General features: G+C 40.5%; 5 protein-coding genes across 6 annotated transcripts; 3 read left to right on the top strand and 2 right to left on the bottom strand.

Moving 5' to 3' along the window:
- Positions 1 to 77: 77 nt before the first annotated feature.
- On the top strand, positions 78 to 44520 carry epb41l3b (erythrocyte membrane protein band 4.1-like 3b). The gene is made up of 26 exons (XM_073490497.1): positions 78 to 159; positions 9201 to 9367; positions 13586 to 13726; positions 21695 to 21799; positions 22063 to 22105; positions 22223 to 22298; positions 22517 to 22735; positions 23565 to 23652; positions 25641 to 25793; positions 26526 to 26623; positions 27094 to 27269; positions 27783 to 27973; positions 28410 to 28994; positions 30406 to 30459; positions 32494 to 32529; positions 33033 to 33098; positions 33726 to 33911; positions 34598 to 34654; positions 35260 to 35964; positions 36803 to 36835; positions 37059 to 37136; positions 38707 to 38790; positions 39861 to 39959; positions 40607 to 40687; positions 40998 to 41113; positions 44436 to 44520. Exons 2-25 carry the CDS (start codon positions 9212 to 9214, stop codon positions 41106 to 41108), a joined length of 3621 nt encoding a protein of 1206 aa, XP_073346598.1. The 5' UTR covers positions 78 to 159; positions 9201 to 9211; the 3' UTR covers positions 41109 to 41113; positions 44436 to 44520.
- Positions 44521 to 47286: 2766 nt separating this feature from the next.
- On the top strand, positions 47287 to 49986 carry LOC141017366 (zinc finger and BTB domain-containing protein 14-like). Of its 2 annotated transcripts, none has more exons than XM_073492054.1 (2): positions 47287 to 47366; positions 47989 to 49986. In XM_073492054.1, exon 2 carries the CDS (start codon positions 48012 to 48014, stop codon positions 49182 to 49184), a length of 1173 nt encoding a protein of 390 aa, XP_073348155.1. In that variant the 5' UTR covers positions 47287 to 47366; positions 47989 to 48011; the 3' UTR covers positions 49185 to 49986. The 2 variants fall into 2 exon arrangements, with proteins under 2 accessions (XP_073348155.1, XP_073348156.1); XM_073492055.1 differs by lacking the exon at positions 47287 to 47366 and adding an exon at positions 47395 to 47639.
- A 36859-nt stretch (positions 49987 to 86845) lies between these two features.
- Positions 86846 to 111484, top strand: LOC141016200 (protein APCDD1). Its single transcript, XM_073490437.1, has 5 exons — positions 86846 to 87243; positions 96325 to 96508; positions 97868 to 98393; positions 108013 to 108334; positions 108961 to 111484. The coding sequence occupies exons 1-5, from the start codon at positions 87207 to 87209 to the stop codon at positions 109422 to 109424; spliced, it is 1533 nt and encodes a 510-aa protein (XP_073346538.1). The 5' UTR covers positions 86846 to 87206; the 3' UTR covers positions 109425 to 111484.
- Positions 111485 to 112812: 1328 nt separating this feature from the next.
- vapal (VAMP (vesicle-associated membrane protein)-associated protein A, like) lies at positions 112813 to 131346 on the bottom strand. Its single transcript, XM_073492067.1, has 6 exons — positions 131197 to 131346; positions 122781 to 122933; positions 119267 to 119370; positions 117747 to 117827; positions 114712 to 114891; positions 112813 to 113990 (listed from the first exon to the last, which is right to left on the bottom strand). The coding sequence occupies exons 1-6, from the start codon at positions 131252 to 131254 to the stop codon at positions 113829 to 113831; spliced, it is 738 nt and encodes a 245-aa protein (XP_073348168.1). The 5' UTR covers positions 131255 to 131346; the 3' UTR covers positions 112813 to 113828.
- A 2798-nt stretch (positions 131347 to 134144) lies between these two features.
- On the bottom strand, positions 134145 to 143896 carry rab31 (RAB31, member RAS oncogene family). The gene is made up of 7 exons (XM_073491410.1): positions 143768 to 143896; positions 142178 to 142257; positions 140864 to 140945; positions 139234 to 139305; positions 138732 to 138838; positions 138130 to 138239; positions 134145 to 136899 (listed from the first exon to the last, which is right to left on the bottom strand). Exons 1-7 carry the CDS (start codon positions 143801 to 143803, stop codon positions 136802 to 136804), a joined length of 585 nt encoding a protein of 194 aa, XP_073347511.1. The 5' UTR covers positions 143804 to 143896; the 3' UTR covers positions 134145 to 136801.
- Between the last annotated feature and the right edge of the window lie 283 nt (positions 143897 to 144179).

The following is a 144179-nucleotide window of genomic DNA, read 5'->3' as shown; positions in this document are numbered from 1 at the left end:
GGCTGTCTTCATATCCCACAATTCTACTGTGAGCTGCATAGTGGAGTGTGATAGGCTGCTGGAGAGGGGGAACTGCAGCAGAGTAGCACCGCTGTCAGGAAACAGAAGCCCACTGCGAATGCAACTCGCATAACCAGCTGAACGAGGACGGTTTACCTGGTAATAAAACCATTTCTATTGCTGCTTTTTTTTTACCCCTCTTCTAATCTTTACACTACAGGCTTGTCTTGGCAAGAGATGCACGCTTCCCCTTGTTTGTAGCTCGCTGTGTTATTTCACCTCTTTTGCCTTTATTCTGCTCGTCTTGACCACAACACCCACCGGCCGATGACAGATAATTAACATTAAAATACTCCTCCGCTGTATTCAGTCGGGCGGAAAAGTCGAGGGGACGTGGCTGAGCTCCTTTTATCCGGCTGTGTGTTTTGTGTGTGTTTTGTAGCCTTGTGCGTAACATTGTAGCGACGTGATGTGTTTTTTTGCTGAATGAGCAGCGTGTAGCGGCTGTTATTGTGCCGCTAAAAGTGAGACATTTAGCGGATATTTCAGAGGAACAAGCCGCCGAAGGTACAGTCGGCTAACGTGCTGCATATGCGAGGCAGGAGAGTGGAAAATGGGTGAAACAGTGACGAGAGAGATGCTTTTTTTTCCCAGCACCATTGAACACAGCGCTGAGTCACCGGCACACACGGTTACATTTTGAAGACAGTGAATGGATTTAAAATTGTTGAACAGTCGCAGGCTGAGACGACATACTTGGGTGTTTTTGATCTGCAGTGCGGTAGGCGTGGTTAGAGGGGCAGGATGACACGGTCTGGATCCTCTTTTAGCATCCTCACATCCTTGAAGGAACCGAAAGCAATGGCCGGAGTCTGACTTGACAATTTAATTAAGATGCACAGTAAGCTGCTGTTGCAGCAGCAGCAGCAGCATTGTGGGGCCTTGTTCAGGCTGACTGAGAGTGAAGTATGATCACAGCCTCGGTTTGCACTGACCTGTTTACAGTGTGTTGGGGTGTTGAGGGTCCTCCTGGCCCAAATTTGCTAAAACAAAAACATAAAATTATTTATTTTTTAAATAAACTGCTGACAATCTTTAATATTCATGATAAAGATCAATATCAATTGTGTCGGAATACTGTTGCTTTACAGGAATCCGCTTTATTTCTACATCCCTAAATCACAAAATTGTCTGAGAAGGTTTTTTTCTCTTGATAAGGACAAAAAGCCAGAAACAAATAGATTTATGTCACTGTAAACTTACTGCTGAGCATCACAGAGTCACAGTGGGGTCATGTAAAGGTAAAAGGCAACACCCTCTTCTTATTGTTTTTGTCTGTAAAAGGTCAACCAGGGTGTTTTCTGATGGAGAAATATGCCATATAAGTAATATAACATCCACTCAGACTGCTTGTTGAAAGGAAGTATATGCCCCTACACAGAATGCAGGATATATATATTTTAAAGCTTCAACAGTTAGTTAATTAAAGGAAAAATTAGCAATTAATCATTTAAGTTCATTTCTAAAGCTGAAACTCAAACATTCTCTCGCTCTTAAATGTGAAGATTTGCTGCCTTTTTATGTTTTATATCTTTGTAAAATGAATATTTTTGTGTTGTCGACTGTTTGTCTGACAAATACAAGCACCTTATCGATGGTGTCACCTGAGGCAACTGAGGAAACTATTACCTCTAGGTGCAGGTCTGTATATGGGACAGATCCTTGAATTTTTTTCTTACTCTCTCAACATTGTAAGAGGGCATTTTTCTACATTTTCATTAATTTCTCGGGGATTAATGCATGGATATTGATAATAAAGGAGTATTTAGGTGGCTGGTATGTATAAGTGAGTACAATTTGATACAGGGCTATAGAGTTTGATATTGGATTGGCCTTAATTGAATTAAAGGGGATTGTCGGCCTTGGCGGAGGTATGTGTATTGCGATTTTGGAGTGTTTGTTGGACAGAACAAGCAATTTCAATATGTCAACTTGGGAAATTTGTGATGATTATCATTAGTTGCAACCTTATTTCAGTATTGTTCCTGTGGCAAGGCTTGAGTGTTTCCCTATGAGCTGCTGTCTAAAATAATAAGATGAGTGCAGGGTAGACATGTCCCACCTGATGTCAACAACCCAACATTATGGTCTCCTGAAGACATTATTGTTAATCAAGTCACAGCTGATTTACTGATTACCTGTAGCTAATCTCATAAAATGCCTAATCCCTATTGGCCCGTCTCAGCCTCTCTATAAGAAGTTATTAGCTCTCCATCAAGCTACCAAGATTTAGTTCTAATCTTTTACATCAACAGGGGATTTTCTCTTTGTCAGAAGGAGCTGTTGGACTGGATTGAGCTCTACTAACTGCAGTATAAGTGTTTTTCTGGAATAGTTTCCCTGTCAGACACATTGGCGATGGTTGTGCCTGGCCTTCAAGGAAACCAACCCTGGCCTTAAGCGGCTGCACGCCAACAAAGGCAACACTGATCGTGTCGCATAATGAAGTGCACAGTCAAATTGAGATAACAATAACAAGTTCGCTGGTCTGTCTGTTGTGTCCCTGAACGTCTTCACTGCTAGAGACAGTAATGCCAAGAATGTAAACGCAGCAAGCTGACAGGATTTATGGCCCCCTCAGCAAAAAATGCTCTCAGCTTGCAGTCACCTTCATGTTTTGAGTCTACCTTCGGCTGTTGAGGTGTGGACTGTCTCTTCCTGCTCAGTCTGTAAGCGTTCAAGTAAAAGAGTTTTGAAAATCAATAAGACGAGGACCGGATGAAACGGATACTAAATCAAATGTGGAAAGCCATTTTCATTTCCGTCATTTACGGTATGCAGTGGATGATATGAATGTCTCACACACAGTATTACCTTATACTGACAGGATGATTCAACACCTGTCTGTATCAAAACTGAACCTCCATCAAGGGGAGATTTATTGTAGAGCTGCTGTATTAGACTGCATTAGTTGTAGCTAGTTGTAACGAATAAACTGGCAACTGAATGTTTATGCAAAATGTGTCTTTATCTCAACATTCCTACAATAATAAGAATGTAATTAGATGTTTTGCTGACTCACTGATGTTGAGATTGTATGACATATTGTACCTTGTTAGGAACGTGTATAGTGTTGTTTATGGATTGTTTGACCCGTGTTTGCTGGCTCCCAAAATGAAATGGTCAGAACTGTCTCTGCTCTTTGTGTTTGTGTTGCTCTGGAGCTGGAGAATGTTCTGGCTGAACCCACTGAGGTAGAAAACAGATCTGGGTTGTTTAAATTTCTTGAATTGTTAAGGGCAGGACTGAACTGTACTAAGCTGCGAGATGTTATTGAGGAACATTTTACTGTATGTCTTGTGCCCTTTTCAACCTCCTGTTAAAACTTGTATTGTGAGCTTGTAGCTTGTTAGCTAAGTCAGTCACCTGTTATTGTTTCTCATTGAAAAAGAGTCTCAGTAGTGTCAGAATTGCTTGTGTTGTTTGTTACACCAGTTCAGGTGGAATGAAGATCAGATGAAGACATGATGGCTGGTGTCATACTGTTACCACATCTTCTACTGTCTACAGAAAATATCGTTTTCCAAAGAGCTCAGATTTAAAACAACTTATCATTGTGAAAAATGTCTCTCACAGTTTCTCAAAGTCAAAGGCGATGACCTCAAATAACTTGTTTCTTCGAATAACAATCCAGAATATGGTTGCAGCTAGTGAAATTTTTCATTATTGATTATTCTGCAGATAATTTTCACATTAGTGTTGTCAAAAATAGCAAAATATCAATACATATTGGAGTTCCAAGGCTTATTTTTCACAGTATTGACCAGCAGCAGCTGCACTTTCTCACTTTTTCTTCTCTCTGACAGCGAGTTGACACACGCACCACTGCTAAAATTGTTCTCATTCTTGTTCTTGTTGTTGCATCGTTTTTTCTCCATTGTAACATGGTGTCAAATATTGAGATTTTGGAAGGTATTGTATTAAAGTTAGATAATCCAACATCGTGACAACACTATTTCACGATAAATCAATTGTTTAGTCAATTGACATCTTTAAATACCCTAACCCAAAGACTCTCCATTTACTATCATAAATGACAAAGAAAAGTGGCAAATCTTTACGTTTAAGAAGTTGGAATCAGCAAATGTTTGACATTTTGCTTGAAAAATTGCAATCGATCGATTATCCAAATAATTTTCTTTCGATTTTCGATTTAATTGTTGAAGCTCTAGTCCAAAACCCAAAGAGATTAAATCTATTACAATGTAAGACAAGGAAAAGCAGCAGATCTTTACATTGCAGAAGCTGTAACCATGAAAATAATGCAACTCTTACTTGAAAAGTGACTTAAACCGTTTTACGATTATCAAAACTGTTGCTGAGTAAATCAATTTAACCTGTAAATTAGCTTTTCTTCCTTCACAAAAGTACTACAGACTACTGTTATTGTGACAGTACAGCTTCTCACCAGTGGTTGCCATTAATAGTCACACTCAATGCATGCAGAGCTGAAACTAATGTTGCATCTATCATAAGCCGCTGTGGTGAAAGTCTTCACTCTAATGTAAGTGTTATATGACAATGAATTTTGAAAATAGACATTTTGCCTTCAATGACGAAAACATATCAATAATTTTGTTGTTGTTTGGACATCAGGACTGTTGAAAGCTCTTCGGGGATCTGTAACCCCTCAGCAGAGGTGTCTTATTTAAGTGGCCAGACCAGCTACATGGTATCCTATTACAGTAGCTGCATTTGTGTGTGACAGCTGTCAGCCCTTCAGCCTTGTAGAGGGGTCGCATCATACGGCAGGCCGGCTCGGGATGGGCCCTGACGTGTCAAAAAACGCCAACCATTTCCCTCCATGTGACCTCCGTAAGTCTCCAGGGGGGTTATGGGTGTGTGGGGGCAGGGGTTGCAGGGATGGGCCCAGCTGTGGTACTCCGGCTAATGGCACTCAGCACAGATGGCTGTCCCTCATCCTCCCATGAGTGTGTGCGTGACTCGAATTGTGCAGGCCACTTTCCAACAGTGTGCATTACAATCACAAATGGACCTTAAAATGGGAGTGTGCATGCACGGGCAGCAACAGAGCATTTAGTGTCAGTGATCAATTATGTAATGTGGTGGCATACTGATAAACCTCCGCAGAGCTTTTAGCATGGATATGGACATCCACTGCAATGGTGTTGTCTCAGCAGTCTGTCTGAATGTGGTTTGATTTTTGATTTAAAGTGCTTGTTTAAAGGCAGACAGCAGGTTTGATTAACTGTGGGTAGGTTTGATTTATATTGGGAAGAAGAAATGGGTGTGTTTTATTAATGATGTAATTGTTCTTTGAGGAAGTTTTGTTTCTGGAAGAAGACAAGTAGATAGATGGTTCCTGCTTGTCCTTCGTAGAAGTCACATCATTAATTTTTATCTGCAGCTGTGACAAATGTGTGGTTTCCATCAGGTGGCAGATGAATGAGGAGCTGCTTTTTAATATGATAATGTGAGAGATAAATGATGATGTATTTGACAAAAAGTGCTAATGGTTGTAGTTTTGTGTGGCATTTTCTTCTTTTCAGTCATTCACTGTGTGACTCAAGTGCCGTGTTCTTTTTTCTTAATTCCTCAGATTTACTGATGCAAGAAACATATGCATCACCTCCTGTTAGGGCTTCATTTAGCAAAATACTCTGATTCATTAAGCTGCAATGCTAACAAATCTTTTATCAAATGTTCTAATCCAGCATCAATCTAACAGCACCATAAATTACATTTACGTAACCACAAAAACAAAAAACCTGTTTCGGCGCTAAATTATTGAAGTCGTTACGAAAAAACATTGTGAATTATCTGCATCGGCTTGGCTCTCTGAGCTCCATCGAGACGTCATCCCTTTATACCAGTAATGACTGTTGAAAGATGTCAATGAAATGGCCAGTTTGGATCTGTTATAGTCATCAAAGGAAGTTGATTTAATGAAAAAAGACTTAATTTATGTAATCTGATGAATCGCTTTATTCAAATTGAGAATTTTGTCCAAGGATTTTGAAATTTTATATAGGATGACGGACTTAAACTTAAATGTGATGACATACAAACACTCAAAGTTTCATTTGAAATCATCAATAGGTGCTTTGAGTGTTAAAAACAAGACATCGGCCACAGCCCTAATTTTGGCCTTTAGCTTCTTGCAAACGTTTTAAATGTAATGCTTACACAGGATTCAAAAAGGTTTTGAATTTTATTATTGGATCAGACAAAATGCTATCAGACCTCATCCCTTCTTCCTGCGAGCCTGAGGATTTTCCTGGTAAAACCTCACCAGACACCAGCTGTTTCTCACAACAAATGCTAAAGCTTTAATGACCTGAGAGGTTGAATCTCTGTGATCCAAAGATTAATCAGCAATACAGCAGCAAAGCGCATGTTTATATATTTGAAAGTGTTTAAGATGATAAGATTACAAAAGACTTTCAATCAATATGATTAGGCTTTATTGGTGCAATCAGCAAAATCTCCTGTATACTAGCAGTAATCCAGGGCTCTATGAGTTGTGAATACAGCTTTCTGAATGCATAATGTATGTGCCAGTCCATGGCGAGGGCCACACACAAGGCTACTGTGTGGGCTGTTGTGTGGCCCTGTGAAGAGTGCCTGTCACCAGTGACTGAACGTATTCTTCCTTCATTTCTATGGTGCAAAGATGTTCCTTTCCTCCCCTCCTACTATAGTTCCTGTTTCACAGCAGGGTTAAGAGAAGCAAAGGTTAGCTGTGCAGCCATCGCCTGTCAGCTGATTACTGATTAAAGATGCAGATGTTTAAAATCAGTGCTATATGACCAGAGAAAACAGAGATAAAGGGCTATGGTGTTCACTTTTGATAATAGGATAGAAAAGCTACAGAACGTGAATGCACAGCGCTGCACAGGACCAATAAACTCTCCGGCTGGTGGGTGACGACTGCGAGTTGGGAGGTGATAGTTATGGGGGCCTATTCAGAAACTTTCTTGTATTACAGCTAAACAGGTGACTAAAATATAGGGCTGTCGTTATTTCAATTTCTTTTTTCTCTTCACCGTCAACTACTTATACACATGTGAAGAAAAAAAAAAAGAAACACTTTCAAATAAACTATTTAAATTTGTCCATATGGTCTTAGTGGTACATTCATAAAATATAGCAGTTATATCACACTTGTGGCCTATCTTTGTCAAGAATGCATCTGTCACAGAATGTTAGATCGACAAAACAACACGGAGGCATGATGAGGGCATGGACTCCAGCTGCTAATAATCCAGCTATGTGCCTGCCAGTGCTGTTCACAGCAGGACACGTGGAGTTCGGCATTTCAGCCAAATTTAGTGCTTGAAAAAGCCTTCATGAATGTTGGAAGTTTTCTGACTGAGACAGGTTTTCCTTGTTACAAATTGTATAATACCATCACCCCCAAAAAGTGAATTCTTGCTCGGGGGGTTTAGAAATAATCAATACCTTGCGGTTTTCTTTTTGTTTTGCGATGCTTTGCTTTTAGAGTCATAGCTCTTCATTTTAATTGTTGCGCTTTTTCATTCAACACGTCAAAAGTTTTGGGGATCACCTCGGCCAACACTGTTGCTTTTGTTTTTGTCCCTGAGGTCTGAGATCCTCCCCCTGAATCCTCCCACCGTGGAGTAAACACACCCCTATAAATAGAGCTGAGGGAGACGCAGGCCAAAAGCAGAATGACAGGCATCTGTACTACAAACCCCAGACTCAGTGCAGCAGAGGCTCAGTGTTGCTGTCCCACACTACGCCCTCCAAACCCCACATCCCAATGTCGAGGCCTGTGGGTGCGGTTAGCACTGGGGCCCCCAGTGTGATCCGTCCTATCTGTCATCTTTGTTTTGCAAAACTGGCCATTAGATGTTTCCTCTCATTACCCAGTTTTAGGCCCTTGGGACCCCGTCTGTCGCTGGTATGCTGCTATTCAGAGAGGGAGAAGGTCATGCTATGAATGACATGTAGTGGTGCTGCTCGGATACTTTGGATGGTTGTGTGTAAATAGTCTGCAGAGTAACTAGGGGGGCATAAATACATTGAGCAACCTTGAGGAATTTTTTTGGTTATTATTACCATTAATAATCTTTTTCTGCTTAATTGGTCTGGAGCTGACAACATAACTTTGCCATCAACAGGCAACTATTTTGATAATTGATTTTGTCATTTTTTAAAACTGCAATGCAGGATAAATGTAGCTTCTCCGATGTGAGGATTTGCGCCTTTCTCTATTTTTTACTCAGGGACGGATCCAGGAATTTTTTCTCACATCGCGAGATAGGCCGTGTTTTCAACATTTTCATGAATTTCTCAGGGAATAATGCATGGATCTTGATGAAAAAATATTAGGCATATAGGCATATTTAGGTGGCTGGTATCTATGAGTGAGCACAATTTGATGTGGATCCAAGATCTGGTTAATTTAAATTATGATTAGGCAGTTTAGAGTGATACAGGGCTATCGAGTTTAATGTAGGATTAGGCTTGATTGAATTAAAGGGGGCTGTTGGGCCGAGGTGTAGGTGTGTGCTCTACTCAGTGTCTTTCTAGTTTTAATAGATGAATGAATCGCCACAGATATGTAGATGCTTTGACCACAGTGTGAACATGTAAAGCAATCAATCGGTCAATCAGCAGAAAATGTATCCATTTTTATAATGGATCAGCAGTTTTTTGTAGTTTTCCCACCAAAATGAGTCCTGCTTCTCTTGTGTGAGCATTGCTGTAGCTGCTTTTCTCTCTTTTACACCAATGTAAACTGAATATTTTACATTATGAATTTACTAATTTCTAAAATTTTGCAGACAAAATGATTAATAGAGAAAATAATTGTCAGATAATAAATATAATCCTTACCTGCAGCCCTAGATAAGAGTGTTTTGAAACAGTTTATGTGAAATGTCATACGCTTAATTGTATAATGTATTGTATATATCAGGGCACCAGCAGTCTAAGCCCTTTCCATTATCAGCTACTGACACTTGAGTGCATCTAAGCCACTTACATCAATTTCAGTTTTTATTCTGCTGTCAAACAATACCCTCATCTCTGCATTTGCATCAGAGCAGGAGCTTATCATCACACGGGCTGAAAAAGCGACGGTACATCAATTCATAACACGTCAGCTGACTCATCTAGTTTTCCCCTTTTTCCCCTCCTCTTCCCCACTCCAGCATGATTTACCATGACAACTGAATCAGGCGCAGACTCTGAGGCCAAGCAGCCACAGGAGAACAAGGAGAACGAGAAGGGGAAAGCTGCAGAACCCACATCGCCCCAGAACCAGCCGGAGCAGCTTCCTGCCGCCGCTGGACACAGCACCCCGGCCAGGAAAGAACAGGTGAGCCTCTTCATGACCACAGTAACAGGAGGAGGATCGAGCCAGTCGTCACTGACAGCTAGGTTTCAATTAAAACCATATACCATTTAACATGCTTCTATATTTTACCATGCTCGTACAAAAACACTTAAGTGATTGAATGATGTCAACATCATACATATCCATTCAGATCAGGCTTGAATTTGAGAAAACATTGCAAACCATTCATCCCACAGCCGGATGAATTGTGCCTTTGTGTGAAAAATGGAAATGAACAACAACAACAAACGATACTGACGACATGGCCTCAGTGTTCTCGATGGCATTTACAGCCCTGTAAACTTGTCTTTCAGTCAGCGCTTCATGCTTTTATTTTGGAAATGTGGTGAACCACAGATTGAGAAACCCCTGACGAAGTGTGGATGTTTTCATTCCCCACATTACGTCAGTCGATTGTACCGATTAACATAACGTCACACAGCTGTGGGGAGAGTGACTAAACTGAGCTACTGAAGTAAAACCTCATAGCTTTTAGCAGCTCATGGTTTGAGATCTCCAGTTGAGGGCTATGAAGTGAACATAAATAAATAGGGCTGCAACGCAGGAATTCTTGAGAAAGATAGTCGATTGTTTCTCATCTCATTCCCTGGTCGTCAAATATTAACGCTTTGTAATGATAATGCTAGTAGACTCACCCTGGTTGTAAAGCAATGTAGTTTCTGTTTTTTTGGCAGATAGTTTGATCTTAAAATTGTCACCACTTCAGCACATTAACAACCGCCATCTAATGATTATTTCCTGTTAAATACAAAGATTCCCTCCTCATGTCTGTTAAGGCATAAATAAAAAATCTCTCCTGTGTCTGACATGGTTTTACAGGAAAAAAAGTATACTTCCTAGATTACAATTCTTAAAATGGTATGCTGAATATTGGACCAGGATTGGCTTCAGAAATATTATCACATGTCACAAATCATGCTCGTTATGCGGCTTCTTAAAATTTAGAATAAAAAAATGATAATTGAAAACAGTCTTCTAGTGTCAAACTCTGCACATACACCATTGTGCTCAGTGGAGCCCAAACATTCAACTGTAGGAACAAAAAGAAAGACAGATTTTAGAACAACAATCATGATCCACCTGCAGGCTTGTGGATTGAACAGATCTTCTAACATTCTCGTGTAGAAAAAAAGAGTGAAAAACCTCCAGTTCAGTGTCTTTCTAAAACCAGTGATCTCTGTTCAGAAGAAGAGTTCAGCCAGCAGCCTGTACATTTTATGTCTGAGGCAGTCCAAGAAGCTACTAATGTTATCTGAACACTAAGTGCTTGTCTGCCAATTTTGGCCAGAGCAACCTTCAGGGCTCACTATCTTATCGATCTTCAGATTGAATTTCCAGTACTACCAAACTGCAGGACTGTCTAAGACTAAAGGAAGATTCCTGCGTATTCCTCAATTTACTAGTTGAAAGAAAAATAGTGCGACTAGCTGGACCAGTTTGTTGGCAGTCACTCGATTGGTGCTGATAGTTAAATTTTATCCCAAACAAATAACCTACATTTGAAGTTTGAATTACCTGCATCACCATTTCTCTTTCTGTGGCTATAACCTAAAGAGCAGGACATAATTTCAACATCTAAATGACAAAAATGTTATTAGAGGTTTGACTGATGTTTGCTATATGACAGTTCTCAGACCATATTAAGGTTTGGATTAGCTCTGAGCCATCGTGTCCTATCAATTTAACATTTATATGACATTTTTAGGTGTGTAGCTGCTGGTGTGATCTGAGAATTTAGGAAAAGGTCAACGCTGGATTCATTTTAAACTTGTAGATTTCTATCGGTTACAAGCAGCCGATATTAAGGGGTCCAAAGGTCACCACAGCCAGATGTGGACATGAAGAAACAGATGGTTATGAGAGGTTTTGCCTTATACGATCTGCTGCGTGTTAGAGCAAGCTCACACGTCTCCATTGACCTAACAGTGTTGCCTTTGTCGCAATGTGGGAAAGTGTAAGTATGGAAAATGGGGTGTTGGATGGGGAGGAGAAACAGAGCATGAGTTTACACGTGAATCATAATGGGCTGTAATGAGAGAGCAGCAGAAGCAGGGTGAGGTGATGGATAGATTCATTCTGTCCTGGGCTAGGCTATGTAGCAACAAATCATAACAGCATGTAATATTTTAACATTGGTTAAGAAGTGATGATACATACCCTCGGGTTTGTTGAAATTTATGAACATCAGACATTTTAAATTTAGTTTCCAGAAAATGTTCTGCACTTTATCAAGATAGATGTTTAGGTTGTAATATGAAATTATTCACATCATAAATCTACATTGCTCGCACCTACTGAATGTGAGTTATAGAAGGATATCTAAAGACCTTATGTTAATTCTTGATTCACATTTGGCATGTGTTTTACTGAAAGGAAAACACGACCGAGAGTTTCAGTAGAGCTGCAACGATAAGTCAATCAAAAGATTAATTGTTTCAGGTTTTTTTCAGGCACAAAAAGTCAAATCTGGCTGGTTCCAGCTTCTTAAATGTAAAGATTTGCTGCTTTTCTTTGTCATGTATGAGAAGAAATGTAGATTTTCACAACTTTTTGATATTTTATAAACTAAACTTGCTTGTTAGCACTAAACACAATGTATGGCTGAGGCTGATTGGAATGTCATGAGTTTTGCAGGCATTTAATCTTTCAGAAATGTTGACAATTATTACAGTTATTAATATTTGTCCACTTTATATCTGTGCACAGTTTCACGACCAGCACTAGTTGTTGAGATATTTCAACGGATACTAAAGTGATGAACCAACAGAACGACTCGAAAGAGGAATAGAGTTTTTCCATCCATGTGTCCTGGAAGATTTCCATGTCCCAGACAAATAGGAGGTATTCCAGTCAAATATTATCTGTTTGTTGAGCTTAAAAGCATTTCACGGAGACCGCTGATGCCCCGCAGTGTCAGCATCTGACGACCTGGGAATGAGACTCAACAATCAACTTTCTTTCTCTGGAATCACTGACAAAACCTAGTATGCAATTCATACTGTGCTTTGAGGAAGTTATTTTCACCAGACGTTATGACCAGAGAGATAGAAATATGTCAGACTTCTAAAGATTTTCCTGGTGGAATAAACGGCAATTATCAGATAACAGAAACTCTAGTGGCTTGGCTAAACATAATTTAATAAAACGAATAACTTCCACGTATCACTTTCAAGTGGATCCTTACCGTATCCCTTAAACCTTGTCTGTATTGGAGAGCCCACATCATGTCACAGTGAGGATGATGGATGATGCCCTGCCATTGTCAGAGCTGTGTGAATTGGCAGGAACAAGGCTGAGAGAAATCACAGCTCTCCGTCACAACACTGTCAGTCTTTCAGTGAGACGCATGCTCAGGCTGAGATATCTCTCTGCTCCAGCAGGGTGCACAAATGAATGAAGAGCCTCAGTTTACAGTTTTACTGCTGGGATTTCCTACATCTGCGGTGCTTATTTCTATTAGTCGCAAATCATCCATAAGTATTTGAAATACATCCTTTGGTATTTGTTGAATTGAACTAAATCAAATATAAATTCTACCTTCACTTTGATCTCCTTCTCCACAGAAAAGACTAGTCTGCATGAGCTACATTAGATATGCACAATGTGAGCGATATATCCTGAGGAACAAGATAAGAAAATGTTCAGTATAAAAATGAAAAGGGGCATTAAATCTACTTTGTGTGTGAGTAAGAAGGAAAAATGTCTGCAAGCCAAAGGCCTCTTTTTCAGCATGAAGTCAGTCAGGAAGGGCTTTGTTTTCAGCGAAGTGGAAAATTGGATTTTCTCTGTTTAAGACAAAATGGCAGTACACCTCTAGCTTTTCTCAGTGGGACCTGATTACATTCACTCAGGGTCTCAGTGTCTATTTTAAGGTTTTGAACATGTGACAGAACGGGCGGTTTTGCTAAAGATGACCACATTAAGAAACTGACATTTAGGAGAGGCAGTTGGGAGAGCAGAAGGTATTTTTTCATTTCTGGTCTCTGAACTCTTTCAACCTAAAAGATTTTCTATCAGAATGCTCTTCACACAGCAGAGGGACATCTGAATGCTTTGCCATGTTTAACAAAGAAAGCAGAGAAAATACAGTCCAGTAAACACATGGAAAACTTCAGTGTAATGTGTTGAATAATTCATTCATATTCATAATTGAAGTTACCCTTGTGTTCTTCCTCTCAGGAGCAGCAGGAGGACGACGTATCCCATAGGTCATCCACCAGTCGTCTGTCAAGGTCTCCTTTGAGAGGAGTGAAGAAGGTGAAGATCATGCAGTGTAAAATCACCCTGCTGGACGGCTCCGACTTCTCACTCAATGTAGAGGTGAGAGACTGCAGGAACAAAAGTCCTCTTTTCATAATAAGTGGTCTCAAAAGTTGTTTATAAAAGCTGCTGCATCGGCATTTTAACATCAAAACGACACTCTTTTTAAGATTATATAAGCCTTCAACAGCTTCCACACTACTAGGTCAATTTGCTTGAGTTTAACTGCACATTAATCTTAAAAGACTGTTACCTTAATGTCAACAGTTGGACCAAAGAAAATACTAAGAAAGAAAAGATCTAGGCACTGAGATTCTTTTCACTTTTTAATAAGTGCTTAAAGGGATAATTCAGTAGTAGTTTCAGTCTAAACTGATTATATAAGCGCTTTTCACTTAGATAGTTATTTGAAATTAAACTGTCGCTGCTGTATCACTTGGCCTTTTGAATTGCCTTTCAGTGATGCAGCAGCTCTAATGATATTTGCATCAGTCTGTAATGACTGTAATTACACCAAGACCAGAGTGTCTGTTTTTTTTTTTTTCAACCAATTTAATTTAGAGCAAGTATTCTTTATTTAATTTGCTGATTATAAGTAAAGAAGTTTTCATGATTTTTTTTCCTGTCTTCATGTAGAAATGTAAGTGCAGTCCATTTAACCCTCAGAGACCTAGAACAGTTTCTGGGGCGGCTGACTGTATTTATATTGTTATTCCTACTCCTATTCCTACAGTCAGCATCAAGTGCCATACATCATTTGATTCAGAAGAACCTTAAGTTTTAGTCTTTTTATTTTTAGTCTTTTTATTTTAATTCTGGTAAATTCATCCATTCTCAGACAAAGAAAAATCTAAAAATGAGACAATCGCAGTTTTGTTTTTTATTGTTAAGTCAGACAGAATCTCATGAAGTTTATTTTTTTATTATTAAAAGATGTACTTGGATGTTTTTGACTGGAATTTGAATTTCTGTCTACATATGACCGGTCCTAAGCAAGTTACAGCCATTTATTATAATGTTACTTGAGGCATTTTTCAGTGAAAAACAGGTGTAATCCTATATTTAATTTACTGACCATATAGATGTGTCCAAAAAATGTTTATAGAGTAAATAGAAAGGTTATTAAATCATAACAGAGGACAGAGAAGCACAAGAGACTTCAGAGACATATATCATCCATTGAACATAACCAACAAAAGAAGCTTGGCTACAGACATTGCCTATTGGCCCAGATGAAGAAAGCTCAATAACTCCGCTTTACATGAGTTTTTAAAGCATATGGATAGGATTAGTGGTTCAAAAGTTATTAAACATTTCAGAACTATAGTCATTTTTAGCCTCTGGCTGCTGTCCAGGTCTTTGAGGGTTAACAGGGACCGTACTGATAAATATTGTCACATGGGGAGGATGAATGCAACAGCTGTGATGTATAGGGCATCTATTTGAAGCAACATTTACAGCTCTTGTCCCTGCTGGTTAACATTTAATTTCAGATTCAAAAGGTTTTAAAGTTTGCAACTTTATTCATCTATCACTTTCTAATTGCAGTGGCAGTGTACTTTATCTAATCTGTCTGAGGTTTGCTGATGTTTTACTATGCTTATGGTGATACTTTGCAAAAACAGCACTTTAGGTTAAAAAGCTATATTCATTTCAATAAACAAATAATGCAACATGTGGCACCATTTAAGCCTTGATACCAAAACATTAAAATGGTGGTTGACAGATGACAGAAACTTTGATAAATGCATTTCTATGCAAAAACAAAAGTGTGTTGTCATTGTTATGAGTAGCACTTGTTCTTCCGCTGTACCTCGGATTTCTGGGTGTATCTGTCTTATGATTCTTGGCTTCTTGTATTAAAACACAAATAAACTGGACTACTTTGACAGCCCGTCTGAGAAGCAGGGATTTCATGGATTTCACTGCACATTTACATTTGCATTGTGTCAAATTGCTTTGTGGGATTTGTTTCCCCTCCAAAGCTTCTCTGTGTAGTCTTGAGAGAACAGTTCTTAAATGTTTAGTTCTCACTTCAAAGCTCATCTGCCTGTCTAGAAATAAACCCTAGGAGGAAGAAAGGAGGGCCAGCAATCAGTGAAAAACATGTGTTTCTGTGTTGTAAATGTGAAGCAGCAGTGTGGCTTTTATCATCATGTGGAAAAATTAAATATGGAAATGACATGTTACACGACGAAAGAAAATAGAGCATGAGTCGGTTGTTAATCATAACGGGTTGGAAATGAAAGAGGTGGCAGTGTTGGACGGATTCATGACCTTCTGTTGCCAGACAATGTAGCAAAAGAGTGATATCAGAAAGTGAACTGCTTCAAATTTAACTGAACAAGATGGAGTTGTATCACAATAGAGTGGAGCCAGGATAAAGGTAGGCTGATTTAGCAATCCGTCACATACTTGTCTTGTAAGGTTCTGGTGGATTACACCGCACGTTTGCTTTTAAGTCGTGTTGAATGCTTTGCTGCAGCGATATATGTTACAGAGGACTGAGTATGTATTTGCGCACTTACTGATGTTTTTTATTGATGTTTTTATTGTTCATATTTTAGGTGCATTTAATGACATATCTATTTATTTATTGAGCTATTTATTTCCTTTTGGTTTCGGCAGTTTCGGTCCTCCATACTATATAGCCTCGAGTGGGACAATTACTCTGATTATCCATTGTTTTAAATTTCCAGTATTCAGAAATAACCGCACAACTAGAGCCCGCATCAGTCGAAGAAAATATGTCAGCACTCCATAACATACAATGGCTCCTTCTTTCTTTTTCTTGGAACATTATGAATTCAGGAATAAATCTGAATAGTGAACTTATTTGACATTTCACTCTTAACAGTAACACGTTCAGCCTTTTCTCAAAGTTTTAAGACTTTCAACTTTGTACATTCCAAAAATGTGTCAGCGGGCTGAACAGGGAGTAGCAGACCCTCCTCCTCAAATCTTCTTTGAGCAGATTCCTTCCCACCAGGGGTTTGGACAGGGGGATTATCCAACTGTTTTGGTGGTGGTGAGGTGAGGGCTTCTGACTGTGAAATGGGAGCATTTGTTGGAGGGAATCAGTGTCATTGACTGTGTGTTGGCATGATTAATCATGTCCCACTGTGGCCAATGAGGGATTCTTAAGGACAGTGATGTGGAAATGGGGGTCAGTCTGGACTTCATGCCCTTGATACGGATGCAGAAAAGGTGCAGACAGTGCTGTTAATTTAGATGCATGAAGTGAAAGCGCTGCACAGAGTGCTTAAAGGAAATTACCCTTTTATCCAAATGTGAAATGAATGGGAGGACAGTATTTTAAAGCAGTTTTCCATCGATTAATAGCAGTACTGCACTTCCATGAAGTTGGAATTTAAAAAAGAATTGTCAAAATTAATGCAGCAAAAGCCGAAATACATTCTGACTTATAGTCCCTAATGTGAGTCAAGCTCCAAAAAACTCGATCCTACATTTCTCATAAGGCAACTTCCATAGCATCTGTCTTTAAACCCTTTTCTTTAAACTCCATGCAATCATTTTTAAAGGCTCTGATGACCCAAATCATCATTATCAAGGGTTGTTTTTCCAGACTTTACTAAGCTTCTCTAGAGCCACAGAAGACATTAAACCTCTGTTTTCACAGCAACTCAATCACAGTTAATATTGCTCTCAGGCATATTTTATGAAAAACTATCAGTTGAAAAAATGCTTATTTCATCCAGGAGTTAGATTCTTCAATTTTCTAGTTACTATCTTTAAATTTGTATGAGGGAAATATCAATAATTGGCCTTTGGAGTGCCTCTAATTATTATTTCAGTCTCAAGAAACACAAACTCTCACTTCCTCATTATCACTTTATTCAGTTGGGACCCCTTTGAAAGTGAGATGATTCATCTCAAGAGGTTTATCCTATGATAATATTACTAAATTGGCTAATCTCCGGTAGTGTGTAGCTCTGAAAATGAAATGTAAACACCACTTTTTACAGTGTGTATTTGTGTCCAATCACAAGCGTATTCTATAAACCATGTCCCATCTGTTTACTAGACTGTAATCTCCCCGTCCCCCTCCTGCTAAGACGGCCTGAGTTGAGGCTTCCCTGGCACAGGTCTCACCCCACCTCACTTTGTCCCAAGACTGACACCAAATAGAGGACAAATACTTATAGCTAAACTTGGATTAGAGTGCATTAGAGGGGACGTGAGCAGAAGGAACAAGCAGAGAAAGAAAGAAAATGCAGATATACTGAAATGATTGAGATATTTGTCCAGAAAACTCGGACGTGTTATCCCACATCATAAAGCAGCTCAATCACATTTTACTATTTCTTAATTTAGCTGTTGCAGGGGCTCATCATCCACTGAATCAAGCAAAACGAGTAAATCAACAGAAAATGAATAATTTTTTAAGTCGTTTATCAATCAAAAAATAACAAAATTCACATTCACGCTTTCAGCAGCTTGTGAAATCTAAAGAGATCTGAGGATCTGACGTCTTCCTTGGTCTATAATTACGTTTTTTATTTGCTGGTAACAACAAGGATATCGTGACACGTATGAATGTGATTAACTCGTCATTTTGCTATATACTGTATATCCCTCGATTCCTTCCCATGTTGGTTGAAAGGTCGCTCATAAAACTTCAAAAGAGCTGTGATTCCAGTGTGTGGGTGCTCTTAGGATTGCAGTATAATAGAAAAATAATTATAGAACAGAAGATTTTAAATAAATGCAGGTCTGCTATGTAAGTGCACTTTAAGAAGTCCTTGTGCTATCAGTTCCACATCGCTGTCAGAGCAACAGCCTCGTCTGCTTCTACACAAGGTTGTGACACAATCAGGCAGCTTTTTTAAAGAGCATTAGTACAATATCAAGCTGTGGTAATTGACGCAGTAGGGATGAGTTACACCTGCGTGGACAATACTCACAGTTACAAACCCATTCATTATAATAAAAAGCAAGAGACAACAAAAAGAGGGCTAATCAGTTGCTTGCTTGCCAGAGGAGTTGTCATAGCAACCAGAAAGGCACAATCATGACCAGTGGGAGTGCTTTCCTTGAAATTTAAAAGAAAAAATCTGTTATATGAAAGTGTCCTTACAGCTGAGGGTGAACCACAGCTCACACAAGCTAGGTCAGATTATAGTGTTGGACACAGTGATACAATTTAGGTCAGAGGGTCCTCGGATAATTGCCAAAGAGTCCTCCTCCTCCTCCCAATCCTATTTGAAACCAGAATGTCAAGATTTGACATTTTCATCCCCCTGACCTTGTAGTTTTCAAGCTCAACTCAGTTTCCTCCTGTGGGAAAAATGTCTCCGTTAATCGCTTCCTATCATTTTCTCTGACAGAGAACTGCTGAACCTCCTCCACTTCACTTCAGAGGGTGTTCAGTCTCAGCGGAGGGGGAGAAAAATCCCACATCTCACTCGGGGGTTGTTATAGATTATCCCACAGGGGGTCTGCAGAGTTGCTGCAGGTTTAATATTTTAATATATTTCAAAGAGTTATATGTGTCTGAAAAAGCACAACAGGAAGCCAACATATTGGCTAAGATAAATTTGTAAAATACTAAATTAAAAAAAACATTTAATTTACATAACATTGATGTTAGTCTGACCATGATTCCTTGTGCATATTGTCCATGATGGTGAACTGTCAGCTACCTATGTGTCTTTTTGGCAAATTTGGCCAGTTTCTGTATTATTTTCCCAAGTGTACGGTCAGTTTTGTGAGCCACACTGGTTTGTTTTGTAACTTATCGAGATTCAGACAAACCTTCCACCTCAAACCACCAAAGAAATCGCAGAAGGTGAAGCTAACGTGGTTAACATTAGTGAAAATGCTGCTGACTTGTTTATACATGGCACTGTCGGCCACCCTACACGCTACTGTGAGCTCAGTTTAATATTTAATAAAGTTTTTTACAATACATGAGCCACCTGTCCAAAGATATTAGGCGTATATTTGAAAATCATTCTAGTACTGGATTCACATCTTTATTCTTTTTGCTGGAAGCTGGTCGTTATGTTTATGTTAGTGGATTTCTCAACTAACGTTAGCTACTGTTGATCTCTGTTAGCAGAGCAGAGAGAGGCACTGAGACAAGGCAACCAATATCGTGCATATAGTTGGAATAGGCAGCAGAGAGAGACGGGAAGGTCTCATTTTTCATGTCACTTTACAATCTGCTCACATACAGCCAATAAAAAAGTGTTTAATACATGCAACTTATTAAAAAATTGTCACTGGAGCCCCTTTAACTGAAGCTGAAACAATGGGCCAACAGACAGGAAATGAATCTGCCTCCATTTTAATAATCAGTTAAAGTAATATTTTAGGCAGAAAGCCAAACATTCTCTACTTGCAGCTTTTCCAGTGTTGAGCTGGTTTTCTTTGTTTAAATTATTGTAAACATAAGACATGTTGATGTGAAAGGATTTTTTCTTTTTTTTCCAAGACCAATCCATTAATTGAGGAAATGGTCTGCAGATTTACAGCTAATGAAAATAATAACTAGTTGCAGCCGTACATTTAATACATGGTTTGATTGTTTGGTCACATACTCTAAACTCACTGCAGCTACTGCTGCTGTCAACTGTCTAAAATTAGACTACTGTATCTTGACATTGATCGAGATTTATGTTCTAATTTGAGATCAGTTTCCTTCAAATTTCCATCTCTTTTCTTTATCCTAAACAACCTCAGGGACAGACAGGATAGGAGCCAGATCAGTCAGTTGCATCTGTTAACATATTTTCCATCTCTCGAAGCAAAGGCTTACAGATCACAACCTTTTTTTGTCTCTGAGTGTTTGTATTTGTGGAGGTTTTGTCAGTAAAGCCAGACATTGAGAAGCCACTGTTGCAGCAAGGCAGCAATCGTCTGACATGACTCTGCTAATTCTCTCTGAGATGTTCTGGTAGGATTAACTCTCTGCCAACAGCGACTTCATCCTTCTGTTTAAAATCACACAGAGACACTGTATACTTCTCGTCTTAGAGAGGATGCTTCAAGAGATGAAACTGTGTGGGTGGATGCTCCTGTAAATGTTCCCTATGTGTTGAAGACTGCTACTCCTACTATTATACACCTGCCAGCTAGATGTGTGTGTTGTTTAATGTGTGAACTACTCTGCCGACATGTGAATGTGACAGATGCATAGGTGTGTGTAGAATAAGCTTTGGCGGTGGTTTTCGATAAATCCAGACATGAGGAGCTGACTCTGTGCAGGAAGGCGGCGTCTGTGTTGTGGCACCTGGATAAATGAGTCTGTGAAGTCGAGCCTCCTCCAGCGGGGGAGAGACGACAGAGCTCCAGCCGATGACACCCAGCACTTGGCTAGAGATGTGCAATCGATTTGGTTTTCAACATTTGCGTAGCTGATGTTCACCTTGAGCTCAGGAATGCGAAGGCGTATTTATACTTGTTCTTTTTATAGAAGGAATCGATCCAGAGCGGCCCAGCTGGCTAACTTCAGGGTTTCTCCATGAAGCAGTATAATGAGCTGCATCATTATGCTATTTGAGTAATCAAGAATTTTAATTTCATGTTGATGTTTTGTGGACGTGAGTTATCTTTGGTTTAATTATCTCAAGATAATGAAGAGAAAGAAGGAAAATGTAATCCAGTGGCATCATTAAACAGCCAGAGATTGTTACATTTTATAGGCACAGTTGTTTTCTCATTTTCTTTTCTGTTTATTGTTTGTTTATTCTCATATTATTGTTGTTGCTGTTTATTCTGTGTTGATAATTGTTGAATATGCTATAGGTTCACAAATGGCACGACTCATAACATTATTTATTAAATCTCAGGCAGTCTAGTTCAAATTGTTTAGGATTTAACAACCTGTGACATATAATCAACAAAAACAACAAAAGCAGTTGAAATATTGGAATATCACTTCATAATATAATCCTTTAAAAATGATGCTCTCTTTATCATAAAAGGTGTTTTTTTTAATTGTTAATATGGATCATTTCCATTGTATCCTTTTTTTTTTTTTTAAATGTGTGTTTTTTGTCACAGAAGCGAGCCAAGGGTCAAATGCTCTTTGATAAAGTATGTGAACACCTCAATCTACTGGAGAAGGACTACTTTGGCATCACATACAGAGATGTAGAGAATCAGAAGGTAAAGGAACATAAATAATATGCTGATAATCAGTTTGTATGGGGTTGTTAACTGGCAAAATGATTTCTGTATTTAAAACAAGAGAGAAATGTGCTAATGGAATTGAATTACACTAAATTTTTTAAAAATCGTTAATAAATAACAATGTTTGATTAATCTCCAGATTTTAAGGCAGGAGACTGTGACTATGTCCCACTTTAGAAAGTTTGATTCTCAGTCATTTTCCCCCATTTGTGGAGATTAATGCTTTTTGTCTGTTGCAGAATTGGCTAGACCCGTCCAAGGAGCTGAAGAAGCAGATCAGGAGTAAGTCTAATAATCTAATAAAGTCTCTCAAGTGTTTAGTCTTCAACAGCTAAATGGAGGTGTTTGCAATTATAAAATGCTCCTTTTTGATAATTCAATGTTCCTTTTTCGTCTCAGCCGGTCCCTGGAACTTTGCTTTCAACGTCAAGTTTTACCCCCCAGACCCCGCCCAGCTGACTGAGGACATCACAAGGTGAGTAATTAGCTAATTTACAACAGTTGCATGATCTTTGTCGGGAAAAAGAATTGTCTATTCATCTTATAAATAGACTTTCAGTTTCATTTTTATTTATTTGGATGCCTAAAATTGTGGTTTACTAAGGAAAATGAATGCAGGTTATTTGTATTAAATATCCAGATGTTGGATTTGAAGAAAAAACAGATTTTGACAGTTTTTGTTTTCTGTCTTAGGTACTACCTTTGTCTGCAGCTGAGAGATGATGTGGTTTCAGGCCGTCTGCCCTGCTCCTTTGCCACACACACGGTTCTGGGCTCCTACACAGTGCAGTCTGAACTGGGAGACTACGACCCCGAGGAACTGGGCAGCGACTACATCAGCGAGCTGCGCTTCGCACCCAACCAGACCAAAGAGCTAGAGGAGAAGGTCATGGAGCTCCACAAGACCTACAAGTTAGTCTCAGCATAATAACCTAAAGTCTTTGTAGACTGAGCTTTAACTGTTCTGGAGCTGACAGCAATTTACAATCCACTTATAAGTACAGCCTCTGAGAAAATACATGAATAATAAATCATTAAAGATTTAAAAGCAAACAACCCAGATTGTGATATGTTTTTGCTATAGCCTGTACTGACAGAATAATTAGATACAGAAGATGAGATGGAAAAGAGAGAGATATTTATCTCGTGAAAAAAAAAAAAAAACAGTTAAGCATTAACAGAAATTTTGACATCACATAAGACCTTGTTGCTCATAATATAAAGCTGATTGAGAAAATGGGTATTCAGGGTCTTTAAACCCTGAATCTGACAACTTTAAGCCCCTCAGTCAACCTGGTTGAATGTTTTACAGCCTGGAATAATAATCTGACCTGAAAGGCAGCATGACTCCAGATATTGGATTTGTGTTTTCCTGTAAATGGATGTAGCTGGCTGTCCTTTGTCTGAGCCCTTCATTCTGCCTGTATTAAAATGATTTGTGTGTAATTTGATGCGGTCCCTCCTTGTCCAGTGGATGGAGCAAGGCAATGACAGTGCAAAGATTAGAGTCTCTCTAAAGACCATCTCTGCTAAAAGTGGATGCACTCATGGTACTCTGTTAAAAGGTTCCATAAAAACAACCATTTTCAAAAGCTTTTACGCAATAAAACTGAATTATCCCTGTTTTCGATCTTATTGGACTCTGTCTAGTGTGTTGCATATTCACACTGGTGGGAAAGCATTACTTTTTTTTTTTTTGCCATACTTAAATTTGTTGACCTCGTCTGGTCTCTTTTATCAGGGGGATGACACCAGCTGATGCAGAGATTCACTTCCTGGAAAATGCCAAGAAGCTGTCCATGTATGGTGTGGACCTCCACCACGCTAAGGTAACAAGTCTCTAGTTTTTTTACTCCTCATATAGAGGTGACACCCAAATGTATTGTCTCTCACAATTAAACCTAAACCTAATGTCTCACTGTAGAGCATCCAAGCCGGTTAGGGCAAATTGTTTTGTTTGGAGACTGCCCATCATAGCTGTAGATGTCTCATAATAGCTGTAGACGTAAAGCTTCTGTTGTCTAGTTTGTTAATATAATGTTGATAAATCAGGATTTTTTCCTACCAAGTTCACAAGTTAGCATTGGCAAACGATTAAATTGTTTATAAAAATTCAGCTACATGTTGTGTGAGATCTTCGCTAATTCTAGGTGTCTCCGAGATATATTGAGAAATATGCAAATTAAATATTTAATGTACAGTTTTACATTACATTAGCTTTCTTGTCAAGGATGAAATGAGGAGATAGAAATCACTCTCCATTTTCTGGATGCTAAATATGAAGGTACGGTCATAAATTATTATCTTAGCATAACGACTACATATAGATAGATATACAGCTAGCCTGGCTCTGTCCAAAGGTGCCAGTACATAAAGTCCCCCTTCCAGCACGTTATATCTTGTTTGTTTAACCCTCAGAACCCTGACCAGTTTCTGGGCGTTTTTTGCTCCTGTCACATTTTTAGTCACTGTGAACTTCACTGTAGTATGTAAGTCCTACAGTATGTAAGTCCTGTACCTTTATAGAAACAAAACAATCGTAGTGTATACTGAAACAGTGTGCTGGAACCTGACTCCAGCAATGGTGGGTGTCTCCAAGATGCATCAAGAAATCTGCAGATTAAATGTTTGAAATAATTTTTTGTATTGTTTTTATGCAAGATGAGACTAATGCATTCCACTCACGCAGTCAACAGTGACGCTTGCTACCGCAACACCGCTGCTTCAAAAACATCACGGCTGCCACAGTAATGCCTCAGTCTAACATGCCACCGCTGTTTCGCTGATTGACTGACATTATGTCACCGCTGCCTCTGTGGATTTGGGGGCTGAAGGGATGGAGGGATGGGGGGATGGGGGGATGGAGGGGTGGCTGTGTGTAATCCACCAGCCAGATGGGATCAAACACGCCATTAGAACTCAGGCAGTAAAGAGAAGGCTAGATTACGGCTGCATGACCGCTGTCATCAGTCTTGATATCAATCAGTTATCAAAAGAGCTTTGAAAGTCAAAATGGGTTTAGGTGTGAACGTAAGAGAGGATATTGCCTTTGCAGATTTAGATCAGAAAGGAGGAGATGACAGAGATGAGGAAGCAGCGTTAATCAAACTGAGCCGACGTCGGTGCTCAGTGTTGGATTTGTGAGTCAGATTTGATACACAAGAAAAAAATATATATGTCTTCTCTCCTCTCTCATTAAATGCAAAGTTGGTAGGGAATCTCTATGAAAGCTTGGCTCCAGCTGAGGGAGAGGTAAGAGGCTGCATCTCATGTGCTTACCTGCGTGTGTGTGTAGTGTCTACTCGTGCATGGTTACATACCAAAGTAGTCATGTCAACTGTTAAGACTGATTGTTCCTGCTTTAGACCAGCTTCCCTCTCAAAACATCATCATTGGTTTCACCTGCTCATCTCATGCTTTGTGCAGTGAAGAGCATCATTTTGTGCTTCATCCACCATCTCCCAAGACTTCACTGTTGCTTTCGCAGCCTTGAGTCTGTAGTCAGCGTCACCACAGCCTGCGTAGAGCAGATAAGAGTATCATATGCCTGATTCCACTCTCCACCTGCCTGCTTTTCCCCGTTATTATCACACACTTGACTCTGTTGAATTCTACTTTACCCTGCTGCGCACTGGCTCCTGAACCTCCTGTATTTATCCTGTAGAGTTTATGTTGTGCAGAACACAAAAAGAAGAGCAGCTATGGTGGTCAGTGGCTTCTTCTTTGACGTCGTCAGGGATCTTGTGTTACCTAAGTGACGCACTGTGAAGGAGTTTCATTAATCTCATTTTTGTTTGTGCGTGTGTGTTGTTCCCAGGACTCTGAGGGTGTAGAGATCATGTTGGGAGTTTGTGCAAGTGGTCTGCTCATCTACAGAGACAGGTTGCGGATCAACAGGTTTGCTTGGCCGAAAATCCTAAAGATCTCCTACAAGAGGAACAACTTCTATATCAAAATCCGGCCTGGCGAGGTGAGAACAATGACATTATAGCTAATGATAATGAGATTTATTCACAGTTAAGTGAAGGCCTGATCTGCACAGCAGCCATCAAATAAGCTCCTGTTTGGCAAAATTTTATAAGTGCACCACACCTCATGAGTGCTCCTGTTGGTTAGAGAATTCAGTCTGACCCAACTAGGGTCGCAGCGATATACCAGTTTCAAGGTATATTTCTTTTCTACCACATTAGTGTTATTAAAAATATATATATTCAAAGTTCCTATAAGTTTTATGTCAGGAAATTTTGTGAAATTATACTAAAGCGTTTGTTCAACCAAAAAGACACTTCTATTTTCATTTCTTTAAGGACCATTTGTAACTGATAATAATAACGGTGTAATACCTTGATGCCATGATATTTTCTCAGAGGGTTATCGTGCCTTGAAAATATCATACCGTTGCAACCCTAGAGTCAATATCAATTCCTCTCTTTATGGATATTTCATCAGGAAATATTGTGATGATTCAGGAAATACTCTGATGCTGCAGATCTTATATAAACTGAACTAAAATATAAACATGTATTTGGGACGTGGAATCAGAGGATTATTAAATGAATCTTTTTGAGATCTGATTGAACAGTTGCACTTTTACAGTTGTGGATGTAAACAGCTAGTAAAATGTTATACATGTATACAAAAGGAATTCAACCTAAATGAATAAACAGGCGTTTCTGACCACAGTGTTTTGTCCCTGTTGCAGTTTGAGCAGTTTGAAAGCACAATCGGTTTCAAGCTTCCAAATCATCGCGCTGCCAAAAGGCTGTGGAAGGTCTGTGTTGAGCACCACACCTTCTTCAGGTAAGAAATACAGGAGCTGTGACTGTAATGAAAAACAGCTTTGAAGCTGCCATGGGGTATTTTATTAATTAAAAAAAACAAAACAAATATCCAGTTTGTCGGTTTAAGAGTTTGATTCGCCAACATGTGCTTCTTAATTTTCTCAAGTCCTTTGTTGTTGATTGATCACAGTCATGCCAGCCTTGTAAACATGAGTTTCCTGATAATTTGCGTGGAGGATTTCTTTGTGGTGAAATAGGAACAGTGTTCAGGCTGCTAGTCGTTGTTGCCATTTGGAAAAAATGCAAAACTGATTTGTGCTGCTTTAAGCACAAAATGATCTCTTGGGTTCTTTTGAGTAGCAAGCCAAGCCTGCAGGCTCTCTGGAGAATATTCAAATGAGTAGGAGTTTTAATCTTTAACAGTGCATAGCTTAAATCAGTGTTTTTATTTCTGGTGTGATTAATGTGAGTGTTTGTAACTTGTGACAGGCTCGTATCCCCTGAGGTGCCGCCGAAGAAGTTCCTGAGCCTCGGCTCCAAGTTTCGCTACAGCGGCAGAACGCAGGCTCAGACCCGCAGGGCCAGCTCTCAGATCATCAGACCTGCTCCGTTCTTTGAACGCTCCTCCAGCAAACGCTACAACATGTCCCGCAGCTTAGATGGAGGTCAGGAGCATTTGATTTTGATTAATGTCCAGCCACAAGTTCCACTGAAGTTAAAATGTCTAAAATGTTTCACTTATTTATCCAGTTTATTTTAATTAAGGGTAGTTTTAGAAGTTCCACTGAGTCATTGTGGCTGTTCCTAATTTTAAATATGATTATTTAGCGAGACTTTCTGAACGCGTGGGAAAGAGTTCTCTCTAAAAGCTGCTATTCTGCTTTTTGTGACAGGAAATGATGACAGAGACCTTTTGTAACGAGTTTCTATGAGTTTTTTTTGTTCCTATTTTTATTTCTTTCAAAAAGGAAGAAAAATGTGCTTTCCACCTGAAAGCCTGCAGAGCTAAAATGTCTGGCACACTTGCAATGCCGTGACAAAGCTACAATGTGCAGGAGCAAATAAACCCCTTTATTCCACTGCTCACATTTTTCCTTGAGTTAAAAACAGACCATTGGTGTCCATAAAACGTTACTGATTCCACGCTGTCACATCCATCTTTGTCCTCTGTCCTCCAGCACCTATCATGGAGAACCATGAGACTCTCATGAAGGACAGTGCTGCTGACGGAGCAGCCAAAGTCATCGCCAAGGGGGACATTATCACCACAGTAACGACAGAGAAGAAAGCAGAGGAAGAGAAGGCGGAGCAGGAGGACTCTCAGGTGGAGACGCCAGAACCTGCAACACCGCTCAGACAAGATACAAAGGTAAACCGCTGTCTAACAGGCAGAGCTGCTTTTAATTTGGGTGAAGGAACTTTTCTAGAGGCTTGAACTGTTTTTGGATTCGGTGATATAAACAAATGTTCCACCAGATTGTCAAAGACGCAGAGGATGTTTATTAGAACCTGCTGCAACTCTGTCTCCTTAAGCCATTTTTGAAATTTTAGTTTTGTTTTCTTTCTTAATAGACTTCTTAATGGCTGATGAGAATCTCCCAGTTGCTTTCAGCTTAACCCACTGCAGTAGACTAGGCCTAAGTGCTTCTCATCTTGTGTGCGCTTTACTAATTAGCTTTTCTTTTCTTGTCCTTCCTTTGACCCCACACTATACTCGTTTGTGTGTGTGCTCATGCGTATTCGCCCCCTTCCCCTTCACTCTTCTCCATTTACGCACACATCATCTTTTTCGTTCCCTCTATCAGTGCTCCCCTCGTGTACACACAACCGACCCCCTCCGCAATGAGCTCTCACTCCCCTCATCTCCTGTTACATCGACCAAATTACGGCGGAGGCGCAGGGAGAACGCGCGTAAACGGGCCTCGTCGGTCAGTCCAGGCAAGAGCAGCCCTGGCCGCCGCCGCCGGCAAGCACTCGCCGACCGCAAAGCAGCCCTGCTGGACGAGCAAGTGCTGCTGCTCTCGGCCCGCAAGCAGAGGCTGGAGCAGGGCAAGAGGCGCGGCGGCACGCTCTTCTCCTTCTCCTTGCACCTGCCCGACCTGTCCTCCTTCCTGGACGACGACGGCTACATCACCTTCCCCGATCTGTCGGAGATGCGCTTCCTCCCTGAGTGCGCTCAGAACTTCCTGCCCATTAAGTCCCCATCGCTCATCCCATGCTTCCTCTTCATCTTCTTCTTCCTGCTCTCCACCTCCTTCTCCGTCCCCTACGCCCTCACCCTCTCCTTCCCCCTGGCGCTGTGCCTCTGCTACCTGGAGCCCAAGGCAGCCTCCCTGACCGCCTCCATAGCCCAGGGCTACCATGACCATGACAGTTCAGAGGAAGAGGAGGTGTGTGTGTGTGCGTACGCCTGTATGTTCCAGTACCCGCCTCTGGCATAGAGTAACAGTTCATTATAACGGTTAACCCCTTATCCTGTCCTGTATCTCGCTCTGCTGTTTCACCAGTTCAGAGCCGACCTGGAGACTGTGTCTGTCCCAGTGTCTGTCAGTTCTCCTACTTTCAGAACCTCATCTCTGCCCGGTCACACTCTCATCCTGTAGACTACATCCTCATCAACATCACAAGTATACAGAGATGAACCTGCAAGTCTCGCCATTTCATGTTTGATCAGCTTGCATTTACTTTATGAGAGGGTTAGACACAAATATTGTGCACTATTTTACACTTTTTACTCACATCAGCCTGAAATTTGACTACTTTTGACATATTTTAGCACAAGCTTTATGCAGCATCACTAACAAATAACCATGAAGTAGTCTCTCTGTCATGCTGCAGTGTGAAACAGTTCATCATGAATATATTTTCACGTTTGACTGACCGTGTTTATTAGATATAATGAGGATTTGAAGAGGTCACCTTTCTTCATTTGGTCACTAATCTTTCAACAAACCTCATATTTAAAAACATAATTTGTGCCTAACCCCTCTCAGTGATAGTATCCACATTCATGGATTTACATTTTAGAAAGTGACTGCTACAAGATCAACACCAGCTGCATGGAAACACTTCCATATTTATCATTGCACTCAGTCTCTCTGCATTGCTATCTGAGTCAAGCAAAGCAGCACTAATTAACATTAAAAATTTAAATTGAAGTTCTGCTATAAAGGGCTAAAAGCAGCTTACAGTTGAGTGCCAAAATGAGATGTTTTTCCCCTGAAGCAACACCCCTTTTGAATCACAAGTGATCAGTGTAATGTAATGCATGCTGTGATGCAGAGAGACAGTTACTGTAGATGCATCCAGATCACCTCCAGTGTCAACATGCATGGAGAGGAGGGGGGAGGGCCTGAAAGTCAGGTTACTGTTCAAAATTGTCAAATCGAATTTTTTTTATTATCCAGTGTTGCTTGACCAGCAACAACACAGCAAATGTTTCACTGACTTGTAATGAATAAAAAAAAATATACCCAAGGACTGAGCCCTGTCCAAATCCAAAGCAAATTTACACGTCAAAGTGACTGACCGAAGGTTTAAACTTCCTCTGAGTCTGTTTTGCTTGCTTATTTTTCATTTGCTTTTTTGTTTCTTTTTGTTGTTCTTTTCCTAACCTTTTCTGTAGCGTAGTGTCTGATAACGTGTAGCTGACAGAAACGACCAGTGCATTTCCATTCGTTCCATTTGTGGTTATGAGGATCTCTGTTGACGATGAATGCATTTTCAAGGGTTTACAAGTTGGGTTCTTGTCGTTTTCTTTGTCTGCTGCTTGGAACGGTTTTGGTCTGTTTGTGAAAGCAGACTGACAGCGAACAAACTGACTTTGCCTTTGATGGAGAGATGACCGCCACAGAGGTTTGTACAGCGTGTAAAGACGTTTTATATATAAAGCATGAAAAAAGTCCTGACGTAGAAGAGGAAGAAAGTGATGCTGAGTCATAGGTGTAAAAAAACACATGAACTTGAAGTCCTGCATGTGACGCATGCCTTATTGTCTTTTTGTGCTCATTTAGTTATTGTTTTCGTCTTTGTCTGTAAAACACTTTATATGTATATCAACATGTCTTTTCCACCGGCTACACATTCAAATAGAGAGCCGAAGTCCCCTGACGTCATGTCAACAACTTGATGTAATCTTTCATTTAGAATTTCTTTAATTTTCCTTTCCTGGTGTTTACTTTCCATATATTAAGTTAAATCAGCATTGATTTTAACAAAGTTTAAGAACAGTCACTTTGTCAAGTCATTATTTCAACTTCCTACATATAATCTCTGCTGTCTTAAAGCTTTGAGCTAACTGCGACCCCTCAACTCACTCATTGACTTGCTTCTTCGGTTGAGCTGTCGAAGTCTAGGTCTGATTGCAAATAGTGTTTGTTAAGGACAGCTAAAAACATCAATATTGATTTAACAACAGTTTTATATCCTTCACTAAACATATCGTGGTGTGGGATTTTGAATGAGGTTTTCATCTGGAACAAAACCGAGAAGTTCTGGGTCTTGACTGTTCGCTAAACCTCGCCCTCCTAGTTAAAGTTGCTACACTTGTCAAGCTTTTTTTATTCTCACACAGCACATAATACAGTTTACATCATGGTGGCAGGGACTTTCAGACTAAGGTAGACAAAATCAGACTTCTCATTTTCAGCCAGTAACCTTTGATTTTCTAGTGAGAATCTTATGAAAGGTGTCGTAAATAGGCAGGTGAAGGCAACAAATATAATCTCGAACTTAAAGACTGAAGCTGCATGTGTCAGGCAAACGGTCTGTAAAGGCCATTGTGATTATTAAAAGGGGAAATGTACGATCAGACTGTAAGTTTATACTGACATAACCTTGTTTAGCCGCTTAGCTTACATACTTGCTTGTAATTTTCGAACAGTTTATTTTGCTTTAGATGGTTAGAAGGGTAGATCGTTTTAGGATGAGAACTTTTTTTGTAAAGATTGTGCCCATCTCTGGTAATGTTGGCTGTGGGTGTGGGAGTGTAAACATTACATTATTGGCGAGATAGAGCTGCCAACTTTAGCCTAAACTACACTACACCATTAACAGGATTTTAAAAGTCTAATGTAGTTATTTATTGCTGTACTATACTCGGCTTTAGAATTAACACTTGACTGTAGGAGGGAAGTTAATTAGCTTGAACAGTCAGCATCCTTGTATCATTGTAGGAAAGATGTAAGATCAGACTGTAATTTCATTCTAACATAGTCCTGTTTAGCTGTTTAGCTTGCATATTTGTTTGTATTTTCAAATGGTGTGACTATTCAGCAAAAGCAGCTCCATCTCTGGTAACATCAGCTGGGGTGGCTGAAGTGTAAACTTCCCCAAATAATGTTACAAATAAGAGCAAGATAGAGCTGCTAACATTAGTCTAGACTGACTTTTAAACAGTGTGGAACGACTACATGGTGGATGTGCTCTTCTTAAACTGTCTTGTTGGTTTTTTTTTTACACATCTTGTTACTGCAGAAAGTTGGATAATGACTGGCTTTGGAAGTACCACTCAACCACAGGTGGTAAATTAGCTGCAAATGAGTCGCAGCCTACGTTACAGCTGGCAGTCATGTTGTTGAATCTACTCCTTATACTTTTTCTTATGAAAAGGGATAAAGACACCCTCCATACTCAGAGTGTCACTTTTATTGTGACTCTATCACACCACTTCCACATGTGGAGAAGTTTAGCAGATGCTCAATTTCTGTCACAAAACTATTTACTTTCTTTATACAAGCACCATCCTTTTACCCCTTTCTTACTTGTCTGCTTGCTGCCCCTCCTTCCTCACTTTCTCTTTTCCCTTCACCTGATTTTGTGTCTCTTAATGAAACCCTTTTCCTCCTTATCTCATGTTCTCTTCTCCTCCTCCTCTTTACTCGCTGTCAGTCGGAAGCGGATGACGACTCTGAGATGCGGACTCAGGTACACTGGGCTCGCTTCATGGCCCAGCTCAGTGCATCACAACAACACTACCACCAGATGCACTGAGCTACTCAAACATCCGCCATCAGTCACTTTGTGCCGTCTCTCCGCCTTGGTTTGCCTGCTACTGCTTCTGTTGTTGACACTCACTATCACACCACACACCAGACTGACCATTCACTGTTGCCTGAATTCACTTCACAGACTGCTGCTGCAAAGCTGTCGCTGCTTCTAAACACGTCATTCCAGCTCATTTCTCAAGTGCTTTAGTGTGTAAATGGTGGAGTCGTGTTCATAATTCTGTTTCTGTTGGGGCTCCCAAGAGTCAGATTTCACAGTTTTCAGGGTTTTTCTAATCCATGGCTTTTATTGTGACTCTTAATTAAGTTGACTTATGCCACAATGTAGGAGACAAAGCTCCCAGATTCTCCTAACAAGAATTTAAATTTGACACAGCACAGTACCTTTAACTACAATTCCTCTCCCCTCTTTTGTCTTTACAGTATAGTTTCATAAGACGAGTTAAAGGGGAAAACGTTTTTATCAAGCATAGTAATCTGATGCTAGAGGTTGGTAAGAAAACAATGCATGACTGAGATATGCATGCAGGTGCTTCTTGTATGAAGATTCTTAAGTGATATCATATACATTTAACCTGCCAGTAAAGAGAGATTGCAATTTTATCTAACAGATTTTTTTGCTGTGAGCATCCAAATAAATCTTTGTGAGAAATAAAGCAACAGAAATTAAACTTAATTCAGTGGAGGTTTTAACTTCTAACCAGATTTGGGAGTGTTGTGTTTAACTAAACCTGTAAAACTAAATCTGTGAATCTATGCATGAAATCATTTGTTATCATTGGATTAAGCTAGTCCTAAATGCTTCCTTAGCATTTAAGTACGAGCTGCTACTCCTTTTCGTTGCAGCTGCAATGTTGGTGGACTTTTTTTGCTGTTGTGTTGCAGTTTGTGTGAGCTGTTGCACAGGAAGCCTGCACAGCCTCCTAAACAGGCCTGTTAACAAATGCAGTTGATTTAGGTCTGCATTGGTTGACCATTTCAGAACTGCATTTTTATTTTTTTTTGGTAATTCATTGGATATGCAAGCTACCGTTTCGTACATAAAGCATGGCCGTCGTTCCCTCCGCGCTGCTCCTGGCCTCATCTCCTTATGTCATGGTTGACCGGCTACTATAGGACACCGCGTCTCCGGCAGAGATGGTCAAGCACCAGACCAACATCAGCGAACTGAAGCGCTCCTTCCTGGAGACGGGCAGCAGCACGCCGGGCCTGACCGAATGGGAGAAGAGGCTCTCGTCGTCCCCTGTGCGCTCACCCAGAGCGGATGATGCACCGATGATAGAGCCACTGGAGCCGCAGGATGTAAGCTGCAGTCCACAGCAGACTGAGTGATGGCATGTGTGTGTGAAGCATGACATCACCAAGGAGATTTTGGCTTTGACAAAGACATCGATCTCAAGAGTGTTTGCTTTATGAGTCATAGTGCAGTAAATTAAATATTCATAATGGGGCTAGAGCCATATTTTCTACATTAAATTGGCTCTGGTGCGGTCTATTTTATATTCCAAAATGGATCTAGTGCATATTAAAGGAGAATATGGGCTCAGTAAATTAATCTGCAAAGTCATTCCAAGTTAGTGCGAGAGTAAGTCTATCACCTTATGTCTTCGTAAGATCTCATCAGCTGCTGATTAACATATTAATTTGTCTCGGTAATGGACGGTGCAGTCATTAATCATTAATACGATTGTTGTGCTCTGTGACATTACGTGCGTGAGTTCGAAGCAGTTTTATCAGCGTTTCTCCTTTTTACTTGTGTTTAGTAACCTAATCAGATGAACTCACCCGGGACAAATGAGCGGCACTAATTGAAGTCACTGAGGACTAATCACTGACATCAAAACATGTCTGACTGAAATTAAAAGAAGCTGATTTCTCTGCTTCAGGATCTGGATCGTGTCCATTTGAAGAGTCACGCTGGACATGTCCTTTCTTGTGGCAATCTCAATCTGTGTGAACTTTATTCATTTCTTTCTTTCTTCCTCTAGATTGAGCAGCCTGCAGAAGAAGAGACGGACAAGGTGGTGGAACCTAAAGCCACTGAGGTAAAGTGCTTCCACTTCCTTTTTTCACATGTTAAAATGAATATTTCGTGAGTGCAGTGTTGTGTTTTGCCCTTTGTTTCTACCTAGCTCCAGATGTAGCTGGACACTTGCACAGATTTTGGTATTTTGGTACTTTTTCTTATCTCTCTGAAACTTGAATCAAGGTTTGAAATGTCCTTTGTTGTCCAATTTTTAAAAAACGACCTAATTGTTGATGGTTTTTTAGCCCTTTTTAAAAATCAACATTTGAAAGTGTATTATCCCAAAAAGGCCATTAGTTTGATGCATGCAGCCACAAAATAAGATAAAATACATGGTGTAAATTAATCCATAACAGGAACCACATCAGTTTTGATAGATATTCAAGCTTCACTCTTAACTTTCACAGCTCTATTAGAGACAATACTACCATATCTGTGCAGCGAAACTATCTTAAATACTACTTCCAGACGCACCTTTGTCCAAGTACTTACGGAGCTCAGTCTGTTTATGTGTCATTTCTAGATTAACAGTCTCTTGAGCTTATCCTCAGCGTCTTGGCTGTGTGATGCCCTCTGTCTATTAACCCCAACAATCCATTTCCAATAAGCCAAGTGTCTCCCCAGGCGGCTGGATATCTGGTGAAATATGTGGTGGATAGCATTGGAACAGATTTGGCCACCTCCTCGGGGCCACACGGGATTAGTCTGTCAACCACTATGGACGACGACGTCTTCATGGACGGGACCCTCAGGGAGGTGGAAGAGAAGACACCCGACTCCCAGGAGGATGTGTCAGAGAGGTCGGTGTTGAAGGTCAGCCCCGGAGCTGTCAGACAGGAGGTGTCCCAGGCCATCAGTGACAAGAAAGGGACACTCATTATCTTGAAGGAGCCGGAGGATAGAGAAGAGGGCACAGAGACAAGTGCTGTGGGTGAAAAAGAGGAGCCTATAGTCCCCGAAGAGGCTGAAGAAGCTGAAGAGAATGAAATGTCTCCCTCTAAAGAGAAAGAAAATATTACAGACGACACTTCAGTTGTTATAGAAGCCAAAACTGAAGTAGTCAAGAGTCCGAAGATCGAGATAAAAACTGATGACATGACTCACATTAAAGGTATTGACTCGCCTAAAAAGGCCATGGCATCATGGATTTCTGAGGAAGTGAAGACGGAGGCTTCAGAGATCAATAACATGTCGACAAAGGAAGTGAAAGAGATGAAGACTTCTGACGCTCTGCAGCAGAAAACCGAAATCATCACATTTGAAGAGGAGCAGAAGTCCAACCTGACTCAGATCACAGTTTCTGAATCTTCAACTACATCCTTTGCAGTGGTACTGTATGAATACTAAAAGCAACAACTCGGTTTTGGCTGCCTCCCTCCATATCACCACCACCCTCAGCCTACCCCCATTGCCTTCCCTCCAGCAGCAGCAGCAGCCAAACCAGTCTAACAACAGTGTAAACAAGCGCTGTGCATGGCTAACGGTCCCTTAACACCCAGCGTTTACGCTCACACCTGCCAAACCGCCGGTTTCTGTTGCAATCGAGCCCGCTGCTTCTTTTTTGATACAACTGTTTTGAGTTTGTTGATAGCTAAAACAGCTCACCTTGCCTTAACAGCTGGCTCCCACAGCTGATAAGGGAAAGAAATCAGGGCTCTGGCTGGCTCTTGTTTGTTTTCTAACGTTTTTTGCTCAGCTGCTCCATTCCTTTATTTCAGCTCTTATCAGTTCCCTGAAAGCGGTGACTTCATAGCTCTGGCTCAGTGCCACCGCTGCAGCTTTCCCCACCTCATCCTCCAAAATCCCCTCTCTGCCTCCGTAACGAGTCAGGGAAAACAATTGTATGGCTCTACCTAAAAAGAGATTTTGCTCTTCTTAAGAAACTGTTTTTTCAAAAGCAGATTAGTGGGAAATGTGCTGCTGGTGGATTCAGCAATTCTAAAACCGGATTTTCGTTTGAGGTTTTAGGATTTCTTCATCTTGGCATTAGGTTCAGCGGATTTAATGAGCTACATAATGGTATTCCATACAATCCATACAATAATATTTACTTTTCAGACCTTTCATTTTTCCACCCTTTCTCCCTTTGCTCTTTGTCTGGTGCTCACTGTGACTTTTGACTGTCCTCTCTTTTCCTTTCTCTCCGTCCATCCTTCTGTCCCATCAGTCTACGCTGGGATGGGTTCCCTCCTCTGAAAAGGTGACCACTCCTCTCTGGTCCTTGCAGATTTCAAAATACCTTTCAAAACAGTTTTTGTCTGTAATTATGTGTGCCTATTACATGTAATTCTTACAGGTTTGTGCACAGTTGGAGTATGAAAATGAATAACCATCTCTCTCCAGTCGCTGTGATGTGGAACTGTCCTGTTTTTTTGTCACAGTGAAGCAAAAACATCATCTAATGGTGCAATTTTCGTTCACAGGCACCAGCCGAACCAGAGGAGAAAGCGGTGGTTGCCACAGAGACGGAGGCAGCACCAGCCAAATCAACAGGGCCAACGGTGAATATCCAGACCACAGAGGCTGCAAAGGCACAGCCAGTGCACACTGCAGCGGAGCTCACAGACAAAACAATATCTGCAGAGCCTGCAGAAGGGGAGCTAGATGATGTAGTGTTACAAGAGGATATGAGTGGCATTAGTTTAGGAGATACACAAAGTGATGCACCATCTGAACAGCTTCAGCAGTATAAATATGTGGAGCTGGTGGCAGAAAAAGAGCTGGCATCAACAAATTTAGGGTTGGATGAGAGCATGTCTGGCGGTAGTGCTTTGCCGGAGTCTGCAGTGCTGACCTTAATAGCAGAGAATGAAATTGAGGAAGTAATAGACGAGGAGGGAGAGGATGCAGGCGTGGAGGAGGAGGCAATGGCGTCAAAAGACAGATTCACTGTTGCTCCCACTTACATCAGAGATTATGAAAAGGAAGATAAGATGCCTTCAGCAGAGGAAGAGAACAGTGGAGGGGAAGCAGAAGAGACTTCTTTAGAGGCTTTGGAAGATGGAGTGGCAGATTTTAAAAACACAGGGGAGGGAACATACACAGAAGTAGATGGCAAAAGAGTCCAGTTCTCCAACGAAGTGCAGTATTTCCAGGAACAAGAGTTTTCAGCAGAGTTAGAAGATGATATTGAGGAGGTGGATGAAGAGATAGATGAATGTTCACCAGCAGAGGATGAAGCACAAAAGGCCGTTAAACCTTTGCCCTTTGAGAAAGAGAAGTACCACTATGCACAGACGGACAGCTCAGAAGATGAAATGGAGGGAACAGAGGAGGAAGAGGCAGATGGAAAGAGGGAAGAACTGGAGGAGGAATATGATGAAGAAGAACTGAAACTGGCAGAAGACGATGTTGACGAAAAGGCGTCAGCAGTGAGAGAAGATGGAATGGCATCAGAAGAAGAAATGGTCCAAACTGAAGAACTGGAAGAAGAAGTAGATGAACAAGACAAGACGTTCAGTCCACACGAAGTGGCCCAGACACACGAAGAGACCTCCGGTGCCTCGCTCACCCATCCACCTCCAGCTGTGTCTCAATCGGAGGTAACCATGCATCAGCTCCAGTGGCCTCCCCCTCGGCACTGTAACCTCACCTCCATCCTCCACTCCTGCCGACACAATCTACCACTAATAATCAAAGGCAAAACTCGACCAAAAGCATGGATTTGCGTCGCAACTTGCTAACTTCACAGTTTGTTGCAGAGCAGATCAGGGGACCTGTTTATAATGAGATGTGGTGCACACACTTAATCGAAACCTTGTGATTTGCATTCTCCAGTATCCTCTCCTTCACTGGATCGGGGACTCTAATGCATGACTGCATGCTCGTTTAGAGATTTAAGCCCTTCAATGACAGGCTTTGGCTTAGTTTATTAGCATGTGGGATTTATTTATGTCAATTTGATCAGTGTGGAGCTATTTCAAGAACAAAGACGCACAGTTAACAGTGAACACCTCCAACAATTTGTTTCAGACATGGAAGCTAATTTAACAAGAGCACAGATGGCGTTGGTGCTGCTGTTCTCCCTCTGCATGCACTCATTTATACTTACTCTTCCTTTTTGTCTATTAGAGTCCTGATGCCGTCGATGCGAGTACCAAAGAGACGCCTGTGATCCACACAGAGACAAAAACTATCACCTATGAGTCTGCAGAGGTATGTATGAACTCAAACGTGAGATTACCTCAATTTTACATCTTGCAGCATTTTCAGAAATGTGATAAAATATTGTAATTAAGGAATAGTGTCTGTGATAGGCTTCTTTTTTTTTTTTCAAGCAGCATTAACTAATATTTTTGGCCACTTGGGGACAGCAGAAATAATCTGTGAATACACATTGACATATAATCACCTTTTTAAGTGGATATGTCGAAGATGTCGGCTATAATTGCTTATTTACACAAGCAGCAGATACAGAGAGATGTTGGCATTAGTTTAGAGTTGTGTTAGTTCACAACTGATGAATCTTACATCAATATTCACTCTCCTCTTTGTGCTGCTCTCCTGTGTTCACCAGCTAGTTGCTAACTTTGGCGGTCTTCTTCTTCATTCTGAACATTGACATTTGACATTAACAATGAGCTGAAGCACACTATAACCCCAACCCATAGCATGCAGCTGACCTGCAGGTGATAATTGTCAGGGACTTTTTGACATTGCACCTAAAACATTAAAAATATTGACCATAGCCACTTTAAAGCTGTACTAATCCAAAAACTGTAAGGGTAGGAGTGCTTCCTGGAGTCAAATTAAGTTTGTTAGAGGAAGGAAATTTGGATAGGGAAATGTATTATACACTAGTTAAATGGCTTTATTCTCACGACATGGTCATGTTAGACCGTAAAAACAAACTTGTTGAAGAGGCTGTGATAAAACCCTCTCATGACCAAACAGCTGACACAGTGAGCAACTAGCTGGTGAATACAGTGCAGCTTTTAGCAGCTGAAGTGAAAGCCACCACAATGCTTTTGCTGCTCTTTATCTGCCTGATTGTGTAAATAGGTAATTGTTATCTAACATGACAGCCATTATGTACATGTAAGATGTTTTCAGCTTGTTGAGGATTTGCTCTGCAGTGAATTAATGCAGCTTTGAGGCGACCGCTGATTAGTGCTGAATAGCATTTGATAGGAACTCGATAAATCTTTTGTAGTGGGTAGATTAACGTTATCTAGAGCACAGATACAAAATGCAGTTTCAAAATGGAGCTTTTTCTTTATCTTCAGGTTGACACTAATGGTGACATTGACCCCGGGGTGCTGCTGAGTGCTCAGACCATCACCTCTGAAACCACCAGCACCACCACGACCACACACATCACAAAGGTCAGAGTTCATCTGTTGTCCCTTTGTTCTTTTAACACTCCAACATGACCACAGCTTTAGCCTTTTCACTGCAGGATTTAAAACAAAGACAGTAGTTAAAAAGTGGAGAAAGGAAGCATATCTTTGTAGTACAGAGACTCATCCCCCTCTTTGACATACATTTTTATACATTCTAACCAAACACGGCAGCTTTAGTTTGATTAGACTGATTAGATTTTTTTTAAAACAGAGAAGAAATAGATCTGAGTTGCAACTAATGATTATTTTCATTAATGAATATTTTCTCAATAAATCATTTGGTGCCTTAAATGTTAGAATACATTGGAGAAAAAAAAACATTACAACTTCTCAAATTCAACTTCTCAAATGACTGGAACCAGTCATTTTTTGCCATTTTTGCTTTAAAAACTGCTCAATCAATAAATCAATTGTCAAAAAGTTCCAGATTTTTTTTTGTCAACCCACTTAAACAATCAATCATGAGGGTGGAGAACTTTTACGTTTGTATTTACACAAACCTTCTGTTATCTGTGGCGGATGTTAAGGATTTAGACTGTTTAGAAAAGGGCACTCTTTATTTATTATTTATTGTTTATTGTTTGTGTGCGCACTGATTTGAAGTCCTCTCTCTGCTCACTGTCGGTCAGACGGTAAAAGGGGGAATATCAGAGACGAGAATCGAGAAACGGATCGTCATCACAGGAGATGCAGACATCGATCATGACGAGGTGTCTTAGCTTTTCTATTTTCATGCCATTCATCACTACCCTCATTATTTTTCTTTGCCTGTTAAGTCAATAATTGGATTTGAGCACAAAGTAAAATGCTAGTGACCTGAGTGGCCCCTCAGGACCTTAACCACATGATACAGAGTGTGACATTTTAAACAAAACATTATTAACTCGTGATGTGACTGGAAGTATGACAAATGTAACTAAAATTGGCTTCCCTGTTGGCAACATCCCTGCTCCCTCCCCGCCTTCCCCATTTTCTGTCTCCCCCTCGTGATCCCTCCTGGCACTGCACTCCCGTATATAGGCTCTTGCTCAGGCCATAAAGGAGGCTAAAGAACAGCATCCTGACATGTCAGTGACCAAAGTAGTGGTACATAAAGAGACAGAGATCACGCCAGAGGAGGGGGAGGACTGACCCAGGTAAGACATTGAGGTCCCCAGTCCTGGTCCCGGTTCTGTCCGTTTTAGTCTGGTTTGGATTTAGTAGGACTGGTCTCCATTCTTGGGCATGCTGCTTTCCCATCAGCACTTCTTCTCACTGGTTACAGACAGCCCTGCTTCTGTAGCACTTACAGCTAATGCATCACACTGTTGTCATCCCAGCTCCACTCCCCCCCTGCAGGGAAAAGGTCGGCCGATGCGTGCTTGCACACAGACCGGATATTATAGTCTCAGCGCGTAATGACAAGGCTTAAAAACCTTAACAGTAATGCTCCTGGCAGTCTCATGCAATCGCTTGTAATTTCGCTGCAACACTCCCCCCTGCTGGACAGAAACACAACACATTTTGACACGGAATATGACACTTAAAAAATCTAAATTGCAACACTCATCTTCTCCTGAATATGTGCTGCCTAAATAAGAACATGTGGTGGAAAACAAATCATGTTGGAGTAGTTGTACCTGCATGTCGTGCAATATTTTGCAAAAACATTCTGCACACGTTGTTTTGTCTACATTGTGAAGCCTCACAAAGGACACCGGCAGTGATGAGCGATTAAATACCAGCTGAACCGGCTTCTGCTCCTCAGAGCGCTCAGGCTGGATTGACTGAAATCTGATCTTGAGGGAACACAGAGCTGCTTCGACCTATTTTTCAACTCTGTTCTAACAAGAAAAATCATAAACCAATAACTGAACAGCTCCTTAAATGACCAATTATATCAATTTTATGAATTACATCTGCAGTAAAACATGAATTTATGCACAAATGCATGCATGGCTTTTATACTAATCTACCTGATCTTTTATACAATTAAGATTGATATCGGATGAGTCATTAATATCAACATTATTCTGCATGTACACGACTCAAAATGAGTTGGGGGTATTGGGATATTTTACTTGATTGTTAATACTGTGGCATTTTGGTCCCCAAAAATAATGCAACACATTTCATTTGACTTTTATTCCATATCCTTGCACATGTATACATGCACCCATATCCCAATATCCCTAACTAATTTTGACTAGTGTAAAAGATGCTATCCGACTGTGTTTGCATTATTATCATTAGTATAGACTCCATAATAAATCAAACTCAGGCTGCAACTAAGGATTAGATTATTTTCTCAATTAACCGATCAGTTGTTTGGTCTATAAAATGTCAGAAAATCATAAAAAAAAATTGATCAGTGTTTCCCAAAGCTCAAGATGATGTCTTCAAGTGTCTAATTCTGTTCAAAACCCAAAGATATTCAGTTTACTGTGATAGAGGAGGAAATAAACCAGAAAATACTCACTTTTAAGAAGCTTGAATCAGAGAATTTTGACTTTTTTCTTCAAAAATTACTCAAACCAATTATCAAAATAGTTCACAATTCATTTAAAAGCCAACAACTAATCCAATAACCGCTGCAGCTCAATATCAAACAGGCTTTCAATAAAGATAATAACAATAGTTTTTCTAGAAGGAAATGTTTATGCATGGGGTGAAAGCATGCTTTCTGCTCAAGCTGTGTTTTTGGGACACTTACATCAGAAACTGACATACTGCTCCTTTCAGTTGCACTTTTCCTTCTGTTTGGGGTAAAAATAAATTGGGTCGGCAGTCCTTGTGGCAGCGTTTCTGCAAACTCTCACAAATGCAGCCATTTGTGTTTCAACTTGTTTGCCGTCAGTGTTGTGAGGATTATTTCAGGTGTGGAGCTGCATAAGGGAAACCTCTCATTCCATCGCACCGCAGCATGTCGTTCGAGCCTCGCCACCTTTTCTCTCAAACATTTCGTCTGTAGAAACTGTCCAGTTTATTCTAATTCACCTTCTTGGCTCTGAAGCTTGTTATTCACTAGCTTCTGACTGAAACGATCCCAAGGCGCAGGGTTTGGGATGAGCGAGTGTGCATGTGTGTACTTGCGTGACTCACCAGATGGGAATGCTTGGCTTTGTTTCTGCGGCCTTGCCCTCAGTCCTGTGTGTATGTGTGTGAGTGTGCTGTCTAATATCTGTGCGTCAGACAGGCTCTGTTTCTGACTATTAACATGATACTAAGTGTTTCTTCTCTGCTCTTTTTGGATGCTCAAGTCTTTCCACAGTAGATACACACAGATTGTTGTAGCATTTTCAACACTGTTAAAATTAAAATTCAACAAATTCTGACTTCACTGAGGTGCAGACCAGTGTGAGCTTGAAAAGAGGAAGTCCTTCAGAATTAAAATGCATCGCTCAACTCTTCTTCTGCACACCACGCTATATTCACCAAACATTTTAGGCCATCCTGCCTCTATCAGGGCGGAGTCGAGAGTGACTTCACTGTACTGTACACAATCAGTTGATCAGTAAAAAATTACCATAGATGTCATGTATGCAGAAAACAAGTGTTACGATTCTGAAACCGATACAAACATCCACAGTCTTGCAGCGCCCCCACTACGTCACAACTTCATCGCTCCTACTTTCAGTTTTTATCTGACTCGCATGTAAAAAAAAAAAACATCAGTCCTGTCCCCAACAGGACAAAAACGGTTAAAGGTTGATTTCTAAAACTTTTTTTTTTTGTTTTGTCAGACTGTCTGACCGTGAACGGCTGACTTGCTTCTGTCAACTGACTGCGCTTACATGGTGCGTTCAGGGCCTGTTTGTAAAGTTGATCTACCTTCACTGTGTTTTTGATATTCCAAATTGTAGATGATCCATCACAACATACAGGCCAAGAGTTTTATTTAAGAATCTACAAAAAATTCCATAAAATAGATTCAGGTCTAATTCCTCATCTTGAGCCCAATTTAGAAATCCAGAACACCTCTGTCTTCAGAAACTATTCCTCCCACTCTCCGTCTCTCTTTGATGAAGGCAAAAAAGCAGATTCTTTTTCAGGACAGCGTGGTGTGTGTGACATGTTTTAATTTTGATGGACTTAAAATTAAATTTAAAACCACGTTTACAGATTGAGAATGATGGTTTTTCTTTTGTGGTTTTTCAGTTGTGACAGCAGCCTTTCTGACTCACTGCTTGTGTTCCCAGTCCTAATAGATACTACAATAGTTGGCATCTATTTTGGGGGGAAGCATTGTTAGTTATAGCCAGAAAGTGCTCAAGAAAGAAGCCTGTGTGTATCTATGTTGTGTTTGTGCATTTTTGTAACCCAGTAGTCCCTCGGTGCATCTATTTACGGGGGCAAAACTGCCATAACCTTTTATGAGGCTCATTTTTAGTCTTTGGCCGGGTGCAGTGTGTCACTGAAGGTTCAGATGTGATTAAATATGCAGGGTGGGACTAACTGCTGTTCCCTCTGTTCCTCCAGGAGTAACAACTGAGGGCTGTTTTCTGTTCAACCTCCCAGAATCCAACTACATCCAGAACTCCACATATTCCTCCGGGACTCTCAGAAGATTAGAAAGGCTCCTTACTCTCCAAATGCTGCAGCTCGCCGCTAGTCGCAAACCATCACCTGCAAAACAAATAAATGCATTTTGCATGAGAAGGACGCAATGTTGCATTATCAAACAAAACAGCAAAGATTATACTGAAAACTGTACGATTTTAAAAATGGTTCTCGATCTCATCTGCACGCCGAATCCCCGTGTGCAGCAAGCAGACCTGTTGCTTTCACTGCCTTATTATGACTTTGATGCATTTTTATGATTATTGAGAATAATTATTGTAGCAACGTTTTATTTATGAAATAAAGCCATCACTCCAGAAACCTAAATCGCTGTAGGCTGTATATGTTAGGGAGCATACACTATTTAACCTTGCTGTAGAAGTGCCAACCTCATTTGCCAGCGAGCATTGCCTCCGTCACTCCAACAACACAAGCCGATGATTCTCCGTCAGGTATGCCACTACAGAAATCACTACAGCCCTGTTCTGTACATATCGGAGCTTTCCTAGGACAATAGCAAATTATCTTCCACAGTTGATTTTTGTCGCGTCTACTTGAATTGCATTTTCCTTTTTATGATCATTATTCAGTATTTTATCGTTTCTCATCGATTGATTCCACCACTTCAACACTTTTACGAGGGCAAAAATTGCCAAGGAATCAAGATTTCTGTGCAAGAAGAAGTAGATTTTAATGTGCCTGTGCAGGCTTTGAATGTTTCCCAGGGTAGATGATCGGCAGTCCCAGGTTTGTGTGAGTGTGAGGCAAAGGGCTCAGACTGCCGAGCTCTGCCCGAATTAGACGCAAAGCCAAGAGAGATCTGTCAAACCCTCCGCCACCACCCACACTACTACCGCCACCACCCTCACCCTAAACACGTCAACTGTACTTCCCTCATCTGTTCAACTGTATCTGAATAACCAATTCCTGTTCGTGTACAGCCATGTTTTCCTCAGAATGGTGAAATAAAAGTGGCAAATGCATTTGTTTTAATTTGCTGTTTTCTTCTCAAATAATAAAATGTTGAACACAGCGCTGAAACGTGTCACCTTGGACAATGATTATTGATTTGATGTATTGTAACACTGAGATATCGAGTCTGACCTAAGTTCTCTGATAATTCAGATGAGAGATTGCTGATTTTATTTTATAAGTTACAAGTGATGAGTTATCACGCTATGGTACATAAACCCATTAATGGATTGATCAGAATCTTTAAAATGCCGGTTTACATTTGAAAAAATATATATATTAAATCTTTTTTGAAAAATATTGAAATAAAACAATCAACAAACATAAATGTTAAACTGCATGTGCCTGAGCAATAAGAGACTAAACAGAATTCTTATCCTCGGGCATTAAAATAACCTGATGAACGTGATCATTAAAATATTTAATAAGTTTAAAGTCTGGCTAAATAAATAAATATATATGGAGCTGTAAACTGTAGTCGATCAATGTATTATTCATGAGGCCAAATGCTCTAAACACTTAATGTATCTGCTAAAAGAAATAGCCTCGGGTCGTTCAGACTGGGTTTTTACTGCTTCAGGTAATTATGTTGGAGGCACGCAGGCTGCTGAAGCCCCGCCCCGCTGTGTACGTGCGTGTGTGTCAGAGAGACGCAAAAGGTAAGAGGTCTCACTCTGTTTCTGTTGCTGGGTGCACAAAAAAAAGGAGGCTCTTCTTAAACATTTGCTGGTGTCTCATATCTTTATTCCCCAAATAATCTCAACTCTGTTTTGACTTATTGAAGAGACTACATGGAGACCTACTGTGTTAGTAATGGTTATTTTACTACATTTAGGGCATGTGTAGTCGGCTAGTATGCCTGTGTGTTATATTGAAATTGTAGGTTTTAATATGCTGCCAGTATTTAATTAAAATGATCAAAGGCTACAGCTTGATTTAAAATAAAAAGAAGTCTTGAAGACATATTATCTCAATCATCTTTTTAACAAGTGATAGGATCCTACATGGAGCAAACTTTCTGTAATTCTGGTTATTTAAGATGAGGGATTTATCTCTGTGCCGTTCTTATTGGTTTATAAGTGGAGCCGGCTTTCAAATGGTGATGTACATATTTCTCAGTACCAGTCAGGATTTAGCATTACCTGTCACCAAATCTGATGACAGTGGAGTTTGTTGCTTGTGTTGCCACTGACAATTCAATTGGAACAAATTGCACCTGATGAAGCAGATTATTAGAGAGAATTACTGAAGTTATCGGGGGATTTAAGACATTTCTAGTCAAAGTTGAATATTCAGCTACTCAATGAAGGAAAGACATTGTTTTATATTTATATTTTATATTAATCAGAATCAGCTTTATTGGCCAAGCAGCCTATGAGTAGCCTACACATACAGGGGGTTTGAACAAACATTTAACCATAACGTACATACAAGTAGGCAAAAAACAGTTTCTATAAATATATTGGAAATAAACTGTGAACAAGAATACAATTGTGAAATGGTGCAAAGAGTGCTGTAATGACCATTTATTCGGTTATTTATGTGAGCCATGTTAAGTGAATTTCAGTGTCTCAATTTAAAAATACATGTATTTTTACAGAGAGCCAACCCACTGACAAACCCTGTATGTTTTTATTTATTTAACTTTTTTTTTTTCAATACAATGAGGAACAGCTCTGGAGGCGGAGTGAGTCATCCTCTCGCTCATAGAGGATCTGCGCGGAGTACCTGCTCCGGTGCTGTAGGTGGCAGCAGAACAGCGACACATTTCCTGTGGAGCCCAACAGTCACAACAAGAGGAGGAAGAGGAAAAACGACAGCTCTGGATCGTCGTCGACTGCCTTGCGTGACAACACAGGGATCGCGTTCAGGCTTCGGGTATTAAACATTTTCTGTTTTCTCTTTGTCGCCGCGAGCAACGCGGAAAAAGACGCGGCGTTGAGCGGCCGTCGGCCCGCCTTGCCGCCGCCGTGTTCTCCGCCGCCTGTTAACTGCTTTAAAGACACCAGAAACATGCCAATGGAGGCTTGCTGACCAAAATGGCTGGGCGCAGTGAAATGTGAAATATTCTTGCTAAGGTTATCCTTTCCTCACGCAACGCGACTGTCACGCCAGCACGGCGGTTAAAGCGCTTTAGTTGAGTTGAGAAAAGTGCGTGTGTTTGTTTCTGTTTGCGGTTTATCCTTTTTATTAGCTTTACTGCGGCTTTCACTGCTGTCGGGCCCGCCGTGTTTTTTCTCAAGGATTTCTGCATGATTGATTCGGCTACTTTTGTTTACGCGCTGCATTTTTAACCATCATCTGTAAACAAATGTGATAATGACTGATTGCATGTTTGTCCTTTAATAACGTGCGAGTGTTTGTTCTGTACTCGACCTGCACGGATTCTCCTATCAGGCATGCAAATAGAGCTCCACCCCTCAGCTGTGCAGCTTAACTTCATGCCCGATGTGTTGTGGAAACCACAAGATTTGACCCTTGCCTCCTTTCCCTCCTGCAGGTTGCTCCACTTTGACCTGCAACATGTCTGATTTACTGAGATATATCGACTATGACCACAAAGCCACCTTCCTGAAGATGCTCAACCAGCAGAGGATGGAAGGCGAGCACTGTGATGTGGTGGTGGTGGTGGAGAACATCGAGTTCAGGGCTCACCGCTGTGTCTTAGCAGCCTGCAGCAACTACTTCAAAAAGCTCTTCAAGAAGCAGAGCGACGAGGACAACTCCATCGTGGAGCTGGACTTCATCCGCTCCGACATCTTCGAAGAGGTGCTCAATTACATGTACACAGCCCGACTCGCTGTGAGGAAGAAGGACATCAATATGATGATGTCATCCGGGCAGATCTTGGGGATCAACTTCCTGGATAACCTGTGCACGCAGAAACGCGAGCTGACCAACATGAAGACCCGGGAGAACCAGGCTCCAGGTGACCACGGGATGCGAGCTCAGGACGCCATCCTGAAGGAGCTGGCCATGGAGGAGGTGAGGAAGAACAGCTTTTATGATCAGGGGATGGATAGCATGGGGCCCGGCGGCTCCCACGTGTCCCAGCCGCACAACTACAACACCAACATGAGCAAAGATCCTCACAGCCACGGCTGGGGCTCCTCTTCCACCAGCGACATGAAGCTGGAGTACCTGCTGTACGGCCACCGCGACCACGGCTCCTGCCAGAGCACGGGCGCCAAGCCCATGGACCACAACGCCAAAAAGGAGCGGCTGCTCACCGCCAACCGCCCCTACGGCTGCGAGCACTGCCCCAAAGCCTTCACCACCGCCGCCCACCTCAAGGAGCACCTGAAGATCCACTCCGGCTTCAAGCCTCACCGCTGCGTCGTGTGCGGCAAGGCCTTCATCAGGGGCCCCGACCTGAAGAGGCACGAGAGGGTCCACAGCAACGAGAGGCCCTTCGCATGTCAAATGTGCGAAAAGGCCTTCAAGCACAAGTCCCACCTGAAAGACCACGAACGGCAGCATCGGGGCGAGCGGCCATTCAACTGCGGCTCCTGCGACAAAGCCTTCATCAAAGCGTCGGATCTGAAGCGCCACTGGAACACCATGCACAGCGGCAACCCCCGCAGACAGATGTCCCTGTCTCCCGCCGCCTCCCAGCACGGCCAGGCAGAAGCCGCCGACCAGAGAGACTGGAAAATGGAGACCGGGCCACACTCGCACAACTCAGGGGACTGTTGAGCCTGCACACACACACACACACACCAAACCACACTCTGACACACAGACACACACACACATCCAGAGCAGTCACTCAAAAACATGTACACACACTGACACAACCACAACCCTGTGACAGGCTGAGGGCCTGAGATCACACGGACAATGATCGGAGTGAGTAACAGAGTTCATAGCATGTTCATAAGACTGTGGGGCTGTATTATTATTCTAAAGAGTTATGTCAAAAAGCGATGTTTTCTTTCCACCTGTAAATGTTTAGTTCACTCTACTATACATCTATTTTTCACAAAGCATCGTTACTATCTAGACTGGGGGTTCTCATAACATTATTCTCTTTTACTTTTATGGGATATGTAACATTTAAATGTTTGTTTAACCTTTACTGGATTTTATGGAGATAAAAAAGAGAGAAACAGAGTTGGCGGGGGGGGAGATTTTTCTGCATAACATTTGTTGCATTGAGTATATTCATGTGGATGTTTTTAATGGATGTGTTTAGTTGTATTGATTGATATTACACTGTAAGAGTAAGAGTCACCATTTTGCATTTGATGCAGATGATACCAAAGTCTTGGGCCCGTGAGGGGATTGTCTGTGACGGCTGTCCTGCCCAAGCAACCGGCCAACTAGATTTACTGTTATACAGTATAACTGTCATCCAGCTATCAACAGTTAATGATAGATGTCTGTATATACTGTAGCTTAGTTTGTTGCACAATTAGAGTACACAATAATGAATTATGCACATATAACATTGTCCTACTCCTACACTTTGACAATAAACACCATTTGCTGTGTTTTATTGGTTTTTGAAAAGTTTGGTTTCTGTTGACAAGCATTCGGGAAGCAGGATCTGTATCCTGAAGGTTTATTTATACAGCTGAGGTGCCAGTGACACATGAGCCTGAAAGCACCTGTAATCCTGGTTCCACATCTTTTTAAAATGTGAAAAATTTAGAAAGATACAACCAACAGCCAAAGTTAATTTTAAAAAAAAGAGAGAAAAAAACATGTGGGTTGGATATAGCACCAATATCAAAGTCTTCCTCAGTCACCACATTGGTTCAGTTGGTGTATTTGGTTTGTGTGCGGCTCCAAGGTGTGACAATTTTGGTTTTACATAACACCAAAAATCTGTTGAGTGCGACATTTTCATTGGTGGCACCGGTGTATTTTACATTCAGCAGATCAGGTGAAAAAAAAAAACGTAGCCTTCAAAAAAAAATTGGGTGTGACAGTTTGTGTTTGACTGAGAATGGAAAAACATTTGCACCATTTACACAATTTGTTAAGCTAAATTAAAATGTATTCCTGCGTGCACCTACAAGAAAAAGTAAGGTGCACCAGTGCGAGCAGTGTGAAACAGTCTGGAGCCTTGTTGTGATGGTCGCATTAAAAAAGTTAATTTTCCACCTTTAAGAACAAAGTGATCTACCTGTGATATATGTACAGTGAGACCATAACAATTGCTCAATGCAAGACGAAGTTTAAACATTCTGTATTTAAAATCAATTTTTAAAAAACCCTCAATTTTAACTCCTAAAAGGTTCAAAATGATGTGTAAACAGTCAACAGTCATGCCAGAGGGGGGCTGCAGGTGTGTGCAGGAACATGATTTTGCTAAAACCGACTATTTGACTCACAATTGCGAATGTTAAAGTGTTTCAAATGTAAAAAAGGGACGTTTTGAGAGACATGCTGCTTGTAAAGCTCCTGTATTTGATGGTGTTTTGTCTGCATAATGACAACTTCAGGACAAAGACGTACCAGGGACAAGAGAACAAGTAGGGCAGCAGCTGATGATTATTCAACCAATAAATTGTTTGCCTGTGAAAATTTCAGAAAAAAGTGAAAAATGTCCCAGTTTCCAGAAATCAAGGTGACAGCTTCAAATGTCTTGTTTTGTCCAACCAGCTGTGTTAAAGATAAAACAAAGATGTTCAGAGAAAATCAGAAAATTCAAACATTTTTTGCTTAAAAAATTACCCAAAATAGTTGCAGATAATTTTTTTGTCAGCTGATAACAACAGAGATGCTGAGAATTAGTGGTTACAGATGTTGATTGGCTAAAAAATGACTACGCAGCCATATTGAAACACTGATTACATGTTGTCATTTTTCCGGCAAAAAAATCCTGATTTTCTCTGGTTCCAGCGTCTTTATTGCGATCATTTTCTGTGTTTCTTTGTTTTATGTGATAATCCACTGCTGATTGGATCAAACGAGCAATTTGAAGACTTGTGATGGGTTTTTTTTCTGAATTTTTCCACATTGAATATGAATGAAATTATTAGATGATCAAGAAAGAAATTGATATTTAAGAATAAACCTTCAAGTTGAAACTTGCCTCCATTCTGAGACGCAGCACAGCCTCAGGATTCGGGTTGTGTAAAAGCCTGGACTGTGCAAACAATCACATCTGCTGCCTCCACCCCCCTCACCACCACCAACCCTTAAAGTCCACTGCACCTTTGGGCTCCTTCAGCTCTGCTTCGGCTCTTTAGTTTAGCTCTGAATATAAAACCAACCACTCCGTTTAACGAGGGTGAAAACACTTAAAGCCAGCAGACACACACCCAACATGGCTGTGTGTCAGTGTCAAGAAAAACTTCTGAGCAGCTCTCTCATACTCTGCATGCAACACTAGATGGTGCCCTGTTCATAGTGATTGACCTGTTGCTGCCCAATCTGACCCGCTCATGTCGACTGTCCAGAACTGACAGAGTGCTGAAAGACACTGATGGCACAGTGGGATAAGAGTTGGTGGGGAGCTGAGCTTACTGTGAAGCACATATGGTGACTGTGTGAAATGTATGCGCTCTCACACCTCAGTGTTTTCCATATATTTACATACATCCGAGTGTAGTGGTTGGAGGGAGGCCAGTGGTGTATCAGGGTTTCACAGTCTCCGCTCTGTTTGCAATGACAGTCAGATGGAGATACTGTAGATGGATGGTCTTTACCTGTTGGTGACCTCACTGTGTGGAGGGAGGACATCCTCAGAAGCATCTCACACTGATCAACAACAGAGGAAGAGTTTGATCGCCTGTAATTTGGGGCGAAACAGTTTGGTGGAAAACTGACGTCAGTGTCTCATGGAAAAGGCAGACCTTGCCTCACTGATGTCAGTAGATGCCCGAGATCTGTTTTCTGCATTTCGTGTGTGTGTGTGTGTGTGTGTGTGTGTGTGTGTGTGTGTGTGTGTGTGGAGGGTATGGTTCTGTATCACACTGTTGGACTGATTGGAGCTGGGTGTGTGTCGTGACTGCCTGTGCTTGTTTGTGTGTATTTGTCAGAGAGGTTTGTTATGTGATGTGTGCATGAATTATATCGGTGCGTGCGCGCATGTGTGTTCGTGCCAAGGGATTTGAGTGATGAGGGCTTATTGTGTGTTTGTATGTGTGTGCTCAAGCATGTGCCTAAGCGCATTTGTATGTGTGCGCACGCATGTGTGCGTGTGCTGGCATGTATAATGAGCGGGGAGGGGGTAGTGGTGGTGGTGGTGGTGGAGAGTGTGCATGCGTGCATCATTCTGTGTGCGCTATATGCATCTATAATGAGTTCTGTGTGTGTGCACGCACATCCGGGGGTGAGTGACGGTGTGCAATCATGCATGTGCCTCTCTGCGTGTACTCATCCGTGCCTGTGCGTGAGGACTGTGCATCAGTATGGATGAGATTGTGTGTGTGTGTGTGTGTGTGTGTGTGTGTGTGTGTGTGTGTGTGTGTGTGTGTGTGTGTGTGTGTCAGTCCTTATTTGTTTTTATGTATGCATGAGCCTGCACGCATGTATGTGCATGCAAATGCACACATCATCACTATTTAGGGAATTCACGTGTCAGCAGGCTGAGTTCTATAATGCAGGTAGTCACATGAATGAATATGTGTTTGAGTTTGTGTGTGTGTGTGTGTGTGTGTGTGATTGTGTGTGTGTGTGTGTGTGTGTGTGTGGTATACATTAATATTGTGGGGGCTGTGCATTCAGATTCATGTCTGCATAACTTTATGTGGCTTTCCGTGTGTGTTTATTCTCTCTTCAGCTTCGGTTTATGTGTGTGTGTGTGTGTGTGTGTGTGTGTGTGTGTGTGTGTGTGTGGGCGCAAGTGTGTGTTTGCATGTATGTGTGTATGTGTACAGTGAACACCCGGTTTCCATTACCCCGGCCGGCGTGGCTCCCTCAGCCAGACCACAAACCTCCTGTCTCCACTCTGGCTCCACCCAGTGCTGCCACAGGCTTCCCAGAAAAGAACAGCGTCTAATTAAAAAACTTTAATTACATTCATCTCATCTCTTTCTCTCTCTCTCTCTCTCTCTCACACACAGACACACACACACACACACACACACACACACACACATACACACTTGGGGAGAATAAAACAACTGTATACAAACAATCCCATATGATAAATGGGCATGAAAGGCAAAGCCAGCAGTTTTTTTCTCCCAAGCCGAATGGCTTTTAATCAGAGTTGCTGACATTCATGAGCCTTATAGTCTCCTGTGATGTCGTCCTCCTCTTGAGCACCATCTGGAATTTCTTCACATTTAAGGACTTCAGGATCATGGTGTCTCTCTGTCCTCCACTGTCTTCTCATGAAACGTTTGATGTGATCTCAGAGGCGTCTTAAACCTAAGAAAGAAAAAGCATAAATCATCTAACAACTGTGTATCTCCAGTTACTGTGTAAACACTCTCATTCAGGTCATCAAACTGATTTGTAGGGCAGCTCACAACTGTGAAATAACACTCGATTAACGGCTCATCTTCACATTAACGCCAGGAGCATCTCTGAGGAATGTTCCCTGGGGGGTTGCACTCATCACCTTGAGCACAGGAGCTCCTATCCTGACCAGCTTCCTCCTTTCAGGCCACATAAAAGCAGTTTTATTAACTGTGACCCGCTGTGTCCGCAGACAAGGTGCGTCTTTGTTGATCACGCTGACCTGCAGAGTCCGACCTGCAGAGGTGGGTTATCTGGCCATCTCCTAAGGCCCGAGAGAGCCGGCCGGATCGCTGCGATCTGCCTGCAGGAGTCATTGTTCAGGGCTGGACCAGATGTTCCAGCTGAGAGATTACCATCGCATCACTCCTCAGAGGGGAGTCCAGGCCTGGTCCTCCTCTCATCTCCTTACCTTTCCCACCTGCTCTGTTTCTTCTACATCCTCGCCCTCTCTCAGTTCCTTCTTCCTCATCTCTCCTCCCTTTTCCCCTCTCCTCTATTTTCCCTGCCCTCCCCTCCTCCAGCTCTTTCATTTCCTTTGCTCTTCTCTTTTCTCATTTTCCTCTACTCCCAACTATTATCCTACTCCTACTACTATCCTTTTTCTAACCCTACCTTGTGCTCCCCTTTTCTTCCTCTGTCCTCCTCTTTGCTTTCCTATCCTCTCCTCTCCTTTATCCACCATCCTCCCTCATCATTTCCTTTCTCCTGCCCTCTGTTTTGTCTCCCCTTTCCTTTTCCTTTTTATTATCTCTCCCCTCCTCTGTCCTACTTGTCTTCTTTTGTTCCTTCTCCACTCTCATTTTCTTTCCGTTCCATTCCTTTCCTTTCTTCCTTTCCTCCCTTTCCCTTTCTTTCTTCTATTCCTTTCCTTTGCCTCCCTCTCCTCCCCTGTCCTTCCTTCCTGTTCCTCTCATTTTCTTTTCTTCCTCTCATCTCCTTCTCTTCCTTTCCTTTTCTCCCTTTCCTATTCTTTCCTCTCCTCTCCTTTATCTCCCCCTCCCCTACCATTCTCTCTTATCCTTTCCACTCCTCCTGTCTCTCCCCACTCTGTTCTCCTCTACTCTCCCCCTCTCCTTTTCCTCACCTCTCCTCCTTCTCCCTCTATCTTCACTTTCCCCCTCACCTCCTCTCTATTTTTCTCATTTGACCTCCCCTGCTTCCTTCCATCTCTTCTCCTCTCCCCTCTATCTCCTCCTCCTCCTCATCACCCAGCACTGATAACAACTGAGGGCTGTCTTTAGTCAAACACAGCGCACGCTGTTCTCCTCCCTCCCTCCCTCCCCTCCTTCCTCCCACCCCTCCTTCCTCCCACCCTCCTCTGCTGTTATCAGTCTCAGTCATGGAGGTCTCACTCTAATGAAATTCCCTCAGCGATCATACTGACGATCTAAAGGCAGCGTTTGTTTGGAGACCACATCTGGGGAGTCGCTGAGGGCATGAAAAGGAAAAGCAGCTGTAATCTGATTATAAAAAATGTTACCTGTAATCTGCCCCAATCTGGAACGTGTTACTCAGACAAACGCATTCAGGAGAACACCTTACAGATAAGCTCAAAATTACATATATTTATTTAGGGTCATTGCAGAGATGTGTTAGGGCAAAGTCAGCTAATACAACCGCCACCTGCATGGTTAACTGAGTTTAGCTAACTGCAGCTACAGTTACCAGCAGTTAGCGGCTACTCTGACCTACTCTTACCATTATATTTTCATACGTCCACTTCCATGTTTGAACAGACCTTTTTAGAGCAGGTGGCACACATCTGAGACACAAAGGTACCATATAATTAATTCATCTTAGTTTTGAGAGTTTTCTTTCAAGTAAGCCAAAGCTGTCAAAAGTATTTCAACTGAAACTTGGAGAGAATCCCCCAGTACAGCGTTTAACCCGACACATAAACACAGTGACTTTAACCAATCATAGGATGTGAGTGATTGCCCCTTCGACCTCACACTGCAGTCAGTTTCGAAAGACTCTTGTGCTCCGTGTAGACAGCCTTGATTTACTCGCATGACACAAGAAATGATACAAATTGCATTTCACTTTTAAGCTTCTTGGAAGAGTCAGATCTTCCTAATCGTCTCCAGACATAAGTCGGGGTAAAAAAAAAAAAAACAGCCCACTTTCTCGTCTTCTCCCACCTCCCAGATCACGACTCCAACATCACAACTTACTCTGTGGTTTCTCCGAGAGGGGAAGAGTGCACCAGCGTCTGAAAGAGAGTCAACATCTTACTTAAGATTCACATGTGTGTTTAAGAAGGGTACGTCAACCTGGACGGTATTATCACAAAGGCCTGTCAAAGCAGAGATGGAGGTGAAGCAAACATCTCATTCAGCTGAATTTTAAGTGAATCCTCTGTGGTTGGGAAACGGAGAACAATAGCTGTATGTGAAGTCGAGAACCTCGCTGTCCTCTTTCCTCAGCAGGTGCTCAGATATCAATTATCAGTGGTTGTTTCTTCAGTCTGCGTCTCCAGGAGGGCTTTTTATTTTGGTGTTTAATCTGAGGATGTCCCCGCTGAGGGAAAATAAATGATAAAAGGTATCGCTTAGATTTCTGTCCGCTTGGCCTCTCCTTGTCTCGTCTGTGTCTGAGCGTGGAGGCGAACTTTGATGTCAGCCAGCCATGTTGGGGTCTGGTGTTCATGAGAGGGGCCTCTGTTTTCTTGTGCCAGACACTCAGACCGCAGGACCCTCACTGGGCCAGGCAGCACACAAGGTCAGAGGGAGTCCATGCAAATATTGACCTATCACTAGAGGCACGCTTCTTTGGAATCTGATATGAAAACACGTGCGTTACATGCATATGTCTGTTTTTTTATATATATTAAGTTAACATGTACGACAACATAACCTCTTTATCTTCATCACGTTCACATTTATTCACTTTCTGTGATCAGCGGCCACAGCCTTATTCAACTTTTATTCAACCAGAAAGACAAATGCTTAAACCAGGTAAATCAGTAGCATAATTATGAGAGTGTCATCAAATTATTTAGTTGATCAAATTATTTAGTTGATGTATATAGCATTAGCAAACAATAGCCACCATTAGCTCCTGGTCACACCAAACCAAGTAAGTCTACAGCAGCAGTAGAGTGTAGTAAAATGACCAAATGTGTTTGAATAAAAAAAATGTATTTTCTAATTCCGGTTTCAGATTATAAAATACCAGCCTGATTTTAGCCCAATGCAGCACACGTAGGGCTTCTGGCCGTCTGCCCAAAAATAGTTAATTTAACCCGTGTAGTGTGTCATAGTGGTTGATAACCAATGCCGCATCTGGGATGCTTTACGACGTCCCAGCAAAAAAAGCATGTCAGAATCTTTTTGCCTTCTAAGACGTGTTCCAAAGGTTGACCAATAGGAGCACAGAGAACTTACACATGGCAAAAGGAAAGAGGAATGATGTGGTGTGTGAAACAGAGGATAGGTCACTGTTGCCATTGTTCGCTTACATCATTATTCCAGGAAGCTGTATTCATCACGCGTGTTGTGAAAAAACAGCAAGTGATGATTTGTCAAGAGCAACATGTAGTCTCTTGTTTCACTCAAGACACAGCAAGAATGCATGACTCTGTAACTCAAACTAAAACTATAAATCTGACACAGTGACCATCTTAACAGACCATCTTGTAATGCTCCATTTTTTGCTCTAACGTAATTTAACCCATAAACACAATCCTCACCCTGCTTGGCCCTGTTTCATTTTCACCCATTAAAGTGTGTGGTCACCAAATAAAGCAAGAAAGTCAGTTATACATAGAAAACTCCATGTCATTTGATTTGAATACATTTACATTTTGATACTCGCTGATTGGCATAAAACAATAATGATTTGATTCGACTGTACTTTGTAAACTCTGTTTTAAAGTGTACTATTATTATTATTATTATTATTATCATTATTATTATTATTATTATTATTATTATTATTATTATTATTATAACTAGGAGTAACAACTTTATATACATACTATAATACATGGTCATTTGATCCATTTAATATTCAGCTGCCCACAATGCACCTGGTTGCCTGTCACAATATTTTGCAAATTCTGCTTGTTCTGAAGAGACAAACCAAGAGAGATGTAAGACCTTTTAAACATTAACATACGTTCCTGTCAACATTAAAACCATTTTATCTTCTCAGGAAATAAGTCTCTGTTTGACAAGCGATTGCTGAGAAGTGTGGTGAAAAAAACCCCACCACAGCAATGACCGCTCAGCGCCACAGATGTCGCCAAAATCAAAGCAACAGGAATCTGGAGATTACCACTTTGAACTTCAACCTCAATGCGTCTGCTTTCATCCCGTCACACATGACTCGAATCAGTCCAGAGCCGGCGTTATCAGCAGCTGAAGCATCCTCCGTCTGTCCTCGTCCACACAGAGCTGCTCCATGAACAGTGGAGGCCTTGTCTCACAACCATCACAAGTGGTCAACAGCACCGCAGCCAAAGGTTTTGAACTCATTATCTGGCAACAACCACCCAACATCATGTAATGTGGGAGTTCAGCAGAGGTGGTTAAGTGGTTTTTCGATGTTGCGGCTGATTTTTTCAAAAGAAGTCTCCTAATTTTCCAGATAGTGGCTGCCAGCCCACTGACTGATTGAAATAGAACAAAGAGAGCAGTGGAAAGATATGAGCAGTTTGCATTTGTTACATGCACATACTCCCTGGGAAATCATCTGAAGCCACGTTTATCACGATCAGACCAGAAGTCCCTTTGAGCTCTTTACACTTAAAGACTCAAACAGGGATGAAAGGTGGACATTTCTCTGCCGTATTCCCACAATCTAAGATTTCAATCCTCGGCTTAGCGATGGTAGGCACTCCGGCAAGAGGAATGACGGGACTTTTGAGTGTGGGATCCTGGCAGGGGGGGGTCACATAGCTCAAGTGCCTAAAATCTGACCTGCTGCTATAAACACCTCGTAGGGAGAAGGTCGGCAAGCCGCTTTCAGAGGGATTTAAACCCCCGTCCAGCCCAACAGTTGCTGTTTCGGCACAAAATGGACGCACTGTGTAGAGAACAGGTGGAGCGGCGATGACATTACCACTACGAGAGGCTAAAATGGAGTGCCATGTGCTCAAGAGTGGTGACCTATTTCTCTACACATCTGCGAGACACTAAAGCTACAGATAATGCTGCTTAAAGGGAAGGTTCACTCAAAAATGAAAATTAATTCATTATCTACTTACCACCATGCCGATTAAAAGTCGGATGAAGTTTTGTAGTCCACAAAACATTTCTGGAGCTTCACAGCAAAACAGCATTCAAGCATTTTCCGAAACAACTGAAGTTGATGGGGATGTTAAAAAAAAAACACAAAATGGCCTCATACAGTTTGGGGGGTGAGTAGATTATGATATCATTGTCATTTTTGGATGAACTTTTACCTCTAAGAGCAACAAAAGAAAGATACAAGTGGACGTTAGCTTGACTTATACCCAACTACAAACTAGCAACAACTTATGGGAGTGGAGCGTGTGAATGTAAACAGGATACGTTGCTGACTCTAATTCTATACACACACTCACTTAGCGCATGCCTTTCCCTGTAGAGTACACACACCTATGACACGGCCCTGTTGGCTGCCGGGCCTCCTGAAAGGTTAAATAAACTGGGATGATTAAATATCTCCCCGCGGTGAATAATTCACCAGCTCGATAAAGTTGATGCGAGTCAAGGGCTCAAAACTGGAGGCGAGTGGATTATACTTCCTGCTCACCCATCACCGCCGCCTTGCACACACAAAGACACACACTCGCTCACATAAGTTAAACATGTGTATAGGTGTTGGGCAACGGATCTTATATCTCAGGCACTTTAAACATAAACACGTGATCTCAAGTGTTTCCTATCCATCATGTCATGGACGCAGAGGGATGAAGAGGACGGGGGGAGGGGTGTGATTTATTGACAACCTCTTTATGACTCTCCCCACCTTCACTTCTGATGTGAGACTATTGCTTTTTCCCAAGGTAAAGTAGAGGAAACTGCCTCTCCTGAGATGAATGTGCGTTATCTTTTATCCTTTGACACTGACAAATTTGTTCCTGTCGCAAGGAAAAGGCTGGTCAGTGTAACCAAAGTGAACAAGTTAATGATTAATTGTGTTAGTCATTGTTATTTTATTAGTTCTTTTATCAGTCTACTCTAATCCATTACAGCCCAGGAGCTGAGTTCTGACAGTTTCTACAATCAACATGTTAAAAAGTCAATAGCTGTCTTTAACCTTTGCTGGACATGTGAAACTGTGTGACTACATGAACACTTGTGATGTTGGGAAGGTGACGTGCAATGATGCAAATAACAAGAATAAATAATTCCCCTTAAATGCATTAAAACTGAAGTAATGAGCCTGTTTTGAAAATGATATTTGTGTTAAAATGTAGGGAGTAAAAGTAAAAAGTTACGTAAAAATAAATACTCAAGTGAAGTACGTTTTCTTGTAATAACAGGTTAATTTATCTTGTTATCTCGAGATAATGATATCAATTTGTCTGTTATCACGAAAACTCTATGGTTTCTATGCAGCGGTAATCACAAGGCAAAGCAGCAAACAGGAGGATCAGGATCAGACAGGACCGCCTCTTTATGGAGTTCTCTGTCCTGATTGGATAAAGTGGGCAGGGATACCATAAAAAATGGATAAAATGAGACACAGGTTACTGACCAAACACTCTATAACGGTGATTACTGTTGGAATACCAAGCTATTTAACACTTATTTTACTAAGAAAAGATCACTTACAGCAGCTTTAATCATAAGTAAATTATTACGTTGTCTTGAGATAATGACATTTAAAAAGTAATTGTACCTTTGGCCTTCATGGGCTTCCGTATTTTTTCCTTTCGTGCTTTCAAAGCAAATGTCTTTGTGACAGAGGTTGTGGTGCTCATACCGCTTTTGACCACAGGGGCCGCCAGAATCAACAAAATGAAAGTTCCTTGAAGCAGCTTTAACATTCAGCCCTGGTCGTGTCTGGCCGTGCAGATGCTTTTGGTTGTATCTGCTGAGGTTTTGAGATTGTCATCTTGTTTGGATGTGGGAAGAACTACTATCTTACAAAAGAAGTAGCTCCTATGAAACTGCAACAACAATTTTGCAGGTTCATTGCACGTCACGCGGTGCAAGATGGGTCTAATTAAATCTTGGTCACGATCTGTGTCAGCCTGTGAGAGATCAATTTTGAGGAATGTCAGATTGTGTGATGAATGTGTGGTGAAGAAAAAAGCAAGCAGAGACATGTCATCAAGTTGTATCATCCATCTGCAGCGCTCTGTTGTTTATATGGTACTGGAAATGTTCTGTGTTTTCCTGTTGTTTGGTTTGTAGACGTGAATTGAAGGAACAGCTACATCCTGAAAACTGCCCTAAATGACATTTTCAGAATTTTGATGCAGGCTGTTGTTGATCCAGTAGGATTTTGGATAACTATTTTGGATTGACAACGAAAGATTTCATCAACTTTATCTCACATTTATCAACTTTTGTCTGTGACAACTCAATATTGCTCAGTGTGTGGGCCCTCAACTTGCACATGGTTCCTGAAAAGACACATTATTGTTGAATTTTTCGCATCTTTCTCACTGTTGTTTCGAATGATTTCAGAGATCTCTCGAATCTTTGGCAAGTAAAACCAAAGCTGAACCAAAACCAAAAATGAGAATATATGATTTTCAGTGTTTTAGGTGAACAAACCCTTTGATCGATGTATTTAATTATCTGTAACTGATCTTCACTGTACAACAAGGATCAGTTTGATTTAAATCCTGTGACACATCCTGTTACATTCAGATCTAAACCCGTTCAGACACACTGGAAACATTAAGGGATTGAGGCCTTTTTGTTTTTTTTCTGGAGAGGGTTCGAAAAGCGAACGCCCACTCCAATCTGCATCTGCGGGTTGCTGGTTCACATCGAGGCAGCCATCTAATGAGAAGCATTCCTGCCTGAGAGAGGAAAAGATGGCCGGTCTGCAAGTCCTTTAATTTTCAAGATTTGTTCCTTTGATTTGGCCTCCCCCTAATCACCCCACTCCGACGACAGCAGGTTCCCTCTTTATGTGTGCGTGTGTGTGTGTGTGTGTGTGTGTGTGTGTGTGTGTGTGTGTGTGTGTGTGTGTGTGTGAGGGGAGGGGGGGGGGGGGAGAGGGGATTCACACACATGTGGTTTTGGGTAGTCTTCAAGAGCAGGCCACATGTTACTGGAGTTGCTATCTGTTTGGCAAAGGTGGTGCTGAGGATGAAATGTGATAGGTGGTGTTTTCTCTGCCTCTGTCCCACAGTGAGGAATGCAGACAGGGGTCTGTCATTACTCCCAAACACAGAGAAATCTAGTGTTGTCATTACTGATGTTGATGACGTCTGGCTCCTGTGTGCCATATCGTATGATCGCACACAGGTCGATCCAGAGCCGTAAATAAGACTTACACACCTTTTTCTGAGGCTTCAAACTTCAAAAGGAAAGAAGAAGAAGAAGAAGAAGAAGATCGAAAGGTAAAATAACAGTCCAGCCAGCAGAACAAATTGTTGGCATTGTACGTTTCTGCAAACCATGGATATGATGAATGTCTACGCATCATCTGTACATAAACACTTCTATGTGACAAAAACATCATATGACATATATATGAGCCGACTTCCTGGTCAAGACCACCTCGAGACCACCATTTGCAGCTGCTTTTCTGGCGACAAAAGTTGTGTTTTTTTAAGCAAGACGTTGGGAAATTTAGGCAAGACGTTTTTCTGAAAACGCAAGTGGGTGTGTCTCAGCAAGACATCAGAACATTTGCAGACGATTTTCTGACAACAAAGCCAGATCATTTTCAGTTGCATTTTCAAGGCATTTTTCTGGCAACAAAAGCGTGCATGTTTTGGTGAGATGTCAATAAATTTTGCGTCTGCTTTGCTGGGAACAAAATCAGGTATTTAACCAAAACCGTTATGTTTTCATAACCCTAACCAAGTGGTTTGTGTGCCTAAACCTAACCAGACCTTAACCACAGTGTTGTCAAAATATAAAATTTAGGTGTAGAGATTCAACATATCTGTGGTTTGCAGAAACGTATCATGCCAAAGCATTTTTTGGGAGATTGGGTTGAAAATAAATCTGAGATCATTTTTACTAGTGGTACTTGGTAGACACATCCAATGTAGCTCCACAAGGATGTTTCCATATTGTTAGTAACATACAAGGCAGTCCAAATGTAGCACTTAAGTAGGCCAACTTTAAAGTAAAAGACAAAGTCCACACTGTAAAGTGTCCTTGGTCCAACACTTAATCAAAGTGTTTCTGTGGCTGCACCAGATGTCTTGTGCATCATTTTATGCTCATATCCTATAATTTTATCTGACGTATTTGGTATCCTTGGAAATTTTGAGATCCCCACAAGAATAAAAACTTCACATCTTGGGTTTGGACAATGTGTGGCCACAAAACATCAGTTAAATATATACTCATAAAATGTCCCCTGATGAATATATGCCAATAATACGATTACCAGGGTAAGAAATACTGTGAACTATTATTACTTTTACTGTATCACTGTATATTTTGGGGGTAAAATAACATCTGAACACATAAAATAGTGATATCATCCTGAAATTTGTAAAATTATCTTAAAAGCAAACAAAGAACTAATAAAACCACCTCAGTACATATTTTACATGACAAATGGGGATCTGGTTGAATCTCCCTTTTATCTTCTTAACACCATCCGATATAAATCTCTGATGTTTAATACATTTTCAAAGTCATTCTCTGCTGAGCTGCTCAACTACTTCATAAACTTTCCCCAAACCTGCTCTGATTCTGTCCATCTTAGATTGTAAACATCCTACACTTCCCAGAATGCAGTTTGCACAAGTTCACTACATTCAGCTGTGGGCTGCAGGTGTTTTCCAATCAAGTCATACCAGAGGAACTCAAAACACAACAGGTCTTGTGCGCTGCATTGCATCAAGGTAAATTCTGCCTTCTGTGAACCTTCTGCCTGAAGGTTCACAACTGAATGTTGTCTTTGAAGATGCAGTTTCTGTCTGATTCTGAGCAAAGACACAATTTAAACGTTGTTTTCATTTGGCTGTTTTGCAAAGATAAAAGATAAAAGCATCACAGAAAGGCTAAATGGAGACAGGAAGGATGTGTCCGCAGTACACTGGTAGACAAAACAATGTCACCTCAAGGTTAGAAGCACTTACAGAGCTGTCTATCATGATTTTCTCTTCTTCTTCACAGCTACTTAATGGATATTTATGTGAGACTGCTTTGTCCACTGCTAAAGAATGAAAGATTTGCAATGTATCAATAAGATTTCTCCTTTTTCCACCTCCATCATACATTCCAACTCATGGTCTACTCACTAGCTTTTACTGCAGCTTTCAACTCTTTCATATGGTCTTCATCTGCAGATCAAGTTTGCTCAGTGTCTCGGAGATGGATCTGTTGTCAACCAAGTTCAGCAACATGGCACTTATAGACCTCCTAATAGGTGTTGGCTTAAGAATCTTATCATGAGGTCCACTTACTATGAGAAAGGGAAAAAAAAGTAAGTGGACTTGAGTTGGAGATGTTTTGTCATCTGAGGTGAAGACTTAACTTTACTTCTTAATTGCCTGTGTATCTAAAAAAAGTCTTAAAGGCAGTGAATGTTGTCCTCTTAGTTATTTCTGTGTGGCATCATACTGTAAAAGTCTACCTGCTCAGTACTTTGTAGAAAAAAACCATCTGGGCTCACTTGTTTGAGCAAGTAGTATCTCGATAGATTTCATCAGATCTGGAATATTTGGCAGCCAAAAAAGATTTTCTGTAGCTCGTCTTTATTCAAACGTTTGTGTCTGTTTTGTTTGCCAAGATTAAGGCTTTTACGGATTGAAGTATTTCAGGCCTGAACTTGTTTTTAAAGTTTGTGTGTGACTTTAGTTTGATCTCTGTAGGCGCAAACTGAAAGCAGTAGTAACTGAATTTTTATCAACTGTAAAAGTTGATATGGTGAATATTAGCAGTTGTCTAGTTGTTTATAGAGCTTTTTATATGAAAATAACTGCCTGCCGCAACTGGAGATGAAACTTAATATAAGTGACCCTTTGTCTGACTGTTAACTGGTGCAGCTTCAAGTTGGAACAGGAAAATATCTTTGATTTGTGTTCAACAGAGAGAGCTGCAGTTTTAAAGACAGCAAGATTAATTGATGGCATATTTCAAGGACGCTGCTTCATATCCAACAAAAAAATAGGACTTTATTTTCCTCCTTGAAGACTACTGTTTAGCAAAAAGCATTGTTCATCTGGATTAAAATGAAAAAAAACTCTACTGAGGCCATGACATTCGCTTTTGCAGTCTCATAAAATCAGACTTTTTGGAAGCAACATCAGCCTCCACAACCAACAAATGACAGTATATCTCTCCAAGTTGCTTTGTCAACTAAATTTACCAGAGAGGTTCTTCGTCCAAACACTGAGTAGTAACAATTTTACCAATCTCTGGGTAAGTGTTCGGTGTTTACTGCTTGGTGAAGCAGCCGGCAGAGCGAGACTCCTGCGGGTCAGAAGCCTCAGAGCTGTGGAACAGATGCACACGATTAACTCAGGCTACTTCAGATTAGTCGCCTTTTGAAGTTCAAGTTCCTTTTTTGTGACATTTTCTTTTGGAGACCAGCGATGCCTTGTAACTCGAGACAGAGGGGAGGGATGGGTGAGCTGGGAGAGAGCGGGGGAGGCAGCGTGAGGGTCTTTTTGGGTGGTCTGCTCCAGAAAGAGGAATGCTGAAAGTTTGCCTTTGAGCTCGTACAGATTGCTCTGTCGCTCAGTATCTGATGTGGCCCCCCGAGACCCAAACCTCACCACCTGCAAACATGCAGGATTGTCCTTTAAAATCTGGCCTTTGAAAATCATTATAAATAAAAGCATAGGATCTTGGAAACTATATTGTGTAAATGAATATGCTAAATATCTTTATTGTATTTGTTTTGTGGGTTTATGTGATGGCAAAATCATCGGTTTGGATCTCCCACCTCCACTTACTGTTCAAATTTTATCTCATATTATCAATGCTAGTGTCGGGAGAAAAAGTTTTATTAGAATACCAAGTGTAAATCAGTTTTATTATGCATTTCAAATATGAATCTCTCAAGTGTACATTGGCCTTGTCGGACCCAGACCTTTACATGCTCTCGATTTATCATTTCACCCACCTCTTCTTTGATGTAAGACCACCACATATGTGGATGTCAAGCACCCCTGAAATACAGCATGATGACAGGGTGAATGCCTGTCCAACTTTTGGTCAGTATGTCAGTACCCTGCAGCAGTCAGGGTGTGTTTGCAGAGGCCTGCTGGCCACAAGACAGAGAAGCCTTTAGCAAAGTACATAAGCGGCTGTGATCAGGATGTATACAGCTTTGTAAATGATCAAGGAGCTCTCTGCATAATAGTTCTTATGCAAAATCCAGCTTAGTGATTTTCCTGCAGGTTATGTAGAGGTATTATAGTTTGGTGGTGGTAGTGGTGAACTTTGCATGAGCCTTATAAACAATGTGCAGCGGGGACACACTCCCAAGCTGTGTGTTTGGCTATTCAGTCCACCAAATAATACGTGTTGCCTTTTTTCAATCTCTTCTACAATCTCGTCCTCCCAAAAGTTCGATTTTCTCTTTTGTTCACGGCTATTCCTAACTGAACCCTTATTTGTGCTGGCATCACAAAAGGGAAAATTGTGAGGCAGACGCTGTCAATTTAAGTTTATTTGAGATTTATAGATCTCAGGACCTGCTCTTAGAACCTGTTCAAACAAGCTTTTTTCATTTTTTCATTTTTTCGGCATCTTCTAAGAATCGTCGGAAATTATGTTCAGACTTACTTCAAGTATAAATCTAGAACATTGTTGTTAATGAGGCCCATGATGTGGATCATAACTTGCGATAAAGTTGCAGTTTCCATCCTTTTTGAACCTGATTTTCCTCTAACTTTTACCAGATGGTTCATCAGTGTTTATTGTGACGAAACTGGGGAAATAGCTTCTTCAGTTCATGCTATTATCAAATAATCTTGCCGCATTGAAGAAGTGTCAATTTCACTTTATTCAAATCCACAACATTGTGCATATATCGTCTGTATTTCAGAGATTTTGGATGAAATTTGAAATCTTTTGAGAGTGAAGTGCACACAAAGAGTAATTATGATAAGAATACAGCTTTGTAAATAAATATGAAGGAAAATGTTTGACATACAGACTCAGAAACAATGTCTGGAGCCAATATTGAATTATGTTCTTGATTACAGCATGCATGCAAAGGAGCGAGACTGGTGGAGCTTGCAGTTCACAAATGTTGGGGACTCATTTGTCCTTTACATAAACCTGATATTCACTTATGAAATGGAAACCAAATGTTTATAAGTGATTAATTACTTGGCTTAATCCACTTGCATATGTGTCATAGAATGTGTTTTCTTTTTCCTGCTCCGTGCAACCAACTGCACGCAACAGACAAAGCATCAACAGTTACGTCTTTATCTGCACGGTATCGGATCGGCCTCATAAATTAAAGAGCAAAAGAAGTGAGGGATGATGATGTAACGCCACATGAAAATAATAACACAATTTCTCCATAAAACCTGATGAAAACAGTACTGCATTCATCTAAAGAAGCCCTCTATTAATAGTGTAAAGAGAAACAAATGTGAGGGGATTATTTTTGCCCTGCAGTGATAATGATGTGGGTTAACAGAGCTGAAATAGCATTAATCCAAATATTTGTATTTTATTTATTTGTTTATTTGACAGGAACAGCACACAACTTCTAATCTGTACCAGAATTGGCTATAAGCTAATTTACATCCCTGGGCAAGAGACGGAGACATACACAACGGTATAAAAAATGTTACAAGACAATAAATAATCACTATACAACAACAACAGGAAGGCTGCCAGGATATAATGTTAGCAGTTACCATTTCTGCAGACAACGGATACATCCAAGGTTAACATTCGTACCAAACGTGGCATCATGGTCACATTAAAGATGGAAGGGGCAGTGGTGGCCTCATTACAAGACAACAAAGCTGCCAAACAGCTGACCACAATGCAACTCACACCACTGGGTATTTGTATGGACACCTGGGGACATTTCCAGCCAAAACTGGCTATTTTTTACAAGACGTCAGACCATCGCCATCCGTGATCGTTGCGAACCAAACAGATATTCTAAGCCAAACAATGACTATTTCCCAACCCTAACCAGGTGGTTTTTGTGTGGCTTTGAGTTGCAGCACAAAGAAACGTTCAGTTTTAATCTGTGGTTTTGCACAAACGTACTTAGCTAACATTTATTCTGCCGATTGGGTTGGAAAGAGTAAAATAAGATTGGTTATTTAAAACCAGAAACAAAACAGACTAAGTACTGCCTTGTAAGTTTTCACATACAAAGACAGTGAATTGTTATATTGCTGCATAACAATAAAATATATCAATAAAATAATATAATAAATAAACAGTACAAAAAATATGTTAAAAAAAAAGTTTAAGCTTATGAACAATGAGCTTGGCTTTTTTCTGAAGAGTGAGGAAAACACAAAGTTGAAACTGCACACATTTTACTGATGTTATATCTGTCCTAGTGAAAAATGTGAGTGTAGGACAAAATAATGAACACAGGAAGAACACAGTTCTGTAAATAAATATGAAGGCAGATGTCTGATATACAGACTCAGTAACGCTGCTCGCAGCGCACAGTTTTCCTTCAAGAATTATTATTTATGAGAAGAAGTGTTTATTAAAATCTGCAGCTGCACTGTTGGGTCCTTTACAAAATCAAGATCACAGGCACTTTGACAGATTATGAGGCAAGTGTTCGAGAGAGTTTAGATATTGACAGACATTTTCCTCACTCCTCCCATCTGTTTCCAACCTGCTGGAGGGACCAGACAAAAGCGCCTTGCCAAGAGATGGAGTCAGTGAAATGTTTGAAAATCCATTGCCTCGCAACTCATCAGTAATGAAGTGTTTGAAACAGTGCGAGCCGGAGAGGAGGAGGGGAGGAGTGAGACGGTTTCAGGCTCTGTGACAAATCCTCAGCAGGTTCCTAATGGCTGAAAGAGTCATACAACACTTTGGCCTGGTGATTAATAAACTCCAGTCTGAGGCTCGGAGACTTAATCAGTGTCTTCTAAAAAAGACGTTCAGACTTAATATTTCACTTTAGATGGTGACGGTGAAGGAATCACATCTGGACTCTCTGGTCGGCGGACAATGTTAGGTTGCTAAAGTAAACCCGGAGATGTCTTGCAGTAGAAATTAAAATGGACCCACCAGGGTTAAAACACTGTTGGTACGTGTATTCATACCAAACTGTCAGGGACCAGAGGATACAGTCCGGTCCGTGCAGCACGCAGACTACATGGTTCAACATGTTCTCATGCCCAACTTATGACTTTTGTACTGTTAATAAAGTAAGAAATGGTCACGGTTAGGTTTAGGCACAAAAATACTTGGTTAGGGTTAGGAAACAAAACCCTAACCAAGTATTTTTGGTGCCTGCTTTGTCAGGTTGAGGAAGAGATCATATTTTGGGTTAAAACAACTAGGTTCACTCTCGTAACTCACGTAACATAATTGCTGTAAATTGCGTCATTTACATCCGTCACTTGGTCGGTGCCCAGACCGTGGCCCGCCATTTGGTGATTGCCTGTTGTAGGGCATGTGAATGTAAAACATATCATATATATGATATGACACTGGGGATGATATATATATATATATATATATATATATATATATATATATATATCATCCCCAGTGGTTTTCGGAGCAACTTGAAGTTCAGTGTCTTGCCCAAGGACATTTCGACATGTGGACAAGAGGGTCAAACTGCCAAGCTTATGATTAGTAGACAACCGACACTTCCTCCTGAGCCACAGTCGTGCCCTCCTTTGCTAATTAATCATGATGGTTCATTATTGAAAAAGAAAGTCATTTGAAATGTTTATGTACTCATGGGCAGATGAAAACCACCATGTGCTTAAAAAAAAGCTCAGACAACAAGTCACAAAACCTGTGAGTCCAGATCAATGGGGCTTTTATTTTATGTCCTCTACAAACACACACACACACACACACACACACACACACACACTGCTTCTGCTTCACGTTCAATTTTCAATGCACCGAGCAGCACATACCCCACAGTAATGCATAAAAGAATGATGATTGTCTTTTTCAGTTTTACCAAGCCCTTGATGTTATGCAAAGAAGATGGAGTGAAGAGGAAAAAATCCGGTTAGTTGGACACCATGGAATCTATTTCTTAAACCCAGAATAGCGAGATCTGTCAGCCTTTAAGTCCTAATGTAGTGCAGCTGATCCCCCCAGCTTTCACAGCCTCATTCCAGCTTTCAATCATCGGATTATAACAGTTTCTTAATGGGACACAGACTCCACATTCCCTGAGTCTGTAAAGGCCTACAGGCATCCCAAATCATATTGTTCACATTCAGCTTGAAACAATCTGAAGATGACAAAAAGTCTGTGACACACAGAGACACACACACACACAGACACACACTGTTCTCATCAGGCTATGGCCAGGAGGAGAGTGAGGTGATGATCTGCACATTGTGCTCTCAGCTCCACTAAAGACTATGAGCCTTAAGGAGCACATCAGAGATGGGGAAGGATGTTTGTTTGTGATATTTGGTTTGATATTTACCCTGAGAAAACAAGGTTAGATTCCACCCACACTGTAATTATAAATCAGTTTCACCATTAGACAAATTGTCAGTGTATCTTGGTCTTTGTAAATAAACCCACCCTTGATTTGGCTGCTGAAGTCTCTTATTAGCTTTGGCTATTGCACAAGTACTGTGAATTTGTCCCCCATTTCTTTAACCACTTTTACACCGACATTAGTCTGTATGTGTGGGTTTATTAAACGCAGATAAACCTGCCATAAATAGGCATTTGCATATCTCTTGTGTGTTACATTTGCGATCACGAAAACGCTGTTAAGTAAAGTTGCTGAGGAGTGAGATATCTTGCTTCTTTCTCATCACTGTTGAGAGCTGCACATGCTCAGTATCGATCAGGCAGATGACGAGCACAGAAGCCACTGACAATACTTAATAATAATATATTTTACTCCAGTCTCTCTCTCTCTCTCTGTCTCTCTCTCTGTCTTCTTCTTCTTCTTCGTCTTCTTCTTCTTCTTCTTCTGCACTGCCATGTCTTCTCGTCCCTGAAGTTACAGTCCTGGTTGGAGCTGCTGTAAATCACCTCTGTACTGTATTTCCTGTCTTCAAACTGTTTTCCATTGGTCTCAGAGGCTGTGTTTGGTACCAGTCTTGCTGATTGGTAGGTGATTGGTAGGAGCTGAACTGGACTGCGGGATGATTCCGGTCAGCTAATAGGGCCACTAGCTCCACAGCTAACTGAGCTAATTAACTAACAGCAGCTAGCTACAGCCAAAGATAGCTAGCAAGGAGTACTGAGCAGCAGTTTTCAGAGATGCTGCCTTTTATAATCAAGGAGCTACCTTCGAATTCTGACCATATCTTAAAGATAGAGATGTAAAGGAGTGTTTGGTCCTTATCTAGACATATGAAGTTAGTTATTTGTGTTTTTTCAAGTGTCAAGGCGATTTTGAATGAGGTTTTTCATAGGTTTGGCTCTCTATGACAGTAACTGATTACCCCTGCCCTCTAGTGTTACTATCAGAACAGATATAGTGTAAACAGGCCTACTCTTGCCTATAAATGTGTTGGGACCGTGCTACTTAAACTGTTGGATTGGTGCGATTTTTGTTTTATGATTTAAAAGGAACACACAGTATTTATTAAAAAATAGTTGGTAGAAAGTTTTATGCAAGAATGATTTTTCCAGAAGAAGGACTATGTGCCATAAGCTTCGTCCCTTCTCTGAGCCAAAGAAAAAAGCCTAGCCTTAGCTTCTAATCATCTGTTGGGCAAACACGAGGGGCTCCACAGTGACCTAAGAGCGCAGCATTTAAAGATGTTTTCTGGGTCACTGAAGCAGAACTCAACACTCACACACAGTCACACACACACCTGCGGGTAAAACAAGGAGTAGCATAGATTGAGTATCACTCCAAAACTATAAGATTTCTACAAACATGGCCTTCATGCACAAACACACACACAGAGGGAAAACTGAGAAAGGTTTGTGGAGCTTTGTGGGGTTGAATTACACACACATGCACCCAAAACTGCAAACAGGCATGCGTGCACATCCGCAGTGACTTATTGGAGAGTCAGACACTGCTGAGTGGTTGCATTGTTGATGACAAGCGTCCGTGAAGGAAGGACAGGCTTCCTGTCTGTGATCTTGTCGTCGTGGAGACAGCAGGGCCCAGTCAAATAGATTAGCCCGGACGCTTTGATCTTTAAGAGGGAAACCAAAGAGGATCCTTAAATTGGCACCGCTTTTCCACATTAAACAAACCACTGGCATAGTTTGGGAGTTTTTCTGTCAACGACTTTTCGTCTGACTCGACACTCGCTGGAAAAATCTGCATTTTAAAACTCGTAAACTGGCATCTTGTTAGTTTGGGAGCACAACAATCTGTCTGAGCCAAAGAACCACTCTTTATAGGGACATGATCGTTACATGGCGAGCTCGAGGAGCCAACAAGAACTGTGGTTACACTCTAAATAATAATATTCATTTATTTGTCATTCACTCATGAACATGGCATTCGTGTGGCACGTTTGAATATGAAAGGCTTAAATGCAGTGTGTCATTTTTGCCATTAGAGCACCCTCAATCAAAACAAAGCAAATGATGAAAGTAGCGCGGGATCATTAAGACATGGGAACTTGTGGTCTTCATCGTTAAACAACCACCATTACTGATGAAAATTCACCGACTTACTTCCTCGTGTATTTATTGCGTATACACATGTTGTTTTTTCTCCATTTTAAAGAAGCCTGTACAACACGTTGATATTTGGGAGGTGTCTGTGTAAGGTCTTCTGTGGGCCTCCTTTACCTGCAATAACACAAGCATCCCTTCATTCCCTACATTTATGTGTATCTTCATGGAAGTTTGATTCTGGCCATCACAGGGCTAAACTACTACTCTTTACAAATAACCTGAAGTAATTAGTATTTTAATTATATGGTGGTTGATCTCATCCTCTGCTCTGAGGACGTTGCTGTTCTACTTCTTCGAGTTGGCTGCTAACTGCTGCTAGCTGCTTTTTAAACCCCCAGTTGTGTTTTGCCCACACTACATGTCATCAAAACGTCACAGATAACGACTGAGTGCTGATGTTCGGAGGCGGAACAATAATGACCTCCCTTTCCGTCTTCGGACCTTTTGCACAGAACTGCGAGGTGGACTAAAGGCACAGCGGTCCTGTCTTGAACGAGCTGTGTGAAAAGGGGCTGATGTCAACTTGCACTGATTCAAAACTTTATACATATTGTATCTAGAAAATGTGTGTTTCTTGGTATCCTAAAAACACACTTCATCACAACATCCTGACTGGGGACATTTGTTGCATGTCTCTTTCTCTCTATGTCTCTAGTTTGTCTCTATGTGATGTCATGTGGTCTTTCTACCAGTAAGTCAGGTTATGTTGTAAATTTCCAAGTTGTCAATACGCCTCTGCACCAATGTCAACAAGGCAAACTCTGCCGTGTTTATTGCACTTGGCGATTAAAGTCATTCTGATCCTGCAGCTCATTTAAAACCTCCTGAAATTCCCCGGCAGCGGGCTCAAACACTTGTCACTCACCAAACTGCTGCTCTCTGTATTTGTCTTCATCTTTAATAAACAAAATCAACTCTTAGTCCTTTCTGTTTATTCTCTGCCGGGTTCGATTGCCCTCCAATCAAAACAGTTGGATCGTTTCATTGTATTTAGCATCCAGCATCCGTTACCCTGCCATTTGTATTGCCCTGTTCTGGTTTACTGCATAAACAGTTATTTGACATATAAGATAAACACTTCATGTCATGGCTGCCTCACAGAGAGACGGACAGAGAAACAGAGAGAGGAAGCAGATGAAGAAAGTATAGAATGATGGTGGAAAGACTGACTTTATTTCTGCCGCAATCCTTCCTTCCTCTCCAGGCAGACAGAGATGAGAGAGCATTTTTTTAAAGAGGTCAGATTAATCTCACTGTCTGTGGTTTTCGTCGCTTTTCATGTCTTCTCAGCTACATTAACGTCCCTGGTGACCGGCGACCCGAGGGAAATTCTTAATGCTCGCCTATATGTTTGTTGTGGTCAAAGCCAAAGACGGAGCTGCGTAGGCTTCCCGCCAAACTCTACAGTGTCACTGGAGGGTCATAAATCAAAACTATTATGAGGTTTGTGTAATGGTACAGTACGGGCGGTTATGGAGATTCGATTCAGCTTGTGTTCTGTCATCCTGCTGATGCTGGGGTGGTTGTTGGTGGCCTGGTGGTCAGACAGATTGTCCTTCAAAACACAGTATCAGGGTACAAACCTGCTGTGTCAGCAAATAGTCTGCTGGAGTGTCCTGAAAGGAAAAGTCAACCTGGAAAAACATTCATTTAAACGACCGTGGGCGATGTACAGTAGAGTTATTTTTCTTATTATGGTAAGTGCCCAAAAGTTAAGATAACAGGAAACAATCGAGTTTAAAATTAGAAGTAGGCCTATTCTTAAAGGTCCTGACGCTGGGGTGAGTAAGACCGGACAAACCAGCAGGAGCAAGCTACATTCTGATAGTATCCAACTGAAGAAGTCCCACCCCCTCCCTTCAAGCCTCCGTCCAAAGGCTCCGCTTCAAAACACACGAACACACACCACTCCAGCTCTCACTGGACAGCTGAGAGATGTGTTAGCGGCTAGGTCGCTACGTTCAACGAGCTCCCTTTGCTTTTTTTAGTCTGATAAATTCATAAACAACTGTGTTAAAGGAGCAATTTATCAGATCTGGATTAACGTAGTGTGAGGAAACAACAGTGTTGACGTTATGTCAAAGACTTCTATGTATTGTGTTGCTGTTGTTAGTATTCACCGTTGTCAAGCTAGCATGTTAGTATTAGGAAATTTGAGTTTCAGTTTCTATTCTATTCTTTTGCAACTAGCTTGCTAATAGATTTAGCAGTATAACCACCTCAGAGGCAGAGTGTGTGCATGCAGGCAGGTAGTCTTTCAGGTCATTTCATACAGGCTGAAAAAAACTATTGGATGGGCTTGTTAGAGGCCTGAGACAGACACAGATACTTGTTTTTTTCTTTCTTTTAATTTACACAGCATTTGATTTATTAATTGCTGTCAGAATGTTAAGAGATTTTCTACAAATATAACAAAAACATGCTTTCACCAACCCTAGCTTTCAACACAAACATATAAACTTTAGGTTCATCTCCCTTCTAGAAATTCATGAGAAAAGAGGCAACAAGACCATTTCCTCCATGGACCGTAGTCTCAGTATATACCACAAGTCTGTCTATGCAGTAAAGCAACAACAAACAACAAAACATGCTGCGTTTTGTGTAACAACCACAACATTTTCCCCCGTTTTGGGACCAGAATAACTCTTGCTGTCTTGCTTTCACTGCCATCATCACTCCCTCCACCTACACAGCAAAACCCACAGCTGAAAGGAAGCAAGTTCAGGCATGTTCTTTGGGTGTTGTCACAAGTAATTCTGGGAAATGTAGGAAATTGAAGAAGACGAACAAGAGGCAGGTCAATCAAAACACTTACTTACAAATAAACGTTAACTTAAGGTGAAAATGTCAGTGTGAATGGCTGTGTAAATGTCATGGTCTTGTGATTCTGAGCTGGCTTTTCATCAGGATCTGGATTTCATCCTCGTCATTAAATCACGATCCAGGATATTAAATAGAACAGTTTTCCTCAATAAAAATTCTTCTTCTGTCTGTCAAAATCTGACTCATGACTTACATAAATCTGACTCACATGTTTTTGTGATGAGAGATACTATCTGATTTTTATTGTTGTCACATCTTACTCAATATTCAGCAAATTTTTTTTTAAGGTAGATCATGTCATCAACTGTTGATACTAAATACTTAGTACGTACAGTAAAAAAATAAAAAAAGATCTTTGTCATTGAGAATTTCTGGTGTGTGCATGCAAATACATAGAGATAAAGACTTTTTTTGGTCACAGGGTCTACTGAACTGAGGAAGTCGCACACCAAAATGAATCTTCTGTACCGAACAATATAGTTACAGTACATGTTTCCTGTAGGCAATCGTCGTGGATATTGATTTGCATTTACAGCAACACTTAATGTGCATTTCCCAACAGAATACCTACCTACCTAACGGCTTCTTTGCCACTGTTGGGCCATATGCTGGACTTGGTATGTCCCCCTTTTCAACCAAGGTGGTGCCTACTCTGTAACCATTTCTTAGCGTTACAGCAGTGAAAGAACGGGCTCTCGGCCAGGAAAACTGGTTCCAGAACGGCACCCACACTTTGCTAGTCTACAACAAAGAACCGCTTACGTCAGGGGGCAAGTTTATTGTGACCAAGGACCAACGCTTATTACCACCAAATCCAGAGGTAGTGTAGCGTGTTCTGACTTCACAGGAGACTAAACAAGAGAGGCGTCCATAGTGAAAATTGCAACAGTGGGCCGAGGACCGGTCTTGTTTGGATGCCAGTGTAGGCATGCAAAGCCTGGAGCAACACTGGTAAAGAGTCGATGTAGGTTTCCGGGCAATGCTGGGAAATTGGAGACCTACGCAGTGACTGAAGGATGTGACTCTATGGTGGCAATCATGCCCGCAGAAAAGCAACCAGAAACAGCAGTAGCACCAGCCCAGAACCAGCACTCGGTTCGCTTTGGTCGAAAGAGATATAACATCGATTTTGACTTCATGCAAACTTTCTTTGTCCATTCGTGTTCATCTCTGCTGTTTTCTGTCGACAGTCACCCCGCCAAGACACCCTCCTCTGTCTGTTTCAATGCAGGAAACTTTACAGTAAACTCGGCTGGCATGAAGACAGCCCCCCCGTAGCCCTGCACCCATCTTCTCTCTCTCTTTTTTTTTTTTATTTATATATATGCCTCTGCGCACCACAAGCCAGTCCAAAGAGCATCTGGTTCCTCTTGGGCCTGCGGTCACAACACTGAGAGAGTGCCACATCAAAGCTCCCTCCATCCAGCCCGCAGAGAAGAGAGGAGAGCAAAGAGGGAGGAAGAAGAAGAGAGAAAATCTGGGACAAATTCTGTTTCACACACACACCGCAAATCTGTCTTTGCTCATGGAAAAATTGCAGCGCACATCTGTGGTGTTGCGTTGAGAATCCATCAATCTCCGTGCCCTGACCGCTTCAGTCGCGCAGATAGTCTGACTTTGGCTCCCACGCTCATCTTTTTACTGCTTCGGAGGCTTTGGCAAGACGTTTTTATGCTCTAAAGTTTGTTGTCAGTTGCTATTCTATTAGCGTTGCATCAGTTTTTATACAATTATGTCAATGAAACTGTGATGGCCTGACTTAGCCTCCACCTCTGTCTTCTGTGTGTGCTCCCTGAACAAACAGATCCGCACCGTGAAAGAGATTACTGGGATCAAAAATACTCTTAATGCCTTTCCTGTCTTCAGGCTAGGGCACGTACACACACAAACTCTCTCTCTCACACACACACACACAGAAAGCAGATCAAATGTTGAGGCGTGTGATGGTACGTTTTTGAAATGTGACCCTGTAGCAATTTCCCCATCACTCAAAGGCTCCAAAACACAAACATGAGCGTACCTGTCGCTTCCTGCTGCTCTTTGTGCTCGGCAGCTGAAGACTTAAAAGAACAGTTTTCTCCCTGCACGGACACGTTTTGACAAATGATGTGAACAGTAATGAATTACCATTAAATTACATTTTGTCTCTGCTGTAAAGCATCTAAATTAGTAACAGATGAAAGTATTGTGAAAGCCAGGAGGGTGGAGTGCTGCAGTGCTGCGAGGCAAGAACACCTCTTCACTTACCAACATAGATGAGCTTTTTAACCCCGAAAGAGCTCTCCCTTTGTGTGCACAATCCCCAAAATGACATCATAAAACAGCAGTCATGGAAGTATTTAAATGAATTTACCCAAGTATTGTCCTTAAGTACAAATTTAAGGTTCTTGTGCTCGACTGAAACAAGTATCTGGTAAGGATATTGTACTTTTTGCGATTATCATCATAAAACGCCTACATGCACGTATCCTCTTTGGGTAACTTGTTCTGTAAATAGTTCTCTTACTCTTGTGATCAAAAACATTGATCTAAAGCTTGTTGATTCTGTAATAACTAATATAGCAACTTCTGATCACCCAGCACCACCTGAGTAGAGTTTTCCTTTCAAGCCACATAATATTTCAACAGTTATTTAACAGCCTCAGACAGCAGTGGTAGTTACAAAACAACAGCTGAAACGACGGGCTGGTTAATCGCTCGACAGAAAGCTACTTGGCAACTATTTTTATAATCGTTAGGTTAGTTTCATGTGAAAATACAGTGCCAGGTTCTCAAATGTGAACATTTGCTGCTTGTCCTTTTAATTATTTCAATGATTTTTCAGGTTCTTTTTCTTGCTTTGAGTACTTTTACTTTTAATACTTTAAGTACATTTTCCTGATTATACTTGCGTACTTATACGTAAGCAACATTTTCAATGCAAGAGTACGTACAGAGTATTTTTAAAGGGTACTCACACTCAATTAAAGGAGTAAACCACTGTAAAATAGTACCTGATCTTGAATCAATGTAATTACAGTGATTACAGTGATTTCTAAATTTGTTTCAGAAATGTGCAAAAGAAACCAGCTTAGTAGAAATGTGACCTTGTTTCCTCAAATGTTTTTGACTTACCATTAGGAAACTGTTGTTTCAGTGATGTTGGGTTTGGATTTGTGCTTTTAAAATTGTAATAGTCAGTGTTTTTCAGTCATTGTATTGCGATGAATAGTCTTAGGGTGTTTTTATTATAACAGCTGTCCTTTAACATGTCCAGTCTCTTTCCACCTTGAGTGATTTCCTCCCAGAATGCCTTTCGACAATCTCCAGAGAAGAGCTCTGATTTGATCCTGAAAAAATGTAATGACCAGAAACATAGCAACACAATATGATGAAAAGCGAAGTATGTGTTGCAGCTGCAGCGCTGCGGTGTGAAATAAATATGCCGGCCACACAACTGGCCACAAACTGTTGACCTCATCACTCTGACAATCCAGCGAAGGGTCACAATCACTCCTGCTCTGGGCTATAGCGAGAAAAACTGTGAGTGCAGAGGTCAAATCCACCTGTCAGTCCACAGAGGGAGGAGCTGCAGCTCAAAGGATCTCGCGAACAAACTGATCCAAAATCCCATAAATACAAACAGAAGCAGAAACATTCACTCAGAAAATATAAAGGAGAAACAGCCATGGGTTGGTTATTCTAAATGTTTTACATAAAAGTAGATACAAAATCAGGACATTATTCTCAGTTCAGCACACCACCGCATCTTCTGTTGTATTATTGTTCAAACCGTCATATATTTAACCTTTAACAAAAGAAGCTAACTACTGTTTCCAGGGTCAGGAATTACATTTCAATCTCAGTTTTGAAGTTAAAATGGACGAGAAGCCCTTAAAGTGAACAGCTACACTACAATGATATTATCAAAAGCTCCAAAACGGCTTCTAAACTTATGATATTTTTGCTTTAAAGACACAATGTACGCTGTGGCCTCTTGTGTTGCAAACAGCTTACATAATCATACAAAGCAACACTTTGTGTGCAGCGTAAGATAGAGGGACCATTCATTCAATTATAAAACCTTTATTAAATGGCACTTTCTGTCAAAACAGGCATTATCATATTATTTATATGAAATGTTCTTAATACTACTTTGAACTTCCCATTTCCCAAAAGCCACGTCATAAATATGATTGTCATCAACTTGTCTGGATTAAAAACATAGTTGACAACATGGCACAACTTGAGATGACGATGATAAATGTGTTTCATCCTCCAGCGCCATCGCAGTCCTCTGTGAGACGTCTGATTTGCGAGGCTGCTCTCCCGTCATCTTCCTGCCACCTGTGTGCAGCTGGCTGGTCAGGAAGCGTTTCACAGCTCTCTGTTCCTCCTCCTCAGACTCATGCCAGAGTCTTTGATGCATGCAGCTGCCTGTCACACCCAGGGGAAAACCACTTGGACAGAAATAAAATAAAATCTCGACTTTGTGGCGACCCTTCTACAGAATTGTGATGTATTGTTATTCCTTTTTCATGTTTAGTTCGCAAGATGACAACTGGTGCGATGAACAAATGCTATTAACACGTCTTATTATATTATATAATATAAGGCTGGGACCACATCTGCTATCTGTATCTTTTTGTGAAAGTCGGACATGTTGGAGAGAGGCAGTGTGAGCACACCACCAAGTCACAAAACTGACATTTAACCAGTTTTGTTCTCCAGAAATCAAGTGAAAATGTCGATGCCGTTCTGAAATATCAAAAACAATAAATACTACATTTGGCAAACAGGTTTCTATTTAATTTTGCCCTCAAACATTTAAAAAATGGCAGCAAGTATTAGTTTTTGCCTGATATCTCATTACCTTTGAGCTTGACTTGATTTTCCTGCCATTTTGAGCACTTTAAAAAACTTTTTTTTGCTTCTGATCCTTCATATTTCCTTAAGTCTTTACTGAGCCTGATATTTACTAAATATTTTGGATATTAACTGCCGTTTTTCTGTGATTGGTTACCAAAGGCTGCATACAGGGCAGGACGATGTCGAGTCAGACTGTGTGTCCACCGAGCAGCTGCCACCACGGAGGACAAACACGGGGCCCGTCAGAGAAAGCCAAAGGCCGCTTTATGGTCCAGAGTCCACAAAAACCACAAGAATCCTGACTCTGGCACCGTAGAGCAACAACCTCATTTGGTTTAGTGTGGTGCTGCATCATGGATGTCTGTGAATTTGAAGGATTTTATCTTTTTTTGGCTCATGACGGTAATAAAACTTCTCCCTTTCTTTCCATTTTTATCATTTGTTGTTTTTCTTCCTTTAGAAGGAGCCATTTGCTGCTCATTCCTGTCCACTGCGCAGAACAACCGCAACAGCCCTGCAAATCGCCTACAGTAAACAATCCGTCACAGAAAACATGACAGCTTATTGGTTCTGTCAGTGTTTTAGGTTTTATCATTATGCCTCTGTGCCGAGCCGAGTGTTTTCATATCAGCGCTGCATCATGTTACGCTCTGCTTACTGTCGATCACCTCACACCCGCAGGAAGACCTGGAGGTCTACTGGAGGAAGCAATCACTCAAAAGCTTGTTTCCTTATAAAAGTTCCTGTAACATCTGGGTCTTCCTGCAGGATGGGTGGGTTTTTTTTAAGCTACTGTGAAAGCCTGGATTTGTAAATGATTGAAAAATTGGTGGAGGGGGAAAAGAAAAATAAGATGGTGACAGTAAGAACTGTGTTTCTTCAGCCTCTGCATGTTCTCTCTTGAATACTGTCCCTTTATTTCCCTCTTGTTTCTGGGATTTTGTTTTTCAGAGACAGTTTCTCCTTGACCCTGCAGGCTGCTTTATTTCAGAGAAGCTCTACACAATGGGGTCTCTCATTGCTCATTGGAGTATTTACCAATGCAACACAGATGAAATAACCTCCCTCCCCTCAACTCCTACACCTCCTCTCTGCTTTTTCCCCCTCTCTGTCTCCCTAATTCCCGCTCGTGGTCTGGATTGATTTAACTGTACCGTTTCAATTGTCTCTGCAGCAGCAGATGGCGGCCATATTGGAACCAAACTTGGAGTCAGGCCTTCTCAACTGGGCTCAGGGCTACCTCTCATGTTTGACTCATTTTCTAAATATCACAGTCGTCCATCTGCAGTTGGATCAAACGCAGGTCGAGTACAGTCGTGTTTGCAGATATATTTCATTTGTTTAATATCACCTTTAAGGGCCACTTGGCTTATTTTACACACAAAGATCCTCTTGAAAGGTTCCACTCGGCTTGTGAAAACAGTTGTACAATGAATGAGGTGAGTCTGGAGAAGCTTTCCAATGTCTGAGAAAGTAAAGGGATGTAACGTGGATGTCATCATGCTCATTTAGATGTGTACCAAACTGTCCAAAGAAACTGGTTTTTAAGTCATTGTTGAGAATCGTAGGATCCAGTGTTTTTCAAGCTTAACCCAAACAAGAGACTAAAAGCTGATGCATCCTCTGCTGCACAGACAACCCAGTACCACGCCAAACCGGGTAGCCGAATAGACCTCATTTGACCTTGCCATAGCAGTAACAGACATGCTACATCTGGTTACACTTTCAAAATAAAGTCAAAATAAAAGCATTAGGAAAAGCTCTTGGTCCTTCCTTCGAACAGTCACTATTCATTTGCTCCACACAGGTCTCAAACCCCAGTCACTTGTCCCAGTGTCCTCCTTGGCAGGTCTTATACATGCTTTGATTTGAGACTGGAATGCCACAGATTTTGACCATTTCCCCCAACTTTATGGAAGTGAAATATTAAATTACTGGAGTATTATTTTAAAGCAACAAAATGTAACTTCCTAGAGTAAGATAGTTGATTGTTGAGTTTTATCACAAGGTTGTCAAATACTGGCGCCCCTAAAGTCTTACTGGGACTGAGGTGTTCTTGCTGGCTGGACTCTTATAGAATACAGAAGGAGAATAATGAAACAGTACAAATTATATAAAGGCCTCACCCCTGTTTGAGCCGTGTCTAATGACTGGTGCAAAAAATGTAAACAGATTGACAGTGGCGCAACAGGAACATAGTATTGATTTGAAAGCAAAGTTCTTCTCAGCTGTACGGAGCATTTTAGCATCTCTCAGATGGTTGCTTTTATTTTACAGCTTGCAACTTTGCTGTTTTGGTTCACACTCACCACTCTCATCAGGCAACAGCAGTAAGAAGCTCTAAGAAACCCACTGCAAGCTACCTACACAGCACTAAACAGCTGACAGACAAAGTTAGCACTCAGGTAGCGCTAAAGAGCCAAATATTTTTGGTGGTCACTGAAAACGGAGCTGTAGCAAGACTGATGTTCTTCAGGTGGAACAGAAATAATAATTTCAATGTTTCCCAGTATATGCTTGATATGTAAATATGCAGATGTTGGCTAACAAGTCTCACCATGTCAACCCATGTCAAAACGTGATAACGTGTCGGCGTTGTGTTTACAACTTTTTCTCTGCTGCACCCGAGTGGACAAAATATGTGTTTATGCCGGTTTAAGTAGCCGCTAGGGTGTCAAAATCATCACCACACCAGCTCTTCATTGAACTAGATGTTTTTACAGTGAATTAAACAGTTAGAATTGTTTGGCTGCAAAATTCCACTAGTATTTTATTCCCACTATCTTTGAGTTCAGCCTGACATGTTTAATATATTCAGGAACTTAAATCATAAAATCCTGTGGTGTTTGAGAAAACAGGCTGTGCAGCTGGACACCAGAAAATCAGCAGGGTTGAAGAAGTTAAGCTCAAGATGATGGCAAGAACATCTCAGTGAGAACACATTACTGTTACTGTCAGTAATCTAAGTCAGTGACTCCTCGGGGCCAGTAACAAACAATAAACAGTTAAACAATTAACATCCCATAACTCAGTGTGAGTTTTATGTTCATTGTGCGCCACTCCCCTCTCATTCCACTCTTTACAACACTCTCCAGAAATGACACAAACGTCTACTGGGAGACATGAGGAAAAAAAAGAGGCAAACAGAAAACAGCGCAGTCATCCAGCTCTTCAGAACACGGCCTTAATGAGAAACAGAGAGACAGCAACTTTGAAATGTCCCCAACCACATTCATCTGCTCTGACATGTTTAGGGACACTGATGATAAAGGCTTAATGCAAAAAACATGTGAGAAAAATCCTTGATGGTTGAAATAGAGAATAACAAGTTTCAGCATTAACAGGAAAAAGTTTTATAATAATATCAACACTCTCCATAGGGAACGTCTTTCACTGTCCCGTTGAGCCTTTTCAAATCAAAGCAGTCTTATTTGCACCTCTCATAGATCACATTCCTGCAGCGACACAAAGAGGGTGCAGCGATGCTTTGATTAGCCACACAGGACAACGCAGGGGTCAACACACCAGAACAAGCCTCCCAGTTTCACCTCCCTGCCTCCAGCCTCTCCTCTATACAGACTTCGTATTAATACCCCTTCCGGCCTTCTTCTTGCAAATCCCATCAGTCTGTTTGTCCGGATCTCGCTCGGCGGCTTTTCCAGATCCAGAGAAAAGAAGGAATTGAGAGAGAGAGAGAGGAGGGCTGGAGTTACTCTCCCAGAGCGTGGATCCAGGATTAGAGGAAAAAGAGCAAATACCATGGAGCGTATAGAAGGAGGCAGCCTTGAGGGTTAAGACTGCAGACAATAGAAATTAATTAGAAACTCCCTCAGTGGAGGATTGCTCTGCTGATTAAGGATTGGAGGATTATTGGATAAGCACATGAAATACTGTTTTTGTGCACGGCAGGGCCTCCTTCACTATCATCCCTACTTATGTGAAAGCATGGATGTAAACTTTACACTGCAAAAAGAATATATTTGGGTGAACATATCCTTTAAGGTTGAAACATTATCTTATTCCAGCATCGTAAAGATTCTGAGCTGGCATGACTGAGAAAAACCTACAATCTTCTTTAGTTGGGGATGTGATGCTTTTCTCGGTAAATTGCAGAAACAAAGGTAATTTAATTGTGACACCGGTGAGCTTGTGAACAATTCCTCACTATTTTCTGACATTATATTGACTAAATGGTCAACAAATATTTCTTAAATCAGATGTGCAAAGTAAAGGTGGAGTTTTAACAGGATCTTATTCTCTATCTGCTAAATCAAATGAAACAAGAAGATGTAATGTACGCTGTGCTGTGTCCCGTGATGTTCTTTTAAGTCAAAAATGGTTAACTCATAAAAGTCGTAAGTTGTGAGGCTGATAATCAGTAAATGTAAGCTGAAATAGTCAGAAAATAGGGCATCATAAAAGAGAAAAAAAATGAGTTGGGTGCTTCTATGCAGATGTAATCAGTGTCCAAAGGCGGTTACAACACAGTTGGCTCAGTGTCGGAGCGGCTGGGTGAATGAATGAAGGGGAGCTGAAGACTCCCGCCTCAGGGTCAAAAGATCAGAGAGACGACAGCAAAGAAACGAGTTGAAAAGAGACAGAGTCAGAAACTCAAGGCCAAGGTCTCTCTCTCTCTCTCTCTCTCTCACACACACACACACACACACACAGGTGTCTGTGAACGTCTGTTGCTGTTCCCCGCTCCAGGCAGGCAGGCCATGATGAGAGGGTGAATAATTTGAGAGCGACATTCAAGAAGAATGTGCAGCATTCATCACTGACGATGACAAGCAGGATGTCGGACACTAATGGAATGAATGAAACCTCCTGGGTAGTCCTGGGACAACTTAATCCCTCTCCTTTATCCTCAACATTCTGCATTTATCTGATCGCTCCTTCACTTTTCTATCTGTGTCGACTATTTTAACATCTCAACATCGATGCGACCGCAGCCGCTTATTTTGAAACAGGACTGAGTACAAAAACCCTTTCATGTTGCCATGTTTAGTGTCAGGTTCATTCTGGCTTCTCGTTTGTGCCCCAGTGACCTTTCAGAAGAGGCCAGAATCAAGACTGAAATCTGAAGAGTTCAAGAATAATAACCTTTTTATTTTGGGTTTGTCATTTTGGAGCTTTTGCACAATAAGGTGTCCTAGATAAAGTAGTCTAAAGTCCTATTCTTACAGTAATCTTTTTGAGAATCATGATTTTGCAACACATTTATGTTTCGAGATAATTAGGAGGATATGTCTTGGTCCAAGTCTCAAAGTAGTCCCAAGTCATTTTTTCTTGGGCAAATCAAGTCACAGGTTGTGTCAAGTCAATTTCAAGTTGAGTCCTAGTTAAAGCTCCTGTTGGTAAGATAGTAATACTGATACTTTGTAGGTCGGGTCGGCCACCAATCCGAAGGCATCAGTATTTGACGAGTTGGGATCGAGACTCAAACATCAAACTTTCTTACAAACAAGAGCTTTAAGAAGTCAATTACTTTATACAAGTTATTTAATCTTAATTTCTTCTCAATCAAATTAATATTCCCTCTCCATGACTTTCAAAGGTGCAATACATGAGAATTTGCTACGTCTTGAATTCATACTCAGCATTTCACCAGAGTAACAGCTACCTGCTGCTAACTGTAGCTAGTTAGCTCAGCTAGCCACACAGCTAGCAGTCCAGAATGTGAGCTCTGAGTGGTATTACGGTATTTTTTTTTTTATTTCTGAACAAAAATTCTAACATATTGCACCTTTAAACAATGAAATACTGACAGCCAGACTAAAAAACAAAAACAAAGCTGAAAACATAAAATGAGCATAGACAAGTGATTACAGTCATGTCTCAGTGTCCAAGTTGACTCAAGTCATTTATTTTCAAGTTGCAAGTCATCAAAACAGAGACTCCAGCAGACTCCAGTCTGTCTCTGGAGGAAGTAAGAAGAAAGAAACCATTGACCCGATGAAAGGATGCCTTCACTGCAGAAAAAATGAGTCTAACGTTGAGTACAAATCTGGTTTTCTTCAAACCCAGAAGTAAAAGTTTAAAGATGTTACTTGTAAAGTCTCATTTTAAGGGGGTTTACTTGAAAATAATGTTAAAAAACAGATCTAGATGTGGCACTATGATGTTGTGATGACACAATGGTGGTGCTGGTTTGCAAATTTGCATTAGAGAAATTCAAACCATTTCAATCATTTTGACATATTTTTAAGACTCCAAACATCTACAGGTGCAGCATTTGTGAACATGGGTGACTTTTTGCAGCGTGCACCTCACGGGAGAAAACTTCACCACACACTCCACGCCCATAAAACCTCTCCAGAGGAAGAGGAGGAGGAGGAGGAGGAGGCGGGTGGGGGGCGTTGAGTCCAGTCCGGTGTCTGAACAGACGTACAAACACTCCTCCAGGACGCAGGACGCACGGAGGACGCGCGTAAAAGCAACCGAGCTGCTCCAGTTCAACAGTGAACGATAACGTTTGAACTCCTGCAGTGGAGTTTGGACTTGACTGTGCGATTCTTTGTCTTGAACCTCAGGTGCAGCAGGTTTTCTTTTTTTAAAAAACTCTCTTAGCGAACCAGAGGTGTGTTTCCTATGATGCTCGGACATCAGAGGAGTGTTCCCTCCACGCTTTGGATACATAATGTGAGCATTTGTGTCGGAATAAACAAGGACGCTGCGTAAAAGGAAACCTTCTCAGTGTGACCAGTTTGGACCCTGCCTGAAGTGCGGAATGGGGCCATCTGCGCTGCTCCTCATTGCTTTTTTGGGTAAGAAACAAACACGAAGTGACTTTGATCCATGTGGTGAAGCAAGTGTTCAGTGTCTTGAGAGACTTTGTGTTTCCAAAATGACTGAAAAACGTGTTTTGCTGCACATGTGCGCGGAAAACAAAATGCTTTTACAGGCTAGGAAAGAAGTCTTTTGTACAAAATGTAGCCTAACATGAAAACATAAGGAGATCATCTAAATTCTGTCTGTAACTGTGAATGTTTCCTTCTGCTTCAGTTGCCTCTCTTCACCTCTGCACACCTGTTTGCCCTCATGGCTGTGTGTGTTTGTGTGTGTGTGTGTGTGTGTGTGTGTGTGTGTCCAACAGGAGTAGCAATAATGATATTTTCTGGCTAAGTTATCACTCTAGCCCCGGTGATGAACATGTTTGAAGACTAAAAGGCAATAAAAAGCTTCCCCGGGGCTGCCGGACAGATGAAAGCACTGAGAGAGTTAAGAGCCACTTAAAACATCCATTCCTGATGAAAACCCTGTCTGAGCAGCAGAGGATTATGGGACTGCAGTTGACCCAATCCATCTGCTGCCAGTGACAGTGGAAGGCAACATTTGGCAGCAACATCAAATGAGCGGGTTGAGATAAAACGATATTTTGGAGTCCACTTATCCTTAAGTGTGTTTAAGTGCATCTAACATTCAATTAGGTGGTGTGTTATTGCAGCCTTTCGTAGTGGAAATGAAAATGCACTGTCAGTCTACATTAGTGTGCGCTGTAAATTTGCTGGGGGGAGAAAAACCTCAGCGAGTCTTCAGAGAGTTGAACAGGAAAGTTAAGAAAAGACAGAAACATGGAGCTGCTTATATTTCACCTTTTTATCCAGATATGAATCCAGTGAGACTTCTGCCCGGCCTCAGCAGGGTCTTGAAGTTTTATTGCATCTGTAAATATTCAACACTTTGCAGGATTGCAATGGAAGACGGCAACTCAACTGTTTGTTCAAGTAGTAGCTCGTCCTACAACTTTTAATGTGTGTGTTTGTGCATTTCAGACACATCAGTATAAAATAATAAGTGCATACAATAAAAGGACAACAGTACAAAACAGAAATATAATAATTAAAGTGTATGTGGTCATACTAATGATAAAAACGGATACAGACATCTGTTGAGGAATACCTCGGGTCACTTTTTGTGAGTTCAGTTGTCATGATTTGATTGTTTTCAATCAATTATTTTACTATTCTGTCACGATATTCAAGATAACTGTAATATTAAAAAGTGACATTTACATTGTTTTAATAATACACACATGGTTATATTGTGTGTGTAATACAGCGAAGATGTTTGGACTTGTGCATCTTTTGTTAATGAGTTCATTTTGTTGCCTTTTCACCAGTAAATGAGTGTAATTGTACTTTTTGTGCAGTTGTGGTCACAGACTCTCTCTCTTCTACACAAGCCCTAAATGGCCGTGAGTCAAACATATAATTTTCCAGTGATAACGAGTTATTTGTGTCAAGTGTTGTTTTCCTCAGATAATAAGATAAATTAATCCATTATCAAAAGAAAACAAAAGATTGTTTCCTCTCATTCCTTAAAGCTTAACGTTTGTTCCATCAGCAGTGCCAAGCCAGCATGAACACATGGCATCTTAACAAGTGTAGCAACTGATTTAAGCTGGAAGTGTCAGGGAGATCAAGGAGTGCTCATTATTAATGCCCACAGAGCAGTGTGTATGGATGGCCCAGTCTTACGAAACTTATGAAGTGATTTTCTCTTGATCATTTATTATCTCATGATAATCTCCAGATAAACAAAGTTTGTTTTCTGGAGATCTCAAGAAAATGATCTTGTTATCTCTGGAAAAATGTGTTTTACCGTCATAATGACACTAATCACACGTGAACAAATACAGTTGAACTTGTTATCACAGGACAATGGACAATGTTTATGACCGTTTAGGGCTTCCGTACTTCAATACTACGCTCGTATTTTAAGGACAATTTATTTGCCGACAAAACACACAGTAAACAGGTTTGGTAGAAGTTTTTTTTTTTTTATTTCTGTGGCTATCGTAATGATATCGTTATCGTGAGTTTGTTAAGCCACAATAGTTGTGTCGTGAAAATCAGATATGGTGACATCTCAAATTTGTCCAAAAATTCCTCAACAAGGCATAAAAGTTGGGAACGCTACGAGTCACAAACGTATGGCTCGCACTTGTCCATCTGAGTGCATTGTTATCGAAGCCACCTGAAGCCTTTTTTCAATTTTGCCTTACTATAACTCTTCGTCTTGATGTTGAATGTTGAAGTTTTTTTATTTTTCCCGTTTGGTGGAAAACTTGGATGGCAAATATGTGGAGATGTGTGTGAGTCTCACACATTTTGGTCACTGCAGGAAGTAGACTAAATTGCCAAACTATCCAAACACTTCATTAAAAAAGACATTTAGCCATTTTAATCACAGCTACGATTTAGATCTTGACCGATGTTTCATCTCTGAGGCGGAAACCAATATTTATATTTGAGACGTAAAGAAGAATTTTGAACAATGCTCACTCAAATGTGGTTATGAAGGAGCTTTGACGTGTACTGATGCATGATATTTGACAGTTAGATGATCAAAGGTAAAGGTAAATTTACGGTAAATATAAAAGTAAACTTCATTGGAAATTGAATTAATTAATCCTCATAAGTGATTTGTTAATTCCGAACACACAAATACAGAAACATATTTGAATTCAGAGAAATGAGTCAAAAATATATAAAAATGCACCCCATCAAACACTTACATACTCAGTTAATATATCATTTTTGAGTTTATATGCTTGCGATCAAACTGTATACACACATATGACATATAAGCAGCTATATAAATTTCATTTATTTGTTTATTTACCAGGGACAACACACATTAATCAACATTTACATTTACACATCGATGTAAATGTGCCGCTTCAGCTAACGAGCTTATTTTCATCTGTAGTCTCTATGTATTTACGCTGCATACATAAAGTATAGCAAACAAATTATAATATCCTCCTATCCATCCTTTGATGATGTTTGAGTTTTCAAAGCAACATGAGAAAACAAACAGAAAGCCAGAAGCACCGAGTGGTGCCTCCAGAGTCATCAGTCAGAATTCAAATCTAATATCAAGGGGAAACATCCTGAGAAATCATTTCAGACAACAGAGACAAACTGCATCAACAAGTGGGAGAGGGCGGCCAAACGTTCTGACAGGCCAACAGGGGAAAGATGGAGGAAACAGAGATGCAGGAGATACAAATGATGCTAATCTCCCTGCATCCCAGCATCTCCCTCCTCTGTATGAGCAGGTTTCAGTGGTGGAGGAGAAAGTTGGCAGAAAATTCAGTCCTGCATGAGACACTGATGGTGAAGGATGGACCCTTAACGTAACAATCTCCGCTAATGGTCCATTTAGTAGCTCTTGTAGAGCTTCCAATTATATTTCATGATCTTCATCAACAAATGGAGTCTGTCATGGACATATACATGTTCAAGTATCTGACCACTTGGAGGACTTTGTTGGTCCATGTTTGCTTAAAAATTGAGCATCAAATGTCACTCTTCACCCTAAAAACAGAAAGCCTCACCCCTAGGTTCCACCAGATACGTGTCTGCTGCGTTACGGCTCCGCCACGGCAGCAGAGCTGATCGGTTTCACTCTAGTCTATGTGTTAACTTCCACCGGGTCCGCTGCGCTACGTGTCTGCTGCGTCCCAGCTCCGGCAGTCCGCAGCCCTCCGGAGCAGATACACAGGATTTCTATATCTGGTGTCAGAAAAGCCGCTAATATATCGGGACATTTTTGCTCCATTGTTTTGTGATTGTGCACTTTCAGTTATGTCTGAAATGATTGTCATGAAGCTCTTTCTGACCTCTTCCTTAACATATTCATGATTCTTAGCCATGCTAGCGGTGCAGCTGAAGATATGGCAAATCAGTCAGTCAGTCCGGCACTTTGCTCAGGTCTGAAATATCTTAACAACTATTAGATGGATTGCCTTTTAAATGTGGTAGAGATGTTCATGATCTTCAGAGGATGAATGCTTCTGACTTTGGTGATTCATCTTTACTTCTAGTGCCACCATGAGGTCAACATTTTAGTTTTTGGTGGAATGTTGCGACACCTCTTGGTTGGATTTCCATAAAAAATGATACAGATATCCATGATGCCCAAAGGATGAGCCCTAAAGACTCAAAATGTGTAATTATCCAGTAAAATGTTCTCAACATATTCTGGTGGATTGGCACAAAACTTTGTAGAGACATTCACGTTCCCCAGAGGATGAATTCTACGGACTTTAGTGACGCCCTGTATTTTTCCTCTAGTGCCACCATAAGGTTTACGTTTCTTACTTACAGTGAAATGTCCTGAACAGTTGAGTGAATTGTCATGAAATTTGGTACATACATTCATGTCCCCCACCGGATGATCTTAAGCGATCTCTTAACTTCATGTAATGCAACATTAGACCAAAAATATAATTTGTCCAATACTTTGGTTTATGGCCAAATAACTTCTTTGTGTTTAGCGCTGATTGACAAATGTCAGCATGCTAGCGCACTAAACTAAGATGATAAACATGCCTGCTAAACATCACCTGTTAGCACTGTCCCTGTGCAACCTGATATCATGTGTGTAATAGACCCACTAGTGCTCCATGTCCGTGTGACGTTTTGCCTGGCCTAAGCGTAAAAAATTACACATTCTCATTCATTAGGCTGGATTCAGTCACCAAACCTAGCTACTTGCTAAGGTGTAGAAAACACTTGCGTCATAACTTCAGCTCAGCTTTTTGTTTGTGTGAGTACATTTTCCCTATTCTCATATCTGCTCTTTTCTTTGACCCTCTGCTGCATGTTAGCATTTAGCTCAAAGCTCCACTTTGCTTAAGTACTTGGCAACTGAGCCACTAGCGTGGATGTAGACTCTTGTCGTCCAACATAAACAATATCTTGTGACTTTACTTCATGCTGAATGTTAAACCTGCACAAACTCGATACCCACAGCTGTCAGATAAATGTGTGCCGGATTTTAAAAAAAAGTGCCATATTTCCCACTGAATTCCAGTGACGTAGAAGTAGAAAGTCTTCCAAAATAAAACTACTCAAGCACCAGTACTTTCTCAAGTGTTACTTTCTCTGCCTAGTTTAAGTCCTACATGGTCGCTGCCAAATGCTAAGATAACACAAAGAACAGTCCTTTGTCTGGTCTTTGCTCTGGCACTTGTGGATTTTTCTCTTCCCATAAACGATGTGGAGTCTCTCGGCTTGTCAGGGGTCCCAGTGCTGTTACCTCACCAGTGGGATCAAGCCAACTGGAAATGTTCTGTGTGGTTTGGGGCTCTGGGAGTTTTGTGGGCGCTTTGATTTAGATAGAGTGCAGCAGTTTGGGAAAGCAGCAGCAGCAAGGGACCGGAGAGGGTTCGAGTCCAGTCGCTGTGATTATTGCCGTAATGAGGGGAGAGTTTTTCTTTCTTTCTTTTTTTAAAGCTATTGGAAGAAAGTCCCACCACTCACATATTCAACACTCATTCGATGTGCAGAGAAGTCGTACGAGTCCAAATTTACAAACAGGCTAACCTCTTTTTAATAATTTCCTCATTTGTTTCCCCGTAAGCATGTTTTCCATTTTGAGATCCCATTTGGCTTTGAAGTAATAAAACACTCTGTAAAAAAAAAAAGAAAAAGAAAATGTAACTGTGTTTAAAATTAGTCTGAATAAAACTCGTGTTTCATTATTATTCTGATATTTCCACAAAACCACAAATGTTTAACAAGTCTTGCTCTGTTTCATTTTAGTTTTTCAGTTTCTGGATTCTTTATTTACCCACATCTGGGACCAAAAACAGCCAAATTAGATGCATCCTAGACCTTCCTTTCAACATTACACGCCATTTTAAGTGAGGAGAAAGTGGAAAGTCCCAGATCTATTTTGAAGCTGGGAAAGAAACTCGATAGATATTGAATGAACATGAGCATTTGCAAACTAAATTACCAAAAATGGTTCATATGTATCCAAAGTATTCCTCAACATAAGGCATACATTACCCAGAATCCCTTGAAAGCTGCAGCAGGATGTCAGGAGATAATTCACCACTTTACCATCAGCTTCTGTAACGTTTCCATATTATCTGTACTACAGTTTATATCAAGTGGTATTTTAATCCGACATGACTGATCCTTGGGAGCTTTCGGCTGTAGCGTCGAGTTTTCTGTCCCACCTCAAGTTTACCTTCTTCTGCTCCTCTCATCTTCCTATTGTTGCGTAAATACATACCAAAACCCTTCACACTTATGGTTAGATGTAAGTGGATTTTATCTTTTTTTAAATTTTTTTTTATCAGTTGCTAGGAATCAAGACCAAACCAAAATCATTAAAAAATCAGCATCACCTCCATATAAAAGAGTAATATCCAACAAAGAGACCATCTGATATGTTTCTGTTTCATAACAGTGTGACCAGTTTTTAAAGTTGGGACAGATTTAAAAATGTTAAAACGGGTTTGGTTTAAGGCCGAAGACCAGACCAGACCGGTAATACCTCATTTTACCACTAGATGTCACACGAGACCCGGCCGCTCCCAAAAGCAACATAATGAGAGCGTATCAGAACTACAGTCCATCAGGGCAACTGTGACACATCATGCTTTTATTTCATTTTATCTGAAATATAATAGAAGATGAAGAAAATCAGCAAATATCCACATTTGAGAAGCTGGAACTTGTGAGTTTTGGGTATTTTTACTTTAGAAATGCCAAATGATTTTCATAAGAGATCCATAATGTCATGAAAATCAGTGAATATTCGTCCAGCTCTAGTTATGTGTGGATTTGTCCTTTAAATACTTTGCTTTGTGTTGTTTTTCTTGCATGCACAGGTTTATATTTGTCTTCTGTCACCTACTCTTAAACCCGAGATGCTACTTTACCAGTGGAAACCTTTAGTGAAGTTAAAAATGTGTTTGCATTACACATCTCCTCAGGTTTCCTTTTCATTTCTCACGCACACTTGTTGGTTTCAGCTCTGTTAATTGTTAAACAAAGTGTTTGCAGCCACTCTTCCATGTTTCTGGCCTGACTGCAGGTGCAAAAAAAAGCCTCACACGCACATCACACATAAACACACATTCACACATAAAATGCAGCAAACTGTGAAGGCTTTTCTTTGATTTTTACCACAGCTCCAGCCAGCAGAGCAGCGTTACTAATGCCACCAGCTGAGTCGGGGGATCGAGTCTCCCCACTGTCCAGTGTTTCCACTGAGCAGCGCTGTGATGTGGTGATTTACACACAAGCCTCGGCTAAGACACGTAGTTGCTGCCTCACTGGGTGTAAAACAACTGGATGGAGCTTTGTTCTTCATGGAGCTTTTGGCTGCTTTTAATCAGATGTTTTCGTTCCTCCCTCTGTGTTATTGGTCTCAAATTAAAGCACTGAGGCGACCGCAGAGGCATTCCAAGGCGTTAAATGATATTGCCAAGCAAGTCGGGTCCAATAGAAAGAATTTAAGGCAAAGTCTTCATATTTCAAGGTAGATTTTGATGATATTTAGAGTATTATATGGAATAAATCCTCGCTGGAATGTGAGCTTGAAGGCTTTTCTTTGGCTGCAGGCTTTGAAAATGCTTTCATTTCCGATATTTTATCCCCTTAAGCTCGGCCCATTGTTGAAGGTATTGTTATTTCATGTGGTGCGTCGAGGGGACGCGCGCAGGGTGGGAACTGAGAGTTTTCAAATATCAATGCTTCTCTTGTCCTTTTTTTAGCTTTTGTTTGTTGCTTGATTTCAGAGTTTGTTATAGTTTTTGTGGTACCAGAAAGCCAACAATCACTTTTTCATTTTGGATACCTAAGCTTTGCCTTTTCATTGCATGTTCGGTTTATGTCAACCTAGAAAGACTCCACTCATACCAGGTGTTGCGGGTCACTGATAAAGCCCTGTAATCCCTTGGTGATGACATGACTTAAAATGACTAAATAAAACCCTGTAAAGACTTCAAAGAGGCCCGGCTGATTGAATAAGCAAAGTGAAAGCATGAGAGCCAAACTTCAAACTAACAAGAAAACTTCTTTTCTTTTTGATCCGAGTGTAACTAACTGCCTTTTAAAAGTAGTTGTGCTTCATTTATAAGGATGTAAAGATCTAAAAGAAACCAGCCCTGCCAAGCTAAACTCATTCTTTAAGTGGTTTATTCACCATTTCAAGCTCAGTGAGGAAAGTCTGAGGTTCAAACCTCACTTAATAACACTTGCAGAATCAATTTTGTGTCCAAATCTTTTCAGTTTTGCATGTTTCTTTCTTTTTGTTGCATATCTGTTCAGGATTTCAGTATAATAATGACCTTAAACCTGTTCAGAACAAAAAATATTGTTATGATGGATTTCTACGGCACTCATTAAAAAAAAGTATCAATTAAAAACTTAATTTGTTCATTTTTTCTGTCAAATCCATTGGATGAAGAATCTAACGCTGGAACCACCTAATAGTAAAAATTAGAGTTAAATACTCTTAAAGGAAAAGTTCACCCTAACATGAAAATTCAGTCATTATCTGCACATTTCCATACCGATGGAAAGCTGGGTGAAGTTGTGTAGTCCACAGAACATTTCTGGAGCTTCACAGAAAAACTGTGTTGCAGCGTTCTCCTAAACAACTGACGTAAGGATGCATTATAAGATAATTAGATTAATATGAGAATGTGATTTAGGGATAAAAATGACCATTACGCCTCCTCATTGCATCGTGGTCCACAACACTTTGCTGAAGAAGGGGTTGTAGCACTGCTGCAGTCCACATTAGATGATGTGGTACTCTGTGACTTTTAGACATCCAGTCAAATAGATTTGTGCATTTGGGTGTAGTCAGAAAATAATTATAGATCTTGACAGTCCAAGAAAATTATGTGAATGGTTTGATTACTCAAACAATAAACTGTTTGAATCCTGAAATTTTCCCTTTTGAGACGAAAAGCTTTGTTTTGATTTATTTATATTTCATTTTTCCCCAAAAAACTTAATGAAGAGTAAGTAAATGAATAATGGTGAAATCTCCTCAAAGATAAACCTGTGGTGTCCCTCTTGTTCCCGCAGTCTGGGCTGAAGGTTCCTCTCTTCACTACTCCGATGGTCGGTCCAGCCGACTCTCCATGGAGAAAACCTTCGGGCGGTTGGTCAAAGACTCTCAGTGCCATCACATGTTGAAGCACCTTCACAATGGAGCCCGAATCACTGTGCAGATGCCTCCAAACGTAGAGGGTCACTGGGTGTCCACGAGGTAAACAACTTTGGCCTTAATGGCCTCATGTTTTATGCATCTTTTTTTTATAGGAAGGCAGACACACAAAATCCATTCAACTATCCCTACATTTTTAAATATGGGCATTAAAACATTGACATGTAGCCTAAAATAGTTTAGATGATTTGTTATTGGTGGCACATCCCCAATAGACAATACTGGTGTTTTGCATGTTCTGTTTTTAAAAGCTGAGTTTATGCAGTTTCAACTAGTGATTACTTCTACATCATGCCTGCACAGCTTCCTGTTCATGTTAGCCTTTTGTCTTCTATTTAAAGGAAAAAATCATAGCTTGTAAAAATAATGCTTTGCTTCGGCCAAATCATAAATCCTGAATTTCTGAGTGTCCTTGAATGTGACATAGTATTTTTATAATTCATTTCCTGCTTGCATCTACATTACGACACAAACAAAACTTAACTTTGACCATAAAACAGTGATTTAAAATTTTATTCAAGCAAGTTTTCAAGTAAATTGACATTATAATTACAGTACACGGGAATGAACCGAAACCTTTGGCTGCCTGGAAGGTAAAAACAAAAACAATATTTGTAGAAGTTGGTATACTTTGCCCAGACGCAATATAATGTCTACACTGGAGTAAAACCACCAGATTGGCCCTGTAGGTCAGAAGCTTAGGACCCATATCATGCCCATTTTCAGGTTCATACTTTTATTTTGGATGTCTACTCGAAAAAGTTCACACGCTTTGATGTTAAATAAACACATTATTTTTCTCACACTGTCCACTGCTGCAGCACCTCTGTCTGAATGCTCCGTTTTAGTGCCTTTGCCTTTAAGACACCCTTTCTGAAAAGCCCACTCTGCTGTGATTGGTCAGCTCTCACAGGCCTGAGCAGGCACCACCTACCTTGTTTACACATCAGCTCTGCGGGTGTTTACGCAACCACAACTGTGCTGGGGCCATAGCTGAGGGCTGTGACTGTATAGTTGTGACTAGGGATGATAATTTTAAGGAATTTCTTTAATTGATAGTCATCTGCCTTAACAATCAATCATCGGTTAATCATTAATAATATATTGAAAAGAGTATGTTGGCTGCACCTTCTTATGGTAGATGTTATCCGCACCATAATTTAAAACACCTTAAAATTGCTAAATGACCTTATTTTTAGTATCAGTATTTTAACAGCAGCATGAAACTGTGTAAACACAATAAATGCAAAAGAAACAAAAAAAAAATAAGGAAAGAGCACACGTAAACACTCAGCTCTGGACCAACTTTAAATGTCTTTTTATTTATTAAAACATGTTCTACAAGTAGTCTTGCATGGTTTTTATCCGGAGTTCATCTGAAACCTCTGTTTTCTGTTGCAGCTGTGAGGTGAGACCAGGCCCGGAGTTCCTGACGCGCTCCTACAGCTTCTTCTCCAACAACACCTTCCAGGCTCACCAGTTCTACTACGAGGACAACCACTGCACCAAACCCACCTACACTCTGGTGATCCGCGGCCGTCTGCGCCTACGCCAGGCCTCCTGGATCATCCGCGGCGGCACAGAGGCGGAGTACCACCTCCACCGCGTCCAGATGGTTTGTCACACTGCCACCGTGGCCAAAGAGCTCAGCCAGAGGTTCAACCGCAGCTGCAGGGGGGCCGTGAAGGGCCCCTGGGAGCCCAACGTGATCTACGAGCTGTGGAGCGAGGAGGGCGGCTTCGACTGCTCCAGGGAGCTGAACTTCGCCATGCACGAGCTGCAGCTGCTGAGGGTGGAGAGGCAGTACCTGCATCACAACCTGGATCACCTGGTGGAGGAGCTGTTCCTGGGAGACATCCACACCGAGCCGTCCCAGAGGCTGTACTACAAACCGTCCAGCTACCAGATGGCCCTGCAGAACGCCAAGGTACGTCCTAATGATCGTCTATTAGGGATGAGGAGAAGCTAGGCTGCTCTGTTGAAGGAAAACATTGGTTTATTTAGAGCTGCTATTATGCTGTAGATTAGTAGTTCTCTCTCATGAGAGCTCACAAGATAAATATGAAGTTGTTCCCAGTGCTTTAAAATTTAATTCTAGCAATTTTTCAAGCAAACTGAGGTTCATACTGTACTGGACTGGACTGATCTAAAACCGATGGCTGCCTGGAAGGTATAGACAAAAACAATATTTGTAGAAGTTGGTATACTTTGGCCCGAAATAGTCAGAGAAGAAAAAAACAATCTTCTCAGAGGCCATAGATGTTATGCCACCTGTGACAGAGTGGTGCAGGTGAAAGTTTCTTTGCAATCATTTGATAAAGGTGGGGTGAGCGGTTCTGGAGAAAGATAGATGATTGTTTAGTCTCGTTCCCAGGTTGTCGAATACAGACGATCTGAGACTCAACAATCAACTCTCATCCTTCTCCAGAGATTCTCACCTCACTTTAAATTAAAGCATCCGAATGATTAGCTGTATCTGTAGAGGTCTTTCCCTCTACATCGCAGATCTCGTCACTGTTAACCGGGGGGGGCGGGGGGGGCGGCTTCCCCTCCGCAAACGCAGCGTTTTTGTATTTTTTGGAATGCAGGATGAAGCCTGGGGAAGAGTTTTGTTTTCTGTCCTGAGCGTGCAGCTCGGTGCTGAACTGGACTCCCGCTGTGTCGACCTAAAGACCACACGCACATCAGAAACAGCATGAACTGACCTTAAGAACTGTAATCTTGTATGAGAGTTTATCTTAGCATAGTCTACACAAGGCTGTGATGATGCCTGGGTGAAATGGCATTTGAAGGTAAAGGCTGCAAGCTTTGTTAATGAGGCAACAGAGTGTTTAATGATTAATGCTTGAATGTCAGATTATTGTAATTTTCTGACAGCTTGTGATACAATCTGCCACCTGTCAGTGGAAGCAAACATCCATCCAAGACAAATACTGTTTAATCCAAATCTGATTTCTGATCAGTGTGTGTGTGTGTGTGTGTGTGTGTCAACAATCCTGCCCTTATATGCTAAACATTTGCACTGCTAGAAACTAGATCCTCTGTACATACTGATTTCATCTCTCAAATCTAACATCAAGAAAGAGCTCTTTCTTTCCTCCACTGGGCTTACGGGATGTAATTTCTCTATTTACACTGCTGAGCAGCAGTTTCCCCCGCTGACTGAAACCCTAGAGTGATGTTTTCACTGTCACCCTGCACAGAGATTACAATGAAATCCTGTTCAGGTCGGCCGTCTAAATAAACATCCATTTGTACGGGGATGATGGGGCTCGGTGTTGCTGATCAGAAGGTAAACAGAGTGTGGAGTGAGGAGCTGTGATCAGACTAGCTCCCCTGTGGCACTGTAATGACCAGAGCTGCTCTCCTTGAGCCCCTCTGGCCCGCGGAGGCGCAATGTGAAACCCGGCCTATCTCTGGGAGCGATCGACATGTGGTATTCCTAGAATTTGGAATCATGCGGCCGTATGAATTATTCCAGCGAACGCATACCAGGTCTGATTTCATGCATGCCTGAGGCTCAAATCAAAGTTGTGCTCGTGCTCATTTTTCCTCCTCAATCTTTTCTGAATGAAAAGAAAGAAGGGGTGTCGGCCGAGCTTTGATTCACTCTTAGCTGCACTTCCAAAGTTGCAGTAAGTCAAACTTAATTACAGCGTCTCGCCATGCAGAACGACTTGGCAAGATTTTGAGAGACCTGTTTTTCTGCTGATAACTCGGTAGAAAAGAGGTGAATGGAATGCTGATTGTAGTGCTTTGAAACATGAATTACAAAATTTGCGTTCCTAATGATCCCCTAAAAGATTGTTTTTGTAATACTCAATTTGACCACAAGAGGCTGAAGTGCACCACTACCTCGTATTCTAGTTAGGACTAAAAGCGTTTTTTTCTTCTTCTACAGGAGTTTTAATTTGTCGGTGCACACTAAACATAAGATACATCTATTGTGTGTTAGCAGGTTATTTAATATTACTGTCATGTCCTACTTTTGGCGAGGAATGTGTTATAATTGACACTAATCTGCCAATTCAGGTCAAGCAGTAACATTTAATGGCCTCATTGTGATATATGAGCCTTTTCATTTTACGTCGTAGCTTATGGTTATAATGGTTACTGTTAGCTGCAGCAGTTAGTGTTCAGTACTTTTTTGTTTTCTTGTTCATGTAGTAGTAGTAGTAGTAGTAGTAGTAGTAGTAGTAGTAGTAGTAGTAGTAGTAGTAGTAGTAGTAGTAGTAGTAGTAGTAGTAACCAGGGGGCTCCAGCAGAGGGAGCATACAACTGTTGAGCTGCGCAAAAAATGAGCGCGGTCTCACATGAGGTAAAAAAAAATGTTTTACTCGGTTTCACACATGAAAAACTCACGACTTGCCCCTCAGGGCTTCTGTATATGCTGTATGTGTGGCGGCAAATCCAAAAAACAGTTTTTCTCAAAACTTCGGCACTCAGATTGCGAGATAAATGTTGAAATATTGTATAATATGAGTGAACTGACCCTTTAAGCTTGGTAATGTGCTTCTAAAATAATACAAGTCTGCGTTATAGGCATTTTTGAACATTGTAAATGTTGACTAATTTGATGGCTTTGGCCAATTTTGGGCCCCACTGCCCATCAGCTATGCACATACAGTAAATTAGGTTTTTTGGTGAAGCAGTTGTAGAGAATGCCTCACTCCTTCCTACACACAGAGTACTAAATCTGACCATCTCTTGAGGTTGTAATGGTTTCTTTTCGAGGACTTTTTACTGCCATGGTGACGATCCAATCCATTAATCTTAAGCGGTGTACCCAGAGCTGGTCCCGGTCCAGAAGCTCTGCTGGTGCCAGCATGTTCATTTGTGGTTATTGGGTGGATCTCAGCAGTGATGCAAGAGCGAGGCAGCAGACTTTGTTTTAAAGTTTGTTTCTTCTGTTTGCTGTCGCCTGGATCACTGCTGCGTCACTGAGGCAGAGAAATGACCGCTTGATAATGATTCTTGTTAAGATGGATGAGTTTTTTTATTTTGTGTTTCGGTGGCTATCGTGTTTTGACACGTCTCCCTCATGCAGAGACTCCATTGTGATGTTGTGTTATGCATTCCTGAGTTTGATTTATGTTATTCTTTGATACTTGTTTGTAAGCCCGTAAACCCACAAAATACATCTAAAACTTGAGTAATGAAGCTATTCGGTCTAAGATAAGGCTCTTATTATGAATTCCTGGGAGGTCATCCCACAGGAAAGATGCTGGTCTGGCTCGTAGGATGCCAGAAACATGGGTATAGTGGTTTTGATATCAAACGTCTTGTTTTTTTAAAAGTCTGCCATAGTTTCTGTTCCTCGTAAAATGTTTGCTTCTGGACATCATCTTCCCCTGAAGCCTGGTGGTAATCCTCCAAATGCTGCCAAACAAAGTGCAATTCAGTTCTAGCTCCGCTCGATCTGCTGTGGTTTGGATTCATTCATCTGTTGGTTCAGAGAAAAGTGACCGCCAAACGCAGTAGTATAAAATGTAATTAATAAATCTCATTTCTATGAAGCGAGGGCAGTAATATCCTTCCTCATTTCCTCATTTTTTCTTCAATTCCAGTAAGAGTATAAAATGTTTTGCTTCTATTGTGAAGAGCCAACAAGTTATTGCAACACAAGCCTGTACAAGTTGGACATTGTGTGTGCTGCATGGCAAAGACACCGAGCCACAAATGTATTTTAAAGTTTGTGAACCTGAAGCTGTCATTGTTGGTTCATTTAAAATCCTTGAAATGAAAATTATATCGTTATAACGAGATATTTTTCAAGTTCTATTTATGACTATGTAATTAAGTTTTCGTGTTTTAACATGAAGCTTTACAATATAAATATTATATTTTTAGCAAAAGAAAAGTTTCTATCTTGATATAACATTAAAGATGTCTTGTTATAACAATAACATTTTATGTTATAACATGATGGTGATCCATTTATCTTTTTCTGGTGTGGCAGCAATGTGCTTCCGTACTTATTGGACGTGAGGGCTCCTCAGTTTCAACTTGAGTGGATCCCTTTAAGCGTTGAGACTTTCAGTCGGTTGACAAAAAAATAATCAACTATTTCGATTATCCTTCAAGTCATCTTTATGTCTCTGTGCTGGCAGTAGCTGTGGCATTATATTTTCAGGTCGTCCGTCCGTCTATCCCATTCTTGTGAACAGGATATGTCGAGAATACTTTGTGCCAAATTTAAGAGAAATTTCCTCAAACGCCCACTTGGATTTGAGGGTAAACTGTTTAGATGATGGTCCATCATGACCTCATGCGTCCCATTCTTGTGAACATGACATCTCAGAGGCACATCACGGAATTTCTTTCAAATTTGGCACAAATGTCCACTTGGACTCGAGGATGAATTGATTAGATTTCGGCTGTCAGACGTCACTGTGACCTCACAAAACACATTTTTGGCCATTACTCAATAAGATTCATATGGCCGTGCCAAAATGTTGCACAAATGTCTGATTGGATAAAATGATGAACTGATGACATTTGATAAGCAAAAGGTCAACTCCAGTGTAACATCATAATATTCTGTCTGTAATTCAACACCAGAGCTCAGGAACAGCAACTTGACTGGTGCATGGAGGAGTTCAACCGCAAGTTCAAGTCAGTCTGAGCTGAATATTTTGAGGCTTTGGTTTGATGTCTGGGGAAGACGAGCAGTTAGAAAATTGTGAGAATAATCGCTTATCAATCATTCGTTGTAGGCCTGTGCCCGTGTTTACTCACTAACAACCATTTCTTTAACATCTCATGTGATCACAAAGAAGCTCACTGATGTTAGGTGTCCTCATCTGGAACTGAATCCACCGCTGGAGTTCGGTTTAGCACTTGTAACCGTCTTGGCTGTTGTCGAAAACCCAAACTTGGACAGTGAGCTGCAGCTGAGGTCAGGTTAGGCAAGCAAATGGCAGCTACTGCAGCCAAGAGAAACTTGTTAACCAAGGCAAACACACCCTGTGAGACGAGAAAGAAATGGTTTGAGATCTGGGGAAATTTGGGCCTTGTTGCTTGGAGTTCGATGAGCTGATTGATGCCACTCTCATGTAAATATGGTACAAAAAAAGGGAGAACATTTTTAATTTGTGTTTTTACTTGGAGCCTTGGCAGGCTAATTAAGATCATACATACAAGTTATAATGTGTTAGTGGGCTTTAGATTCGCTGTTGGGTAGATTTTGTTACTTTCTTGAGAAGTTTCCCCCGTTTTCGTTGCTGCTGGCTGTAGCTGCATCTTATAACGGATATAGCAGTATCGACCTTCTCTCGTAACTCTGCAAGAAAGCATATTTCCTAACGAGGCTTAACTTTATCTTAATATACTGTATACATGATGTTTAGACACTGTATAGAAGATGTGTTTATTCTTATACATAATGATAGAAATCAGTGTTCGTCTTTATTTTGACATGTTTTGACTCCAGGTCTGTGCAAGAAACAAGAAAAGCTTATATGTCCAATATGAAGGATTTGCAGGGATCTGTAGGCATTAGTGGAATATAAGAGTTTCTTCATTGCCTTAGACGGAGCCTTTTATATCTACAGTGATATCCTCTCCCCCAGAGTCTGTTATGTTGCACCGCCAGGTTTCTACAGTAGCCCAGAACGGACAAACCAAACACTGACTCCATAGAAAGGGCCTTTCCCGTTTTAGTGTTTTTAGCGGCCAGTGTGTGGGAGGGCGAGACGAGGTGTGGTTAACTGGTTTCAATCTGCAGCCTCACCACTAGATGCCACTAAATCTTACAGACTGGGCCTTTAAATACCCATCCAGTAAAAGCCATCAATTTGTTTTAATCATTATTTTGAATGTTCGAGATAAGTGTGGTGTCACGACACCAGTAAAAGGTTTACTCACAACCTGGAAGTAATTGTACAAGTGTTGGGTTGTATGAAGCTCGCCTCAGGCTCCTCTGGATTGGCTTTAACACTCAGCTGCAGTGATTACTGCCTGATTACAAACATATTAACCTTTTTATGAGCTGCACTCACTTTTCACTTTTATTGTTGCAGGTTGATTTTCTGACTGAACTCTCTTTAGAACATTGTGCTCTTATTGTCACGATGGCAGAAGAGGGGAGTCGATCAAAATGTTGACATGCTCATCAGAACCACCTTTAGTTTAGTTATTTAAGTGCACCCCTGAACAAGAAGCTTAAAGGGTAACTCCACCAGTTTTACACATTACAGTGTGTTTACAGGTCTTGGGGAGTACTACTGCATATGTGAAAAAAGTGTTAAAAAACCATTTGTGGCTCCAGAGGAAGCTGCATGTAATCTGATAAATTGCCTCCAGGATGTCACACAGTGGCTAAGATGCATTGTGGGTAATGTAGGCGCCAGGATTTGAAAAAGGAAGATTTTGATGATTTTGTTTTTAAACCGTCCATAAGGAGTCCAACAGTGTTATAAGAGTGCAATGCTAGACCAGTGGACTGCTTTTCAAAACATGGTGCCTACATTACCCACAATGCAACTTAGCCACTGTGTGACATCCTGGAGGCAATTTAGCAGACTGCATAATGAGACACATATGAATACACATACACTTACTTCATGTACTCGCAGAAAGAAATACTGTACAGGCGCGTACTGTATCTACACACACCTACATGTAACTCATACATGTAGATATATGGCTACTCCCTTACATAGTAGTATTTTGGTTTACACAGACAAAAGGAAAAAGATTATACAAACAAACGTTTACATCCATTTGAACTTATCCACTTCGGAAAAATCAATCAAGCAGTAATCAAGCAGTAATCAAACTCCAGCCTCCAGATTCATGCATTATTCCTTGTCCCTTTATCCAGATCCGCACATAAACTTAAAGGGGTCTATTCTGGTCCAAGACTGATCCTCCATCCAAGTTTAGTGGAAATCCGTTCAGTAGTTTTTGTGTAATCCATCTGACAAACCAACCAACAAACATAACCTCCTTGGCAGTGGTATTAAATATTTCTTGCAAAAGCATGTTTAGTTCTTTGTCCCTCACTTACATGAAACCAAACCTGTAATTTATTGCCTGAGATGAAAAAGGTGAGCGATCCATAGAAACACTCAGACCTGCCCAGTCTGTGTTTTATGGTCTCAAAGTTCCTGCAGATGTGGAACATGTTCTCCACACCTGCAACAGAAACTCGCCAAACTTCTGCTTTTTCGAGTCTCCTCGCATAAATATGTTAAACTATGCGTACATACATTAATTCTCTTTCTATTTATTTCTTTTTCCGTGCTACATATGTTTCTCACTCGTATGCACAAGCGCTGAGACGCACAGAGTTGGATTCACAGGAGGCTTCACTTCCAGTCGTCCCATTAACCTCTCACTCTGAGGCGGTTATGGAGCTGCACTGGGATTATCTCATCTCCAACATGTAGTGATACTCCTGTTTTCTCCCGTTCTTTTTTTCTTTCTAACTCCCCATAAATCCCGTGCGGACGCAGCTTTGTCTGGGAAAAAGACTGATTGTTTCGGGGAGGTTAGGTCTTAAATTTTGACCACCCTCAAATAACAAAAACTCCACTGCCTCCCTGGAGTTTGGTCTTTGGAAGAGATTTTGTTGAATACATTGTGACGACTTCCAGCTCCGAATCTGTCTGGCCCTCCAGTCTTTTCTCCAGCCAGAGCCCCACAGCTGTCCTGTCTGTGGATACTGTGATCACATGCAGCTCCGGGGCTCCACTCAGGCAGACTTGTACATGATTGATAGTCACTTGCAGACTTACAAACCCTTTTTTTTCAATATGAGGGTGAATAAAAGACGTCCCGCTGTTGTTTATAAGTAGCATGAAAGTTCAGCCTGCTGTTCGCTGTGTGACTTCCTGTTGTCACGGCTCTACTTTGACCAGACATCTGTCTTTTACGGTAAAATGATGTGATCACCCTGAGAAAATGTTGGAACCTTGTCAGGCTTCCAACACTGAAGGGGAAATAGTTTTTCCTCCTTCAGCTCCGAGTCCCTTTATGTGGATTTCATGATACAATATTCTGATGATGGATTAAAAAAGCTCTCGGCGCTGACAGATTTCATTATGACTGACTTAAATAGGGACATTTTCAGTGGGAACGTTAGCTCCCAGTTTGTAATAATTTTCAGCATCATCAGCTGATTCATTTTATCATATGAAAGCTTCATCGCTAAATTGGGTTTGTGTTACTTCACCTGTAAAAATTTGCTTTTACACCATTTCTACAAATGCTGTACCTATGGAAGCCCTGAGGGGCAAGTGAGGAATGAATTTTTTTCTAACGATCCATTTTCTAAGTGTTTTCTCTGCTGTGTTTATGACTTGAGAACTGGCAGGGGAAAAAAAGTTTTGACAGGATAATCTTTCCTTAATTAAGTTAATTAATAAAAAATGTTCATCTGTGAAAACGCATGAAAAAATATTTCAGAAGACTTCTTTTTCTTGTGAAACCAAGTGAAAAACATTTCAGAGGAAAAATGCGAGTAAAAGAAAAACTTTCAGGATAAATACTTTTTTCATTTCTGAAACTGAGTGAAGTTTTTTTTTTTTTTTTCATGTGGGAAGCCAAGTGGAAAAAAAATTCAAGAGGGGAAAAAAAATTCATGTGTGGAAAAAAATACTTTTTTTTCATAAGTCAAACACAGCTCAAAAGTCGAGCACTCCTCCTGCTGGAGCCCCCTGGTAACTACTACTGTTGGTGTTATAAAGACATTTTGAACATAAAACATGAGAACATACCAAAGTACTGAACTGTAACTGCTGCAACTGACAATAATCATTATAACCATAAACTATGATGTAACATGAAATATTCACTCAGTTTCACACATGAAAAAATGTTTTTCTTTCACGCGTTTTCACAAAAAAAGAATAATTAAGGAAACAAAACATTTTTATTCCACCCGTCCACAAGTCATAAACACAGGAGAGAAAACAATTTAGATCAGACTTAGACGATGGTTCCTGCGGAAAAAAATGTCCTCACTTGCCTCTCGGGGCTTCCGCATGTGCCTACTGGAGCCCAACCGACATTATCAGCTGAGATTAGTTTATTGCCGGTATATTAATATAATCATAACATAGTCTCTCCACCAGAGAGCAGTGACTAGTTTATTTTTATGCCTTAGGTTGTCCAACCATCACATTCTTGTGATTGTGGTGGTCAAAGGTTGAGGTCAGTGTGACGTCACAAAACACATTTTTAGCCACAACACAAGAATGTCAAAAATTTCCAATAGTAGTCATATAGGAATCAAATGATGAAATTTTATATTTAATAGGTCAAAGGTCAACTTCACGGTGAGAAGTGCAAAAGCATTTTTTCACAATGATGCAACATCCAATCATGAACTTTAAAGCCTCACTTGGTTCTTTTTGTTTGAATAAATGATGACAAGGGGGCACTTATGAGCTGTTCTTGATGTTACATTAAGTTTTATTCTTTCAGGTACTTGAAGTGACAATTTGCTTAATTTTGAACTTTAAACCTTAAATTTCTTCAAGGATCTCTTTTTAAATTTTCTGTATTTCATCATCAAACCTTTCCCTTATGTTTATTTCCAGAATCATGACCACGGCTGTATCGCCTGCCGTATCATCTACCGCTCTGATGAGTTCCACCCTCCCATCCTGCCGCCGCGGGCCGACCTGACTGTCGGGCTGTACGGTCAGTGGGTGAGTCAGCGCTGCGAGGTTCGTCCTGAGGTCCTCTTCCTCACCCGTCACTTCATCTTCCACGACAACAACCACACCTGGGAGGGCCACTACTACCACTACTCTGACCCCGTCTGTAAACACCCCACCTTCACCATCTACGCCCGCGGACGCTACAGCCGAGGCCTTCACTCCACCCGCGTCATGGGCGGGACGGACTTTGTCTTCAAAGGTAACTGGTTGATACGTTTGTCTTACAGCTGCGGTTTTCTTCAAAGGTTTAACACCAACAATTCAGAGAATACATTTGTGTCCTTACTCTCATTCAATGGATTTAATACTCAGTTTGTGATTTGACTTGAATTCTTATTTAAGATGTCAGGCTGTTTTCTGCATTCAGACGTTACACTTTGGTTTTTATTCCTATTAAGTCATCGTTTCTATCTGTAGTCACCAAAAATGATGACATCACTGAAAAGAAGTTAGTCAGGGCAAGAAAGAGGAGCAGTCATATGATCAGATATTGTATTTACTATAAAGGGATCATTACCTACATTTCTTGTACTTTAATTAAAGTTCAGTCAAAATAAAATGGTTTAGAGAATCCGGCTAAACTGTTGGTTTGGTTACTTGTTCACTCATTTTCCCAGATCTCTGTAATTATCTTGGTGAGTTACCGTAACAGAAACTACGGTATGGCCAAAATGACAAAAATAAGACCCAAGTTGGAACAACAAGCAGAGAGTCGTTGTTCAAATAAGCCAGTTGGAAGTTTAGAGTCTGTTGCGCCTGGGGGACTATTTACCACACCCTGACACGTGATGTTCAGCTGACAGATCTTGTGTCTTCCCCCTCTAGTGAACCACATGAGAGTAACTCCCATGGACTTGGCCACCACCTCCCTCCTCAACGTCTTCAACGGTAATGAGTGTGGAGTGCAGGGGTCCTGGCAGGCCGGGGTGGAGCAGGACGTCACCGTGACCAACGGCTGCGTGGCACTTGGCATCCGGCTCCCGCACACAGAGTACGAGCTTTTCCGCATGGAGCAGGACGCCCACGGTCGCTACCTGCTCTACAACGGCCAGCGTCCCAGTGACGGCTCCAGCCCGGACCGGCCCGAGAAGCGGGCCACCTCCTACCAGATGCCCCTGGTGCAATGCTCGGCCAGCAGCCTGCCGTCTGACCGCAGCATAGCGGACGGCAGCGACAGGCCTCTGCTGCACCACAATGACTGCACAGGATGGCACAGAGGCAGCCAGACACACGTCAAGGTGGCTCTCGCTGCATTTGTCACGTCTCTGCTTATTTGCTGGCAAAGCTAGAGAGCTTTTTCTACACACAAACAAGAGTGTGGATTACAAGACTGCTTGTTAAACCAGCAAATTCAAACTTCTCTTATGTGACCGAGGATGAAAACTGGTGCTCCTGATCCTCCCAACTACCAAAGACTCGACACTGCTGCACCACAGAAACTGCACTTTACAGTGGAACCAAAGACTAACCTGTCCGTGTTTCCACAACTATACAAAGATGTCTATATATCCACACAGACCTGAGAGTATGTTTTATACAGTGTATTTACCTACAACTAGCAAATCATTTCTTGGTACTGCAAAAGGACACGATTTTAAGTGTGAAAACTTTTTCTATGATTTCTTGACAAGAAGCTCCCGTCTGGAGGAGATGTGCTTGTGGACAGTCAGTGTTTACAGTAAAAGGGAACTACACTTCTAATGTTAAATGATTTTCTTTAAATATTACCTAACTCAACTCTGCAATCTTTTCCACATTAAGATCAGGTTATTTTGGAAACAAACAACAACAATCTGCAGCCAATTACCTTCCATTATAAAGACACATTTTTGTTCCATCACTGATCAGATAGTTGCTTCCTCACTGGACGACACTTGACCTTGTTTCCATTGGGGCTATTTTGAATTAATGTCACGTTCAAATTGTTGAGGACGCTCAATCTAATTTTCCAGCAATTGACTTTATTAGGACTGGGCAAAGTGGCTAAATTTAATAACTATTAATATAATATTGTATGAAATCACTAAATAATCAAATTAATGCAATAAACTGTGTTCCACTGTTGAAACTGAAACAAAAAATGCTTCACGTGTGTAAAATGTATTAATTCTTAATGACAATTAGCTTGGAATCACTTAATAAGCAGCAGACATTTTGCAGAACTGTCGGATATTTTGGTCTTGTGCGCAATTTTTAGCTGCAACATTACAATAACAATATATTTTATAAAAGAGCTTTACTTTTATATAAAAAAAGGCTCCTTAAGATTGATCAAAATTCGCACTTGAGCATCGACTGCTTCAGTGTTCACAGTGAACAGAGACCATGCAAAAGGACCCCAATACATACATTTGTGTCCTCTGACTGAAATGTTAGAACGTCATGAAATATCTGCATTGGCCAGAAATGAATATGTCTTGATTATACATGCTTATGCCACACATAAACAGGTATTTTTGGAAACATGGGTTTTATAAATATATCTCCCTCCAGATGAGCGTTTTAGCTCAAAACACTTCTCGTGGCCAGTCATGTACACTGGCATGCGCGTGCCGTTGTAAACAGGAAGCAGACTGTATATTCCATTTTTTGTCTCTTTTTCATCATTGTATTATCAATAGCGTCAAATAATATGGCTAACAGTCACTGTCCACACCTCAAACACCATGTATGGAAGGCCAAAACGCATAGAAAAGCATAGAAATAACATAACATGTGGACAGGGCCTAAGTAGATTTCTTAATTGGACAAGTGAATGTGCAAACTTTAAAAAGCATTGTGTGTCTGCCATCACAGTAAGATGGTGCTTATATACATATTGGCAATCGGCTCTAATGTGTGGGAAAATATTGGCATATCAGATATCAGCAAAGCCTTTGTAGTAATTACCTGTGCAGATTGTGTAACACCTTTTTAAAAAGACTTTCAGTGAGGAACCTGTAAAAAACCATACAAAAAAAGATTTGTGTTAATGCTATCAAGGTCATTTTCTAGGCTTGAGAGCGGAATAAATTCAAAATACTTTCCATGGGATAAAGGTCATCAGGCATGGCGCAGTATCAGCAGCACCCTACGATGTCATCATCAGTCTAAAGATGTCGTCTCTGCCGTCACCCTCTGGATCGTGGACCATTACCTGGTTGGGAACGTACTAGCATTCTTCTACTGAACCAAAATGTTCAGACTGTGTTCAGCAGAGAAAGGACAGCGTACTGTTATATCTTTGAAGCCAGTTTTTGTTATCTTTAAAAAAGGTGCAGAATCTTGTTCCCGGACTGAAGAACCTGCATTAGGCTCCAAGAAATGTCTTTGTAACTGGATACTTGATTAAAGGTTTGATACTCTTCAATGCTGATCTATAATGTATTTGTTTAAGGTTACGTGTTCATTATGGCAGATTTGTATATTGTACATAGATAATCCAGCCAGACAGAAACATCCTGGATCGTCCCTTTACCGGATCCACACCAAAAGATAATGAGGTCTATTCTGGGCCGAGACCCATCCTCCATCCATGTTTCATGGAAAACTGTTTAGTAGTTTTTGTGTAATTTTGATGACAAACCAACTAATCAACAAATGGACGGAGGTAATTATTTCCACTACTGCCTGACTAACATCAGATTTTGAGGCTGAAATGGAAAAAATTTAAAAACCTGTTAACAATTTAGTATCTACCAACATTAGTTTTTCTTAGTAATAAACAAATACAGTATGTAGATAAAGATCCTTTGATTTCATAATACTTTATAACTACATTTAAAATGTAATAAGTGACCAAATAAACTTGTCAGTGCTCTGTGGTGAACAGTTTGTACAGGAATTTTGGCACAATAACTGCCAACTTCTTTGACTTTTCTCTACTACAGTTTCTAATACCGATTATCTGTGATTAGCCGATTTTCAACTTTTTCTTCTTCCAGATGCAAGAGCTGGCAGCTCTGAGCCAACTCGCAGCTCCTCTGTTGCCTTATATTTACAGCGATGTAACATTCAGTTGGCCTCACACTATCTCTTTATATAGTCCCAGCAAAGCTTGTAACATGTTATTCTCCCTCTCTCTCCTGCCAAGTAGAAAACACAAAATAAACCCAGTGGACTTTTCCCACGCTACCCTGTCCTGCACGAGTCAGTATGAATCATATTACTTTACATTTTAATAAAATGATTGCAGGTTTCACTTCTGGAGGGAAAATAAGCATCTTGTAAAGAAGGTTCTGTTTTTTAGCCATCATGCTGAAATGACCACTGCGCATTTTACCATACTGTACCAAATTATCTCAGCAGAACTACCGCCAATAAACTGAGTGACAGCCCTTGTTTGAGTAAGATTAAATCATCTGAATGTATAAGAATTGCCTCCCTTTCCTGACTTAATTCAGTATATAAAGCATGTAGAATAACTTCACACAGAATTTTCATTTCGACCTCGTAGCAGAGCAGATGTCTGAGGTTGAGAAGCATTCTCTACTTTTGTGAAAGCCAAATACAAATAGCTGGAATGTCAAGTTTAATTAAAACACGTGGTTAGCTCACAAACTGTACTCTGTACTTGTAGTAAGCAAAAAAGCACCCGATACACAGTGTTGGCAACAAAACTGACGGAAAATTTGGCGCACAGTATTTTGTGGGTGTATCAATGGAGGGGGAGACACAGGAAAAGACGGCTATCAAAACCACATTTTTTCATTTTTATTTTTTCAATGCTTAATACCATGGGACAGGATTTTAAGAATGGAGATCTTATTTCAGTCAATATTTGCCTCAGAAGGAATATATGATTTGTATAATAATAATAATAACAATAATAATAATAATAATAATAATAATATAAAGTCTGCATTGGTGTTGTGAGGAAAAGGAAAGGACAGAAATGTACAAGAAGGAGGCACCTATATCCCAGCTGGACCTGAACATTCCGAACAAGAAGTAGAAATTACAAACTGAACAAATTTACTTCAGAGGCAATCCAGCAACAGGTAGCAAGGTCTTTTTGATGGAAGTTCTTTCCTTTTCTGTTTAAAAGGATTTAAAACAACATTTACAAGACACCTAACATCCCATTCGATTCCTATTAAAAACAACCGAGAGGGGGGGGGGGGGAGAGAGAGAGAGAGAGAGAGGGGAGGGGGGGGGAGCGAGAGAGAGAGAGAGAGAGAGAGGGGAGGGGGGGAGAGAGGGGGGAGCGAGAGAGCGAGAGAGAGAGAGAGAGAGAGAGAGAGAGAGAGAGAGAGAGGAGAGAGGGGAGAGGGGGGGAGGGGGGGAGAGGGGGGAGGGGGGGGGGGAGAGAGGGAGAGAGAGAGAGAGGGGGAGAGAAAATCTAATCTTTTGACTGCCTCTAACCCATGGTTCACTCTAGGTGCATCTTCCATGTTGACTGATAGTATACAACTTTCATTGTCCCGGCACATTACCTGTATAATCCAGCCATCAAAAAACAGAAAACAAAAAAGGGAGCAATCACTTTTTTTTGTCGCCTTTCTTTTCTCATCTCTCTGTGTGTACTAACCGTGTGAGATTGTAAAAAGGCGACGCCTTCGAATGATGCTGTACAGATGTGTTCACTGTAGGCCACACTACCAATGATATGGCAAAGTCAACAGAAAGACTTCTCGGTTTTTCCAGGCCTGTTTTTATTCCGGAGCCGGGGGGGGGGGGGGGGCGGGGGATACGGCTGGCATGCATCTCCCAGTCTACAAGATGAACTTCCCTAGGAAGAATCCGATGAAGATGGCTGCTATGACGACGAGGAGGGAGGGCAGGGAGGCGGTGCTGGCTTCTCGGCCGAGGAGGCTAGTTGAGTTCGATGTCATGTGGTCTGAGCGGGGTACCTTTCTCATTCTAAGACCTTCGTCCTGAAACAGAGGAAGAGGAGGAATGAAGGACAGATCAGAACAATACAGGTCTCTTTCTTGATCACATCTGCCACTTTAAACAACTGAGTCAATAATGTCACTAAAGTTTCTCTGAAGCCAAATCTTCTCTGTAAGAATGTGTGATATGTTTAGTTGAAACATTCAAAAATTAACTCACATTATCAACAGAACGTGAATAACAATCTGACATATAACATCTGTGTATTGCGCTGCAACTTCTGTACTTCTTACGTACTGCACCTTTAAGTGCAAACTAGCAGAGTGACTTTAGATTTTAAGGTCTAATAAGATTAGTTGCTTCATCAGATGAAGCTCCAGCTAGCTGTCAGCTACCCTCAGTTTAATGAGTGTCAATTTGGTGTCACATCGTCATCACAATACTGGACAATGTTACTGCACATCAAAGTTTTTCGTCACATGCAGTCCTCTCGTCTGGCCAACATGTTCAAAGGTCAGTAAATGCAACCTTTTAAGACTAAATACTCTACTAAATAAGAGCAGTGTGACATCAGTTTTCTGACCTTTGATTTAGAGTAATTAACTCAGAGTCAATTATTTTTTTCATTGGGGATTTCTGCTATACAACAGGGTCCACTGAGTCATATTTGGTTTTACTTTCATCCTTTGTAAAATGCTTCAGAATGAAACGCAAAAACAATGTTTCATCATGGTATGAATATCATTTGTCAGCACATCTAACCTTTAATTGCCGGTTCTCCTCAGCCAGCTTGTTCAGCTCAGCTTGCTGCCTCTTGCACTTCTCCAGCACTCTCTTCAACTCGGAATCGTCCAGTGAGGCAGAGACAGGCACCGTGGCTGCTGTTGAGTCGCCCTTCGCAGAGTTCATCACCGGGGCTGCTTTGGTCGCCTCCACGTCATTCTGCCCGACAAGCAGAGGGAGAGAACCACTGAAGTGAAATCCAGCATGCCCTGAGCTAAGTAGGGAGGTTAGCCTCTAGACGGGAACCCGTGCCAAAGAAAGGCAGCCTTGTCCGAGGCCCAGAAGCTCACAGTGCCAGATCAAAGAGACCAGGGAGGAAATGCGTCCCTCCAGAAGTCATGTTTGATGTGGCTTTGTTTTGAGGGAGAGACTACATGACGGCATGGGGAAATGAAGGGCTTTGTAATGGAAATACAACTACTGTATTGTAGTCTTAGGTTTACAAATCAATACATGGGCAGGATATGAGGTTATCATCATCTGTGCCACAATCCAAATTATATAGAAGCCCTTTCAGGCCCAGGTAATTTTTGAACCGAATGATACAAAGTAAGTCAGTGTTTCCCACACATAGACCTAACTTGGTTGGTCCTCTTCGGTATATTAATGGCTGCTCAAGTATAGTTGCAATGTCATTCGATGCATGTTGTTTTTGATCTGCTACATAATTAACTACATGCTGCGGAGTCGTGTGAGAAAATATCCTAAACGCTCGCCGTGTTTCCTGGGCGTCTTTATAAAACTTGCTGCTGATGAAGAAAGCAGATAAATGTTGCTGGTAGAGAGAAACAGAAAGGAGAGAGAAACAGATATGCAAGGCAAGCCAGTGTGCTTGTATTAAGGTGGACAACTGAAAAAGTGAATGTGAGAGTCTCATTCTCAGGTCGTCAAATACCAACACCGCACAGGGTCGAGCAGATAATTAATCCTTATTTTTGGCTGAACATCCTTTAAATTACATTATAAACATGAGCAGTCATGCAAGAACTGTGTTATTTAGGCGAATATTAATTAAAACCGCAAGCCATCAGATCTACACAGAGGTAAGCAAGATACTGAATATGACCACATATTTGATTCGGTTCTACTACTTCTGAAAGTAAAAAAAACCCCGCACACAATTAATTGTTTGTGCTCACTGCATTTACAACATTTGTCCTCAGACCTTCAGAGATAAAAGTAGTGGTGGACAGTGTGGGCATGTTTTTTTGGTTCTTTCATCATGTTTTTGACCTGATGCACCTGTTTAATTGCCACTGGCTTTGAGTACTTCGATACTCGGTGCTACACACATTACGTTGGCAGTAAAAACACATCAGGGTTTGATACCCAGCTCTTCTTTCACACTATAAAAACGCATTTCTGCATTATAACATTACATTTTATACTACGTCTCCATCCTACTTAACACGTTTTCACAAAACATACGTGCTTACACGTGCCAAAGCGGAGAGCAGACACAGTGCTGACTCAACAGTCCACTTATCCACACTGTAGCTTCTTAGTGTAAGCTAAATCTGGCCTTGGTGGCACTTTCACCTGAAGTATGCGGGAATGCTAAGCTGTCCAGCAGCGATGCTTATCTAAATCCTGATTACACTGAAGGCTCATTAATACATGCTCCCAGAGTGTTCAGAGCCGCAGGTTTATTGAGTACAAGCTTATGCAATCCATCACAATAGCCCTGTAATATAATCTTTCTTTGTACAGCCTATAATATTCAGTTTGTTGTCACTCTGACAATACATTGGAAACAATTTTCTGAAGTCCAATACAACACTTCTACTTGAGTCGTACTGAGAGCCATGCTGAGGTCTCCAGTTATTGTACTGGCAAACAACAATGTTTGATGCTTAACTGTAAGCAAACACCCACACCATTCAAGCTGTTCATCTGTCAGAGCTCTTCGCTCACCTTGAAATGGTTTCACAGCAGCTACACTTAGTATTCACAGCGGAGCACTTGGGTTTGATGTAGGCGGCATAGGTGACGTTAACCACTAAAATGCTAAATGCAGTGCAAAAGGCACCTGCAGGCTGAGGTTCTTTAGCTCCACAACCATCAGATGCAGGTTAATAATCTGTGCATCCCACAACAGAACATTTACATATGTTATGTTAAAGAATATCAAAGTTGTTTGCAAAAACATTTTCACTTGCACAGGTATGTGCAGTGTAAACATGAAACATATTTCTCTGAGGAGGTATATTTATCCTGACCCATCACTGTACCATGCTTTAATTATATCTTTGCATAAGCACTTTTTTGGCCGTCAGGTTGGAGTAGTTTAACAGGTACACACCATTTTTCAATATCAAGTGACGACCTTCAGCATATACCAGTTACAATTAAAAGGTCAATGCACCTTTATTTGATATTTGTGGTAGGTGTTCCTTTGTTTCTGCATTTTCTAAATATACCTTTGTATTAAAAAAAAATGTTAGTGTCATGATTTAGAATAAAAATCTAATGTAACTACAATTTACTCAGGTAACATTTCAAGTCACTTTGCTTAAGTATTTCCATTTTCTGCTACTTACTTTACTTTTACTCCACTACATTTATTAGATAACTTTACTTACAAGTGACTTTGCAGATTCAGATTTATCAGTGTTGATAGGCTATTACTTGTGAAGTGTAACCTATAAGGCTTTGTTAAATCAATTTATTTTGAGGACAACTGAACACAAAAACACCAATATGGATGATAAGAAAATTGCTGACAATCAGTCTACACCTAATAGAGATTGAGCAAGAATGATGCACATGAGGGGGGAAGAAAAACTTAGGAAGCCAAAGTTTTGTATATTTTTGCACCTGGGACAAGGCCTTGAAACAGCACTCTCTACTAATTTGACATTATAGGATTTTTTCGAAAGTTTTTGCTTCTATGGAAAGCTATGGCATTCTGGAAATGTCCAAACCAAGTCCTTCAGTGACAAAAAACATAGTTCAGGTTATAATATAAATTCTGTGGAAATAAGCTGTTTTTAATGCGCAGCAGAGCCTCTTACCACTTTATCGTTTTCAGAAGGCAGCTCGAAGACACATCTCAGCTTGGAATCCATGAGATCATCGGGTTTTGCATCTTTCCACTGGTGGAGATGAAAAATTGGCATGTTATTCATCAATTTAAACTGCTAGCAGCTGGATTCCATCCACACACACTTCAACCCAGTTCATGCTATTCACATGCAACGCAGCCTTGAATCTATGGACATTACATAAACATTAAACATGCACAGCTTCATTTGAAAAACTGTAATAAGCCCTTCCTCGTTTTCCTATACAAAATAGCCACAAACTGTCACAAATGTACAGTTTTTCCACTGGCTTTAGGTCTGCATTTAAGAATGACAAATTTCCACAAGGTCAGCTCCTTTACCGAGACATTTTTTTTGTGAATTTATACACTTACTCAGAGAAAAGGGCTCATAACGCTCAGAACTGCTGTAAATAATCTGTGTGATAAGTGAAAGCTACAGCACAGAAATGCAAAGGGCTTGGGTAATGCCATGGAACCAGTTTATCTGATAAAACAATAACCTTATTAGATTCCCCTTTACTTATCAGAACCAGTCAGACCTTTGTTCCCCTAAAATTCCTGGACTTTACTAAAGACAAGTCAGTTCATGAACAAGACTACAAGGAATGTGCATGTTTTACTGACTGACAAAGTCTTTGCTGCCATCTGGTGGATAACTGGAGAATGCATCTTAGTTTGTTTGATGTTTTTGCCATATTTGTGCAAGGAGAGAGCTTTGCATGGCAAGCAACTCTGCAGAAGGCATCCATCATCCATAATTGATGATCAAATCTAAATTTTTCTAAGTAAGCATAAATTTGTGGTGGACTATTGATGATCAAAAATCAATGATGGCAGGTTTTCAAGTCCTGTAGAATATTTCATGAAGACAGTTAAGGGCCTTTAATTCTCAGGGTTAAGAATGTATGCATATGACTCTACCACAGCAAGAGCACATTTTTGTTCTCCCCTATTTTGCTGTTCACTTTCTTTAATGCGAAACATATTCTGAGCTGTCCAAGCTGTAAGAACCTAGTTTACTGTAAACTGTGGTGAACAGTATCTTAATGAAGCAGGATACAATATCTTTTGCTTACATGGTGACTGAAATCCACCTGGAATCATTAGACTCATTCTCTGAAATAATCTCTTACACTCTTACTCTTCACTTGTTTGTTGAAATTGCAACTGGTTTGGGTTGTTTATTTTGGTGTGGGCTGGCTGAGTGACACGGCAAATACAATGGAGTCCAACTAGAGAATCCCAAGCAAACTGGTTTCTTACACAAGAAAGAGTATAAGTTTCTTTCATACAGTGTAATCTATGCATGAAAACATCCTCATTTCTGATGGTATGTGGATTTCCCCAACATGAAAATGGCAGGTGAATCAACAACTAACTGTTGTGAAATGTAAAGCAGGTGCTAAAAAAGTGTATTTTGGTATTCTCATTTTAAAAACAATACCTTCTTCTAAAAGTCAATAAAAAATAATAATAATCATCACTTACCAATGAATCCATGTCAGAAACATTTGGCGGGGCAAAAATCGTCTGCACCATGAATTTATGTTTACTCTTTTCATTGGGGTCATAGTCAAAGGGCTGTAGCATGACTGTAAAGAAAGATGAACAATGTTAGAACATTTGAGCAAAGACAGTTCCACACAGAAAACTAATAAATATTCTAAATATTGAGCAAAATACCCGAAACATCTATTCTGAAATCTAATTTGCCAGAATGTTATGTTCTCCATGTAATGTGGCAATCTCAAGTTCAAATATTTGGCCCACACTAAATGCCAAATGTTGACGTCTAACCAACGTCATGTCGTTGTCTTTTTCTTTCACTGGTTTATTATACCATCGTCTATCCAATTTCAAGAGTTCAACAGTATCAAACAAACAATCTCTCCTGTGTGGTTTGATGGTTGGCTGCTCCAGAGGACAGCAATTGTAGTCAGGTTAAATTAATGTCACTTATAGAGTATAATGTAGTTATGTAGACATTTAATTGCAGCTACAAATCCATGTCAAAATCAAAGAAATTAACAAAAAAAACCAAAACAAAAAACAAGATAATCTATGCATCATCTATCTTGCACAGACGAGATCCCATGATCATAGTCTCAATCATCACAACATGCTACTTTCACTGCAACAAGCAACAAGTTGGTTAAGTTAGCCTACTTCTAAATGCTGTAGAGTGCTGCTCACTTCACAACGGGAACTTTGCAGATTTTCAACCAGATTTGTATCACTACAATATTGGTAGTGTATGCAAATGAACAATTTTAAACTTCTGCACCCACAAAAATCGACCAAATTATTAAAAATGCATGGATTTTGGATGGATTTTAGGGCTGTTGTATTGAATCCAGATTGTACTTCCTCATTTTTCAATGCATGCATTCACAGATACAAAAGAATATAGTCGGATTTCCAGAGAGAACAAGACGCCCCTCTCTCTCTGATCGATCTCAAGCAATCTGCCCATTTACCTACTACTATTTATTTACTACTCATCTAAAGTGTTTTCAGAAACATATTTTAGTTGCATAAGAGAGAGTTTGTAAACCAGAAGTGGTTGCTACTGTCAGTACTGTGAAAACAGGGGCTGAAAAAACCTATGTAAAACAAGGCAGTGCTGATCAGATATTAACCATGATCCTGTTCATTGTCCATTTCTCACCTTAAATTTTTTCAAAAATATATTTTATTGTAGTGTTTAACTATAATTTGATGTTGTTTGTTACCAGCCAGCTGTCTCACCGTTTCCCGTTTCAAAACGGCTGACGAGCCAAAAACAAGCACTGCCCAACTAACAGTATGTCACCCATCAGCGGAAGTGTTTGTTGCTCCAGTGCGACGCAATGCATTCTGGTTGTTGTAGATTGTCTACTTTTTGAGCAAAAGGGAATACCAGAGCCCTATTTCTCCATTTTCTCCAGTCATCTAACACCAGTTTCAAAAACGTTTACATTTTTCTCTGCATAGACTGCCCAGTTTATGCAAGGGCCATTTTTCTCGTTGTGAAACACTTCTTCAAGTCATTAAAACATACTCGCAGTAGAGGTCTGTATTATTGAAATAACCTGACATGGTGTCTGAGGCGGAGCTACCATGAAGAAACCGAGCCCTAATAGGACTGGTATTATTGACACGAGACAGTAATCGAATAAACCAGCAAACCTTAGTGTCAACTGTCATTACCACATAAGAGAAGTGTGTTCACTATAACCAACTGCAACTGATTATTTTATGCTTCTGACATGTTTCATGTCTGTATTATATTTTCAACTGAAATTTTCTGTAGATATCACAAGTACTTAAGCCTAGAAATAACCAATAATAATCGGCATAGTAATAATCGACAAAAGATATCCATATATGTTTAATGGACTGTCCCGTCCTCTGGCGTGTGAAGCTGAAATGAGGAGCAACTGAAAAGTTTGGGGATTTTTTCCTCCAGTGGCCCTTAAACAAAAGGACAGAAGAAATCCAACGATGATAAATGAAAAAGTGATTATTATATCCTCCAACTTTCACGAGAAAAAACAAAACAACAAAACTAAAATCAGAAAAACAGAATCTGCAGGGATGACTATGGTGACCGTGTTATTGCAGACATGCCGTTATTGTCAGTTACACACAACAATGTCAAAAAACACACATTGTAATGTGACCACCCGTGGATCCCAGAGACTCACTACATAATAATCACTAATGGTAATATGTACTCAAAGCAGGCGGTGAATCACTATACTGATCTGCAATCAAGCAACATATCTAAGCAGTGCATTTATCAATCTTCTGAAGAAAATATTTGGAACATAGCAGGAGATATTTGAGGTGAGGTGAAAAAGTACCAACGACAATTTGGGCGAGGCAGCTATCCTTAATAGATCCCATGATGCACCAGCCAACTTTGTTACAAAAAACATATTTAGGCTAATTTGAAGGGCAGACTGAAAATCTAATTTTGCCATCAGCTCCAATTACAATATTAAGATGGATTGCTCGTATGAATATTCCCTGTATATCATAAAAGTCATTTTACATCTACGACCAGATATTTTCTAGCATGGCATTACTGTGGCAGGCCCTTGTGACAATCCTTCAGTGACTACTGCATGAAAAAGCAGTTTCCTTTAAGAGCACATTTTTAAGTTGACAGTTTGCTGTAGGACTAGGACTAAGCATGCTCGGATCAGGATTTTTGGGGCTGATCACGAATTACCGATTCCTAGAAGCAGTATCCACTGCTAATGATGAAAAGGATGTTTCTTTACTTTTTGTCATCTATAGTATAGCTTAAACATCATTAAAATGTTGAGGAAATAAATAATATGTATTTGGATCGATTCAAAGAAATAGTTTTAAACAAAATGAAAAGTTAACTGTAAACTGTAAAAAACAGACTTAAGAAAAAAAAAATATGACACTCATTTGTTTTGTTCAAAGAGAAAGATAGTTTTCTTTCTCTACAGTGCATCCTTTTTGGAAATGGGCCTCATCTCTGCAAGATACATCAAGTAGCATATGTTTCCATAGCCTTAGGCTACATAAGTTGGTATTTGTTAATACTAAAATACTGCACGCTAATACCCACTTGCAATATATGACCAATCAGGTGAATATATTGTGCAACTCTTAAAGAGAGTTGTTTGCATGCAACTATATTTGGCAATGTAAGTGTTCACTGATGGTATAGTGGTTACAGTGGTCAGTTTCTGTCCACATTCAACATGTGCATTACATTGGCCACAAGTGGATGTGGACTATGTGGACTTGTTTGGGTAAAAACTGCTTCCACATATCACAGCCTGGGGTTTTGACACCTCAGCTTCAACCTAGTATGTGGCCTTGTCAAGCTACAACCAAATCGTGCTATATTTCCCTAAACTTGTTTCCCTCTCAGGTTTCCCACTGTCTCTCTCAATCAGCAACAACATTTTGTGCACTAAAGAGGAGTCCGTACACTAAACATAAATGAAAAACTAATAGCCATTACTTGAAAACTTACCAGAGATTATGACAGTTGCCCCGGGATCGATGACACCGCTGTTTGGCCGTACACAGTACCTGCGCGGCGCAGTCGTCTTCACTTTGAAACATACTTTTTTGTCAGAAGGGTTCTTCAGTTTGAGGTTGGTGGTGACTACATCTGTGAAAGGACCTGGTGAAAAGGCAAACACAAGCACATCATTGTTTTATTTCTGCATTTAGAGTACACTTTTCTCCTGTGGGTATACCACTACAGCACGGCTGCAAATGGAAATAAAAGCTACAAATAATATTCTTGTAGCTATATTTCTCAATGAAAGAATTATAAGAAGTGGTGCAGTTCTTTACTTTAACCGTCAAAGCGAAGTTTCTGCTACACCATGAAACTACAAGGGAGTTTATATCAGACGATGACGGGTAAACATGTTGTTTACAGCAGAACTGCAGAAACAGGGGAAATTCAATATTTCCAGTTACACCTCATCTGTGGAAGACGCATAGGGCTGCAGTGTTTGCGTGCCAAATTTAAATAAGAACTTTAAAAAGATTAGCTGAAAAATACTTCAAGTCTACAACTAGATTAGGCCTACAAGACTCCACCACTAATCGAATACTGACTTCTTGGCTTGAACCTGGAGAATATTTTTACCATAAGTATTTTAGAAACAAGGAATAGATGTACAAGCAGGAAGCAATAAAACACCAAGATATTACCAGTTTACTTCAATACATATTAATCATGACTTGCGATATATTTTCTAGAATATAAAAAATGTCAGCTAATACCTAGGATTTGCTTGGTTGGAGGATTACATCAGACTTTCCAGCTACCTTTTAGTGCGTAGCTTGAAAGTACAACGATACAGTCCTGATAGAGGAGTACAATTACCTACAAATGCAAAGCTTAGCATGAGACATTCAGGAAGATAAGGACTTTCAAAAGGTTCCTGCACTCCTTTCATGGCATGTCTCCAGAGGAGAAAGGCCAAACCACCTGATTCAAATTAGATTCTTTTCCACACTGATTTCATATAGATGTCCCATGCTCATATTTGAATTTTTAGTCCTGCCATCCTCAGGTCATATATCCAGAGATCAATAGTTTATCTATCTTGTGACAGAGCTTGCTTCAAATTAGGTCCCTAACCATGGTCAGCACCATCCAGCTTTGTCGAAAAACGCTACTGGAGGCCAAGTCAAAGATACCCAAAATTCGATCAGCACAATCAGTCTGGGAGTCAGTAAACAAATGTGTCCCTTGATGAAAGGTTAGCAGACATCATAGTATGGGCACCTGGGATTTATAAATTGTCGAGTGTTGAAGGTAAACTACTTATGATAAACAGATTCGCTCTCAGATCCTTTGAGGGACTAGGCCTGGTTGATAAAATGATAGCAATATTTATCGATGATAGACACGCCGTTGAGCAATAAGGAAATAGTTCGGCAAAATGTTCAATAGTTTCACGTGAACGCATTAAATGTAAACCAACATAACAGCACATAGCGAATATGCCCTGGCTTACTAACATCCTATCATATCTTTTGATATGAGTGACACGCGAACAGTCAATCATTTATCAGCTGTGTAGTTCGGTTGCACCATCGCCACGTGACAACAGGAGAGCATGTAAGATGCGTTACTATGGACCGTATTTGTCACAAGACCACCCTGCTTTTCTTGTGGGCTGATACCGCCTATGAGCCGCAGCCATGCCAGCAAACATACTGACCAGTTCGGCCTTTGACCAAGTCTTCCGCTGCTCTTCTCTGTGTTATTCATCCTCCAGAGCTACTCTTCGTGTTGGAGTGTCTCAAGGATAGTTAGGTAAAGCGGATACGCCGGCTCTGGCCGCTGCTCCGCAACCCAGCCTGTTTGTTCTACCTACGAACCCTGAAACAAGTGGTCGGCAGGATCATCACGGCAACTACGACTCACAATCTGTCACACCAGCTCCTCCGCTGACCAAGTGTTTTACAAGCCAACCGCAAGAAAAACACAAGCACAACACAAGCAGGTCAGCTCGCCAGTATGGCAGTATCTTTGTTTATTTGTGTATTTTCCATTGCTGTGTTAACATAATTATAAACTGTGTGCCTTGAGTTGCCTAAAGAGTTAACTTCAACCTTTTTCGCTTGGTCATTAAAAATTATCAAGAATTATCGATATCGGCCGATATGAAACTTCACTATCGGACTTTTTGGCCCCATCCCCCAGGCCTACGAGGGTCACATCTTTAGCAGATGCAAATTTAATCCTGGGCATTGGAACAGAACTGTAGTTTAATATTTTCTCAACAGACAGTCACAAGGTGTACTCATGCCATCATGTTATGCAGGGCAAAAGGGAAATTATCAGGTCATGGAGAATCACAGAGGCTGCTCAGACCTGGTATCAGCATGTCTGAGTGATCCGATCACGAGTGGACAGCTCTAAATACAGGTGTGAAGGCCCCTAAAACATAATGAGGATGCATTTGAGATCCGATCACTCAGACCACATTCGGCGGCGGTCTGGGCCACATTCTTTTAGCAGTGTGACCCAGTGTGTGTCCTGGGCCACATGGAAGGACTACCTTCTCAACTGACATCCTCCGTGAAGCAAGAAGAAGCCTCAACAACAACATTCAGGATGAATTACACACCGTCAGTTTATCATGAAGTTCATTGAATATAAAGGGCTCTCTTTACCTGCCAATGTTAGCAACAGATTTCTGCTTCAACCTATTGAACAAGTGACCGCAATATCCCCAGATTTCCTTAAAGTTGAGAGTTGTTGAGTGAGGAGAAACGTTATAAACTTTGTGCCATGCCATCGATGACTAATTCTAAATCATCTGTGCCTTCTTGAATATTCGGTGTTAAATGTAATACATCAAGTTGTTTCTTTCCTTGTCAGTTTGTCACGGCATCACTGTACAAGCCTGTCTGCTTCCATGTCTAAAGTGTGTCCTACCTGCTAATATGTAGCAGCTGGTTGAACTCACCGTTTCAACCGATTTCACCAGTTACACTAAATTTATGAAAGAAGACAACATTGTATTTGACAGTAAACATTTCAAAGTTAACAAAAGCAGTAAAGAGTAACCAATATAGTCTACTTCTTTCTGGGAGAAAGTCCGCTGGCTCCCTTAGAAATTGCTCAGTTTTGTAAGTTGTTGAGTTAGGAGAAACTTTATAAACGTTGTGAAACGCTGTCTCTGAAAAATTCTTAATAATTTGGGCCTTCTTGTGAATTTAGCAAATGTTATACATCAAGTTCTTTCTTTGTGTTAAATACACTGTGTCTGTTTGTCCCAGTGATATAAATGCTTATTTGCATGTAGCGCAAGGAAGTGGAATCAGATCACAAGTGCTCACTCAATAAATGTCGAGACGCGTTATAATGCCAGGTATGAACTGTGACTTGGAGCTGTCCACTTGTCATTGGATCACTCAGGACCGATGTTAATACCATTATCTTGAGCTGAAATATGAGGTTATACCGTTTTGTTTTTGTTTTTTTACATGCCTTGTATGTATCCTGAAAAGTCATTAAACATGTCACAATTTTTGTGCAAAAATTACTTCATGTGATGCCCAGTAACTGTGGGGTTCAAATGTTTGAAATGCACTTATTCAATTTCTCTTTTTAAGCTGATATTACGATATTTCAAAATAAACTCCTGATTGTCAGGTTGCCAGGTCCCTCCCCTGCTTGGCAAGTTGGACAAAAACAAACACATAATACATCAGCGTTGACAGATTCAGAACACAAATGGTGATTTGCCCAAAGTTTTGACTCCTTTGAATTGTTTTCATACATAAAACATTGAAAAACATGAAAAATATTCTTTCTACTTTCCATATTGTTTTTGTTTTTTTACAGCTTGGCTGCAGCTAAAGTTCACAAAGCCTACATTCAGCCTTTCCTCCACACCAAGTACTCAGATAAGAAGCAATGCATGACCAGATTGGAGTGGCTCCACCCAGCTAAAGCTAACACGTAAAGTTATGGTGATGACTGGGGCGTTGTTTTCAACAAAAGGTGCATCACAAAGGAATTCCTACAAACCTGAAAAACCTCATCACTGGCACTGTGTCTACAACATCTGATATCCCTTTATACAACGTGTGCTTCAAACATCATAGTTTTTCCTGAATAGCCTTCAGCAGCAAGTGGCAGAGAACGTCAGGTGGCTCCTGATGAGGCCGCGCCCAGTTATTGTAAGAAATTGGCAACTGCAAAGTGTGATCGGTCATCATAACTGACAATAATGGTGATTGATAGCAAAGTTATGTTCATAAGGCTTAGTCAGAGCAGTAATGCGAGTCCATTTCTTATGATGTTTGGCACAGTTCAAAAGTGTATAAGCAGGCATGACAAATACAGCTTGTCAACCATTCCTCCTGACTTTGCACATGCCTGATGGCTTTCTGATGTCCTTTACCTGCTGATGGGACAAACAGGAAACAGACACTTTTGACTAATGCACCATACATACCAAATTATCAAGAGCAGCAGCTGCTCTTTAAATGAGAAGGATTAAGGAGGTTAAAACCATGACTCAGATGATTTATCAAAACCCTCTTCTGGCACACAGACTCAATAAAAAACACACAGGCCTAAGACAACTGAGTAACCGCTCCTGCGAAAAGGCATTTAAGGTTGACTGAGATACATTTCTACACGGTTTGTGTTTTATACACTGTAAGCATCACAGAAACCAAGACTGAAACAGTTAAAACATTGGAAAGCAGTTGTGCGCATCAGATATACACCCACATAGCCTGCATCTATTGCCTAACTCTGAGATGCCACCTTTGCTCAAGCAACGTTAGCACTGTCTCTCTCATCTCTTGTATGTATGCTGAGTTAGGGTCCCCCAGGCCAGTCCTATTCTAAAAATACCAGCCAAGGAAAGGAGGGCTGCCCCCTCTAGCTTGCTGGAGGAATCCCAGCAGAGGCTCTAAAACAGACCAGCTCTCAGATACAAGCAGACCGATTTAGCTCGGCCTCTGTGACAGTAACGGAGCTGTGGTCATCTTCCCTCTCCTCATATTGCTTCTCAAAGACGGAATAGGTACCATTTCATTTCCCACTGCGTTCCTCCAATAATACAGAAAACCTACAATCTGAGTGATCCTTTCTCTTTCAAAATATTGATTTGGATCAGGTTTAACAATCTAATATCATGCTGGTTTATATTGGGGAGACAATTAGTTGGAAGGAACAAAAACCAAACTCTTATAATAAATCTTTGTATCCAGACTCAGGCCTGAATACACAAGGTTAAAAATCAAGACTATTCAAATTGTACTAGAGCAGATGCAGCACTCATTTAGCTCTAAGTCAACTTGCTAGTTGTTCTCCTACTAAGATACCAAATACCAATATATTTGCAACTATTTTGCATTTTGATTTGAATTTCTTCCTCATGCCTAGACACATTTTTTTCTTAGTGCAACAGAATCTGACTTGTTTGATTATTAATAAATGATCATCAGTATCGACATCACCTTTATCATAGCTTTGCAATTTGAACTTGCATTCATTCCAGTATTCAAAGGGTAAAGGTTTAATCTGAGGACAGAAAATGTTAACCGTGTGACTGATCAGTAATCAGAACAAGTCTAATTAGAGCAGAATTTCTTAATCTGGTAAAATGAGGCCCGTGATGAGATTATGATGTACCATGTCTCCCCCATCAGACTAACTATCGATATCAACTCAAGGTTCAGCTGAGGGACAAAAACATTTATGTATTTTGGTTTAACTGTCTTGACCACATTAATCATACCTTTATGTATCCAAAACAAACGGACTGGACTGACCAGTGCAGCACATCTACTCTCAGATTTTTCAACCTTGTGACTGAAGAACAGTATAAAACATAATAAAATATATCAACCTATCGTTTCTGGGTATTTGAAATGCTACTCATTTTATGCACCATCACACTCTTTTTTTTGACAGGGATTTGACACGCGCATTATTTTTGAGGCTTAATCAAAATGGGAAACAAATGTTTCTTCAAAATTGTGATATCTATCGTTACTACAGTCTCTCTGCTGCTCTCTGCTACTATCCATGAAAATAACATGTGTATCTCACTGCATATTATTGCTTTGTTATATTTATCTTTGAATATCTACAATTTTATGCCTTCAAAGTTGTGTCAATTTTTCCCTGTAGTATCGAAAATAGTATTGAATATTGATATTTTTCAGGGTATTGTATCAAGGTTGGAAATGTTCATATTGTGACAACACTTGACCATTAATGCACCAGTAACCTGTTGCACAAGCTGAACATAAGTTTAATCAGATGCTCCCAATTAATGTCAACTGCTACATTTTACCTGACCAGTTTTTAATTGATTTTCAGCTGTATACCCTTGCAATTTCATTGACTGGCATGCCTGTATGTAAAGCTGTGCATCTTGCAGGAAGGCTCTATTAACCACAAGCCATGCATGCACCGAATAACTGCAGTCACAGGCATAACTGAAGCAGAGACAACGCTCTGATTTAAACAAAAAAGTTGACCATTTCAGTAACTAATGAATGCCTGAACGATACTGAAAAAGAAGCATTCAAATTGAAATTATTTCGACAGAAACTGTGTGTCACGATTTTAGCTGGAATGGTGATTTTGGCAGCATGATTTTCACTGTAAGAAATATCTATTTAAAAAATATGATGGTGTGATTTTTGCTGGGGACTGTACATCTGGAGAATATCATTTGTAGGCCGGGGTCATTTCTGTAGCACCACTATGATTCATTTATGATGGCATGTTTTCCACATTTTGCCTTTATCAAACAATTGCAGCTCCTGGAATATGGATATAGCACTTAGCCATATTTTGATTAACTTTTCAGCCCAATTTTGGGGGTAAACATGAGGCTTTTTTTGTTCTTGCATCTTGTCCGCCTGTCGTATCACCAGGCGTAGAATTCCAAACTGTGTAAAGGTGTATAAACATGTGACTAAAATCGGTTACACATTGGACACCTCATCACCAAAACATCTCAATGACTTTACCCCACCCAACAGTACTCTGTGGGTCTGGTATTTGACCTGGTGACATCTCTAACAATGCTGTCAAGTCCAGGCTACAACCAACATCCACTCATACCTAGTGCTGACCAACAATCAGCCTCTTAGGAACAGCAAGACAATGGGCTGAAAGATTCTTGGTTCTCAATGACAGTGGCAAATTCAGCAACAATATAAAACAGTGTCCCATTGACAATAATGCCTGCAGCAGAGACAGAGTAGTATCTGGGACAAATACAAGAAATGCAGAGAAGAGTTCTGGGTCACAATGAATAATAGTCATAATAAATAGCTCAACAGCTGGGATTGCTTTACAGTGCTATGGCCTTGGCAGACTAGCAATAATGAAACTTGTAGTTACATCAGCACAATGCAGTTTTACTGCTAGCTGTTATCTAAATCACTTGTAATGGTCACCTAATCGCAAGAGCTTAAATCATACAAAAGTCACAAGCCTAGACTACAGCCGGGAGACGAGACTGATACGTGTCCAAGTGGCAAAACAAGGCAGGTTGTTGTTGGAGAGCAGCTAAAAATGAAGCTGGATAACAACTTGGACATTAGCAAGCTAGCCTAGCTATCATTAGCCAACGCTTAACTGACACATCATTGAACGTTATCACTGCAGGGCTAAGAAATCTGTGGCAACCTTATGTATTGATTACTTTGGTTTCTCCTCGTGAATGGGGTGTGAAAACAATGTGGGCCGTTGACATATTTTACTGAACATAAAGAGCTAACTGGTTAGTACCGTGAGGGGAAACGAACTAACGTGAACCAAATGTTGCTGTAATTTGTGCCTGGGGGTTGTTAACGTGAGTTAGCCAAGTTTGTCACTCCAACAGTCAGTCACTTTACAAGCTTGACATGGCAAAGTGTCTGCCAGAGGTGTGTCAGGATAGACTCTACATTTGACGCTTAAAAAGAGTTAATTTCCTTCTACAATACGTCCGGGTTGTGACTGGTAAGCATTTCAGGGAATAGGCTGAGCCCCGAGGAAACAACAGTTTGCTGTTGCTAACGCCACTAGCAACAGCAGACGGTGAGTAGCTCACGTTGCTGCTAAAGTCACTTGCAAATACGGAGCCTTCTGCGCTCACTTTAATTCAGCTTCACACCATCTGACAGCTGCCCCACACTCTTCCACCTCTTTGCTAGGTGTTGTCATGAATGGCAGGCGGTCAAGATGCACGCCACGCCGGCTATCAACGTCACTACAGTGCGGGGATACAGCGGCCCGTCTCTTCCCCGGCTAACTTAAAATGGCGGTGAATGCTAGCTAGCTCGCTAGCAACGAAATTCGGCTTGAGGGAGTGTGAAATCTTTTCAGTCAGGTAATTCTCCACCACTACTCGCTGGACATCTCGCACGTCAAGAGATTTGGATTCACCTACCTTTAAATTTGAGGTCGGAGGGAGGGTCAAGGACAAGGATCTGATCCAACTTTGACATTTTAGCTGTGGGGATGCACTTGGTTTCGGTATCGGGGAGTAACTGACAAGTGGAAATCCTAGATCCCCTGCCACCACTGAGTCAAACGCTGACTGAGCGCTGCGAACGAGCATGTGGGTACAAATACTTGAACGCGCGAGCGCACAACCCTGTTGCGCGCCCTCGTGCCTCAGCGGCTGATGTGATTATGGTACAGGCATAAAGTAGTTATACTGCGAGTACACGGAAGTATTGTGGAGGTAAAAACAGATTTATAAAATGAGTGCAGTCCTGACTTGCCCCTTAACTAGTTAGATGTAAGTTACATGGTCTGTGGGTGAGAAAGTGAACATGGATCTTTCAATTCTAACACTTAAAGGGGCACTATGTAGTTTTGGAGAAGACATTCAAACTCAGAATTTTAAAGGTGCATATGGTAAGTTATTGTGTAAGGTATAGAAAATAAGTAGTTATGAGGGAGGTCCCGCCCAATATAACATAGTCACCATGTGTTGATGACTTGATTTTAAAGGCGCACTATGTAGTTTTGAAGAAGAAATTAAAAATTTAACATTTACAAAGTACAGTAATATTTATTTATTTATAGAGTGGTATAATTTGTAGTCCTAAAACCAAGAATTCATTAACATTTTTGCACATCCCGTTCCCTCCCGTCAAAGTCAATGGGTTTTCTTTTAATTGGTTTTCAGTTAAATGTCTGAAATGATGGTTGTCAATTTAGAAGATTATTTTTCAAGAAAGTCACAGTTGGTCGTAATTAAAGTCAAATATCATCTAGTTTTGTGTTAAATCGCTCTACATCGTCTCGCTCAACACACGTCACTAACACCAACATGGCCGCCAACTCGGCACAGAAAAGGTAATAACAAGATGAAAATCACAATAAATCTGGTCATATTGACAATTGCAGTTATGTGAAAGGGTAGTTCGTCAATGTTGTGAGCTGCTAATATACAGGAGCAGCTCTACAATGTTAAAGTTACGGGTTTTGGTGTCCATTCAACAAGACGATGTCGCTATCTGTTGGCTGTGTCGTCTTATATTTCATTAGTTTTACACAAACTGAGACTTTCTTGACTTGGACTTTTATCTTTTAAACTGACAAACATCTTATGTGTAGTTCATGACGCAATTCAAAGAGGATCAAAAATGATTTGTCTCTCTCCATTCACTACTGGCTCTCCATAAAACAAGCTGCCCTCAGAGGAAAATAAGGTCCCCAGTGTTTGAAGTTGAAAAGGTGGCAGGGTCCGCCAATATAAACAGTATGAAATTGTGTTGTCCTTTAAGGTCAGTTTGTTTATTCGGTTTATTCAGTCAGGAAAACTAAGAGAGTTTTGTTTATTTAGTTTGTTTAGGCATAAAAAATCAGGAAATGAAGATCTTTCTCTTCTGATTAAAATTTCTTTCCCAAAACTACATAGTGCACCTTTAAAATCACATCATCAACACACGGTGACTATTCTATGTTGGCCTGGGCCTTCCTCATAACCATTTATTGTCTATAACCTACACAATAAAGATAAACCTCAAAATATATCATTTTCAAAATCCAATATATTCTTGCAATAGGGCCACTCCTGTCGGAACAATTACATGTTATGTGGGATTATGGGGCAAAGTCCGTTCTCACAAGAATACTTTTTGAAATACAATTTATTATCGGAATAATACATATATAATATATATAATATAATCATAAGTTAAGTTTCTCATGAACATCATCCATCCCCGCTTTTTTCTCCACACATTAAGTTAGCTATTATTAACTGTGTTCACCCTCTTATAAGTGCTATAGACCGACTGTCAATTTCAAACAGCACATTATCACCACAGTATTATTTTAATGTTCTTCAGATGGCACAAATTATGTAGAACTCACCAACAAAGATGGCTGTTTTTATGTAATAATTAAATGTAGGTGTAGGATTTAATAGAGCCTTTGCCATTATTAAGCAGGTCAAACTGCAGGGTCACTGTCAGATCTGTCTAGACATAGCCACAAAGAATCCTGCTGGGTCTGAATGCTAAAGTCAGTGCAGAAAAGCATCAAGGCACAGTTTCTCTAATAGGGGCTAGTCTGGCTGCAAGGCACCTCTGACTGGAATGAAGTGAAACAAAAATCTTTTTGGTTGATGATGATGTGAGTCCTTAGAAAGAAGAATATTTAAAAGAAAAGAAAATCAGAAATAAATTGTTAAAGATATTTATGGATAGGAATGCTGATGTCTCAGACAGTGTGTTTGCCCTCTTTGCTCTCTTAGAGACCATTGACAACTGTCAGCTATGGTTAAATCCATCTCCGTGACAAGAAGTGTAGACCTCCCCTCTGTAAGCTGCTGAAGGAATAATCCATTGCTGTGTACTGAATAGGGCTCTGTAGTATGCTCCACTCTGCGTGTAATTTGTGCAGTTCACAGCTTTTAAAAGATCATGTGAACCATGTATGTGCAAAACTAACACAAGACGAATTTGTTAAGCGTTTCTTCTTTTGGGGTTGAAGTAAACAGGTTATGTGAGAGAAATACCACTTTTACAAAGTCGGAGCTTCTTATAAGAGTTAGGAAGCAAGCAAAAATTTTAATTTCAATAAACCACGGTGCACTGTTCCCACTGTTCTCACGTACTGTGTCTGCAGTGACTGGACCAAAAGCTTCATCTCATACTGTGCAACCAAATAGTGTCATTTTCACATGACGCCCGGAGGTTAATCCAAGTCACGACCTTTTCTTAATGAATCCCCTCGTCTCTCAATCATCTGTCAACAAAACTTTAAACATGCAAACATGAATGAGCAGCTATATTGTAATCCTTTAAGAGGGTTCTGGTGTCTTTAATATTTAGAAACACACACCTTTTCGTCAAGTAACCCAAAGACAAAACAGAAAAATATAATAATCACTACTTTATTACATTGATTAATATACAAAGTTAATCTGACCTACAGAGGATACAGGGAAGCATGACTTATGCATACATTATAAAGATGGCTGCAGATAATTGGCAGTTTCAAAGTTGACTGTTATACATACAATTCCTCTGTACTGGTTAAGTCAAGTCATTCATGCATTATTCTAGCAGTATGCACTTTTTAGCCATGTCATACATTTGTTTAGAAAAACATTTAAAAAAGGCACTTGTGTGACGACGAATATAATCACTGAAAATCTCTTCACAATGTCAATATTTAACCTAATAAAATATGTGCTGCAATATGTAATTTTTTTTCTCTTGTAAGGAGGTAATGTCATGCCAAACTGCCTTTAAATATCTCTGTTTTGTGACATTTAGATCAGTCTGCTCGTAAATTTGACCTCAAGCAGTTCCTAAATCAGTTTCCACCGTCAATTTCAATCTCATCACTGTGTTACATTTTAGTGGAAAATTCTACTGATATGTCTGATGTAACCTTGAAGTTACACATCCTTGTTGAATATATGCAACACACATTTTCCCGTGGGAACTCAGGATTCAGATCAAGTCAGGTTACATCACTTTCTGGTAGGTTATGTACTGTATGTTTAGTTACAGTAAGCAAAGCTACATTAACTGGCAGATTTTTGAAGGGAGTTTGGCATGACTTTACATTAAAGAGAGAATGATACATATTAGGGGTGGGAATCTGTAGGGACCTCAAAGATTCAATTTGATTTGAGTCAGGAGGTCCACAACGCGATTATAAAATGATTATCAGTGCATCTTGAGGAATCGAAACTTTTGATTTGTATGCATGATCTATTTTTTCTCACTGTTTGACTCCTTGCCACTTTTAAAAGTTAGTGTATTTGTAATGATCCATAATTAAAATAAGCGTGACACATGTTTGCGTCCATTACATTTAATTTTTAAAGGAAGATAAGCATGAAGTAGTGACGCCTATGCTTTACTGTACGTCTGTTACATTTCACTATCCACTTGGCTCAACTAAGAGGAACGTACTGCCGGGTCTTACATCATTTTTACAGATGATGATAATGTTGAGAATTGGTTTTTAAATTTCCACTTATTTACTTTTCTGCATCGAGAAAGATCGCAAAACATCTACGAATTCATTTTTCCCCCCACCCCTAGTACATATCAGTAAATTAGACTGTAATTGCAATACAAATTACAAATGCAACCTCACTACCTCTTCATACATGTTTTAATTTAGATTTTTACAAACATAAACATGTTTTTTAAGCTAAGGAAATTTAAAACAAGAAATACTCATTGTATATCTAGGTCAACGTTCATGGCTACTCAACGCTCTTATCAAAAAATACTGTTCAGGAGTAGTGTAACTGTTTCAACACTTAACACGTAAATCCAAATGAATACTATTTTAAATGTATGCAAAAGTGCTGTTATCAATTTCTCAAGTGGTCAAATCCAAAGGCACGACTGCCGCAGAAACAGCAGCAAACAATGTGCATAATCTTAGTTTACACAACAGGGCAAAGGACTATTTTCACTTTAACCCTTTTTCCACTTTTCCACGCCACTTGCAAGCTAAAATTAATTGGTTTAGGACTAAATTCCCATATTTTTCTTAAGAGTTTGGTTAGTATATAGAACACAGCCCTTTTGGCACAAAGAGTAAAATACATGCAGGTCAGGACAGTATAAATGTAACTCATTTTCAGGTTCAACCTCATGTTTGGCAGTCATCATTCCCTGTAGTGAAATCTCACACAACACATACTTTCAGCATGTAGAAAACATCTTCAACAAATCACTATGTAAACAATTCTAGTATTGGTCACAGTGTTTCAACAGGGGGTGTCATACCGTAATTACGATTTAGGCCTCTAAGCTGTCCATTCTGCAACAGTACAGTTGTCCCTTATACAGCAAATGTGTGTGAAAACACATGACAGAGTGGAATGTAAAGCCGCTGCATTTGAGCTACAGAACTGAATGCTCGTCTAGGGTTCGACATCGACAACCTCTTATTCAAATATTCTAATTTAATTCTATACATGAGTGATACATACTTGTACATAAAAGCTCGATGGAGGAAAGGTGTTGCCTTAATAAAGGTTTTTAAAAAATTACATTTTAATGTGTGCGATTTAAGAGCCACGGTGCGATGAAAATCTAAAGAGCAGTCGACTCTTAAAACGAAGATGCAGTTGCATCAAAACCCGCCTTTAGAAAGCACATCAGCTAGATCACTTGTTGTCAATTTAAGGATTTAAACTACTATGGAAAATGGGAATAACTGCCTCTTTGTAGTGGTCTGAAGACAGAAGACAGAAATCTTAATGTAATTCATGTAAAACACCACCTGAGGGGGACAAACTGAAGGCTTTCTGCTTCCTGACTTCATCAAAGCCAAAACTGCTACAAATAAATGAAATAATATTATGTGCAATGACACATGTAATACTGATGGCAGGTTTTTTCTGTCATGTTGCAGTTGACCACACCTGCAAGCTGACCTCTGTCTGTCCACTGTCTTGTCTTTACCAGGAGTAAGACACTGTGTGCATTGTGGACTGTGTGCTGTGCTGGTGGAGTCCGTCTTTGTGCTGTGGGAAGTAATCTCATCCGCCACCGTTGGTACTAGCAGCACCTCCTGGTGGACGGAGGAGGCTGCCTGGTGAGTTTGAAGGAATCGTTGCTGTCCACCTCAGGGTTTTCAAGGGGTGGTATCTGTTTGCCTACACACACAGAACAGGGTGTTGTATTATTACTACTGCAGTGTATATGGCAGTGCATCCTGGTTAACATCCACTACACACAGCCTTTAAATATATGCTGGCCACAGTGCCATATAAATACATAACACAATACCAGGGATACTGCTTTTCTTAATACAGTTCATACTGAAAAAACAAAACATGCCAACAGCTAATCACATGAAAGAGATTTATTTCTAGAACGTCATTAATTAAAATAAGTAATTTGAGATGTCAAAAACAAATATAATGGACTGTGTCTGCCATACATCATGACAGAAACATGCTTAAAACTTACAAAGTTGAAGAAATGAAAGCAGAAGGAGGCACGATTACTAAAATGTCAAAAGTTTTTAGAAACATGAACAGTAAATGAGTCATATTAGGTTAGAAAAATTACAAATTTTTCAACTTTTTGGTTTCATACCAGAGCCCAACTGATATATCAGTTGGCTGATATTACTGGCCTATCACAGATATATCAGTATCAGTGTATACGTTGTTTGATATGCAGCGTTACAATATAATAATGCAGAAAAAAATATGCTTAGGGTAGTTTATAATTATTACATTCTCATTGATGGCTCCTGTTTCATTGCACTGATTTCATTTTGGACAATAATGATTGTGGTTAAACTGTAAAGAATAGTCGGCCTCCTTTACATATCTATGTCAGATTGTGTTTGATAACAGCATTCGAGGGAACATGGCTAACATTAAGTCCACAATCAGTTGGCCTCTATTTCATACCGTCAGATTAGTCCATCCAATGTTAGATTACAGGACACAACAGCTTAAGGTTGCATACTAAAGGCTTCTCCAGCATTTCTTTGAGTATACCAGCCTTCTTCTGAATAATACAGTTCAGTGTTATCATGACACTGGAATTTCTAATTTCGATACAATACCTCGAAAAATAGATTTTTGATACCATGGGGAAAAATTGGCACAACATTGAGGAAACAACATCTTAATTTTTTAATTAAAGCTTGTGTACTGTCTGTTAAGCAGATCAGCATCTAAGTGAATTTACTTCTGATCACAGCAGTGCGTGTGAGGGAGAGCAAGAAAGTGCAGCTGGTACATGTGAATCAACACTGCAGATCATGAGTACTTAAACCATTTCAAATATTCAGGATGTATCGACACTAGTACAGTATACACAGACGCACATGATGCAGACACAACATACAGGAAAGGCATTAAACCTACTGATTTTCTGAAAGAGCTCCTCAACGTTGACAGCATTTCTGGCACTAGTCTCGATGAAAATAGCTGCAATAGATTCAGCAAACTCCTTAGCTTCCTTCATAGGAACTTCCCTGTAAAGGAGAAGGAGACTACAGTAAGTGAGGATGTAAGGGTCCCATCATGGCAAATCAACATTTTAATCATCAATCACTTTCATCCATTTCATCTCTAACTAGTTTCTGTGAAAGTCTGCGGGAGATGAAGATATAAGGAAGAAGGATAAGGGTGTTTTGGATAATAATGTAAGGTAACTTATTTTACAGACATTTTCAGAGGCTGTTCTTCCTCCTTGTGTTGTCCTGCTCCTGATAGCTGCTTTTTAAAATCACACAGTTGTTGGTTGCACACAAAGCATAACATTTTGACGTTGGTTATGTCAAAATGTCACACGCCTTTACCATCCTGCCCGCTAACTTTTCTGTATAAACATTAATTTAGCATTACTACCTCTGTTGCCACCTCATAGGAAGAACAACTCCCGTCTTTTCGTACTTTATATACAGAAAAGCGAAGCAGAATAAAGGCCTTGAACTGCCTGAAAAGAAAAAAGAAACAAAACTCACCTGATGTCTCCTAAATCATTCTTGTTCCCTGCTATGGCTACAACAATGTCCTCTGGACCGTGTTCCTTCAGCTCCTTCACCCACTTCTTCAGTGTCTGGAAAGAGTCCTGAACAACAAGAACACACCACGGTCACCTCTGGGATGGGCTCTTTATGAGAATGTGGCCCAACATTTTTTACAACTTGTGTCATACATTCATCACATTAGATGATGTTTTTCAGACAAGTTTCCATTAACAGACGAGGAAAGAATGACATTTGTAGGTCATGGAAACAAGGCATCCCAGAGTGATGGAAAAGTAATTGAATTTTACGTCAAGTGTGAGACCAGCCTCTTCTCTGCTACAGTGGGACAGTTTGGGGTGAAGGGCATTGCTCGAGCCCCTCAAGAATTGGCAGGCAAGTCAGAAGTGTTGTTGGTAACTCACTTTTTCATCTTGGTTATGGATTTGGGACCACTAACCATGTCACCACCCAACCCAAGTTTAACTGTTATTCTTACCAGTTTAGTAATGTCATAGACAATGACGGCAGCAGCTGATCCTCGGTAGTACATAGGAGCTAATGAGTGGAACTGAAAAAACAACATATTTAAAGAAGTTAGCATGATCAATCAATATATCAAATTACATCTTATGTGTATAGCAGAGTTGTGCAGATATGTAAGTGTTTTATAAAGATGACTTCAAAAACAGTCTATGGCCATTTAACACAGTCTTTAATATGGATCATTAAACATGCTGGGTTAACCCATAAAGACAGAGCATACTGTACTGTGAGTAGACTATGCCCATACATTCTTAAGTGATGAGTGGCTGATGGAAAGTGTTATTATGTAGCTCCTAACTATGAAGGTTTCTCCAGTGTTTAAAGGAATGTTCATAGAGAGAACTGTTTACAGCCTTGACATACAATTTCCAAACTGTTTTCAAATATCCCTTCAATGGTTCTGATTGAAAACAGTTTTGTTTACACCAAAATCCAATATTTGCATCCTTAAGACCCTAGCAAACATGGTGAATGCATTATCTTCCACAAAAGCATCCAAATCTTTATTTTAATGTTTTCATAACCTGCTACATCGCAATGTTGTCTTCTTTCTACTGGCACACTATGCTCCCCACCTTTGGAACATGCTTCCCAAATATCTGAGGTCTGCTAAAACTGTTCATTTAAATTCAGGGCTTCAAAAAGTATTGTTTACTGCAGCTGTCAAATAAATCAGATATCTTTAACTATATATTTGCTTGTCTTTGGATTTGTTTTTATCGTCTCTTAAATACATTTTAAATATGTTTCTTCAGGTCTTATTTTTTAATGGATTTCTATGCCCCTGTAAAAGCACTTTGAATTGCTTTGTTTTTGAATGCTGCTATATAATTAACCATATAAATAAACTGTTGATACACATTACCACCAACTGCAGTCAGCAGAAATGAAAAGAAACAGTAAGGAGGTCCCCTCATCAAGAGCCCCATTTACACTGCACTATTATTTCGCCTTGCTGTGTGTATAAAAGGTACAGAGGTGGAAAGTGGGGACAGTCTCGTTCTGCCTCCGATTCGCCAGCAGAAGTAGTAACAGAGCCGTAACAGACTGGGGCTGTGTTTTGCAGGCGCTGGTCCTTTCAGTATAAAAAAACAAAGGCAAGCCTTCGTTACAGCACTATTACAGAATCTCTGTGCACTTTGCTTCTTGGTTGTACTAATTTTGGATTTCTGACAGTCAAAAGTGACAATTGTAATGTTATACCCACAGATAAAGAGGACTTTAAACCACGGAGAAACACAGGTTTCAAGGTATCATTTCACACACTTACTTGTTTTTCAGTGCTGTGTGCATGTTTGACAAGCCTCAACTAAACACAGCATCCCCTCCTCCATAAAATGAATCACCGTGAAGATACCAGTCATGTGACCTTTGAACTCCACGTGAATCATCCTGTTTCACACCTAATAATATCTTTATGTCATGAGGACCTCTGACAGTGAAATGATTGTGTCACTGCCAGCTTCCTGGTGCAATATGTCACGGAAAATTAACTTCTGAAAAAACGTGATTCATACAGTCATGTGTGTTAACTTAAAGCTAATAGTTAATAATTGAGGAATTTCTGTTGTTGATGCGCTCACCCTTTCCTGTCCGGCTGTATCCCAGATCAGAAATTTGTGCAGTTCATTTCCAGACGGCACTGTTTTGGTTAGGAATGATGCTCTGTGGATGATAAGGAGCATTTCACAACAATGCTTCGAAGCGTGTTCTTTAAAAAGGCACAGGAAACAAATCAGTACAAGTCAGCAGGAAACAAATAAGATGTTTGTCACTGAAACCATGTTGCCTGGAAGCACTGAGGCCCACAAAGCAACCATCAAAAAGGAAAGAGCCAACACAGTGCGAGGAGTGATAACAGTGGGCTCAAACATTTTTCTAGATATGACTTAATAACTTAATTAATCACTAACTTTTAAAAGATCCATCTCAGTTTATGGCAGTTATTTGGTCTATGAAATGTCTCAAAATATTTTGTTTTTTCCACAACACAAAGATTGTCAGTTTACCGTCATAAATGAGTAAAGAAACCAGAAGCTATTCACATTTAATTAGCTTGACTTTCTTAATAAAAGTACCCTAACTGATTAATCAATCAAAGAAATAGTTTGTGATTATTTAAGAGTTGAGGACTAATCAATTAATCGTTGCAGCTATAATGTCTAAAAAATCCTAGTAATTGGCCATAAACATCTGCTAATTCTTATTTTATAGTCTTTTTTTTTTCTTCTATAAAGACATGGTAATCATTTTTCTGATAGCAGACTTAATATTAGTCCCTCTGTTAATCAAACTGTTCTAAGAGTTTAAGTACTGAGGATTTGCTCTGATTTCTATGATCAGTTATACTATAATCAGCTATATGTCAGCTGACTTCACCAAGTATAGAATAGTATTTATAGAATATTTGATCAGAAATATGTATTTATTGTGTAAAAGTGGCTTGAGTTAATACTGCATGCACTCAAACTGAAATAGATCGTAGCCCATTCAGACTTTGAACTTGATTTGATATCAAACCCGGACTTTATTTGGGACTACAAAAAGTGTTGAGCAAAGATGGCTGAAGCTGATATATATATATATATATATATATATATATATATATATATATATATATATATATATATATATATATAAATAATCTCTTGTAGGACTGTACAATTAATGGCAATCCAAATCAAAATTGCAATATGGCAAAGTGCAGGAAGCTGCAATTTTTTGACAAAAGTAAAATGTGTGCAGAAATAGCGTTATTATGCAGTGCTGTCGTGTTTACCAGATGTAAAAAAACATTTGTTTGGTAAATACCCCGACAAATAGTAGCTAGCAGCCTTAATCTCTTGTTGATGATTTGTTTGTCTCTGTCTTTCTATGATTTGTAACAATGCACTCACCCTATTGTGGGACTTATGTTGTGGTCAAAATGATCCTGAACGAATCGGCACACAATGCTGGATTTCCCAACTCCAGTGTCCTGAAAAAGTAATGTAGCACATTAGTCACAGCACTCCCAACACACACATACACAGAGTCACAGGTCACTATTGACCCCTATTGATTAGGCAACTGTCTGGTCACATGCACACCCCATCAGATAGGTTCAGATTAGTCCACGAATTCCACAACTAGCTCTGAATTTATGGTCAATATTACTTATTTGTGCAAGACAATACATCTCCTAAAGCTAAGCTAAATTAACATGAAAACATTAAAGGTACACTGTGCAGTTTTGGAGAAGAATTTCAAACTAAGAATTTTAATATTGATAATATTAATTAGGTAATAATGCAAACTCTTTTTTTCCCCCCATAACTGAATAAACAAGATGTTCTTCACAAAGTTAAACAGTGTGGTGTAGCGATGACGTTTTATTGCAAGTAAGCACATTAACATTCAATTGTGGAACATTTAATGATGTATTTTATGTCGTAGAGCAAAACGTGTAAATATCTTCAGCCTGTGGTACCCACAGACCTTATTTCAGGCATTGGCTTTGAAACGAGGGAAGCGGATGTGCAAAAATGCTGACTGATTTCAGGGTTTTAGGACTACAGACTGTACCACTCTACTGTGTTGTCCTTTAAGAGTCGGTCATGAACACGAAGAGACTTTGTTTATCTAGTTTGTTTAGGCATAATAAAATCAGTAAATGAAGCTATTTCTCTTCTGATTAAAATGTGTTCCCTAAAAATACATAATGCACCTTTAAAAGCTTCTTTGGCTGCATGTTATTTATACTCAATGCCCTTTGAGTGATCCAAGCATTAAGACAGCTCTTATCCTGGCTTTAAATAGTTAAAGCTTGAGTAAAATGATCCCATGGATCACACAGATGGTCATGTCTACCTCTCCGAGCAGAGGGGTAACCAAAAAATGGTGAGGACAGACTGTGGTCGGCTAATAAAATGCTTGGTGAGCATGTCAGTGGCCTGTGGAGGAATGCACAGGCCTGGTAAACGTTAATACAGCTCCTAGAGGTCTCCAATTCCCCTTTACTTCATTGATAGACTCCCACTTTGTAGTCCAAAATGTCTGTGGACATCCCTGTCACCGTCTATAAACAGGGACTGCTGTGTTTTGCTAGCGCAGCAGGAAATCGAACGTCTTGTAGCGGTCGGTCTGATGATGACGTAATGGATGCTACACTGTCAGACCGTTAAAAAATAAAGACAGACACATGCAGTAAACTACATTTAGTCGATTTAAAAGTGGAAAACAGACGTACACGATGAGGAAACGGGTGGAAAGGGACTGCTGCGCCCACCGGTCGATTAGCTATCGGTTTTCAGTCAACTAGCTAACAAAATAAGAGTTAAATCTTCAAGTTTTCAGACGACGATAAAGTAGCCAAAGGACGTTAAGCTAACCGACATTTCGCGTTAAAGCTAGCTAGGTATCTCTCCGTTAACGTAAAATAATGTTTACTCGCAGCAGACAGAAGGAATTTTCCCCAAAGTGGATCCACAAAAACATCTGCCACTTACCCCTAAAAGGCAAACTTTGAGCTCCCTTATAGCCATGGTAAGTTCTGGAAGTTTTTAAATCATAATTTGTCAGAGTTCATCAGTGTCTTTGTTCCGTCATGCTTGAAAATCAGATTTTTTTTCTCTCTCTCTCTTCTTGGATAAAAGAGAAACCCAGCCCCTGAGACAGACAGGCTGACCATCTACTTTCAACTATCTGTGAAGCTATGTACATGACAATCACAACTTCCGGAGGTGATTTTCTAAATAAAACCGGCGTAGCCCTGTGCACTGCATAGTAGAAGAAGAAGAAGAAGAAGAAAAGGGAGAAGAAGAAGAAGGAAGGAAGGAGGAGAAGAAGGAGAAGAAGAAGTACATCTTTTACAGAGAAATTCATTTTTTTCACTCTGTTGTTATTTCTTTTTTGCCTACA

This window comes from Pagrus major, chromosome 21 (assembly GCF_040436345.1).
Source record: "Pagrus major chromosome 21, Pma_NU_1.0".
NCBI classification, from domain to species: Eukaryota; Metazoa; Chordata; class Actinopteri; order Spariformes; family Sparidae; genus Pagrus; species Pagrus major.
Note: the sequence above shows the minus strand (reverse complement) of the source record. Positions and strands in the feature narration are given on the sequence as shown.

Coding starts and splice junctions, on each gene's coding strand:
- epb41l3b (XM_073490497.1), top strand. CDS start 9,212: ATGACAACTGAATCAGGCGCAGACTCTGAGGCCAAGCAGCCACAGGAG. Junction 25,794..26,525: donor TCAAAATCCGGCCTGGCGAG/GTGAGAACAATG, acceptor TCCCTGTTGCAG/TTTGAGCAGTTTGAAAGCAC. Junction 34,655..35,259: donor TGGAACCTAAAGCCACTGAG/GTAAAGTGCTTC, acceptor GTGTCTCCCCAG/GCGGCTGGATATCTGGTGAA.
- LOC141017366 (XM_073492054.1), top strand. CDS start 48,012: ATGTCTGATTTACTGAGATATATCGACTATGACCACAAAGCCACCTTC.
- LOC141016200 (XM_073490437.1), top strand. CDS start 87,207: ATGGGGCCATCTGCGCTGCTCCTCATTGCTTTTTTGG. Junction 87,244..96,324: donor GCTCCTCATTGCTTTTTTGG/GTAAGAAACAAA, acceptor TTGTTCCCGCAG/TCTGGGCTGAAGGTTCCTCT. Junction 96,509..97,867: donor GGTCACTGGGTGTCCACGAG/GTAAACAACTTT, acceptor TTTCTGTTGCAG/CTGTGAGGTGAGACCAGGCC.
- vapal (XM_073492067.1), bottom strand. CDS start 131,254: ATGTCAAAGTTGGATCAGATCCTTGTCCTTGACCCTCCCTCCGACCTC. Junction 119,371..122,780: donor GGCAACTGTCATAATCTCTG/GTAAGTTTTCAA, acceptor CTTTCTTTACAG/TCATGCTACAGCCCTTTGAC. Junction 113,991..114,711: donor AGGAGAACCGGCAATTAAAG/GTTAGATGTGCT, acceptor CCTCTGTTTCAG/GACGAAGGTCTTAGAATGAG.
- rab31 (XM_073491410.1), bottom strand. CDS start 143,803: ATGGCTATAAGGGAGCTCAAAGTTTGCCTTTTAGGG. Junction 138,839..139,233: donor TCTATGACATTACTAAACTG/GTAAGAATAACA, acceptor CTTGTTGTTCAG/GACTCTTTCCAGACACTGAA. Junction 138,240..138,731: donor AATGATTTAGGAGACATCAG/GTGAGTTTTGTT, acceptor TCTCCTTTACAG/GGAAGTTCCTATGAAGGAAG.